The 144,179-nt window shown below is 41.2% G+C and overlaps 9 protein-coding genes and 3 long non-coding RNA genes across 12 annotated transcripts; 8 read left to right on the plus strand and 4 right to left on the minus strand.

The window, feature by feature from the left end:
- Window positions 1-21,032: 21,032 nt before the first annotated feature.
- On the plus strand, window positions 21,033-27,238 carry LOC117756503. Its single transcript, XM_034577049.1, has 5 exons — window positions 21,033-21,041; window positions 21,135-21,634; window positions 25,486-25,816; window positions 25,925-26,100; window positions 26,810-27,238. The coding sequence occupies exons 1-5, from the start codon at window positions 21,033-21,035 to the stop codon at window positions 27,048-27,050; spliced, it is 1,257 nt and encodes a 418-aa protein (XP_034432940.1). The 3' UTR covers window positions 27,051-27,238.
- A 1,131-nt stretch (window positions 27,239-28,369) lies between these two features.
- LOC117756456 lies at window positions 28,370-40,441 on the plus strand. The gene is made up of 6 exons (XM_034576983.1): window positions 28,370-28,428; window positions 29,382-29,688; window positions 34,946-35,246; window positions 38,793-39,123; window positions 39,232-39,407; window positions 40,118-40,441. The coding sequence occupies exons 2-6, from the start codon at window positions 29,388-29,390 to the stop codon at window positions 40,356-40,358; spliced, it is 1,350 nt and encodes a 449-aa protein (XP_034432874.1). The 5' UTR covers window positions 28,370-28,428; window positions 29,382-29,387; the 3' UTR covers window positions 40,359-40,441.
- Window positions 40,442-44,122: 3,681 nt separating this feature from the next.
- On the plus strand, window positions 44,123-77,629 carry LOC117756026. Its single transcript, XM_034576303.1, has 5 exons — window positions 44,123-44,595; window positions 58,265-58,451; window positions 76,055-76,385; window positions 76,494-76,669; window positions 77,380-77,629. Exons 1-5 carry the CDS (start codon window positions 44,181-44,183, stop codon window positions 77,618-77,620), a joined length of 1,350 nt encoding a protein of 449 aa, XP_034432194.1. The 5' UTR covers window positions 44,123-44,180; the 3' UTR covers window positions 77,621-77,629.
- Window positions 52,472-53,881, minus strand: LOC117756030. The gene is made up of 2 exons (XR_004612722.1): window positions 53,830-53,881; window positions 52,472-53,351 (listed from the first exon to the last, which is right to left on the minus strand). It is a non-coding gene; the product is annotated as an uncharacterized LOC117756030 (long non-coding RNA).
- On the minus strand, window positions 53,898-55,353 carry LOC117756029. The gene is made up of 3 exons (XR_004612721.1): window positions 55,328-55,353; window positions 54,014-54,092; window positions 53,898-53,911 (listed from the first exon to the last, which is right to left on the minus strand). It is a non-coding gene; the product is annotated as an uncharacterized LOC117756029 (long non-coding RNA).
- A 5,983-nt stretch (window positions 77,630-83,612) lies between the features above and the next one.
- Window positions 83,613-87,262, plus strand: LOC117756027 (glycosyltransferase family 92 protein F13G3.3-like). Its single transcript, XM_034576304.1, has 4 exons — window positions 83,613-83,787; window positions 85,530-85,860; window positions 85,969-86,144; window positions 86,856-87,262. The coding sequence occupies exons 1-4, from the start codon at window positions 83,681-83,683 to the stop codon at window positions 87,094-87,096; spliced, it is 855 nt and encodes a 284-aa protein (XP_034432195.1). The 5' UTR covers window positions 83,613-83,680; the 3' UTR covers window positions 87,097-87,262.
- A 2,172-nt stretch (window positions 87,263-89,434) lies between these two features.
- LOC117756505 (glycosyltransferase family 92 protein F13G3.3-like) lies at window positions 89,435-92,676 on the plus strand. The gene is made up of 5 exons (XM_034577050.1): window positions 89,435-89,443; window positions 89,593-89,734; window positions 90,873-91,255; window positions 91,364-91,539; window positions 92,249-92,676. Exons 1-5 carry the CDS (start codon window positions 89,435-89,437, stop codon window positions 92,487-92,489), a joined length of 951 nt encoding a protein of 316 aa, XP_034432941.1. The 3' UTR covers window positions 92,490-92,676.
- A 1,132-nt stretch (window positions 92,677-93,808) lies between these two features.
- On the plus strand, window positions 93,809-101,499 carry LOC117755502. Its single transcript, XM_034575345.1, has 5 exons — window positions 93,809-93,867; window positions 94,685-95,292; window positions 99,820-100,150; window positions 100,260-100,435; window positions 101,062-101,499. The coding sequence occupies exons 2-5, from the start codon at window positions 94,691-94,693 to the stop codon at window positions 101,291-101,293; spliced, it is 1,341 nt and encodes a 446-aa protein (XP_034431236.1). The 5' UTR covers window positions 93,809-93,867; window positions 94,685-94,690; the 3' UTR covers window positions 101,294-101,499.
- A 1,217-nt stretch (window positions 101,500-102,716) lies between these two features.
- LOC117755505 lies at window positions 102,717-105,596 on the minus strand. Its single transcript, XR_004612604.1, has 4 exons — window positions 105,571-105,596; window positions 104,257-104,335; window positions 104,072-104,154; window positions 102,717-103,594 (listed from the first exon to the last, which is right to left on the minus strand). It is a non-coding gene; the product is annotated as an uncharacterized LOC117755505 (long non-coding RNA).
- A 10,204-nt stretch (window positions 105,597-115,800) lies between these two features.
- Window positions 115,801-119,860, plus strand: LOC117756506. Its single transcript, XM_034577051.1, has 6 exons — window positions 115,801-115,854; window positions 115,935-116,076; window positions 116,238-116,376; window positions 118,116-118,446; window positions 118,555-118,729; window positions 119,438-119,860. Exons 1-5 carry the CDS (start codon window positions 115,801-115,803, stop codon window positions 118,714-118,716), a joined length of 828 nt encoding a protein of 275 aa, XP_034432942.1. The 3' UTR covers window positions 118,717-118,729; window positions 119,438-119,860.
- Window positions 119,861-126,531: 6,671 nt separating this feature from the next.
- On the plus strand, window positions 126,532-134,172 carry LOC117755503. Its single transcript, XM_034575347.1, has 5 exons — window positions 126,532-126,665; window positions 131,056-131,683; window positions 131,767-132,097; window positions 132,207-132,382; window positions 133,009-134,172. Exons 2-5 carry the CDS (start codon window positions 131,082-131,084, stop codon window positions 133,238-133,240), a joined length of 1,341 nt encoding a protein of 446 aa, XP_034431238.1. The 5' UTR covers window positions 126,532-126,665; window positions 131,056-131,081; the 3' UTR covers window positions 133,241-134,172.
- Window positions 134,173-136,314: 2,142 nt separating this feature from the next.
- LOC117755504 (programmed cell death protein 10) lies at window positions 136,315-144,150 on the minus strand. Its single transcript, XM_034575348.1, has 8 exons — window positions 143,972-144,150; window positions 141,986-142,214; window positions 140,539-140,592; window positions 139,392-139,509; window positions 139,157-139,283; window positions 137,843-137,921; window positions 137,658-137,740; window positions 136,315-137,180 (listed from the first exon to the last, which is right to left on the minus strand). The coding sequence occupies exons 2-8, from the start codon at window positions 142,073-142,075 to the stop codon at window positions 137,099-137,101; spliced, it is 633 nt and encodes a 210-aa protein (XP_034431239.1). The 5' UTR covers window positions 142,076-142,214; window positions 143,972-144,150; the 3' UTR covers window positions 136,315-137,098.
- Window positions 144,151-144,179: the final 29 nt, after the last annotated feature.

Here is a 144,179-nt window from a genome sequence, read left to right on the forward strand (position 1 = left end):
AGCTGTCAGCCCTCACACAACTTTATACACCCCCTCTCCTCTGGCTAATTTTGACGTTTTATGTCCTCGACATTAGCTAGCAGTGTTCCTTTCCAGGATATTTGGCTTCCTTTCTGAATAGTGGGAGGAAGTGGAGATGCGTCGTCCATCTTTACGTAGTCTATGGGCAGGACCTGTGTGTTAATATTATTTGATTGGCTTGCACCTGTCACTTGAAGGGTTCGGTGTTTTCTCAACTTTTTAGCTAAAAAAAAGCGAAAAACAACGGAGCCACATCGCAGTTCGCCATCACATTATTCAAAGTGAATGAGCAGCGTTTCCGTTGAAACACAAGCTCGTGAGCTGTGCCCTGTTGTCGTTCCAGCCGACATGATTCACAGCCATCAGCTAAAAAGGAGAAGCCTGCTTTTGTTTACTTCTGTGTGAAATTGGAGGACCAATTGTTTTAAAAAAAAATCACAGCAAATTTCAGACGGTAAACCTGCTCCCATTACCATATGTGCGTTGCCAAAGCAGGCAGCCAGACAGGTGTAGGAACCTCTCATCCTTTCATGCATCAAGCCGTCCCCTTCTGTCTCCTCTCCCCGAGCACTTCCCTCTGTCCCATTTCCCACCTCAGTCTCTCACCCCTCGCTCTCTGCCAGCCAGGATACTGACAATAGCTTCAATAAAGATGAATAGAAATTGGCTGTGGCTGGATTCGGCTTCCCAAGACACACAATGGAAAGAGCGGCGCAGTAATTATTGCTCTGGATTCCAGCACACCGCTCAGCAAACTCATCTCTCCCATGTTGTTCCTTTCGCCCTGCCCTGTCTCTCTGTCGTTTTCCACCTGAGTTTCTCTTCCTCTCTTGTCAATATTTCTCTCTCTCCTCCTCCTCCTCCTCCTCCTCCTCCTCCTCCTCCTCAGTCTCTCTTCAGCTTCTCTTTCACTCTCTCCCTCCTTCTCTTTTTGGCTCCCTCCTTCTCAGCCTGTTTAACTCAGTACAGTCCATTATTGTTGTTTGCTAAAGTAGAACTACAATTTCACAGCTGAGGGGCCAGATCAGGTCTGGAGTCGTGATTAATAATCTGACGGTGAATAATGATTTCATCCTCCATATTCAGCTGTAGGTAATTATCCGCTGTGTAATTGTGGAATAGATTTGCTGATGAAAAACAGACTTATTCAAATGTGAGATAGGAACCGAAGCGCCTTGGGTGTGTCGAGGCATCCGTGAAGCTAAATTTACATGGGTTGCTTCCAAATATAGGCCCGGGAATAAGATTAGAACATTAGTGTGGGCGTCACTTGCAGCCTCTCCGGTCCCTAAGCCGCACCCGGGCTTGTTTCAGCCGCTGAAGTGAGGCGCGCTGCCTGTCTGTCGTGCTCGTCGCAACTGTGATGAATGTGTCAAAAGAAGCGATGCGAGGCGTTTCATTCTCTTTGTCCTTGTATCTCTTCTTGTCCATAAAGATAATGGATTGCATTTATTTTCTCGATGGAAGTCGCAGGATCAAGAGGTGGCGGGCAAAGCGACAGAGATGGCGAGGAGGGGCTGCAGAAAATGAGCCTTCATCTTTTGTTGGTGTTTGCTTTGTTTTTTGTTTTTTTTGGGGGGGGGGGGGGGGGGGGGTTGTGGATAATTTAATGGGTCTCAAAGCAGCCAGGCAGCGTACCAGGGGGCGGAAGACACTGAAAACACTGTAACTCACTTACAAGGATTCAGGCGCACAAAGAGGAAACACTCGCTCCAGTGCAAGACCACACACACATTTAAGTCCTTGAAAAGCTTGTAACAAAACAGGATTCACAATTTGCATGCTTAACCAAGACGTCTTTATTTACAAGTGTGTTATGTGTGTGTGTTTGTATTTGCACAGCTTTGGTTATTTTGGATCTCGCTGAGGATGCTAACATGCACATTATACAGATGATCAAAACAAAGGTCACAACGCAGTTAATCCTGGTTTTCGTAATAGCCGTGCACTGTACAGTGTGTGTGTGTGTGTTAACATGGAGGTGGGTGTGTTTGCTCAGGTTTGGTTATTTTGGGTGTTGTCAACGTCGAAGTGAAATCATTTTACTGTAGGTACAACTTTCTCTATCTGGTTGCCAGGCAACCAAAAGCCTTGAGTTGGTCCACAAAAGGCATATACACGTTTATCCAGATGAACACTTACACACCCATGCACACCACACACACGAATACACACACACGAATACACACACACACATGAATGCACACACCTGCATGTTACTGTGGTAAACATTCGGCTCTAGTGGCAAATAAACAAGAGCTATCACCCCCGTCACAGTGTCCACTCTGAGGTTTGTTCTCACAGATCACATGCCAGAGCACACAGTGTGTGTCTGTGTGTGTGAGAGTGAGAGTGAGAGAGAGAGAGAGAAGGGGATTTGTAAAGTGGCATTGTTTAGACTGTTTAGATTGTTCTGCTTGAATCAACAATCCCCGTTTATATGCACACACAGCAGCCCACCATTATAGAAACACATACATGGAGACCCCGAAGTACATGCTCCACATACGCATTCATAAACACACACTTACGCAGACACAAACTAATGACAAGAAAATTCTCATCCCCATTCAGGCGGAGGAGACGGGCGTCAGGTAGAGTTTTATTTTTTTTCCTCCACATTTTCTCATGATGACAGGTGGGGTAATCGGCCATTAGATTAACACCAAACAGAGGAGGGGGTTTCGAGTCTAATGTAATGCTTTGTTGAAAGAAACCAGACGCTGCTCTCCTCCTGACTTAGGTGGGGTATTTTCTGCGGTATATGCCTGCACACACTTCACTCAAAAAATAGGGCCAATGATGATAGAATGAGGCAATCTCTGCTTTTAAGAGGGTGTGTGTGTGTGTGTGTGTGTGTGTGTGTGTGGTGTGTGTGGTGTGAAAAGAGAAAGAAAAGAACATGGGCAAAGGAATTGAGATACAGAGTATGCATGTGGGGCTGAGTAGTGAAAGTCTGTGTGTGTGTGTGTGCGTGCGCGCTCATTAAAACAGAAGGAGAGAGAGAGTGGAAAAGAAGCATGGGAGGGAGAAGCCTCGGAGCCCGTCAGCAAGGATTTACTGATGAGGAAGTAAAGGGTCTCTCATCTCTCTCTTAAGACGTTCCCTCCTCAGCCTGCTCCTTCTCCTCACTGCCTGTTGTTAATTGCCATTGTTCAATGCTGTAAATTCCCTTTGTCAGCACAAACCCTGTGAAGACGGAGAGTTAAAATTCTGACCACTTTCAAAGAGAAATTTCATTCTGTATTCCTGCTCGAGGTGGAATCGATGAATCCACAGCTCCTTCAGCCGCGGCTCGTTTTAAGTTGAAGCAGACAGTAAGACTGGGATGGCGCCCGTGCAACAGGTCAGCCTGTACGACTACTAAGCAGCGCTAAGTGATGATGATTCGGAACAGCGTGCATTACCTAACCATCACCTAGTCGTGATGTTTACATTTTGCCTTCTGCTGCCAGGAGATGATAAAGTCAGAATTATATTTCAAGACTTCCAGGCTCCTGAATAAACGAGAAACCGTCCTCTCTGGAAAATGTGCAAAAAATACAATGACAGAATATTAGAGTAAAGTTCGAAGCATGAAAGGAAAGGTTTTGTTTAGCCTGAACCATAATGTTCAACATGAAAGTTCACCTGCACGCTAAAGTGAGTTATTTTGACTTCACTCGGTTTGAGCGTCGCTATGCAGAATGATGTTTGTTGGAAGTTTAATATTAGAAAAATGTTTTCACATTGATCTGCTGCAGGAAGGGAAGTTATGTGTTCACCACAAATCTACATCTAACATTACAACTTTCACAGGTACATATAGGAAACATCTAAGTGATGATATCGCTAAGTGATGATGATTCGGAGCAGCGTGCAATACCAACCATCACCTGACTCGAAAGAAATGTTTACTTTTTGCCTTCTGCTTTCAGGAATTGATCAAGTCAGAATTACATTTTAAGACTTCCAGGCTTCGGCGTTAACGAGAAAACCTTCCTCTCAGTAAAATATTGAAAAATACAACTACATGATATATTAGAGTAACTTCCAAAACATGAAAGGTAAGGTTTTGTGTATTAAAGTTCAACTGCACCCAAATTTTATTTTGTGACATAACATTTTCTTAAGGTACATACAGGAAAGACCTGCACATTTATATATTCTATTTCAATGAGGTTAAAATGAGAGGCAGACTTTTACTTGTCTTAAACGACATTACGCCCATGAGGACTTTGCTGCTACCAAATTTAGCTCCACGTTAGCTACAGCTAGCATTAACATACAAACAGCGGAGTCCACCGACTAGCGATTGTTGCAAATGAAAATACAACTATCATTTCCTACGACTAAATTTAAAGTGAGTTTAATAAACCAACATATGCTATCTACTTAGCCGGGTTGTGAGCTTGAATTGTTACTCATCTCAAATTTAAGATTCAGTGTTTATCAAAAATGGATTTCTTTGGCGATGTTGTGATAAAGCTAAAAAATACAGCAATCTCTGTACTGAGCACTTCCCACATGGTACACATCATTTCTGTTATTTTATTTTCCACAGTCTTGATAAGGGTGATATTCAAATTTATTATAATGTTTTCAATGTCAAATGAAAACTATTCAATAAAATAAATATTTTGTATTGTGGTACCGACTGGGTTTTTCTACAAACCAGAGACATGTCGCTGTTATCAGGGGCAAGGCTCAAAACTGTGGGTCCCACCAGCTGCTCAGACACCGTATCTCCAATCCTTGACGTGCTCTAGGGCCCTTGTCCAGCCCTGGTTATCTCCACAGTCAACATTTCACACACACAAAAAAAGTATTTTAATTTTGGATGGGTGACGATGCATTGTTGACATTATCCAATCACTTTCTGGGAAGTATTCATGAGCCACAGAGATGGAAAAATAGATATAACTACAGAATGAGTCACTGAAATTGGATTTTTGCATAAGAGGTATGTGAAAACATTTTTCATTACACACTGTAACAGAAGTGGACATTAGAGTAACACACCTCCGTTGATAACAATGACAATGAGTGTTTGCAAACCAGATAGTGGCAGAAATTAAATGGGAGTCGGCTGTTTTTGTTTGCAGTTCGTTGCCGGCAGCAGATCAAGATGACTGAGTAAGCGAGCTCGTCAAGGCCGAGCCAAAGAATCCATATCAGGAGTGAAGGAGAGTAGTGGAAGACAGATCAATGTGCAAATAACCCAGTCTTACAAGAGCAAAGGAAAGGCAGCCATCTGCTCTCTGGTTGGAGGAGTTGTTTAAAAAAGAAAAAAAAGGAAAAAGATCCAGCATCCTTATCTTGAGTCAGGGCTGAGAAATATCTGCGAAAAGCTGTTTTTGTTTTATGTCTCTGGCGCCTCACTGCTCCGCTGCTTATGCACTTTACTCTGAGGAGAGCACTCGTCATTTAGACGTCATTCTTTCTCCTTGGATTGTTAAAGGTTATGTCTCTGCAGTAGGAGCTGCTTTTGTTTGCATGGTGCAAAATGGACGTTAGTGTTTTGCATGCAAACTGCCCACTTCCTCTAGTCAAACTCCTGCTGCTGCTGAGCTCAAAACACTGTTGTGCTCTTTTAATTGCCCAAAGGAAGTATAAAAACTGACATTTACTTGCACTAAAAGGTAATGGATTATCATAACTGAAAGACGGTGATTATATTTGACTTGAGGACATTTTTTCCTCTTAAAAACACAGCAGACAAATCCTGGTAGAAGCAACACCACCTTACCAATGTCACATTTTAACAAGCCTTTGTAAATAAAGTGGAGGCAGGTTGAAGAAGATTCTTATTCTTAGAGACGATTGTTATGCACAAAAGGGAGTTCAACTCGATATTTGAGAAAGTGCACCAAGGCTTTCTGTTTTTGCTTCTTTCTTAGTTTCTTTTCTCGGCCTCAAAGGTTATTTCTCCATCCAGCTCTCTCTTCTTGGCCACCACGAACAATGATGTGCTGTGCAGCAGGCAGACAGACAGACAGGGAGAGACAGATTACCAGACAGATAGATCAGGAGGTGGTTGAATCATTCTATGCGGCGAATCACAGCAGTTACAACTTGTGATCACAGAAGGAACAAGAGGCAGGAAGACGCAGGGAGAGTGACAGACGTGTAGAGAGAGAGGGAAGTGAAAACAGGTGAGGAGGTGCAGTCGTAAGTAAGAATAGAGAAGAGGCGGGAATCGATGTTCCCCATGCAATCTATAGAACTCTCAATTATCCTTGTGCAGCCTGTCGACAGCGGCTCTTGAAGAGATGAAGAAGGAAGCCAGAGGCGGCGGAGGAAACGTCAGCGCGAGGTGGAACGGTGATGGCGAACTCTTGTGTTGCGATGCAAATTTACTGTCCTGTTTGTCTGGCGGGCGCCGGCTGCAGAGGACGAAAACACAACACTCGGGAGTGGAGGAAGCAGATAGAGGGAAACAGTGACAGAATGGAAATGAGACAGAAAGAGAGAAAACGAGAGAGGGGAACAAAGGAAGGGAGGGAAAAGAGATAAAATAAAAGAGAGAGAGGCAAAGACAGCAGACAGCGGGAAAGGGGACGGATGATTTGAATGAAGGGAAGTCAAAACAAAAGGGGGAAAATAACAAGAGATGATGTGAAGAAAACAAAAGGGAAAGGGCTGAATAAATTCAATAGAAACCTTCTACTTACAGCAGCTGACTTCCTCCGAGAAAATCAATGCAGACTGTGGCCAGAGTCCCCACAGGCCACAGGGAAACGTTCCACTCTGCATGAGCATTTTCACGCTCACCACACACGGTGGCTACACTACACCTGTGAGGACGCTCTATTGGCTCAACTCTCATTCACTAAATTCTAAGACCTAAATGTCTCATGTCCAACAGATCTAACAGCCGCGTCAAATACGAAGCTCCACGGCCGTGACCCCCCTCTTCCAGGCAGGTTATGTTTTCACCCCTGTGTGTGTGTGTGTGTCAGCAGGGTCACGCAAGAACTACAGATTTCCACAAAACATTGGTGAAAGGATGGGACAATCAAGAAAGAATAACATTGTGGTGAGGATCCGGACAAATGCCATTTTAAGACGAGACTCTGGGAGATGTCTGACAATTGGGTTCGGGCTCTGCCTTTTATAAATATAGAACGCTGCTGGAGATTCCTTGGCAGGCGAGGGTGGCGCAGCATGCAGGAGACATGCAGGACATAAGGTATGCAGAGATCTTGTGTTTTTGTCTGTAGCACACTGCACCCCAGAAACTCTCGGATCTGCGTTTGGGTCTTCAACATGAATGACACCTCTTTTTTTATCTCCTCTGAGATATTTGTGTTCTTTTTTTTTTCTGTTTTGCTTCCGTTGTGTGTTGGAAACGTCATCAATGCTCCCACTCCTGGTGAGTCTCCTGCTGTTTTCTCCCACTGCTTCACTCAGAGATTTTACTCTGGGGCTGGCGGGAGAAACTCCGGAGAAAGTCCACAGCAACTGACTCTGGCATCGCGTTCTCACACACAGCCCCTCCGGATAATTTCAGGAGATTATCTGGAGTTCAGTGTGTTTCTTAAAGCAGCAAAAGAGGCAGATCCAGCAATGTTAAAATCACTTTTTTCATCGCAAGATAAGAAACTTGATGAATTTTAATAATTACATAAAGTAATTCCCATTGAGTGTTTGCAATTTGGTGCGGATCCACATTAAAAAACAGATCTAGCAGATTGAAATGTGGCTTTTAGCCGCCGTGTGGTAACAGATAGAGATAGAAACATGTAATTATCACCAATGTGTGGATTCATTTGGGAATCAACAGTCTATATATATCTTTAATAGTTGTAGAACTATGTCCAAACTAACATGACTTATTTGATGCAGAATTAAAGGGGACTGTTGATGGCCTAGTACCCACTGCCATCCAAGTTTTATCCGTTTGGGACTAAAGAAAATATGGTTTGAAGAAAAGCAGCTACATTTTAACACGTGACATGGGAAAGGCTGTAAATGACAGCTTTTTGTTAAATGTTGTGAGAAATATCGTGATGTGAAATGAATGCAGTCTTAAGGCTTGTTGATGACTCATTTTAATCAATGGGAGACGGTCTACCTGCTCCAATCTCCAGGGACGGCTGGCTCTCCCAACTCAGTGGTGGGTCACTGGGAGAGAGATCCACCAGATCAATAGATCACTTACACTCGGAGGGGAGAGGAGCACAACCAATCCATGAATCTCTTGAGTTGTGTGTGTGTGTGTGTGTGTGTGTGTGTGTGCACGTAGAGTATGTGGAGAAGAGAAGATTTGTGGCACTAAGAGCTCGTCTGGGTCCACGAGACCAATTTCTCTTTAAAGAAACTTCATCATCCTCCCTCGGTGCCTTCGATTGTGTGTGTGTGTGTGTGTGTGTCTGCATGTGCGTGAGTTAGCCCTCATACAGTATGAATGTGTGCTCGTGTTTGATAATTGGGTGTAAACAACAGTGAGACAGTAATTAGGGATCTGCCATTTCCCTTCTCTTCTCGGGTGCATTGTCTTTAAAGGTGCCAATGATTAAGATTGATGTGCCTTTTATTAAGTGTGTGTGTGTGTGTGTGTGTGTGTGATAAAAGGTTATTGTATTTGGACTCAAGCTGTGCTGCATTGAAAGGGGGCTGTACTGAGTCATTATGGTCAGAAAGACATCCATTGATCAAACTGTCAAGTATCTATGTGTGTGTGTGTGTGTGTGTGTGTGTGTGCATGCGTGTACGTGTGCTTGTGTATGTATGTGTGTGTATGTGGGGTTGGGTGTGTGTGTGCTCTCGCCTGATAAGCTAATTGCCCCTCGGCCAATGGAAATACACAGTTTAATGACTTGGAAACATCAAGTCAATTAGCACATATAACAACAAGCAACGATATAGTTATTCATTTACACATTTGCCCTCATCAAACATGTTATGCAGCTCAGAGGAACATGGATGCACACACACACACTTACTGCTGATGCTGTATTGCTTTACTTCGTGCAAACTTGTGCAAGGCGGCTGAAAATGAGGCTACAAAATGTGAAGAGAGCTGAGAGGTGGTGATACCTCAGGGAGCTGATTTACAGAGCAGGCGTGTGTTTCACGTTAAGACTCACACACACACACATGTGCAAGGCACAGATACATAGAGACACAGATGCTTGCCATCACAATAATTTATTCATGCTAAAAAAAGGAGATTCAGCTTCTGAATCCCTCCATCAACACAATGCCTGTAAACGTTAACACACACATGAACACATCCAAGCAGTACATGTCCAAATGCACATGTTCACACACACACACACATACACACACACACACAAACAGATCATGCAGATCACACTCAGAGAGGTATCTGCAATAAAATGGGATTAACTGTGGCTGCAGTTAATCCTGTTTGTTTGGCTGTTTTTTTAAGTCAGTTTTTTTTTTCTGCACCACATTCACAAAAAGCTCAGGAGTTGAAACCTAAATCTGTCAATTTCCCCTTTTCCCCGGGAGAGTGGGCGACCACTTTCACTGCACCTCGCACGCGAACACGTTAGGAATCTGGAGAGGCATTTTATCAGCACCGCGATCTCACCTCCACATCCATCCAAACGGAGATTGTGATCTAATGTAGCTGAGAACATAAGTAATTCCATAAATATTTCCAATGCTCTGGCAGCCTCAAGGTAAAAAGCTGGAGACTGCAAATTCTGGTTCAGCTCCCCGGGTCGGCTCATGGAAAGCATGCACTGGAAAAATGAATGAGAAAGGCAGTTAGCACTCACATGCTCCAGTGGAGCCGCTCAGCAGTCGACAGTAGCCGACAGGGCTTCCTCTCCCAGGTGCGAATGTTTGTAGAAGCAACAATATTCAAGGTGGAGAATTGAACGTGTGCAAATCCAACGGCTGTCCATCGCGGTACAGCGAGCAGTACTCACTCTAACTTGAGATCTGTTTGTGTAGGCAAACACAAAACGCAGGTCAAATGCATGCATACACAAATAAACATATTCTTACTCTCGCCAGCTGCTTTCAGACATTGCATTGAAATCTGGGCTGTACGTGAGAACACAAATTGTCTAAGTCAGCTGCTCAGAACATTTTGCAGAACATTTCCTGCTTATGTGAGAATGCAGCAGTTAAAAAAAACAGCAAGTGGCCATGTTGATGTTTCTAATATGCGAAAGTGAAAGAAACAAAAAGAATACAAATATCTCAGGATGAACAAGAGGTGCCCTGCAATTAATGGAGCCGACGAAGATGTCAACTTAACAGGATGACTATTAGATTCGAGAGCTTTTGTTGATATGAGCCTCCGCTAAAGTTGAGCTGCTGAAAACGATAATACGTGATTTCCGCAGTGGCACATCCCGCCCCCTGAATGTTCTACCAAGGCTCCACCCCTCGCCTGAAGGATGTTTTCCTGTTGTTGTGATCACGTCTGACTCCGACAATCTCCTGCTGTGTTCTACATACGGGGAATGTGAAGTCAAGGGAAAATGTCCAAACCCCTATTTTCTGGACATTTTCCTGTTGTTGTTAACATGTATGTCTTGGGATCAGCTTTGTTCATATGTGAAAGGCAAACTCCGGACAATGTCCAGACACAGAGTTCATGTCTGAAAACAGCTTTAGTTGTGTCAGACACTTTAGGTTTAATGAGCAGAGGTATTGAAATGTTGTCTTTTGAAACCTCCCCAATACAACGAGGATGATTGTGATTTTGTTTGTTTTCCTCGAGGACAATTTATTTCACGTGTCCATTCTTTTCTAATAGTTTCTGAAAAGCACCGTGTAAATTCACACTAATTGGTCCTCATCTTTCACGCTTCTCTGCACTTCCATTAGAGCAGTCACCCGACCCAGAACCCTGCAGAAACTGTGTCCGCCCCCCGACCACCTAAATTACTTACATCAAAAGGAAAACGGAGGAGGAGTTATATATCAAAATCTAATTAAGATTAAGACAACCACTACAGCATGTGTCGATACAATGGAGGAGAGTTATATCTCAGCTTAACTCCCACACATGATCCTGATAGTGCAGCAGCCTCAGTGCGTACCACACTGGATGCTGTCGCTGGTGAATCAGAGGACGTCAGCTCTGTGGTTCAAGGCACAAACATGTCACCCAGCCCGGAAAGAAAGCCCTCCGTAGTGTCAGAAGTAATTATTCATCGTTAATAGAGGAAAACTAAGATCAAACCCAGGTTTCTTTTCATCCAGGCTCTATTGAGCCAAATATTTCCATTAAGTCTCAGTAACAATGACGTCATGAGCTTCTTTACAAATAGAATAAAAACTGTCAGAGAAAAGAGTTAATCATGTCCTTCCCCCGACTGGCGCAGATGTTGTGTCCGGCACAGTAACCTCAGATTCAACCGTGACACCTGATATTTATAACGTCTTCTGTTTTGATCTTTCTGAGCTTATTTGAATAGTTTCTTCATCCAAACCATCAGCTTGTCTTTTAGACCCTGTTCCATCTCGACTGTTCAAGGATATTTTACCTTTAATTAACACTTCCATATTAGATCTGATCAATGTATCTTTATTAACAGGCTACGTGCCGCAGGTTTTTAAGGCTGCAGTAATTAAACCTCTGCTTAAAAAGCCGACTCTTGACCCAGATGTCTCAGCCAGCTATCGACCTACATCCAACCTCGCCTTCGTTTCTGAAATCCTCGAAAAAGCTGTTGCAAACCAATTATGTGATTATTTGCCCAGGAACGGTGCGTTTGAAGATTTTCCGTCAGGATTTAGAGAACATCACAGCACAGAAACAGCACTGGTGTGTTACCAATGATGTTCCCATGGTGAGAGATGCAGCACAAAGGACACATAATTAACCATGCCACATTGTTGGTGGATTCTGAATTTGCTCCCGGGCGTTAGAGGGAAAACATCACACATGCAAATACAGATTAAAACGAACACATTTGCATGTGGTCATGGGGTGCGTGTCACTTCTTTTAAAACCATGGATCTTCGATTTTGAATCCAAACTCTCCACATATGCTTCCCGCTGCTCCGGTCCCCCTGTTCTGTTTGACCTGATTTATCTGTCTAACTTCTGGCTGGTTAAGCCTCGCAGCTTCCTCTATGATCTTGTCTAAATTTACATCCCTCTACATGCCCCTCTTATCGTGGCTGAGGAGAAGTTCTCATCGCTGCTGATGAAAGAGTGAGAGGTCGATAAAATGCAAAGCAGGCGCTCAAATGCCTCCTTTGCATCACGCGCCGCTCTGTCTTTGTGGCCCCCAGCTCCAAACACCACCAGGATGGTCTGAAGGCAACACTCCCATGAAAATCAATGGTCAGACGGCATTGCTTCTTGAAAGTGTGAGAACATTTCAGAAACAAAATAAGGGGAGAGGGGCGGGGGGGTTGGTGTGTAATAGCGTTTAAGTTCAACTTCAATACCGACTGCAGGGAAAATACATGTGTGTGTCTGTGTGTGGCGAAAAAACAAACCTGATGGAGCAGAAAGACCAGAGACATTTGTCCATTCGTCCTCGATATTTTTAAGATGTATGAAACATGCTGGTCAGCATAAATCAGTGTCAGGTTCAATGTACAATGTACGCAGAGTACAATGCAACAGTGAGTGTCAGCTGAGATGACGGCGCAGCTCTTTCTTTCAGATCCAACAGCACTGCAGAAAGAAAACTGCAGGTTTCACATGCTTAAAGGAAAAAGTGCTGTAGTCACAAATGTTTTGATTTGTTTCGATTGGATGTTCTCCTTATTAGAGCTAAACTACACTTACCATATTTCTATTAACAATCAGTAATGATTGGATGGTTCTACTTGTAGTGATCAACGCCGGACTACAATATCCCTTAGCTTTTGTATTTTAGCATCGTTTAGCTAACTCTTTCATTGTTGTTAACATGTTAATTAAAGAAACACTATATAACTTTTACAGAGCAACAGCGCCCTCTGCAGCCACACATGATGATAAATTCTGTTGGGCTCCATGTCTGAGCAATTAAGTGGGTTTCATGTAGCGAAAAAATGAAGCCAATCATTATTGAGTGGTGGATATTACCCATGATCCTTAGCTTCCTGAACCAGACGAGCTGCTGCTGTTACAAATACACCAAACTCTGCTTAGAATTCTTCATATTTCAAAAGTTTCCTGGCTTAATATTGGAGATAAACTTTGTTCGACATTACTTTTGAGCTTGCTGGATCTGATTCTGGCAATTTAGGCTGCGAACACTGAGGTCTTATGGAGTACAGGGGGCGCTCCTGAAGACCTTTTTTGATTCTGTTGTGGCATCGGCCATCTTCTTTGGAGTGGTTTGCTGAGTCCGCCGCATTTCAACTGCTCCCAGGAAAAGACTGGACAGACCGATTAGAAGGACCAGCTCAGTCCTGCGATAGCCGCTTGACTCAGTGGAGGTGGTGGGACAGAGGAGGATGATGGCGAAGCTGTCTCTGATGGACAGCCAGTCCCACCCCCTGCAGGACACCGTCACAGCACTTGGCAGCTCCTTCAGGGACAGACTGATCCACCTTAATTGTCTGAAGGAGAGGTATCGCAGGTCGTTCTTTCCTCCTGCAGTAGTGAGACTGTACAACCAGTGAAGCATGCACCTTTAATGGACTTCTGCACTTTAACCCAGGTTCACTTTTTAACTGCAATGTACATTTCTGTCTGTGAACCCCAATGGCTTATATGCAATCATTTCACTGTAGATAAGTTCACACTGTTCATATTCTGTTTACACTGTATATAATCGTTTGTATTCCATTTATATTTTCTCCTTACATTTAAAAGTATTGCATGCTACTTATCATTACTTTGCTGATGTCTATTTTTGACTGCCCTCTTGCTGCTGTAATGTCGCTGTGGGACTAATAAAGGATTATCTTGTCTAATTTTATCTGTCGGTTCAAGAAGAAGAAGGTGTTCGGGTGGAAATGAAAGTGACACCATTCTCATATTACGAGTCAGTGTGTCATTAAACTAATTTTGAAGATGCTATTATAAGGTAAAAAAAAGTTTGGATGTACACTCAACACGCTCTCCACCCAGAGGTTTGTCTCCTGCCACCAGGGAGGAGCTACGCCTTCCTCAGGAGGGCCGGATCCAACAAATATGTGTGATCATTTGCTCCATCATCGGGCGCCATGGTGGTGCAGTGGTTTCCACTGTTGCCTCACCGCAAGACGTTTCTGGGTTAAGACCTGCCGGCAGACGAGGGCCTTTCTGTGTCACGTCTTTACCCTGTGTCTGTCCGGGCCGCTCCAGCTTCCTCCCGCAGTATAAAGAGGTTAATTGGAAACAATAAATTCCCCATAGGTGTGAGTGTGAATGGTTGTTTGTCTCTGTATGTCAGCGCTGTGATGGACTGGGGACCTGACCAAGGTGCACCACGCCTCTCACCCAATCTCAGCTGGGACTGGCTCCAGCCTGCCTGTGACCCTCAAATGATAAGTGGTGCAGATGAAGGTCTGATGGATGAATGGATGGATAGATGGATGGATAACAAGCTGTAGGTCACCTGGCTATTGCATCAACATTTTAACAAGGATGAAGAGTCCTGTTGTGTTTTCATATTTCATTGCAACTTCAAAGTGATGACTCCCACCGTATGTCTATATATTTTTGTCCTGTATTTATTATTTTGTCTCTTTCTTTTCAGTAATGTGAGCATCAGCGTGGACTACTGTGAGCCAAATTGCCCGTGGGGGATAATAAAGACAATCCATCCATGTTTTTGCTTCAGATAACTTTCACCGCTCTAATCGCTGAACCCTTCAGCAGCAGGAAACAGCTTTCGGCAGAAAACTTCAGCTGAAGATTCCAGCTCACAATAACTTGTGTTGTTCAGACAAATTGTTTAGTAGCAATCTGCCTGTTCTATGGTTTATTTCCCATTTTGTTATCAGTGCAATAACAACAACATAATCACACATGCTCTTTCATTTCTTCTTCTTAATTTCTTATATTTCAGTCTTCAACGACTTCAGCCAAAAAAAAAAAAAAAGATACCTTCCTCAGAGGAGCAACAACAAACAACATTAACTTATTTTTAAATATAACCAAATTTGATATCTACACAGTAAGGCTTCTTTAGTTTTCTGATAAGCAATTAAGTTGCAGTGTGCAGCAAGTTTTGATTAAAACGAGAATGGTACTCACAGTAGAGCGCATATCGCCACCAAAGCCCAACAGTCTCCTTAAATCAAGAGAAGCCTTGTAGCTCAGGCCACGTTATGTTTATCAGGTGGTAGTTACAGGTTTCTATCCCTATTAATTACCATTCAGCAGCTGAAAAAAGCCTACACCCCTTTTAAAACCACATTAAAATACAATTGATACCAATCCCCTAAAAATGTCAGATTTTTTCAACAAGATCCATGAATTATTCACTGAGAAATCAACGAAAAATGTAAAAGAATGCCTCATCTCGTTTCCAGTTCCAGGAAAACATATTCCTGGAACTGCCCAATGATTCGGATCCGCTGGAAATCCGTTCAGAAAATTTGCATAACCCTGCTACCTAAATAAGATCAAATGCAGATACATAAGCGAGAACATTACCTCTTGGCGGAGGTAATTACTGCTCCTGACCTTTACATTAAATGCACAGTATGACGACTGTTGACCTGACGCACTAGTCAGAAATATAACAGGAACATCCACTTCAGTAGGAGTTTAGTCTTTAGCCTGTTTCAATTTCATTTTACGAGTGTACTTGAGTTCCTGCCACCACACTTACAGATGCAATAAAGATGCCGGAGACAGCAGCAATCCAGACAGTCGAGCGGATAATGGCTCTGATGATGATGATGGTGGTGATGATGATAATCTGCTGGGCCCATCAGAAATGTCCTGAACAGTGTGCGCCTCAACCACATGATAAGACAATCCTCAGCGCTGCAATCTGGGGGAAAAAACATGGCAGGTAGTAAAATATGTAATATATTGATTCTCAGGACACCACAGGTAAAATATAGTCGTACAATGGTGCAATGACAGATAAGAGTTCAGCAGGAGTCCACATTAATCATCCTACGTGTGATATGTGCTGCATTGTGCTGTCCGAACTGATTTCCTACAGCAGGTGGAGACATTGGCCGACTGATTTTGTGCAGAAGTGGTGTTAAGTCACCACAAAGTGCTGAAGGACCTGCTGCACTCAAACATATGCAAAGCTGCTGCTTTCATTCAACTTTAAATACAGCAGCCTGCACGGGCACTAATAAGACATCGGAATGGGTGGTGGGTTAAGTGTCCTCCAGGTAAATCCCCCGTGACTCTACTGCTGGTGGGAAAGAAGTTGTAGATTTAACTTGACAGTGAAAATCATTCAAACAAAACTAAATATGACAGAGAAGGACTTTTTTTTTTAGTCCTATTTAAACTCTCCAGGAATTGAACTTGAACATCTATCTAGATTTAATAGAGACAAAAGTGTGTGAGCTGCATTAGCTAATACATGTGGTGCATGGTTTCCTGGAAACAATGGAATCTGCCACTATGGCCTGTGGATCTAAACAACAGTTGATGAGTGGGCAAAAGCAGTAACAACAAAATTGATGTGGAACAGTTTATTTTATTCAAAGAAAGAAGTAAATAAACTCTTCAAATAAAATAACTTGTACCTTTGGCTCATGTAGGACTTTTGGTAAAGCTACACCAAAAACATTCACTGTACCACAAAAAATATTTTTATTATCTTCAAGGAGGTTTTCCTCTCTTCAGCAGAGTTCATTTAGCTGCTTTCAGACATGCAGTTCAGACATTTTCCCTGAAATTTTCTGAGGGAAATGTCTGAGTCGGTTTGCGCCGGACGTTATCTGGAACTTTCCCTCCCTACCCCTCAGCTCTGTGGAGCATTGTAGCATCTTTCAGCTCATTGTTTTGGTTTTAGCTTGTAGCTCAACTCTCCTTGCTCTCATTTGTTTTTCTGCTGACTGTCTGCTGAGGGAGCCAGGTGGAGAAAGTCCTCAGAAAGTTCGGAGGCTCTCACTCGGACATTTGCGTTCACACATAAACTTCCTCTGGAGATCGGAAAGCAGCTCAAGACAGGTCCTGCATTATCTTGTTTATATGTTACGTGGCCCTGTCTCGTGGGCCCTGTTTCAAAATTACCACAGCAGAATTAAATTCTGAAGGGAAATTATTGGGACTTAAAAGAACAGAGGGAAGGTTAATTTAGGATTCCCAGTTCCCACATGCATATATATTTATGTATGTATGTATGTATACATTTACATATATTTCCTCTGTGCATATATTTACAGTATGTGCAGCCGCAGTCCACAGTATTTGTCCCACAATCTGATGATGCAATGGTATTTTTATTTTTGCTTTATTTCAGGAATGGATGTTTTTAAGTACCATCGGCCATGAGGGAAACAAAACACATACACCTCAGACAGAACCCGGCTGACGCAACAGCAGGGACCCCTGGTTAATGTTTGCTCTCTGGTGACATCTGCTGGGGAACAACAATACCTGCTCTCTAAAAGTTTGACTTGATTTAACTGAGCCTCTTTTCTGTCTGTGCAAATCCAATATCTGTTGTACAATTACATATTTTCTGTTCACACCGTATATATTCCGTGGAAATTGTACGTATTATTAAAATTTTGTATGTGTTTATTGATTATATTATTTTATTGTTTACTTACACGCAGCCTGTAAACTGCTCATGCACTGAAATATTTAAGAAATACATGATTGATAAGTAACATTAACTAACTAACTTTCACTTTTTCCCTCCCTTGCGATCCACATCTGGCAAGAATCAACAACAACTATTATTATTATTATTATTATTATTATTATTATTATTATTATTATTATTATTATTATTATTATTCCGGCCTGAGCACCAGCAGTCGCAACAATCTAATTTTTGAGGGCCTGATTATGCTCGAAAACTCATGAAACTTCATGTAAGATTCAAAAGTGGTGAAAGATTTGGAATTTGAAATTGACATGGCAAAAATGGCTCCATAGCGCCCCCTGAAACGTAGCCCCTCTGCCTCGTATCACTGATCGTTATGAAATTACATTCACACATGTATCATGGCCAGACGAACAGAAACGTCTCAAAAAGCAATACACTAAACCCAACAGGAAGTCAGCCATTTTGAATTAAGTAGCCATTTTGGCCGATTTACGCACTAGTGCTTTCATAACATCAACTTCATAATTTGCTGTCATCTTAACCCTTTGGGGATTAACAGTTATTAAAAGTTTTATTTGAAATTTCTCAAGAATACATACATTTTCACAACTTTTGAAATTTCCATTAAGTTGGTCATGAGTTAGTCATAAGTTTTCGAGCAACCCTGCCCTCAACAATGTGATTGTTGCGACCGAATGATAATAATAATCGAAGCAAATCCGATAGTGTCCTCACACTGTCAGTGCTCGGGCCCTGATAACTTGTGCTGCTCTCATCAATAACATCACTACATCTATGAGTTTCCCTCCTATTACTGACATTGTTATAACCAGTATGACTGAGGTTAAATATGACACTTACACAACTGCTCCTGTTCTCACTTCTCTCTCTCCCCCATCCTCTCTCTTCTCTCCCCTCTTTTCCACCCACTTCTCCTGTCTTCCCCATTGTTCTCCGCTCACCCCAGCTGGTCGAGGCAGATGTCCGCCCACATTGAGTCTGGTTCTGCTCGAGGTTTCATCCAGTTAATGAGAGAGTTTTTTTTTTCTCTTGCCAAAGTGTTTGCTCGTTGTGGGAACAGCATGGATTCTCTATCATTTTGAAGGCCTTGACCTCACTATGCAAAGTGCCTTCAGGTAACGTTTGCTTTGATTTGGTGCTATACAAATAAAACTGAATGAAAGTGAATTGAATTACACGGTTGTAGTGCAGTAAAAGTTATAACAATAGGTGTATTTGTGTCCACCATTGTCTCGTTTCAAAGGTCAGCGGCAAATTGAGAAATAAACCGAAATTAAATATCTGCTTTACAACCAATTGCCACTTGACTTGTTTATGAGCCGTCTCTAAACAGCATATAACCTTTGATGCGTTGCCAACATTTACATTTCTATACTCAACAACTTGTGCTGGAAAGTAACTGGAAATCCCAGAGTTAGCCCATTAGAGAATACGGCAGAAGAATGTCGTGTTGACAACACTCACACTCATGTGGAAGACACCGTCGAAAATGTCAAGAGAGCTTTTGGTGATAAGGACTGATGCCGGTTCCGATGTCCTGTGATCTCTGTGGAATTTATATGCCATGTCATGTCTGACCCGCAGAATCTCCTGCGTTGTTCAAGGATATCCATACCTGATTCTCCTGAGTTTGAGTTTAAAAACGGCTTTAGACCTGAGCCAGGAGAGTGGAGCGCCGGTGATGTTGAGGGAGGATTTAAGGCGGGAGAGATAACTTGTGTGGTTGAAAGTGTCGAAAGCTGCAGGTTGAGGTCGAGGAGGATGAAAACGTGAGAGGTGGAGAGTCTGAGGAGAGGAGGGGGTCGTTTAACGAGGGCAGTTTCTGTGCTGTGCTGTGAATCCGGAAGACGGTGATGATGTCAGGGTTTGGGGCCACTGAACCAGAGCTGAGGTAGTATTTCACGATGCCTGTGGGGATGGCTGGAAGACAGTTAGGACGGAATCCAAGACACATGTGGAGTTTGTCATGCCTGTCGTCAAGGTATGCAGCTTCAATGGGGACACAGGGGAGAATTGAGAATGGTGTCATTGGAGCTGGTTGAAAACGTGAATATTAGGTGGACCGGGCTTTGTACTCTAGAGAAAGTAATCTGTTCAGAGATCCACCGTGAGACCTGTTTTCTTGCACCGTCTTTCGTGTTGTCGACTATATGATTGAGCTGAGCGAGTGAACGAGACTGTGTTGGTTTTAATGGGCAGGACACAGGGAGACAGGTCGTTAACATGGTCAGACAGTGGGGTCGACATAAAAACGATGAATCACACACTTCTTCTATTATCCACCTTCACAAAGGCGTGGAAATACCTGAATAAAGAGACATTGGGAAGACATTAAAATGCCACTTGAGAGACAATTAAACAAGGCAGTTCAAAGTGCTTTCACAGAGACACACAACAAAATAGGAAAAACAGCATTGAAGACAAAACAAGGTAATAAATAGTAAAAGATTAATTTGAGCTGCAGAACTGTCAGTTTTAGCAGAACCTCAGGAAGCTTGTTCCTCATTGGATGTGTGGAAACTTGAAGCTGCCTGACCGAATAACCAGATGACCTGAGGGCTGGATATCCTGTAACACACACACAGACATACATGTTGTGGCTTATAATATGTCCCGTCACACTCAGGAAATCAGTGAAGTCTGTTTGACTTTTTTCACTAAAACCTTTAAACGTGCTATTACAATAGTATTACTTGTCAAATAATTAAAATTAATTAAAATCAGACATAACATATGTTATATAAATCCTTTAGTTCTCACTCTTTCAATGCAAATATGCACCTATCAGTTTTTGTAGTAATTTCGCCTTTTTTTTTACTGTTAATGCTGCTCATCATACTACAACTACTGTTATATCTTTAACTGCTATTTACTACATTTTGGACTGTAGGTGTGCAGAGACATTAAGCTGATATGGAAAACGTGTTGGGAAACATTTATCACCTTCGCCAAGCAGGTGGAGTTTTTACACCTGTCCGTTTGTTTGTCGATTGGTTTGTTCGGATTCAGAGAATTTAATTAATCCCAAAAGGGAAATTCACTTTACAATCTATCCCATTCATGTAAATAGAATAAATAGAATATTTAAAAACATAACTCATAGCAGCAATCAACACATCAACATGTCAGTGACAAGTGCTCAGATCCAGAGGAGCCAGTTGAGAACAACAGTTTCAGGAAGGAGACAATCCACATGGCTATGGGGTGGCTGAGATGCCTGCAGGTTGATTACTATTCTTATTGGACATTTGATTCAATGTTTTTTTCTTTTATTAACTTTTACAGAAACCAATATTGGGTTTATAATTCACACCTCTTCAGGAGAATTCTTTGCAGTTTGGTCAGAGTTAAAGTCTCTAACTGTGGTTTCTAATCCCACCACAGGTTCGAATGGACAAGGTAAAATATTTCAGATGGAAGTTTTTCCTCCTCATCATTTGTACCTTCATCTTCCTCTGCATCATCAGTGTGAAAACGCCTGTGACGTTTAAGTCAAATCCAGGACCCTACGGGCTGAGCAGAACGTGTCCCTTTCATGTCTCTGATCAGACCATCACCCCCCTCAAAGACACCAAGCACCTACTGGTGTCGGCCTTCATGGACCAGAGGGTGCAGGGCTTTGATATACGCATCATTGGCCTCTTCAGGATAGACTCCATCCAACCCCTTCACTGTCGCTTCTGCTGTGCAGGTTTCTTGTCGATCACAACTCCAGCAAACATTTTACAACATCCAGAAATATTTGGATTTCCCTTCGTCACGACAGATGTCATGTGTCCGATTCCTGAAAACTGCAACGCAACACATGTCACTCTTCTGACTCAGCCAGAGAGTGGGATTGCACCTAAACAGATTTGGCTTCCGATAAGAAACAGAAAGACCAACATGGACGAGGAGGAAGAGTTGCAGTTTAACTTCACAGTCTGCATCTCCAGCTTGTTTGCAGACTACAACAACGTGCTTCAGTTCGCCCAGACCCTGGAGATGTACAGGTCAGTGCAGCAGCAACGCCACAAAACTCGGTCAGAAATAAACAACACCTGACACTGTCACAAAAAAATACTGCAGTTTGTTTCAGGGATTTTGGATTTCATCCAGTTATTCTCGTCGAGAGGGAGCGGTAGGTGGTGTCAAATGTCACCGCGGCGTATACAACTCATGCACTCACATTTGGCATCCTGTCAGTATGCTTTAATGTAGCTGCAGGCAGAGATTTCAGATCAAATCCTCCTGGGCTCAACAGAAGGAAGCAACTCAATCAGACAAACATAAAGCTCCAAGCGACACAACATCCATCCAGTATCATTGTTTCCACCATTACTGACTGATTTGTTTCGCTGCAATCGAACATCTTCAAACATTTGAACTTAAGCAAGGCCACAAAGACAAAGACACCCATTTTTAAAAAACAAAACCCAGTTTTAAAATAAAACCAGATACGCTATACTGCAGTTTAAGGCCAGACTTATGAGGCCTCCCCAATTTGAAGGTAACCTTTCAAAACTAACGCTGTGTCTGAAATCATTCACTAACTCCTACTTTACTAGGGTCTTCCAGACTAATTAGTGAGCCCATCAGCAAAAGAAAAAAACGATTTCAGACACTACTCAGTGCATTTTACCTGCACCGGTAATGACGTCATTGTCGCAGGATTATGACTCACAACAACAACAGCGTCGGAAAATTTCACTAAACATGTGGACAGCTCTACAAAATGGCGAACACACACTATACAGTGGACTACATAGTAATTAGTGGGTGATTTCTGACACAGCTTTAGTTCAATTCATTCATTTAATTATGGAACAATTTGTACCAGACTCACGAACATATTTGAAACTGGTGGCACCCCCTATTGTGGGATTTCAAATATAATTTTCCACATGTGATTCCAAACTCTTCAACTTCAAAATTTTCTACAGTTTTTACTGTTGTAATATATATATATATATATATATATTATTGTTATATTAAAGAAGAAAAAAAAGATACAATTTTTGGGGGGTATTTGTGGTGCCCCCTATGGATCAGGCTCAAAGTGCTTTTGTCGGCCTATTCCTACTCATGAAACGATGATATCTACCTGTGACAAATTCAATCAAGTCAATTTGACTTTCAAATTTTAATCTTGGGGCCCTTAATTACAGCGCCACCATCTGGTCACTTGGACGTCTGAAGAGCTCTAGTAATAACAAGAACAAGAACAACGGACAGAAAGGGAACAGGTTTTTGATTTGTTTATAAAGATGTGGTTGGTGTACACAGTTTGCAGAGATCAGGGGAAATATAAGCTACAATGTTACAAAGGACATAATGTGTTTACAACCAGACTTGAACGGACACCTCATCTCAACAGCCGACGCTGTAGCTCTTACTGTATCAGGAACAAGCAAAAATCACTGTGGCACTGAAACTGCGTTTGGGTATTTTCTAAAAGGAAAGACTCCCAATTTTAGATTTCTAACTCTTGCTCCCCTGAAGTTTGAAAGTGCTCATAGAACTTTTACAACAGCTCAGGTTCCACAAGTAAATTTTTGCATTCATTTTCTCCATTCGCGTATCAGAAAATTTGTGGAACCAGGCCAACCAGTAACGAGATGATAATGACCATAAAACATTTTATGTGAGTTGTCTGACTGAACTGCACCTCAGTCAGACAACTGACGTTCAAACATTTATTGCAGCAGTAGAACAGATTTTAATGCTCTTTTTAAATCTATGATTTTACTAAACCAACAAGATACGAATATAAAAGTCAAATGAACGATAGCAGGTCGACTAGTGGACACACCCACATAGTCCTGAGGAGCGGTCTATTCAGAAAGTACTTTTGTGCATGGACTGTAGGTGTGCAGAGACATTAAGCTGATATGGAAAACGTGTTGGGAAACATTTATCATCTTCGCCAAGCAGGTGGAGTTTTTACACCTGTCCGTTTGTTTGTCGATTGGTTTGTTCGGATTCAGAAAACGTAATTAATCCCAAAAGGGAAATTCACTTTACAATCTATCCCATTCATGTAAATAGAATATTTAAAAACATAACTCATAGCAGCAATCAACACATCAACATGTCAGTGACAAGTGCTCAGATCCAGAGGAGCCAGTTGAGAACAACAGTTTCAGGAAGGAGACAATCCACATGGCTATGGGGTGGCTGAGATGCCTGCAGGTTGACTACTATTCTTATTGGACATTTGATTCAATGTTTTTTTCTTTTATTAACTTTTACAGAAACCAATATTGAGTTTATAATTCACACCTCTTCAGGAGAATTCTTTGCAGTTTGGTCAGAGTTAAAGTCTCTAACTGTGGTTTCTAATCCCACCACAGGTTCGAATGGACAAGGTAAAATATTTCAGATGGAAGTTTTTCCTCCTCATCATTTGTACCTTCATCTTCCTCTGCATCATCAGTGTGAAAACGCCTGTGACGTTTAGGTCAAATCCAGGACCCTACGGGCTGAGCAGAACGTGTCCCTTTCATGTCTTTGATCAGACCATCACCCCCCTCAAAGACACCAAGCACCTACTGGTGTCGGCCTTCATGGACCAGAGGGTGCAGGGCTTTGATATACGCATCATTGGCCTCTTCAGGATAGACTCCATCCAACCCCTTCACTGTCGCTTCTGCTGTGCAGGTTTCTTGTCGATCACAACTCCAGCAAACATTTTACATATATATATATATATATATATATATATATATATTATTGTTATATTAAAGAAGAAAAAAAAGATAACATTTTTGGGGGGTATTTGTGGTGCCCCCTATGGATCAGGCTCAAAGTGCTTTTGTCGGCCTATTCCTACTCATGAAACGATGATATCTACCTGTGACAAATTCAATCAAGTCAATTTGACTTTCAAATTTTAATCTTGGGGCCCTTAATTACAGCGCCACCATCTGGTCACTTGGACGTCTGAAGAGCCCTAGTAATCTTGAGCCCTAGTAATGACTGGCATCAGAATGTACAAGAACAAGAACAACGGACAGAAAGGGAACAGGTTTTTGATTTGTTTATAAAGATGTGGTTGGTGTACACAGTTTGCAGAGATCAGGGGAAATATAAGCTACAATGTTACAAAGGACATAATGTGTTTACAACCAGACTTGAACGGACACCTCATCTCAACAGCCGACGCTGTAGCTCTTACTGTATCAGGAACAAGCAAAAATCACTGTGGCACTGAAACTGCGTTTGGGTATTTTCTAAAAGGAAAGACTCCCAATTTTAGATTTCTAACTCTTGCTCCCCTGAAGTTTGAAAGTGCTCATAGAACTTTTACAACAGCTCAGGTTCCACAAGTACATTTTTGCATTCATTTTCTCCATTCGTGTATAAGAAAATTTGTGGAACCAGGCCAACCAGTAACGAGATGATAATGACCATAAAACATTTTATGTGAGTTGTCTGACTGAGGTGCAGTTCAGTCAGACAACTGACGTTCAAACATTTATTGCAGCAGTAGAACAGGTTTAGCGTCTAGGCTCCAACTTAATCACTATTACAATATGATTACACAGGAATGATGGGAGTGATGAGCAAATACTTGTAACCCCCCGTTGGAGCCTACAGGTGGATGCTGGGGTGGTGGAGGGGCTGAAGCAACTAGTAGCAATACTGCAGCAGCAGTGCGAGCAAAAGGGATGATGGAAAATTTCTCTCTGCTTAAATAGACCACCTGATAAGGTGGGTGTGTATTATTGATGGTTGTGGAGAGTGAGGTAAGTTACATGATGTATGTCACAAGATTGGAGCAGCGCAGCTCGAGTTGGCTGCCTGAACTAGCTCGCAGGCGTCGCTCCATTTATTTGAACCTTTGCATCACTTTTGCCCTCAGGTTGCTGGGTGTGGGCAGAGTGGTGATCTATAACACCAGCTGTGGCCCAGAGCTCGAGCGTCTGTTGCAGATCTACAGCCAGGACGGCTTCCTGGAGATAGTTCCTTGGCCCATCCACCAACATCTGAATCCATCTAAAGGCTGGCTCTTCTCAGAGCACGGAGGGGACGTGCACTACTTTGGCCAGTTAGCCACGCTCAATGAGTGCATTTACAGATCCATGGAGCGCTCACGCTACATCTTGCTGAACGACATCGATGAGATTATAATGCCTTACCAACATGACAACCTGATGTCTATGATGAACATGCTCCAAGAGCAGCATCCAAATGTAGGATATTTTTCCTCTGTATTTAGGAATAACTCAACATTTACACATTTGTTTTCGAATTCTTTTATTTCATGCCACATCTGTCAAACCTGAACCTATGTTCTGCAGGCTGGAGTGTTCATCATAGAGAACCATTTCTTTCCCAAGAAACCCTTTGAGGGAGACAAACCAGGTCCACTGCCTCAATGGAGAGGGGTGCCAGGCTTTAATATTATGGAGCACATCTACAGGGAGGAGCCTGACAGAACCAAATACCTACCCAACAAGTTGATAGTTAAGCCAAGGTAGGAGAACTTGTCAGAATGCTGAGCTGTTTTTTAGACATGATCTCCTCTTTCACATATGAAGAATGCAGCAGGAGTTTGTCCGGGTCAGACACGTTCACAACAGGACAATGTACAGAACATCCAGGCGAGGGGTGGAGTCTGGGTAGAGAATAAAAGAAGGCAGGACATAACGTATACATTTTGATGCAGAAAGCAACGTTATCGCCAAAAACTCCCGAATCTCATTGTCTTACTAAGTGAACATCTTTGTCAGCGTCTCCTATGTGTATGACATCTCTCTTTCATCCTGAGATATTTTAATTCTTTTCGTATTTTTCAGTTTTGCGTCTGCTGTGTGTTATCAGCATGATCAACGTCATCAATGCATTAACTCACTCGCTATGAATTGTCCCGATGTTTCCTGCCATATTCTCACGTGGGCTCACTCTTACATCTTCCCACATTTTAACAGGGGTTGGCAAGAAAAGTTCTGAACATTTTCCGGAAAAAACAGGAATGTGTCTTTAGTTCAGTACATGTCTGAAAGCAGCTTTTGAGAAATTGCAGGAGAAACGATATTTCCATGTCCTCAAAGCTCATGTATAATAATGTGGATGAATGTGGCACAAAAAGCTACAGATATTTTAAAAGAAACTGTTGAAATGTATTAATGATAACGAGCATAAACACCTTACTGAATGTCTAATTGACTGTGTGTGGATCACAGGGCGGTGGAGCAGACCTCGGTACACGAAGTGCTCAAGCAATTCAACGAAACCTTCAAGGTTCCGATGGAAGTCTGTCGGATCATCAACTGCCGAATGATATACACAAAATCACAGCTGGAGCTACTCCATGTAGACACCCGACTGTGGGACTTCTCAGATGATCTATTGACCAGCGTGATGAAGATGCTGAGGAGAGCCGGGCTGCTGAGCTCCGAGGTAGAGGGTCGACAGATTGGATAAACAGGCTGAGTGAATGCACATTCTCACCAGCAGGACATATAAAAAACGTTTGAAAAAGGAAGGAACGACACTGAGCTTTCGCATTTTTAATGGGCTGAGGGCCGATGTCTACTCACTATTGTAGAGAGCAGGTTGGAAACTAAAAGGGGACAAGGGCCCCGAAGCTCTGGAGCGACTTGCTAGAGGAAATTAGGCTGTCAAAGTCAGTAGCTGTGTCTCAATTCAGGCCCGCATCCTTCAGCAGACTTGGTTCATGAAGACTTGCCGAAATAAGGATACAGAGGATTTCATATCTGCCAGCTGCTTTTCACTGCATTGCATCGGCCCCAGAGAGAATCCACCCGCTTGGATCCTCTGTTGCTTAGAAATGACGCATTTGCCAGCAGCATTTGAAGGAGCATTTGGCGCCATTGGCCTTTAAATGCAGCCTCTGAAGGATGCTGCCCCTGAATTTGGATACAGCCAGTGTCATCTTTTAAGTCCCTTCTTAAAACGTACTTTTACCAGAGAGCCTTGCGTGATTGTGCGTGTTGTGCACCTGCCTCTGTAGGCACATATTACTTTCTTGATATATGTCCCTTTAATATAACACCGACCAGGTTTATTGTTGGTCAAAGGTGCATTAAAAAGCTAAAAACTACTGAAGAAAATCTAATTGGAGCAATACAATTTTTAAATGTTTGTCAACTTAAAAACTTCTGTTCATAATTACTAAAATTAAGAAAAAAAGACTTAAAAAATCCTTTCAATAATGTGGAAAAAGTAGTTGGAACAACTTAATTTGAAGCAGTATTCAACTTAAACATTTGTGTTTTATAACAATTCTTAAGTAAGTAGAAATTAAAAATACCTTTCATTGCAGAGGAAAAGCTAATTGACCTAACTCAATGTTGGTTGTTGTTTGAAGGTAATTTCTTAATAAGTTACAGTGACTCAAAAAAGATCAACGCAAACTGTTGCGTTCATTTTCTTTGTTGAGACAAGGTATTAGTGTTTAAAGTGTACTGTTATTTCTTTAACTGCTATTTACTACATTGTATGATTTTTTAGGAAGTATTTTTGCACTATTGCGGTTTGCACTACTCTCATCCTATCGTGCATACTATGTTTTACTATGTACTACATTTTGAGTACCTAATATGTAGCATATATTTAGAGACAGCATTTCAATCCCGCCTAAAATCTACATAAAAATGAGGATACATTCACCTCCTGCTTCCTGTTTCATTGTGAGATGTGTGCACTTTGCTCCGCCCTGGAGATAAAACCAGTGACGCCCCCCCCATACTGAAGAAAAGCACAGGTTTAAAAAAACATACAGAGGCTGCATTTGACTGTGCATCTCTTTCCACTTCTCTCAGAATCACCTCAGCTTTCGGTAAGTCACATGATTTCTTGAGGATGTATAATATATTCACTGGAGGGAAAAAGGTCTCCGATTTGTTTCTTTTTAAAATGATTATATGGGAAAATCTGCTCCTCTGTATTTACAGGACTTATTCATTAAATTCTTCTCAAGGTCTTTCCTTCTTTATGAGATAACATGTGTTATGATTAATGATTTGACAGTATATATCAAATACTTTTGAATTTATTCGACTTTGCTTAAAATAGACGTTTTTAGCGTCTAACTTCACGTCAGCTCTTTATGTTCCACTGGTTTTAATCTACTACATCCTGTTTCAGGTCCTCTGATTTTAATGCTCTTTTTAAATCTATGATTTTACTAAACCAACAAGATACGAATATAAAAGTCAAATGAACGATAGCAGGTCGACTAGTGGACACACCCACATAGTCCTGAGGAGTGGTCTAATCAGAAAGTACTTTTGTGCATGGACTGTAGGTGTGCAGAGACATTAAGCTGATATGGAAAACGTGTTGGGAAACATTTATCATCTTCGCCAAGCAGGTGGAGTTTTTACACCTGTCCGTTTGTTTGTCGATTGGTTTGTTCGGATTCAGAAAACGTAATTAATCCCAAAAGGGAAATTCACTTTACAATCTATCCCATTCATGTAAATAGAATATTTAAAAACATAACTCATAGCAGCAATCAATACATCAACATGTCAGTGACAAGTGCTCAGATCCAGAGGAGCCAGTTGAGAACAACAGTTTCAGGAAGGAGACAATCCACATGGTTATGGGGTGGCTGAGATGCCTGCAGGTTGACTACTATTCTTATTGGACTTTTGATTCAATATTTTTTGCCTTTATTCACTTTTACAGAAACCAATATTGGGTTTATAATTCACACCTCTTCAGTAGAATTCTTTGCAGTTTGGTCAGAGTTAAAGTCTCTAACTGTGGTTTCTAATCCCACCACAGGTTCGAATGGACAAGGTAAAATATTTCAGATGGAAGTTTTTCCTCCTCATCATTTGTACCTTCATCTTCCTCTGCATCATCAGTGTGAAAACGCCTGTGACGTTTAGGTCAAATCCAGGACCCTACGGGCTGAGCAGAACGTGTCCCTTTCATGTCTTTGATCAGACCATCACCCCCCTCAAAGACACCAAGCACCTACTGGTGTCGGCCTTCATGGACCAGAGGGTGCAGGGCTTTGATATACGCATCATTGGCCTCTTCAGGATAGACTCCATCCAACCCCTTCACTGTCGCTTCTGCTGTGCAGGTTTCTTGTCGATCACAACTCCAGCAAACATTTTACATATATATATATATATATATTATTGTTATATTAAAGAAGAAAAAAAAGATAACATTTTTGGGGGGTATTTGTGGTGCCCCCTATGGATCAGTCTCAAAGTGCTTTTGTCGGCCTATTCCTACTCATGAAACGATGATATCTACCTGTGACAAATTCAATCAAGTCAATTTGACTTTCAAATTTTAATCTTGGGGCCCTTAATTACAGCGCCACCATCTGGTCACTTGGACGTCTGAAGAGCCCTAGTAATCTTGAGCCCTAGTAATGACTGGCATCAGAATGTACAAGAACAAGAACAACGGACAGAAAGGGAACAGGTTTTTGATTTGTTTATAAAGATGTGGTTGGTGTACACAGTTTGCAGAGATCAGGGGAAATATAAGCTACAATGTTACAAAGGACATAATGTGTTTACAACCAGACTTGAACGGACACCTCATCTCAACAGCCGACGCTGTAGCTCTTACTGTATCAGGAACAAGCAAAAATCACTGTGGCACTGAAACTGCGTTTGGGTATTTTCTAAAAGGAAAGACTCCCAATTTTAGATTTCTAACTCTTGCTCCCCTGAAGTTTGAAAGTGCTCATAGAACTTTTACAACAGCTCAGGTTCCACAAGTACATTTTTGCATTCATTTTCTCCATTCGTGTATAAGAAAATTTGTGGAACCAGGCCAACCAGTAACGAGATGATAATGACCATAAAACATTTTATGTGAGTTGTCTGACTGAGGTGCAGTTCAGTCAGACAACTGACGTTCAAACATTTATTGCAGCAGTAGAACAGGTTTAGCGTCTAGGCTCCAACTTAATCACTATTACAATATGATTACACAGGAATGATGGGAGTGATGAGCAAATACTTGTAACCCCCCGTTGGAGCCTACAGGTGGATGCTGGGGTGGTGGAGGGGCTGAAGCAACTAGTAGCAATACTGCAGCAGCAGTGCGAGCAAAAGGGATGATGGAAAATTTCTCTCTGCTTAAATAGACCACCTGATAAGGTGGGTGTGTATTATTGATGGTTGTGGAGAGTGAGGTAAGTTACATGATGTATGTCACAAGATTGGAGCAGCGCAGCTCGAGTTGGCTGCCTGAACTAGCTCGCAGGCGTCGCTCCATTTATTTGAACCTTTGCATCACTTTTGCCCTCAGGTTGCTGGGTGTGGGCAGAGTGGTGATCTATAACACCAGCTGTGGCCCAGAGCTCGAGCGTCTGTTGCAGATCTACAGCCAGGACGGCTTCCTGGAGATAGTTCCTTGGCCCATCCACCAACATCTGAATCCATCTAAAGGCTGGCTCTTCTCAGAGCACGGAGGGGACGTGCACTACTTTGGCCAGTTAGCCACGCTCAATGAGTGCATTTACAGATCCATGGAGCGCTCACGCTACATCTTGCTGAACGACATCGATGAGATTATAATGCCTTACCAACATGACAACCTGATGTCTATGATGAACATGCTCCAAGAGCAGCATCCAAATGTAGGATATTTTTCCTCTGTATTTAGGAATAACTCAACATTTACACATTTGTTTTCGAATTCTTTTATTTCATGCCACATCTGTCAAACCTGAACCTATGTTCTGCAGGCTGGAGTGTTCATCATAGAGAACCATTTCTTTCCCAAGAAACCCTTTGAGGGAGACAAACCAGGTCCACTGCCTCAATGGAGAGGGGTGCCAGGCTTTAATATTATGGAGCACATCTACAGGGAGGAGCCTGACAGAACCAAATACCTACCCAACAAGTTGATAGTTAAGCCAAGGTAGGAGAACTTGTCAGAATGCTGAGCTGTTTTTTAGACATGATCTCCTCTTTCACATATGAAGAATGCAGCAGGAGTTTGTCCGGGTCAGACACGTTCACAACAGGACAATGTACAGAACATCCAGGCGAGGGGTGGAGTCTGGGTAGAGAATAAAAGAAGGCAGGACATAACGTATACATTTTGATGCAGAAAGCAACGTTATCGCCAAAAACTCCCGAATCTCATTGTCTTACTAAGTGAACATCTTTGTCAGCGTCTCCTATGTGTATGACATCTCTCTTTCATCCTGAGATATTTTAATTCTTTTCGTATTTTTCAGTTTTGCGTCTGCTGTGTGTTATCAGCATGATCAACGTCATCAATGCATTAACTCACTCGCTATGAATTGTCCCGATGTTTCCTGCCATATTCTCACGTGGGCTCACTCTTACATCTTCCCACATTTTAACAGGGGTTGGCAAGAAAAGTTCTGAACATTTTCCGGAAAAAACAGGAATGTGTCTTTAGTTCAGTACATGTCTGAAAGCAGCTTTTGAGAAATTGCAGGAGAAACGATATTTCCATGTCCTCAAAGCTCATGTATAATAATGTGGATGAATGTGGCACAAAAAGCTACAGATATTTTAAAAGAAACTGTTGAAATGTATTAATGATAACGAGCATAAACACCTTACTGAATGTCTAATTGACTGTGTGTGGATCACAGGGCGGTGGAGCAGACCTCGGTACACGAAGTGCTCAAGCAATTCAACGAAACCTTCAAGGTTCCGATGGAAGTCTGTCGGATCATCAACTGCCGAATGATATACACAAAATCACAGCTGGAGCTACTCCATGTAGACACCCGACTGTGGGACTTCTCAGATGATCTATTGACCAGCGTGATGAAGATGCTGAGGAGAGCCGGGCTGCTGAGCTCCGAGGTAGAGGGTCGACAGATTGGATAAACAGGCTGAGTGAATGCACATTCTCACCAGCAGGACATATAAAAAACGTTTGAAAAAGGAAGGAACGACACTGAGCTTTCGCATTTTTAATGGGCTGAGGGCCGATGTCTACTCACTATTGTAGAGAGCAGGTTGGAAACTAAAAGGGGACAAGGGCCCCGAAGCTCTGGAGCGACTTGCTAGAGGAAATTAGGCTGTCAAAGTCAGTAGCTGTGTCTCAATTCAGGCCTGCATCCTTCAGCAGACTTGATTCATGAAGACTTGCCGAAATAAGGATACAGAGGATTTCATATCTGCCAGCTGCTTTTCACTGCATTGCATCGGCCCCAGAGAGAATCCACCCGCTTGGATCCTCTGTTGCTTAGAAATGACGCATTTGCCAGCAGCATTTGAAGGAGCATTTGGCGCCATTGGCCTTTAAATGCAGCCTCTGAAGGATGCTGCCCCTGAATTTGGATACAGCCAGTGTCATCTTTTAAGTCCCTTCTTAAAACGTACTTTTACCAGAGAGCCTTGCGTGATTGTGCGTGTTGTGCACCTGCCTCTGTAGGCACATATTACTTTCTTGATATATGTCCCTTTAATATAACACCGACCAGGTTTATTGTTGGTCAAAGGTGCATTAAAAAGCTAAAAACTACTGAAGAAAATCTAATTGGAGCAATACAATTTTTAAATGTTTGTCAACTTAAAAACTTCTGTTCATAATTACTAAAATTAAGAAAAAAAGACTTAAAAAATCCTTTCAATAATGTGGAAAAAGTAGTTGGAACAACTTAATTTGAAGCAGTATTCAACTTAAACATTTGTGTTTTATAACAATTCTTAAGTAAGTAGAAATTAAAAATACCTTTCATTGCAGAGGAAAAGCTAATTGACCTAACTCAATGTTGGTTGTTGTTTGAAGGTAATTTCTTAATAAGTTACAGTGACTCAAAAAAGATCAACGCAAACTGTTGTGTTCATTTTCTTTGTTGAGACAAGGTATTAGTGTTTAAAGTGCACTGTTATTTATTTAACTGCTATTTACTACATTGTATGATTTTTTAGGAAGTATTTTTGCACTATTGCGGTTTGCACTACTCTCATCCTATCGTGCATACTATGTTTTCCTATGTACTACATTTTGAGTACCTAATATGTAGCATATATTTAGAGACAGCATTTCAATCCCGCCTAAAATCTACATAAAAATGAGAATACATTCACCTCCTGCTTCCTGTTTCATTGTGAGATGTGTGCACTTTGCTCCGCCCTGGAGATAAAACCAGTGACGCCCCCCCCATACTGAAGAAAAGCACAGGTTTAAAAAAACATACAGAGGCTGCATTTGACTGTGCATCTCTTTCCACTTCTCTCAGAATCACCTCAGCTTTCGGTAAGTCACATGATTTCTTGAGGATGTATAATATATTCACTGGAGGGAAAAAGGTGTCCGATTTGTTTCTTTTTAAAATGATTATATGGGAAAATCTGCTCCTCTGTATTTACAGGACTTATTCATTAAATTCTTCTCAAGGTCTTTCCTTCTTTATGAGATAACATGTGTTACGATTAATGATTTGACAGTATATATCAAATACTTTTGAATTTATTCGACTTTGCTTAAAATAGACGTTTTTAGCGTCTAACTTCACGTCAGCTCTTTATGTTCCACTGGTTTGAATCTACTACATCCTGTTTCAGGTCCTCTGATTTTAATGCTCTTTTTACTTACAACAAGCTAAACATTCTGAAAGTCCTCTTTTACTTTTGTATGACATTTTGGCTGCAGTAACACACAGTAGCACTTGAATGCAGCCAAAACTAACTCGTGATCTTTTAAAGCCTCTATACTCACACAGGCGGAAGGGAAATTCACTTTACAATCTATCCCATTCATGTAAATAGAATATTTAAAAACATAACTCATAGCAGCAATCAACACATCAACATGTCAGTGACAAGTGCTCAGATCCAGAGGAGCCAGTTGAGAACAACAGTTTCAGGAAGGAGACAATCCACATGGTTATGGGGTGGCTGAGATGCCTGCAGGTTGACTACTATTCTTATTGGACATTTGATTCAATATTTTTTGCCTTTATTCACTTTTACAGAAACCAATATTGGGTTTATAATTCACACCTCTTCAGGAGAATTCTTTGCAGTTTGGTCAGAGTTAAAGTCTCTAACTGTGGTTTCTAATCCCACCACAGGTTCGAATGGACAAGGTAAAATATTTCAGATGGAAGTTTTTCCTCCTCATCATTTGTACCTTCATCTTCCTCTGCATCATCAGTGTGAAAACGCCTGTGACGTTTAGGTCAAATCCAGGACCCTACGGGCTGAGCAGAACGTGTCCCTTTCATGTCTCTGATCAGACCATCACCCCCCTCAAAGACACCAAGCACCTACTGGTGTCGGCCTTCATGGACCAGAGGGTGCAGGGCTTTGATATACGCATCATTGGCCTCTTCAGGATAGACTCCATCCAACCCCTTCACTGTCGCTTCTGCTGTGCAGGTTTCTTGTCGATCACAACTCCAGCAAACATTTTACAACATCCAGAAATATTTGGATTTCCCTTCGTCACGACAGATGTCATGTGTCCGATTCCTGAAAACTGCAACGCGACACATGTCACTCTTCTGACTCAGCCAGAGAGTGGGATTGCACCTAAACAGATTTGGCTTCCGATAAGAAACAGAAAGACCAACATGGACGAGGAGGAAGAGTTGCAGTTTAACTTCACAGTCTGCATCTCCAGCTTGTTTGCAGACTACAACAACGTGCTTCAGTTCGCCCAGACCCTGGAGATGTACAGGTCAGTGCAGCAGCAACGCCACAAAACTCGGTCAGAAATAAACAACACCTGACACTGTCACAAAAAAATACTGCAGTTTGTTTCAGGGATTTTGGATTTCATCCAGTTATTCTCGTCGAGAGGGAGCGGTAGGTGGTGTCAAATGTCACCGCGGCGAATACAACTCATGCACTCACATTTGGCATCCTGTCAGTATGCTTTAATGTAGCTGCAGGCAGAGATTTCAGATCAAATCCTCCTGGGCTCAACAGAAGGAAGCAACTCAATCAGACAAACATAAAGCTCCAAGCGACACAACATCCATCCAGTATCATTGTTTCCACCATTACTGACTGATTTGTTTCGCTGCAATCGAACATCTTCAAACATTTGAACTTAAGCAAGGCCACAAAGACAAAGACACCCATTTTTAAAAAACAAAACCCAGTTTTAAAATAAAACCAGATACGCTATACTGCAGTTTAAGGCCAGACTTATGAGGCCTCCCCAATTTGAAGGTAACCTTTCAAAACTAACGCTGTGTCTGAAATCATTCACTAACTCCTACTTTACTAGGGTCTTCCAGACTAATTAGTGAGCCCATCAGCAAAAGAAAAAAACGATTTCAGACACTACTCAGTGCATTTTACCTGCACCGGTAATGATGTCATTGTCGCAGGATTATGACTCACAACAACAACAGCGTCGGAAAATTTCACTAAACATTTGGACAGCTCTACAAAATGGCGAACACACACTATACAGTGGACTACATAGTAATTAGTGGGTGATTTCTGACACAGCTTTAGTTCAATTCATTCATTTAATTATGGGACAATTTGTACCAGACTCACGAACATATTTGAAACTGGTGGCACCCCCTATTGTGGGATTTCAAATATAATTTTCCACATGTGATTCCAAACTCTTCAACTTCAAAATTTTCTACAGTTTTTACTGTTGTAATATATATATATATATATATATATATTATTGTTATATTAAAGAAGAAAAAAAAGATACAATTTTTGGGGGGTATTTGTGGTGCCCCCTATGGATCAGGCTCAAAGTGCTTTTGTCGGCCTATTCCTACTCATGAAACGATGATATCTACCTGTGACAAATTCAATCAAGTCAATTTGACTTTCAAATTTTAATCTTGGGGCCCTTAATTACAGCGCCACCATCTGGTCACTTGGACGTCTGAAGAGCCCTAGTAATGACTGGCATCAGAATGTACAAGAACAAGAACAACGGACAGAAAGGGAACAGGTTTTTGATTTGTTTATAAAGATGTGGTTGGTGTACACAGTTTGCAGAGATCAGGGGAAATATAAGCTACAATGTTACAAAGGACATAATGTGTTTACAACCAGACTTGAACGGACACCTCATCTCAACAGCCGACGCTGTAGCTCTTACTGTATCAGGAACAAGCAAAAATCACTGTGGCACTGAAACTGCGTTTGGGTATTTTCTAAAAGGAAAGACTCCCAATTTTAGATTTCTAACTCTTGCTCCCCTGAAGTTTGAAAGTGCTCATAGAACTTTTACAACAGCTCAGGTTCCACAAGTACATTTTTGCATTCATTTTCTCCATTCGCGTATCAGAAAATTTGTGGAACCAGGCCAACCAGTAACGAGATGATAATGACCATAAAACATTTTATGTGAGTTGTCTGACTGAGGTGCAGTTCAGTCAGACAACTGACGTTCAAACATTTATTGCAGCAGTAGAACAGATTTTAATGCTCTTTTTAAATCTATGATTTTACTAAACCAACAAGATACGAATATAAAAGTCAAATGAACGATAGCAGGTCGACTAGTGGACACACCCACATAGTCCTGAGGAGCGGTCTAATCAGAAAGTACTTTTGTGCATGGACTGTAGGTGTGCAGAGACATTAAGCTGATATGGAAAACGTGTTGGGAAACATTTATCATCTTCGCCAAGCAGGTGGAGTTTTTACACCTGTCCGTTTGTTTGTCGATTGGTTTGTTCGGATTCAGAAAACGTAATTAATCCCAAAAGGGAAATTCACTTTACAATCTATCCCATTCATGTAAATAGAATATTTAAAAACATAACTCATAGCAGCAATCAACACATCAACATGTCAGTGACAAGTGCTCAGATCCAGAGGAGCCAGTTGAGAACAACAGTTTCAGGAAGGAGACAATCCACATGGCTATGGGGTGGCTGAGATGCCTGCAGGTTGACTACTATTCTTATTGGACATTTGATTCAATGTTTTTTTCTTTTATTAACTTTTACAGAAACCAATATTGGGTTTATAATTCACACCTCTTCAGGAGAATTCTTTGCAGTTTGGTCAGAGTTAAAGTCTCTAACTGTGGTTTCTAATCCCACCACAGGTTCGAATGGACAAGGTAAAATATTTCAGATGGAAGTTTTTCCTCCTCATCATTTGTACCTTCATCTTCCTCTGCATCATCAGTGTGAAAACGCCTGTGACGTTTAGGTCAAATCCAGGACCCTACGGGCTGAGCAGAACGTGTCCCTTTCATGTCTTTGATCAGACCATCACCCCCCTCAAAGACACCAAGCACCTACTGGTGTCGGCCTTCATGGACCAGAGGGTGCAGGGCTTTGATATACGCATCATTGGCCTCTTCAGGATAGACTCCATCCAACCCCTTCACTGTCGCTTCTGCTGTGCAGGTTTCTTGTCGATCACAACTCCAGCAAACATTTTACATATATATATATATATATATATATATATATATATTATTGTTATATTAAAGAAGAAAAAAAAGATAACATTTTTGGGGGGTATTTGTGGTGCCCCCTATGGATCAGGCTCAAAGTGCTTTTGTCGGCCTATTCCTACTCATGAAACGATGATATCTACCTGTGACAAATTCAACCAAGTCAATTTGACTTTCAAATTTTAATCTTGGGGCCCTTAATTACAGCGCCACCATCTGGTCACTTGGACGTCTGAAGAGCCCTAGTAATCTTGAGCCCTAGTAATGACTGGCATCAGAATGTACAAGAACAAGAACAACGGACAGAAAGGGAACAGGTTTTTGATTTGTTTATAAAGATGTGGTTGGTGTACACAGTTTGCAGAGATCAGGGGAAATATAAGCTACAATGTTACAAAGGACATAATGTGTTTACAACCAGACTTGAACGGACACCTCATCTCAACAGCCGACGCTGTAGCTCTTACTGTATCAGGAACAAGCAAAAATCACTGTGGCACTGAAACTGCGTTAGGGTATTTTCTAAAAGGAAAGACTCCCAATTTTAGATTTCTAACTCTTGCTCCCCTGAAGTTTGAAAGTGCTCATAGAACTTTTACAACAGCTCAGGTTCCACAAGTACATTTTTGCATTCATTTTCTCCATTCGCGTATCAGAAAATTTGTGGAACCAGGCCAACCAGTAACGAGATGATAATGACCATAAAACATTTTATGTGAGTTGTCTGACTGAGGTGCAGTTCAGGTTCAGTTCAGGTCACTCATGTTCAAACATTTATTGCAGTAGGCGTGGCTCCATTTATTTGAACCTTTGCATCACTTTTGCCCTCAGGTTGCTGGGTGTGGGCAGAGTGGTGATCTATAACACCAGCTGTGGCCCAGAGCTCGAGCGTCTGTTGCAGATCTACAGCCAGGACGGCTTCCTGGAGATAGTTCCTTGGCCCATCCACCAACATCTGAATCCATCTAAAGGCTGGCTCTTCTCAGAGCACGGAGGGGACGTGCACTACTTTGGCCAGTTAGCCACGCTCAATGAGTGCATTTACAGATCCATGGAGCGCTCACGCTACGTCTTGCTGAACGACATCGATGAGATTATAATGCCTTACCAACATGACAACCTGATGTCTATGATGAACATGCTCCAAGAGCAGCATCCAAATGTAGGATATTTTTCCTCTGTATTTAGGAATAACTCAACATTTACACATTTGTTTTCGAATTCTTTTATTTCATGCCACATCTGTCAAACCTGAACCTATGTTCTGCAGGCTGGAGTGTTCATCATAGAGAACCATTTCTTTCCCAAGAAACCCTTTGAGGGAGACAAACCAGGTCCACTGCCTCAATGGAGAGGGGTGCCAGGCTTTAATATTATGGAGCACATCTACAGGGAGGAGCCTGACAGAACCAAATACCTACCCAACAAGTTGATAGTTAAGCCAAGGTAGGAGAACTTGTCAGAATGCTGAGCTGTTTTTTAGACATGATCTCCTCTTTCACATATGAAGAATGCAGCAGGAGTTTGTCCGGGTCAGACACGTTCACAACAGGACAATGTACAGAACATCCAGGCGAGGGGTGGAGTCTGGGTAGAGAATAAAAGAAGGCAGGACATAACGTATACATTTTGATGCAGAAAGCAACGTTATCGCCAAAAACTCCCGAATCTCATTGTCTTACTAAGTGAACATCTTTGTCAGCGTCTCCTATGTGTATGACATCTCTCTTTCATCCTGAGATATTTTAATTCTTTTCGTATTTTTCAGTTTTGCGTCTGCTGTGTGTTATCAGCATCATCAACGTCATCAATGCATTAACTCACTCGCTATGAATTGTTCCGATGTTTCCTGCCGTATTCTCACGTGGGCTCACTCTAACATCTTCCCACATTTTAACAGGGGGTTGGCAAGAAAAGTTCTGAACATTTTCCGGAAAAAACAGGAATGTGTCTTTAGTTCAGTACATGTCTGAAAGCAGCTTTTGAGAAATTGCAGGAGAAACGATATTTCCATGTCCTCAAAGCTCATGTATAATAATGTGGATGAATGTGGCACAAAAAGCTACAGATATTTTAAAAGAAACTGTTGAAATGTATTAATGATAACAAGCATAAACACCTTACTGAATGTCTAATTGACTGTGTGTGGATCACAGGGCGGTGGAGCAGACCTCGGTACACGAAGTGCTCAAGCAATTCAACGAAACCTTCAAGGTTCCGATGGAAGTCTGTCGGATCATCAACTGCCGAATGATATACACAAAATCACAGCTGGAGCTACTCCATGTAGACACCCGACTGTGGGACTTCTCAGATGATCTATTGACCAGCGTGATGAAGATGCTGAGGAGAGCCGGGCTGCTGAGCTCCGAGGTGGAGGGTCGACAGATTGGATAAACAGGCTGAGTGAATGCACATTCTCACCACCAGGACATATAAAAAACATTTGAAAAAGGAAGGAACGACACTGAGCTTTCACATTTTTAATGGGCTGAGGGCCAATGTCTACTCACTATTGTAGAGAGCAGGTTGGAAACTAAAAGGGGACAAGGGCCCCGAAGCTCTGGAGCGACTTGCTAGAGGAAATTAGGCTGTCAAAGTCAGTAGCTGTGTCTCAATTCAGGCCCGCATCCTTCAGCAGACTTGGTTCATGAAGACTTGCCGAAATAAGGATACAGAGGATTTCATATCTGCCAGCTGCTTTTCACTGCATTGCATCGGCCCCAGAGAGAATCCACCCGCTTGGATCCTCTGTTGCTTAGAAATGACGCATTTGCCAGCAGCATTTGAAGGAGCATTTGGCGCCATTGGCCTTTAAATGCAGCCTCTGAAGGATGCTGCCCCTGAATTTGGATACAGCCAGTGTCATCTTTTAAGTCCCTTCTTAAAACGTACTTTTACCAGAGAGCCTTGCGTGATTGTGCGTGTTGTGCACCTGCCTCTGTAGGCACATATTACTTTCTTGATATATGTCCCTTTAATATAACACCGACCAGGTTTATTGTTGGTCAAAGGTGCATTAAAAAGCTAAAAACTACTGAAGAAAATCTAATTGGAGCAATACAATTTTTAAATGTTTGTCAACTTAAAAACTTCTGTTCATAATTACTAAAATTAAGAAAAAAAGACTTAAAAAATCCTTTCAATAATGTGGAAAAAGTAGTTGGAACAACTTAATTTGAAGCAGTATTCAACTTAAACATTTGTGTTTTATAACAATTCTTAAGTAAGTAGAAATTAAAAATACCTTTCATTGCAGAGGAAAAGCTAATTGACCTAACTCAATGTTGGTTGTTGTTTGAAGGTAATTTCTTAATAAGTTACAGTGACTCAAAAAAGATCAACGCAAACTGTTGCGTTCATTTTCTTTGTTGAGACAAGGTATTAGTGTTTAAAGTGTACTGTTATTTCTTTAACTGCTATTTACTACATTGTATGATTTTTTAGGAAGTATTTTTGCACTATTGCGGTTTGCACTACTCTCATCCTATCGTGCATACTATGTTTTACTATGTACTACATTTTGAGTACCTAATATGTAGCATATATTTAGAGACAGCATTTCAATCCCGCCTAAAATCTACATAAAAATGAGGATACATTCACCTCCTGCTTCCTGTTTCATTGTGAGATGTGTGCACTTTGCTCCGCCCTGGAGATAAAACCAGTGACGCCCCCCCCATACTGAAGAAAAGCACAGGTTTAAAAAAACATACAGAGGCTGCATTTGACTGTGCATCTCTTTCCACTTCTCTCAGAATCACCTCAGCTTTCGGTAAGTCACATGATTTCTTGAGGATGTATAATATATTCACTGGAGGGAAAAAGGTCTCCGATTTGTTTCTTTTTAAAATGATTATATGGGAAAATCTGCTCCTCTGTATTTACAGGACTTATTCATTAAATTCTTCTCAAGGTCTTTCCTTCTTTATGAGATAACATGTGTTACGATTAATGATTTGACAGTATATATCAAATACTTTTGAATTTATTCGACTTTGCTTAAAATAGACGTTTTTAGCGTCTAACTTCACGTCAGCTCTTTATGTTCCACTGGTTTTAATCTACTACATCCTGTTTCAGGTCCTCTGATTTTAATGCTCTTTTTAAATCTATGATTTTACTAAACCAACAAGATACGAATATAAAAGTCAAATGAACGATAGCAGGTCGACTAGTGGACACACCCACATAGTCCTGAGGAGTGGTCTAATCAGAAAGTACTTTTGTGCATGGACTGTAGGTGTGCAGAGACATTAAGCTGATATGGAAAACGTGTTGGGAAACATTTATCATCTTCGCCAAGCAGGTGGAGTTTTTACACCTGTCCGTTTGTTTGTCGATTGGTTTGTTCGGATTCAGAAAACGTAATTAATCCCAAAAGGGAAATTCACTTTACAATCTATCCCATTCATGTAAATAGAATATTTAAAAACATAACTCATAGCAGCAATCAATACATCAACATGTCAGTGACAAGTGCTCAGATCCAGAGGAGCCAGTTGAGAACAACAGTTTCAGGAAGGAGACAATCCACATGGTTATGGGGTGGCTGAGATGCCTGCAGGTTGACTACTATTCTTATTGGACTTTTGATTCAATATTTTTTGCCTTTATTCACTTTTACAGAAACCAATATTGGGTTTATAATTCACACCTCTTCAGGAGAATTCTTTGCAGTTTGGTCAGAGTTAAAGTCTCTAACTCTGGTTTCTAATCCCACCACAGGTTCGAATGGACAAGGTAAAATATTTCAGATGGAAGTTTTTCCTCCTCATCATTTGTACCTTCATCTTCCTCTGCATCATCAGTGTGAAAACGCCTGTGACGTTTAGGTCAAATCCAGGACCCTACGGGCTGAGCAGAACGTGTCCCTTTCATGTCTCTGATCAGACCATCACCCCCCTCAAAGACACCAAGCACCTACTGGTGTCGGCCTTCATGGACCAGAGGGTGCAGGGCTTTGATATACGCATCATTGGCCTCTTCAGGATAGACTCCATCCAACCCCTTCACTGTCGCTTCTGCTGTGCAGGTTTCTTGTCGATCACAACTCCAGCAAACATTTTACATATATATATATATATATATTATTGTTATATTAAAGAAGAAAAAAAAGATAACATTTTTGGGGGGTATTTGTGGTGCCCCCTATGGATCAGTCTCAAAGTGCTTTTGTCGGCCTATTCCTACTCATGAAACGATGATATCTACCTGTGACAAATTCAATCAAGTCAATTTGACTTTCAAATTTTAATCTTGGGGCCCTTAATTACAGCGCCACCATCTGGTCACTTGGACGTCTGAAGAGCCCTAGTAATGACTGGCATCAGAATGTACAAGAACAAGAACAACGGACAGAAAGGGAACAGGTTTTTGATTTGTTTATAAAGATGTGGTTGGTGTACACAGTTTGCAGAGATCAGGGGAAATATAAGCTACAATGTTACAAAGGACATAATGTGTTTACAACCAGACTTGAACGGACACCTCATCTCAACAGCCGACGCTGTAGCTCTTACTGTATCAGGAACAAGCAAAAATCACTGTGGCACTGAAACTGCGTTTGGGTATTTTCTAAAAGGAAAGACTCCCAATTTTAGATTTCTAACTCTTGCTCCCCTGCAGTTTGAAAGTGCTCATAGAACTTTTACAACAGCTCAGGTTCCACAAGTACATTTTTGCATTCATTTTCTCCATTCGTGTATAAGAAAATTTGTGGAACCAGGCCAACCAGTAACGAGATGATAATGACCATAAAACATTTTATGTGAGTTGTCTGACTGAGGTGCAGTTCAGTCAGACAACTGACGTTCAAACATTTAGGTTAGGTTATAAATAAATATCCCAAGCTTTGAACATCTCATGGAGCACCATAAAATCCATCATCAGAAAATGGAAAGAATATGGCACAACCGCAAACCTACCAAGACAAGGCCGTCCACCCAAACCGACAAGCCGGACAAGGAGAAAATTAATCAGAGGAGCAACCAAGAGGCCCATGGTAACTCTGGAGGAGCTGCAAAAGATCCACAGCTGAGGTGGGAGAATCTCTCCTGATAAGCTTCTCCTGATGCTGGTTGTGACATTTACCCCAGAACAACTGGACAGCCACTGAATAATGGAGGGTAATAATGTTTGCTTTGTTCCTTATATCTAACTTCTCCTGCTGTGGTTCCTTATTCTACCGCAGGTTGGGAATCTCTCTTCTGTGTCTAGATGGACAAGATAAAAGACTTAAGATGGAGGCTCTTCCTCCTCTTCAGTATTACCTTCGTCAGCATCTTCATCCTCACTGTGAGCTCACCCAGGAGGAACAGCTCTATCCCGAACCCACGCAGGGCTAAGAGCACTTGCCCCTTGCATGTCTCTGATCAGACCATCATCCCCCTCAAAGACACCAAGCACCTACTGGTGTCGGCCTTCATGGACCAGAGGGTGCAGGGCTTTGATATACGCATCATTGGCCTCTTCAGGATAGACTCCATCCAACCCCTTCACTGTTGCTTCTGCTGTGCAGGTTTCTTGTCGATCACAACTCCAGCAAACATTTTACAACATCCAGAAATATTTGGATTTCCCTTCGTCACGACAGATGTCATGTGTCCGATTCCTGAAAACTGCAACGCGACACATGTCACTCTTCTGACTCAGCCAGAGAGTGGGATTGCACTTAAACAGATCTGGCTCCCCATAAGAAACAGAAAGAGGAGTGAGAATGAGGAGGAAAAGTTGCAGTTTAACTTCACAGTCTGCATCTCCAGCCTGTTTGGAGACTACAACAACGTGCTTCAGGTCGCCCTGGAGATGTACAGGTCAGTGCAGCAGCAACGCCACAAAACTCACCTTCTCTCTGACATAACTAACAATTTAACCTTCGCATCACTTTTGCCCTCAGGTTGCTGGGTGTGGGCAGAGTGGTGATCTATAACACCAGCTGTGCTCCAGATCTCGAGCGTCTGTTGCAGATCTACAGCCAGGACGGCTTCTTGGAGATAGTTCCTTGGCCCATCCACCAACATCTGAATCCATCTAAAGGCTGGCTCTTCTCAGAGCACGGAGGGGACGTGCACTACTTTGGCCAGTTAGCCACGCTCAATGAGTGCATTTACAGATCCATGGAGCACTCACGCTACGTCTTGCTGAACGACATCGATGAGATTGTAATGCCTTACCAACATGACAACCTGATGTCTATGATGAACATGCTCCAAGAGCAGCATCCAAATGTAGGATATTTTTCACTGTGTATTTGAGAATATTATTTATAAGAGCAATTTGTTTTTCTTAATGGTTATATTTGTCTTTCCATCTTCTATGCTGTGCCATATTCTGTAGACAGGGGTATTCCTCATCAAGAACTATATTTTACCGAAAAAAACACTTTGAGCCAAGTGGGAGGTTTCACCTGCCGCAATGGAACGGGCTGCCAGGAATTAATATTATGGAGCACATCTACAGTGAGGACCCCAGAAAAAACGTATACCATCCGCACAAGATGATAGTTCAGCCAAGGTAGGTGGATTTCGCTATGAATTTTAAAGTCTTAAAATTGAATTGAATACCACTTGAATACCTTTTATATTTATTCATTTGTTTTTTGCCATGAATTTTGTGAAGCACCACTAAAAGGTGTAATGGAAATTTACAGGTGTGACATTCAGTCACACCTCATCAGACAATAAGTGTTTGTTTTGGGATCAGGAGGTAACCCACACAGAGACACTTAAATATGAGCACGAACACATTTCATCTCACTTGCAATCCTTTCTGCAGAAAGCTTTTACAAATAAATTTACAAAGACAACTTGTCTCAGAACCTCGTTTGTTGACCAAATTTCCACCACAACGGAGACCCTAAAAAGAAATGACATCACTGGGAGCGTATTATGAACAAATATTTGTTACCAAGTCATGTCTCTGTGCAAACACAGGTTGGTGGAGCAGACTTCAGTGCACGAGGTGATCAAACATATGGGAGAAAGCTTCAAGGTTCCACAAGAGATCTGTCGGCTCATTCACGTCCGCACGGCTCTGCAGGGGGCGCTGACGGTGGAGCAGCTCAATGTGGACAAACGACTGTGGGACTTCCATGAAAAACTGGTTCCCAACGTGGACAAGGCGCTGAAGAGAGCGGGACTGCTGAACTCTGAGGGTCAGGGCTGATGGACGGGACTGCACGGACAGGACAACTCTGAATTGAACGCAGTTCAAGTGTCAAGGATAGTCTGGACTAATTGGTTTATTTTGATTTTATTTAGTTATAGATTGCAGCCAGCTCAGGTCGTTTCTGCACTGTCCCTCATCACATCGACTATAATTACAGTAAATGATGAGAATCCGTCATTAGATTTCCTTGAGACAGGTGGTAACAGTTACCTTTAACAAGGGAACTGACACAATCCCATACCAGGACAGACGCTTGTTTTTGGACTTGTTGCTGGTAACAGTCTGGATGGTCCTTTGTATCTTTGGTCTGAAGTACACAGCGTCCATTTCTTCCAAAAAAGACCTGAAATACTGACTCGTCTGACCAAAATACACATTTCCACTGTGTTGTGGTCCATCCCAGATGCCTTCGAGCCCAGACAAGTCAACGGCGCTTCTGGACACGGTTAACATAAGGCTGCCTTTTGGCACAGTAAAGTTTTAACGGGCATTTGTGAATGTAACTACTTATTGTAGTGCCTGTCAAAGGTTTGCCAAAGTAATCCTGAGCCCATGTGGTTATATTGCTTTTAGATAAATGACGGTTCTGGATGCAGTGTCGTCTGTGGGATCGGAGAGCACGGTTAGTCAGCTTAGTCTTGAGCCCTTGCTCTTTATGCACTGAAATTCCTCCAGATTCCTTGAATCTTTTAATGATGTTATGCACCGCAGAGGATGAAATATCCAAATCCCTTCCTATCCTTCTTTGAGGAACACTGTTTTTAAACATTTCAATAATTTTCTCACACATTTGATGGCAAACTGGCGATCCTCTGCCCATCTTTGCTCCTAAAGACCTAGGCCTTTCCTGGATGCTGCTTTTGTACCGAATCATGATAACAATCACCTGTTGACATCACCTATTTCAAATCACTTCATTTTTGAATCATTCTAGCTGATTACTAGCCCTAAATTGCAATTTTGTCTAGCATGTGAGCCCATCGTCTATTCATGTCTTGCAGAAGTTGATCCTGATATCACCTTATCAACTATTAACTGTGTTTGTGCTTTGTTTGAAGAACTCAGTTGACCAACACCCTAATCACACATGATACTATTCCCTCTCAAACACATTTAGAATGCAGCCTATCAGTCACACCTCATCAGACAATAAGTGTTTGTTTTGGGATCAGGAGGTAACCCACACAGAGACACTTAAATATGAGCACGAACACATTTCATCTCACTTGCAATCCTTTCTGCAGAAAGCTTTTTACAAATAAATTTACAAAGACAACTTGTCTCAGAACCTCGTTTGTTGACCAAATTTCCACCACAACGGAGACCCTAAAAAGAAATGACATCACTGGGAGCGTATTATGAACAAATATTTGTTACCAAGTCATGTCTCTGTGCAAACACAGGTTGGTGGAGCAGACTTCAGTGCACGAGGTGATCAAACATATGGGAGAAAGCTTCAAGGTTCCACAAGAGATCTGTCGGCTCATTCACGTCCGCACGGCTCTGCAGGGGGCGCTGACGGTGGAGCAGCTCAATGTGGACAAACGACTGTGGGACTTCCATGAAAAACTGGTTCCCAACGTGGACAAGGCGCTGAAGAGAGCGGGACTGCTGAACTCTGAGGGTCAGGGCTGATGGACGGGACTGCACGGACAGGACAACTCTGAATTGAACGCAGTTCAAGTGTCAAGGATAGTCTGGACTAATTGGTTTATTTTGATTTATTTAGTTATAGATTGCAGCCAGCTCAGGTCGTTTTCTGCACTGTCCCCTCATCACATCGACTATAATTACAGTAAATGATGAGAATCCGTCATTAGATTTCCTTGAGACAGGTGGTAACAGTTACCTTTAACAAGGGAACTGACACAATCCCATACCAGGACAGACGCTTGTTTTTGGACTTGTTGCTGGTAACAGTCTGGATGGTCCTTTGTATCTTTGGTCTGAAGTACACAGCGTCCATTTCTTCCAAAAAAGACCTGAAATACTGACTCGTCTGACCAAAATACACATTTCCACTGTGTTGTGGTCCATCCCAGATGCCTTCGAGCCCAGACAAGTCAACGGCGCTTCTGGACACGGTTAACATAAGGCTGCCTTTTGGCACAGTAAAGTTTTAACGGGCATTTGTGAATGTAACTACTTATTGTAGTGCCTGTCAAAGGTTTGCCAAAGTAATCCTGAGCCCATGTGGTTATATTGCTTTTAGATAAATGACGGTTCTGGATGCAGTGTCGTCTGTGGGATCGGAGAGCACGGTTAGTCAGCTTAGTCTTGAGCCCTTGCTCTTTATGCACTGAAATTCCTCCAGATTCCTTGAATCTTTTAATGATGTTATGCACCGCAGAGGATGAAATATCCAAATCCCTTCCTATCCTTCTTTGAGGAACACTGTTTTAAACATTTCAATAATTTTCTCACACATTTGATGGCAAACTGGCGATCCTCTGCCAATCTTTGCTCCTAAAGACCTAGGCCTTTCCTGGATGCTGCTTTTGTACCGAATCATGATAACAATCACCTGTTGACATCACCTATTTCAAAATCACTTCATTTTTGAATCATTCTAGCTGATTACTAGCCCTAAATTGCAATTTTGTCTAGCATGTGAGCCCATCGTCTATTCATGTCTTGCAGAAGTTGATCCTGATATCACCTTATCAACTATTAACTGTGTTTGTGCTTTGTTTGAAGAACTCAGTTGACCAACACCCTAATCACACATGATACTATTCCCTCTCAAACACATTAGAATGCAGCCTATCAGTCACACCTCATCAGACAATAAGTGTTTGTTTTGGGATCAGGAGGTAACCCACACAGAGACACTTAAATATGAGCACGAACACATTTCATCTCACTTGCAATCCTTTCTGCAGAAAGCTTTTTACAAATAAATTTACAAAGACAACTTGTCTCAGAACCTCGTTTGTTGACCAAATTTCCACCACAACGGAGACCCTAAAAGAAATGACATCACTGGGAGCGTATTATGAACAAATATTTGTTACCAAGTCATGTCTCTGTGCAAACACAGGTTGGTGGAGCAGACTTCAGTGCACGAGGTGATCAACATATGGGAGAAAGCTTCAAGGTTCCACAAGAGATCTGTCGGCTCATTCACGTCCGCACGGCTCTGCAGGGGGCGCTGACGGTGGAGCAGCTCAATGTGGACAAACGACTGTGGGACTTCCATGAAAAACTGGTTCCCAACGTGGACAAGGCGCTGAAGAGAGCGGGACTGCTGAACTCTGAGGGTCAGGGCTGATGGACGGGACTGCACGGACAGGACAACTCTGAATTGAACGCAGTTCAAGTGTCAAGGATAGTCTGGACTAATTGGTTTATTTTGATTTTATTTAGTTATAGATTGCAGCCAGCTCAGGTCGTTTTCTGCACTGTCCCTCATCACATCGACTATAATTACAGTAAATGATGAGAATCCGTCATTAGATTTCCTTGAGACAGGTGGTAACAGTTACCTTTAACAAGGGAACTGACACAATCCCATACCAGGACAGACGCTTTGTTTTTGGACTTGTTGCTGGTAACAGTCTGGATGGTCCTTTGTATCTTGGTCTGAAGTACACAGCGTCCATTTCTTCCAAAAAAGACCTGAAATACTGACTCGTCTGACCAAAATACACATTTCCACTGTGTTGTGGTCCATCCCAGATGCCTTCGAGCCCAGACAAGTCAACGGCGCTTCTGGACACGGTTAACATAAGGCTGCCTTTTGGCACAGTAAAGTTTTAACGGGCATTTGTGAATGTAACTACTTATTGTAGTGCCTGTCAAAGATTTGCCAAAGTAATCCTGAGCCCATGTGGTTATATTGCTTTTAGATAAATGACGGTTCTGGATGCAGTGTCGTCTGTGGGATCGGAGAGCACGGTTAGTCAGCTTAGTCTTGAGCCCTTGCTCTTTATGCACTGAATTCCTCCAGATTCCTTGAATCTTTTAATGATGTTATGCACCGCAGAGGATGAAATATCCAAATCCTTTCCTATCCTTCTTTGAGGAACACTGTTTTTAAACATTTCAATAATTTTCTCACACATTTGATGGCAAACTGGCGATCCTCTGCCAATCTTTGCTCCTAAAGACCTAGGCCGTTCCTGGATGCTGCTTTTGTACCGAATCATGATAACAATCACCTGTTGACATCACCTATTTCAAATCACTTCATTTTTGAATCATTCTAGCTGATTACTAGCCCTAAATTGCAATTTTGTCTAGCATGTGAGCCCATCGTCTATTCATGTCTTGCAGAAGTTGATCCTGATATCACCTTATCAACTATTAACTGTGTTTGTGCTTTGTTGAAGAACTCAGTTGACCAACACCCTAATCACACATGATACTATTCCCTCTCAAACACATTTAGAATGCAGCCTATCAGTCACACCTCATCAGACAATAAGTGTTTGTTTTGGATCAGGAGGTAACCCACACAGAGACACTTAAATATGAGCACGAACACATTTCATCTCACTTGCAATCCTTTCTGCAGAAAGCTTTTTACAAATAAATTTACAAAGACAACTTGTCTCAGAACCTCGTTTGTTGACCAAATTTCCACCACAACGGAGACCCTAAAAAGAAATGACATCACTGGGAGCGTATTATGAACAAATATTTGTTACCAAGTCATGTCTCTGTGCAAACACAGGTTGGTGGAGCAGACTTCAGTGCACGAGGTGATCAACATATGGGAGAAAGCTTCAAGGTTCCACAAGAGATCTGTCGGCTCATTCACGTCCGCACGGCTCTGCAGGGGGCGCTGACGGTGGAGCAGCTCAATGTGGACAAACGACTGTGGGACTTCCATGAAAAACTGGTTCCCAACGTGGACAAGGCGCTGAAGAGAGCGGGACTGCTGAACTCTGAGGGTCAGGGCTGATGGACGGGACTGCACGGACAGGACAACTCTGAATTGAACGCAGTTCAAGTGTCAAGGATAGTCCTGGACTAATTGGTTTATTTTGATTTTATTTAGTTATAGATTGCAGCCAGCTCAGGTCGTTTTCTGCACTGTCCCCTCATCACATCGACTATAATTACAGTAAATGATGAGAATCCGTCATTAGATTTCCTTGAGACAGGTGGTAACAGTTACCTTTAACAAGGGAACTGACACAATCCCATACCAGGACAGACGCTTGTTTTTGGACTTGTTGCTGGTAACAGTCTGGATGGTCCTTTGTATCTTTGGTCTGAAGTACACAGCGTCCATTTCTTCCAAAAAAGACCTGAAATACTGACTCGTCTGACCAAAATACACATTTCCACTGTGTTGTGGTCCATCCCAGATGCCTTCGAGCCCAGACAAGTCAACGGCGCTTCTGGACACGGTTAACATAAGGCTGCCTTTTGGCACAGTAAAGTTTTAACGGGCATTTGTGAATGTAACTACTTATTGTAGTGCCTGTCAAAGGTTTGCCAAAGTAATCCTGAGCCCATGTGGTTATATTGCTTTTAGATAAATGACGGTTCTGGATGCAGTGTCGTCTGTGGGATCGGAGAGCACGGTTAGTCAGCTTAGTCTTGAGCCCTTGCTCTTTATGCACTGAAATTCCTCCAGATTCCTTGAATCTTTTAATGATGTTATGCACCGCAGAGGATGAAATATCCAAATCCCTTCCTATCCTTCTTTGAGGAACACTGTTTTTAAACATTTCATAATTTTCTCATACATTTGATGGCAAACTGGCGATCCTCTGCCAATCTTTGCTCCTAAAGACCTAGGCCTTTCCTGGATGCTGCTTTTGTACTGAATCATGATAACAATCACCTGTTGACATCACCTATTTCAAATCACTTCGTTTTTTAATCATTCTAGCTGATTACTAGCCCTAAATTGCACTTTTGCATGTAGGTAAATAGGCACCAGGTTTTTGACAGGGAGAATGCAGTCCAGTGTGATTCCAGTGTTCTATCATTGACTGTATATAAAGACTGACGACATAGCTTTTCCCCAAAGGTGAAGCCAAAGTGTCTCGAACACCACCTGGTGGCTGGCTGCAGTATAGGTCTTAAATCCCTCCTCGTTGTTCGTGGATGGGACAGGATTGGACGTGAGCCACATATACGTGTTTATATACAGTGTTATACAAGTGCAATGCTGACTCAGTTGCCAGTCTATAGTTACACCTAGCTTACACTAACGCAGTACAATACATTAGCCTAACAGAACCTCCTTCATAATAAAGTTTTCTTTCTACGTTATTTCAGCCAAATAAGAATAAGAGGACAAAAAAAAAACTAACCCTCAAATTAAACTCCTTTTCATCACCATGAACAAAGATGTCACCGCACACATATTGGACTCGGACACATTTAAAAAAGCATCATCATTTGGAAACTATTTATTGAACATTTGCAACCAGATATCAGTTAAATACAGAACTTTCATTTCTCTCTCTACATCCCCCAACAGCAGGGACTGGCTCCACTTCATTACACTCTGAGAGGAGGGAATGTTACAGGACTTGGTAAGGCGCACACTGTGCTGGAAGTCATTTGGCTTTCTGTCTTCTGATAATAAAGAGAAATGAAATCTGAGTCTGCCTCCTAAATGTCCAGCACTGTTTCCTCTCCTCTCCTTGCAGCTTTTTCACCTGCGGTCAGGTGCTTTTGTCAATCCTGCGCGTACAGACCATGGCGAAAAGACACAAATGGGAGGCGAGAAGAGAAAACCAGTGTAGACGGCTGAGACGGGCCCCGTACTGAATGCGGTGTAGCCATGTCTGAAAAGCTAAAAGTAAAATGATCAACATGAATATATTAGAAAAATGGCAATTAGTCTTTAATAAACACCTCGCCTCACCTACTCCCAACCAAAGACCAGGGTTATAAATTAAAACTGTCCAAATAAAATCAATCAATCAACCAAGACTTTGGGGCCCATTCAGTTCCACTTCAAGACTGGAAAATCCTCATTGAAAAAACAAATGGCAACTTTTCAGTCTCTTGAACTGGAATCTAGAATCTCGACTCCAACGGAATCGACCCCCCAACCCTAAAATCAACTCTTTCTAATTTACATATATGGGTCAGGCGCTCTTCAAGCTTCCACCATTCTAGCAGTTGCTCCCCACAGGACACGGGGGGGGGGGACTCGGTGGTCTCCGAGGGCTAGGCAACGGTTTGAAGGTCTGCAGTATGAGGTTGGTTTGGTGGATGAGCCGGTTTGCACTGATGAAGACATTTATCGCCCTAGGAAACGAGGAAAAACAACAACTTGAGAAAACAGAACAGATAAAGGCCCGCACACTGTCTAAACAACTGGTAAAGTATTGCTGGGGAAACAGCATGAATGGAGCCGTTTCTGCCAAGACATTCAAAGACTAATAAGTGACCAGCGGAGTCACTTCAGGCAAACAGTCCTGCCCTCCAGTGCTTTCTGAAGCCACAGCCGGCAGCATCTCAGCTTGGCACGAAATTTGGAAACACGAGGAAACAATTACCTCAGTAACCTATCAAACCTGACAGCACTTCTAAAGCGTCCTTATTAACACATAGTATCTTGTATGTTTAAACAGTTTTAAAAAACAAATAGCCTAAGGGAAGGACTATTTTTTGGCACCAGCATCCAAGAATCTTATTGCCATTGTGAAGTTGCCAAGCATATCAAACACAATAATTACAGTGCAAATATAAGTTGAATCACACACAGTCTCCCGGTTACACTTACTTTCCGTCTTTGAAGTATGTTTTGAGGGTGTCGCTGAAACTTTTGGAGTATTCACAAACTCCTTTTTCTGGTGTTCCAGGGCCTTGATAAGCAGAAATAAAAGACACAGAAATGTCATTGTGAAACAAGGAAACGTTTTAACTGTACACAGGTGTGTATTTGTGTGTCTGCGTGTGTCACTCACTCTGCGATTCTGGTACTGATACTTCTTAATGACATTGTTGACTGTGTCCAGGAGCTCTTTTATGGCGCTGGCTATGTCTCTGTCGGTAACAAAAAGGCAATAACAGTAAGAATAAGGCAAAGTCAACAAGACGTGTAACGGTAAGTGATGTCTGTACAGCAAAAGTTAACCATTGTAATATTTGCACTTCCCTCTTTCTCATGAAAGATTTTCTAAATGTGTATTGACCATCATGTGACCTTTTTTTTGTTTCCTCCACTTCCTGTTTTGTCTTGTAACTGCGGCTCACTGTTGCCAAAAACCTCAACGTAGCGGTTCTGACGCGTAACCTCCACGTTCTCCACAGATGACGGATCAAAAGAATAATCTTTGGGAGAATGTTACCTCCGGCATTAACGCTCTGTAGTAGCAGGGTCTTGACATTTTCATGGTGGAAAAACAAAGAGCAGCAATGCTCGTCAGAAACATGAAGAATGATTCACTACACCAGCTGGTTCTGTATTTGTTGGTCTAGTGGATAATGTGCATTTTTAAAGCTGAAAGTTTCAGGGAAGAAAGGATTTGTGGCTTGTCAGACTTGTCAGAAAAATAATCAGCCTCTATTTTCATCTTTCATTTATCATCTTATCTATTTTTGGATGGAGAAAGGGGCTGAAACGAAAGATTAGCTACTTTTCTCAGCTTTATACCATTGTAAACTAACACCTTTGGATTTTTCTGATGGAACAAACTGAGACATCTGAAGACATTACATTGCATTCTTGGGAAACGTGTGATGGTCATAATCAGCTTATATGGAATAATGATGGAAAGCTGGACAGACGTTATATGAAAATGGTATGAAAATGAAGAGGCTTATGTGTACCATATAAATATATGTACATCTATATGAGATTCATATGCAATTCCTGTGTAGTGTAATAATTACACAGTTGGATAATAGTGTTATTGAATCAAAATGAGTCTCCAGTGTGTGTGCCTATGTGTGTGTTTGTAGCTCAGTGCTGACACACATGAAATACAATGCTGAGAAGTTTAAAGATATTTTAAGCAGAGCCTGTGCACTAGACAAAAGATCAGTATTTAAGTTATGTGTACATTACAGATATTTATTGGTGATTAATTGTAGAGCCCGACCATATGGAGTTTTGCACATATTGACAACTATAAAGTACAGATTTGTCTGTGAAAGACTTATAGCGATTTTTGACAATATATTGGTCGGGCTCTAATAGGTTCTCTAATCTCTAACAGTGCACACTTGTGTTTTAAATATGGCATGACGTGCTTGCCTGTGTACGTGCTCACACTCACTTGATAGTCTGTAGGAAGCGTACACACACTCACACACACACACACTCTGAAAACCACAAAAGGTCCAGAGCGTCAAGAGCCTGAAAAAAAAGAAAAAGAGAAAGACTTGATATTTATTTTAAACAGAGTATCTACATACACTATATCGATTTATTGGTGCTTATCCTGACATGATGAAGTCGTTCAAGTGCCGGCTATGAGCACACATCCAAATCAAATACCATTTTACTGGTCAGTGTCTATAAATACGTTGTGTGTCAGCTATTTATTGCATTCATTCAGCCATGTGGCTTATAACTGGTAGTACATCCCTCCATTGGCATTGTTATGTTACCATTACCATACATAAAAATGATTCCACTCAGTTCAGACAGGCAATAAGAGCTTAAATATAGGAGAGCAATTGTATCAGATCAGTACCTGGTATCAGCACATGTATAACATTTTACAGATAAAACACGAACGACTCAACACTCGCTGATGGACAAACTATGATATTGACTGTATCTACAACTTGTGCTGGAAAGTAACTGGAAATCCAGAGTTAGCCCATTAGAGAATACGGCAGAAGAATGTCGTGTTGACAACACTCACACTCATGTGGAAGACACCGTCGAAAATGTCAAGAGAGCTTTTGGTGATAAGGACTGATGCCGGTTCCGATGTCCTGTGATCTCTGTGGAATTTATATGCCATGTCATGTCTGACCCGCAGAATCTCCTGCGTTGTTCAAGGATATCCATACCTGATTCTCCTGAGTTTGAGTTTAAAAACGGCTTTAGAACCTGAGCCAGGAGAGTGGAGCGCCGGTGATGTTGAGGGAGGATTTAAGGCGGGAGAGATAACTTGTGTGGTTGAAAGTGTCGAAAGCTGCAGGTTGAGGTCGAGGAGGATGAAAACGTGAGAGGTGGAGAGTCTGAGGAGAGGAGGGGGGTCGTTTAACGAGGGCAGTTTCTGTGCTGTGCTGTGAATCCGGAAGACGGTGATGATGTCAGGGTTTGGGGCCACTGAACCAGAGCTGCGGTAATATTTCACGATGCCTGTGGGGATGGCTGGAAGACAGTTAGGACGGAATCCAAGACACATGTGGAGTTTGTCATGCCTGTCGTCAAGGTATGCAGCTTCAATGGGGACACAGGGGAGAATTGAGAATGGTGTCATTGGAGCTGGTTGAAAACGTGAATATTAGGTGGACCGGGCTTTGTACTCTAGAGAAAGTAATCTGTTCAGAGATCCACCGTGAGACCTGTTTTTCTTGCACCGTCTTTCGTGTTGTCGACTATATGATTGAGCTGAGCGAGTGAACGAGACTGTGTTGGTTTTAATGGGCAGGACACAGGGAGACAGGTCGTTAACATGGTCAGACAGTGGGGTCGACATAAAAACGATGAATCACACACTTCTTCTATTATCCACCTTCACAAAGGCGTGGAAATACCTGAATAAAGAGACATTGGGAAGACATTAAAATGCCACTTGAGAGACAATTAAACAAGGCAGTTCAAAGTGCTTTCACAGAGACACACAACAAAATAGGAAAACAGCATTGAAGACAAAACAAGGTAATAAATAGTAAAGATTAATTTGAGCTGCAGAACTGTCAGTTTTAGCAGAACCTCAGGAAGCCTTGTTCCTCATTGGATGTGTGGAAACTGAAGCTGCCTGACCGAATAACCAGATGACCTGAGGGCTGGATATCCTGTAACACACACACAGACATACATGTTGTGGCTTATAATATGTCCCGTCACACTCAGGAAATCAGTGAAGTCTGTTTGACTTTTTTCACTAAAACCTTTAAACGTGCTATTACAATAGTATTACTTGTCAAATAATTAAAAATTAATTAAAATCAGACATAACATATGTTATATAAATCCTTTAGTTCTCACTCTTTCAATGCAAATATGCACCTATCAGTTTTTGTAGTAATTTCGCCTTTTTTTTTACTGTTAATGCTGCTCATCATACTACAACTACTGTTATATCTTTAACTGCTATTTACTACATTTTGGACTGTAGGTGTGCAGAGACATTAAGCTGATATGGAAAACGTGTTGGGAAACATTTATCACCTTCGCCAAGCAGGTGGAGTTTTTACACCTGTCCGTTTGTTTGTCGATTGGTTTGTTCGGATTCAGAGAATTTAATTAATCCCAAAAGGGAAATTCACTTTACAATCTATCCCATTCATGTAAATAGAATAAATAGAATATTTAAAAACATAACTCATAGCAGCAATCAACACATCAACATGTCAGTGACAAGTGCTCAGATCCAGAGGAGCCAGTTGAGAACAACAGTTTCAGGAAGGAGACAATCCACATGGCTATGGGTGGCTGAGATGCCTGCAGGTTGATTACTATTCTTATTGGACATTTGATTCAATGTTTTTTTCTTTTATTAACTTTTACAGAAACCAATATTGGGTTTATAATTCACACCTCTTCAGGAGAATTCTTTGCAGTTTGGTCAGAGTTAAAGTCTCTAACTGTGGTTTCTAATCCCACCACAGGTTCGAATGGACAAGGTAAAATATTTCAGATGGAAGTTTTTCCTCCTCATCATTTGTACCTTCATCTTCCTCTGCATCATCAGTGTGAAAACGCCTGTGACGTTTAGGTCAAATCCAGGACCCTACGGGCTGAGCAGAACGTGTCCCTTTCATGTCTCTGATCAGACCATCACCCCCCTCAAAGACACCAAGCACCTACTGGTGTCGGCCTTCATGGACCAGAGGGTGCAGGGCTTTGATATACGCATCATTGGCCTCTTCAGGATAGACTCCATCCAACCCCTTCACTGTCGCTTCTGCTGTGGCAGGTTTCTTGTCGATCACAACTCCAGCAAACATTTTACAACATCCAGAAATATTTGGATTTCCCTTCGTCACGACAGATGTCATGTGTCCGATTCCTGAAAACTGCAACGCAACACATGTCACTCTTCTGACTCAGCCAGAGAGTGGGATTGCACCTAAACAGATTTGGCTTCCGATAAGAAACAGAAAGACCAACATGGACGAGGAGGAAGAGTTGCAGTTTAACTTCACAGTCTGCATCTCCAGCTTGTTTGCAGACTACAACAACGTGCTTCAGTTCGCCCAGACCCTGGAGATGTACAGGTCAGTGCAGCAGCAACGCCACAAAACTCGGTCAGAAATAAACAACACCTGACACTGTCACAAAAAAATACTGCAGTTTGTTTCAGGATTTTGGATTTCATCCAGTTATTCTCGTCGAGAGGGAGCGGTAGGTGGTGTCAAATGTCACCGCGGCGTATACAACTCATGCACTCACATTTGGCATCCTGTCAGTATGCTTTAATGTAGCTGCAGGCAGAGATTTCAGATCAAATCCTCCTGGCTCAACAGAAGGAAGCAACTCAATCAGACAAACATAAAGCTCCAAGCGACACAACATCCATCCAGTATCATTGTTTCCACCATTACTGACTGATTTGTTTCGCTGCAATCGAACATCTTCAAACATTTGAACTTAAGCAAGGCCACAAAGACAAAGACACCCATTTTTAAAAAACAAAACCCAGTTTTAAAATAAAACCAGATACGCTATACTGCAGTTTAAGGGCCAGACTTATGAGGCCTCCCCAATTTGAAGGTAACCTTTCAAACTAACGCTCTGTCTGAAATCATTCACTAACTCCTACTTTACTAGGGTCTTCCAGACTAATTAGTGAGCCCATCAGCAAAAGAAAAAAACGATTTCAGACACTACTCAGTGCATTTTACCTGCACCGGTAATGACGTCATTGTCGCAGGATTATGACTCACAACAACAACAGCGTCGGAAAATTTCACTAAACATGTGGACAGCTCTACAAAATGGCGAACACACACTATACAGTGGACTACATAGTAATTAGTGGGTGATTTCTGACACAGCTTTAGTTCAATTCATTCATTTAATTATGGAACAATTTGTACCAGACTCACGAACATATTTGAAACTGGTGGCACCCCCTATTGTGGGATTTCAAATATAATTTTCCACATGTGATTCCAAACTCTTCAACTTCAAAATTTTCTACAGTTTTTACTGTTGTAATATATATATATATATATATATATATTATTGTTATATTAAAGAAGAAAAAAAAGATAAAATTTTTGGGGGGTATTTGTGGTGCCCCCTATGGGATCAGGCTCAAAGTGCTTTTGTCGGCCTATTCCTACTCATGAAACGATGATATCTACCTGTGACAAATTCAATCAAGTCAATTTGACTTTCAAATTTTAATCTGGGGCCCTTAATTACAGCGCCACCATCTGGTCACTTGGACGTCTGAAGAGCTCTAGTAATAACAAGAACAAGAACAACGGACAGAAAGGGAACAGGTTTTTGATTTGTTTATAAAGATGTGGTTGGTGTACACAGTTTGCAGAGATCAGGGGAAATATAAGCTACAATGTACAAAGGACATAATGTGTTTACAACCAGACTTGAACGGACACCTCATCTCAACAGCCGACGCTGTAGCTCTTACTGTATCAGGAACAAGCAAAAATCACTGTGGCACTGAAACTGCGTTTGGGTATTTTCTAAAAGGAAAGACTCCCAATTTTAGATTTCTAACTCTTGCTCCCCTGAAGTTTGAAAGTGCTCATAGAACTTTTACAACAGCTCAGGTTCCACAAGTAAATTTTTGCATTCATTTCTCCATTCGCGTATCAGAAAATTGTGGACCAGGCCAACCAGTAACGAGATGATAATGACCATAAAACATTTTATGTGAGTTGTCTGACTGAGGTGCAGTTCAGTCAGACAACTGACGTTCAAACATTTATTGCAGCAGTAGAACAGATTTTAATGCTCTTTTTAAATCTATGATTTTACTAAACCACAAGATACGAATATAAAAGTCAAATGAACGATAGCAGGTCGACTAGTGGACACACCCACATAGTCCTGAGGAGCGGTCTAATCAGAAAGTACTTTTGTGCATGGACTGTAGTGTGCAGAGACATTAAGCTGATATGGAAAACGTGTTGGAAACATTTATCATCTTCGCCAAGCAGGTGGAGTTTTACACCTGTCCGTTTGTTTGTCGATTGGTTTGTCGGATTCAGAAAACGTAATTAATCCCAAAAGGGAAATTCACTTTACAATCTATCCCATTCATGTAAATAGAATATTTAAAAACATAACTCATAGCAGCAATCAACACATCAACATGTCAGTGACAAGTTGCTCAGATCCAGAGGAGCCAGTTGAGAACAACAGTTTCAGGAAGGAGACAATCCACATGGTTATGGGGTGGCTGAGATGCCTGCAGGTTGACTACTATTCTTATGGGACATTTGATTCAATGTTTTTTTCTTTATTAACTTTACAGAAACCAATATTGGGTTTATAATTCACACCTCTTCAGGGAGAATTCTTTGCAGTTTGGTCAGAGGTTAAAGTCTCTAACTGTGGTTTCTAATCCCACCACAGGTTTCGAATGGACAAGGTAAAATATTTCAGATGGAAAGTTTTTCCTCCTCATCATTTGTACCTTCATCTTCCTCTGCATCATCAGTGTGAAAACGCCTGTGACCGTTTAGGTCAAATCCGGACCCTACGGGCTGAGCAGAACGTGTCCCTTTCATGTCTTTGATCAGACCATCACCCCCCTCAAAGACACCAAGCACCTACTGGTGTCGGCCTTCATGGACCAGAGGGTGCAGGGCTTTGATATACGCATCATTGGCCTCTTCAGGATAGACTCCATCCAACCCCTTCACTGTCGCTTCTGCTGTGCAGGTTTCTTGTCGATCACAACTCCAGCAAACATTTTACATATATATATATATATATATATAATATATATATATATTATTGTTATATTAAAGAAGAAAAAAAGATAACATTTTTGGGGGTATTTGTGGTGCCCCCTATGGATCAGGCTCAAAGTGCTTTTGTCGGCCTATTCCTACTCATGAAACGATGATATCTACCTGTGACAAATTCAATCAAGTCAATTTGACTTTCAAATTTTAATCTTGGGGCCCTTAATTACAGCGCCACCATCTGGTCACTTGGACGTCTGAAGAGCTCTAGTAATAACAAGAACAAGAACAACGGACAGAAAGGGAACAGGTTTTTGATTTGTTTATAAAGATGTGGTTGGTGTACACAGTTTGCAGAGATCAGGGGAAATATAAGCTACAATGTTACAAAGGACATAATGTGTTTACAACCAGACTTGAACGGACACCTCATCTCAACAGCCGACGCTGTAGCTCTTACTGTATCAGGAACAAGCAAAAATCACTGTGGCACTGAAACTGCGTTTGGGTATTTTCTAAAAGGAAAGACTCCCAATTTTAGATTTCTAACTCTTGCTCCCCTGAAGTTTGAAAGTGCTCATAGAACTTTTACAACAGCTCAGGTTCCACAAGTAATTTTTGCATTCATTTTCTCCATTCGCGTATCAGAAAATTTGTGGAACCAGGCCAACCAGTAACGAGATGATAATGACCATAAAACATTTTATGTGAGTTGTCTGACTGAGGTGCAGTTCAGTCAGACAACTGACGTTCAAACATTTATTGCAGCAGTAGAACAGATTTTAATGCTCTTTTTAAATCTATGATTTTACTAAACCAACAAGATACGAATATAAAGTCAAATGAACGATAGCAGGTCGACTAGTGGACACACCCACATAGTCCTGAGGAGCGGTCTAATCAGAAAGTACTTTTGTGCATGGACTGTAGGTGTGCAGAGACATTAAGCTGATATGGAAAACGTGTTGGGAAACATTTATCATCTTCGCCAAGCAGGTGGAGTTTTTACACCTGTCCGTTTGTTTGTCGATTGGTTTGTTCGGATTCAGAAAACGTAATTAATCCCAAAAGGGAAATTCACTTTACAATCTATCCCATTCATGTAAATAGAATATTTAAAACATAACTCATAGCAGCAATCAACACATCAACATGTCAGTGACAAGTGCTCAGATCCAGAGGAGCCAGTTGAGAACAACAGTTTCAGGAAGGAGACAATCCACATGGCTATGGGGTGGCTGAGATGCCTGCAGGTTGACTACTATTCTTATTGGACATTTGATTCAATGTTTTTTTCTTTTATTAACTTTTACAGAAACCAATATTGGGTTTATAATTCACACCTCTTCAGGAGAATTCTTTGCAGTTTGGTCAGAGTTAAAGTCTCTAACTGTGGTTTCTAATCCCACCACAGGTTCGAATGGACAAGGTAAAATATTTCAGATGGAAGTTTTTCCTCCTCATCATTTGTACCTTCATCTTCCTCTGCATCATCAGTGTGAAAACGCCTGTGACGTTTAGGTCAAATCCAGGACCCTACGGGCTGAGCAGAACGTGTCCCTTTCATGTCTTTGATCAGACCATCACCCCCCTCAAAGACACCAAGCACCTACTGGTGTCGGCCTTCATGGACCAGAGGGTGCAGGGCTTTGATATACGCATCATTGGCCTCTTCAGGATAGACTCCATCCAACCCCTTCACTGTCGCTTCTGCTGTGCAGGTTTCTTGTCGATCACAACTCCAGCAAACATTTTACATATATATATATATATATATATATATATATATATATATTATTGTTATATTAAAGAAGAAAAAAAAGATAACATTTTTGGGGGGTATTTGTGTGCCCCCTATGGATCAGGCTCAAAGTGCTTTTGTCGGCCTATTCCTACTCATGAAACGATGATATCTACCTGTGACAAATTCAATCAAGTCAATTTGACTTTCAAATTTTAATCTTGGGGCCCTTAATTACAGCGCCACCATCTGGTCACTTGGACGTCTGAAGAGCCCTAGTAATCTTGAGCCCTAGTAATGACTGGCATCAGAATGTACAAGAACAAGAACAACGGACAGAAAGGGAACAGGTTTTTGATTTGTTTATAAAGATGTGGTTGGTGTACACAGTTTGCAGAGATCAGGGGAAATATAAGCTACAATGTTACAAAGGACATAATGTGTTTACAACCAGACTTGAACGGACACCTCATCTCAACAGCCGACGCTGTAGCTCTTACTGTATCAGGAACAAGCAAAATCACTGTGGCACTGAAACTGCGTTTGGGTATTTTCTAAAAGGAAAGACTCCCAATTTTAGATTTCTAACTCTTGCTCCCCTGAAGTTTGAAAGTGCTCATAGAACTTTTACAACAGCTCAGGTTCCACAAGTAAATTTTTGCATTCATTTTCTCCATTCGCGTATCAGAAAATTTTGTGGAACCAGGCCAACCAGTAACGAGATGATAAGACCATAAAACATTTATGTGAGTTGTCTGACTGAGGTGCAGTTCAGTCAGACAAACTGACGTTCAAACATTTATTGCAGCAGTAGAACAGATTTTAATGCTCTTTTTAAATCTATGATTTTACTAAACCAACAAGATACGAATATAAAAGTCAAATGAACGATAGCAGGTCGAACTAGTGGACACACCCACATAGTCCTGAGGAGCGGTTAATCAGAAAGTACTTTTGTGCATGGACTGTAGGTGGCAGAGACATTAAGCTGATATGGAAAACGTGTTGGGAAACATTTATCATCTTCGCCAAGCAAGTGGAGTTTTTACACCTGTCCGTTGTTTGTCGATTGGTTTGTTCGGATTCAGAAAACGTAATTAATCAAAAGGGAAATTCACTTTACAATCTATCCCATTCATGTAAATAGAATATTTAAAACATAATCATAGCAGCAATCAACACATCAACATGTCAGTGACAAGTGCTCAGATCAGAGGAGCCAGTTGAGAACAACAGTTTCAGGAAGGAGACAATCCACATGGTTATGGGGTGGCTGAGATGCCTGCAGGGTGACTACTATTCTTATTGGACATTTGATTCAATGTTTTTTTCTTTTATTAACTTTACAGAAACCAATATTGGGTTTATAATTCACACCTCTTCAGGAGAATTCTTTGCCAGTTTGGTCAGAGTTAAAGTCTCTAACTGTGGTTTCTAATCCCACCACAGGTTCGAATGGACAAGGTAAAATATTTCAGATGGAAGTTTTTCCTCCTCATCATTTGTACCTTCATCTTCCTCTGCATCATCAGTGTGAAAACGCCTGTGACGTTTAGGTCAAATCCAGGCCTACGGGCTGAGCAGAACGTGTCCCTTTCATGTCTTTGATCAGACCATCACCCCCTCAAAGACACCAAGCACCTACTGGTGTCGGCCTTCATGGACCAGAGGGTGCAGGGCTTTGATATACGCATCATTGGCCTCTTCAGGATAGACTCCATCCAACCCCTTCACTGTCGCTTCTGCTGTGCAGGTTTCTTGTCGATCACAACTCCAGCAAACATTTTAATATATATATATATATATATATATATTATTGTTATATTAAAGAAGAAAAAAAGATAACATTTTTGGGGGGTATTTGTGGTGCCCCCTATGGATCAGGCTCAAAGTGCTTTTGTCGGCCGATTCCTACTCATGAAACGATGATATACCTGTGACAAATTCAATCAAGTCAATTTGACTTTCAAATTTTAATCTTGGGGCCCTTAATTACAGCGCCACCATCTGGTCACTTGGACGTCTGAAGAGCTCTAGTAATAACAAGAACAAGAACAACGGACAGAAAGGGAACAGGTTTTTGATTTGTTTATAAAGATGTGGTTGGTGTACACAGTTTGCAGAGATCAGGGGAAATATAAGCTACAATGTTACAAAGGACATAATGTGTTTACAACCAGACTTGAACGGACACCTCATCTCAACAGCCGACGCTGTAGCTCTTACTGTATCAGGAACAAGCAAAAATCACTGTGGCACTGAAACTGCGTTTGGGTATTTTCTAAAAGGAAAGACTCCCAATTTTAGATTTCTAACTCTTGCTCCCCTGAAGTTTGAAAGTGCTCATAGAACTTTTACAACAGCTCAGGTTCCACAAGTAAATTTTTGCATTCATTTTCTCCATTCGCGTATCAGAAAATTTGGGAACCAGGCAACCAGTAACGAGATGATAATGACCATAAAACATTTTATGTGAGTTGTCTGACTGAGGTGCAGTTCAGTCAGACAACTGACGTTCAAACATTTATTGCAGCAGTAGAACAGATTTTAATGCTCTTTTTAAATCTATGATTTTACTAAACCAACAAGATACGAATATAAAAGTCAAATGAACGATAGCAGGTCGACTAGTGGACACACCCACATAGTCCTGAGGAGCGGTCTAATCAGAAAGTACTTTTGTGCATGGACTGTAGGTGTGCAGAGACATTAAGCTGATATGGAAAACGTGTGTTGGAAACATTTATCATCTTCGCCAAGCAGGTGGAGTTTTACACCTGTCCGTTTGTTTGTCGATTGGTTTGTTCGGATTCAGAAAACGTAATTAATCCCAAAAGGGAAATTCACTTTACAATCTATCCCATTCATGTAAATAGAATATTTAAAAACATAACTCATAGCAGCAATCAACACATCAACATGTCAGTGACAAGTGCTCAGATCCAGAGGAGCCAGTTGAGAACAACAGTTTCAGGAAGGAGACAATCCACATGGCTATGGGGTGGCTGAGATGCCTGCAGGTTGACTACTATTCTTATTGGACATTTGATTCAATGTTTTTTTCTTTTATTAACTTTTACAGAAACCAATATTGGGTTTATAATTCACACCTCTCAGGAGAATTCTTTGCAGTTTGGTCAGAGTTAAAGTCTCTAACTGTGGTTTCTAATCCCACCACAGGTTCGAATGGACAAGGTAAAATATTTCAGATGGAAGTTTTTCCTCCTCATCATTTGTACCTTCATCTTCCTCTGCATCATCAGTGTGAAAACGCCTGTGACGTTAGGTCAAATCCAGGACCCTACGGGCTGAGCAGAACGTGTCCCTTTCATGTCTTTGATCAGACCATCACCCCCCTCAAAGACACCAAGCACCTACTGGTGTCGGCCTTCATGGACCAGAGGGTGCAGGGCTTTGATATACGCATCATTGGCCTCTTCAGGATAGACTCCATCCAACCCCTTCACTGTCGCTTCTGCTGTGCAGGTTTCTTGTCGATCACAACTCCAGCAAACATTTTACATATATATATATATATTATTGTTATATTAAAGAAGAAAAAAAGATAACATTTTTGGGGGGTATTGTGGTGCCCCCTATGGATCAGGCTCAAAGTGCTTTTGTCGGCCTATTCCTACTCATGAAACGATGATATCTACCTGTGACAAATTCAATCAAGTCAATTTGACTTTCAAATTTTAATCTTGGGGCCCTTAATTACAGCGCCACCATCTGGTCACTTGGACGTCTGAAGAGCCCTAGTAATCTTGAGCCCTAGTAATGACTGGCATCAGAATGTACAAGAACAAGAACAACGGACAGAAAGGGAACAGGTTTTTGATTTGTTTATAAAGATGTGGTTGGTGTACACAGTTTGCAGAGATCAGGGGAAATATAAGCTACAATGTTACAAAGGACATAATGTGTTTACAACCAGACTTGAACGGACACCTCATCTCAACAGCCGACGCTGTAGCTCTTACTGTATCAGGAACAAGCAAAAATCACTGTGGCACTGAAACTGCGTTTGGGTATTTTCTAAAAGGAAAGACTCCCAATTTTAGATTTCTAACTCTTGCTCCCCTGAAGTTTGAAAGTGCTCATAGAACTTTTACAACAGCTCAGGTTCCACAAGTAAATTTTTGCATTCATTTTCTCCATTCGCGTATCAGAAAATTTGTGGAACCAGGCCAACCAGTAACGAGATGATAATGACCATAAAACATTTTATGTGAGTTGTCTGACTGAGGTGCAGTTCAGTCAGACAACTGACGTTCAAACATTTATTGCAGCAGTAGAACAGATTTTAATGCTCTTTTTAAATCTATGATTTTACTAAACCAACAAGATACGAATATAAAAGTCAAATGAACGATAGCAGGTCGACTAGTGGACACACCCACATAGTCCTGAGGAGCGGTCTAATCAGAAAGTACTTTTGTGCATGGACTGTAGGTGTGCAGAGACATTAAGCTGATATGGAAAACGTGTTGGGAAACATTTATCATCTTCGCCAAGCAGGTGGAGTTTTTACACCTGTCCGTTTGTTTGTCGATTGGTTTGTTCGGATTCAGAAAACGTAATTAATCCCAAAAGGGAAATTCACTTTACAATCTATCCCATTCATGTAAATAGAATATTTAAAAACATAACTCATAGCAGCAATCAACACATCAACATGTCAGTGACAAGTGCTCAGATCCAGAGGAGCCAGTTGAGAACAACAGTTTCAGGAAGGAGACAATCCACATGGTTATGGGGTGGCTGAGATGCCTGCAGGTTGACTACTATTCTTATTGGACATTTGATTCAATGTTTTTTTCTTTTATTAACTTTTACAGAAACCAATATTGGGTTTATAATTCACACCTCTTCAGGAGAATTCTTTGCAGTTTGGTCAGAGTTAAAGTCTCTAACTGTGGTTTCTAATCCCACCACAGGTTCGAATGGACAAGGTAAAATATTTCAGATGGAAGTTTTTCCTCCTCATCATTTGTACCTTCATCTTCCTCTGCATCATCAGTGTGAAAACGCCTGTGACGTTTAGGTCAAATCCAGGACCCTACGGGCTGAGCAGAACGTGTCCCTTTCATGTCTTTGATCAGACCATCACCCCCCTCAAGACACCAAGCACCTACTGGTGTCGGCCTTCATGGACCAGAGGGTGCAGGGCTTTGATATACGCATCATTGGCCTCTTCAGGATAGACTCCATCCAACCCCTTCACTGTCGCTTCTGCTGTGCAGGTTTCTTGTCGATCACAACTCCAGCAAACATTTTACATATATATATATATATATATATATATATATATATATATATATATATATATATTATTGTTATATTAAAGAAGAAAAAAAGATAACATTTTTGGGGGGTATTTGTGGTGCCCCCTATGGATCAGGCTCAAAGTGCTTTTGTCGGCCTATTCCTACTCATGAAACGATGATATCTACCTGTGACAAATTCAATCAAGTCAATTTGACTTTCAAATTTTAATCTTGGGGCCCTAATTACAGCGCCACCATCTGGTCACTTGGACGTCTGAAGAGCTCTAGTAATAACAAGAACAAGAACAACGGACAGAAAGGGAACAGGTTTTTGATTTGTTTATAAAGATGTGGTTGGTGTACACAGTTTGCAGAGATCAGGGGAAATATAAGCTACAATGTTACAAAGGACATAATGTGTTTACAACCAGACTTGAACGGACACCTCATCTCAACAGCCGACGCTGTAGCTCTTACTGTATCAGGAACAAGCAAAATCACTGTGGCACTGAAACTGCGTTTGGGTATTTTCTAAAAGGAAAGACTCCCAATTTTAGATTTCTAACTCTTGACTCCCCTGAAGTTTGAAAGTGCTCATAGAACTTTTACAACAGCTCAGGTTCCACAAGTAAATTTTTGCATTCATTTTCTCCATTCGCGTATCAGAAAATTTGTGGAACCAGGCCAACCAGTAACGAGATGATAATGACCATAAAACATTTTATGTGAGTTGTCTGACTGAGGTGCAGTTCAGTCAGACAACTGTACGTTCAAACATTTATTGCAGCAGTAGAACAGATTTTAATGCTCTTTTTAAATCTATGATTTTACTAAACCAACAAGATACGAATATAAAAGTCAAATGAACGATAGCAGGTCGACTAGTGGACACACCCACATAGTCCTGAGGAGCGGTCTAATCAGAAAGTACTTTTGTGCATGGACTGTAGGTGTGCAGAGACATTAAGCTGATATGGAAAACGTGTTGGGAAACATCTTATCATCTTCGCCAAGCAGGTGGAGTTTTTTACACCTGTCCGTTTGTTTGTCGATTGTTTGTTCGGATTCAGAAAAGTAATTAATCCCAAAGGGAAATTCACTTTACAATCTATCCCATTCATGTAAATAGAATATTTAAAACATAACTCATAGCAGCAATCAACACATCAACATGTCAGTGACAAGTGCTCAGATCCAGAGGAGCCAGTGAGAACAACAGTTTCAGGAAGGAGACAATCCACATGGCTATGGGGTGGCTGAGATGCCTGCAGGTTGATTACTATTCTTATTGGACATTTGATTCAATGTTTTTTTCTTTTATTAACTTTTACAGAAACCAATATTGGGTTTATAATTCACACCTCTTCAGGAGAATTCTTTGCAGTTTGGTCAGAGTTAAAGTCTCTAACTGTGGTTTCTAATCCCACCACAGGTTCGAATGGACAAGGTAAAATATTTCAGATGGAAGTTTTTCCTCCTCATCATTTGTACCTTCATCTTCCTCTGCATCATCAGTGTGAAAACGCCCTGTGACGTTTAGGTCAAATCCAGGACCCTACGGGCTGAGCAGAACGTGTCTCTTTCATGTCTCTTGATCAGACCATCACCCCCCTCAAAGACACCAAGCACCTACTGGTGTCGGCCTTCATGGACCAGAGGGTGCAGGGCTTTGATATACGCATCATTGGCCTCTTCAGGATAGACTCCATCCAACCCCTTCACTGTCGCTTCTGCTGTGCAGGTTTCTGTCGATCACAACTCCAGCAAACATTTTACATATATATATATATATATTATTGTTATATTAAAGAAGAAAAAAAGATAACATTTTTTGGGGGTATTTGTGGTGCCCCCTATGGATCAGGCTCAAAGTGCTTTTGTCGGCCTATTCCTACTCATGAAACGATGATATCTACCTGTGACAAATTCAATCAAGTCAATTTGACTTTCAAATTTTAATCTTGGGGCCCTTAATTACAGCGCCACCATCTGGTCACTTGGACGTCTGAAGAGCCCTAGTAATCTTGAGCCCTAGTAATGACTGGCATCAGAATGTACAAGAACAAGAACAACGGACAGAAAGGGAACAGGTTTTTGATTTGTTTATAAAGATGTGGTTGGTGTACACAGTTTGCAGAGATCAGGGGAAATATAAGCTACAATGTTACAAAGGACATAATGTGTTTACAACCAGACTTGAACGGACACCTCATCTCAACAGCCGACGCTGTAGCTCTTACTGTATCAGGAACAAGCAAAAATCACTGTGGCACTGAAACTGCGTTTGGGTATTTTCTAAAAGGAAAGACTCCCAATTTTAGATTTCTAACTCTTGCTCCCCTGAAGTTTGAAAGTGCCTCATAGAACTTTTACAACAGCTCAGGTTCCACAAGTAAATTTTTGCATTCATTTTCTCCATTCGCGTATCAGAAAATTTGTGGAACCAGGCCAACCAGTAACGAGATGATAATGACCATAAAACATTTTATGTGAGTTGTCTGACTGAGGTGCAGTTCAGTCAGACAACTGACGTTCAAACATTTATTGCAGCAGTAGAACAGATTTTAATGCTCTTTTTAAATCTATGATTTTACTAAACAACAAGATACGAATATAAAAGTCAAATGAACGATAGCAGGTCGACTAGTGGACACACCCACATAGTCCTGAGGAGCGGTCTAATCAGAAAGTACTTTTGTGCATGGACTGTAGGTGTGCAGAGACATTAAGCTGATATGGAAAACGTGTTGGGAAACATTTATCATCTTCGCCAAGCAGGTGGAGTTTTTACACCTGTCCGTTTGTTTGTCGATTGGTTTGTTCGGATTCAGAAAACGTAATTAATCCCAAAAGGGAAATTCACTTTACAATCTATCCCATTCATGTAAATAGAATATTTAAAAACATAACTCATAGCAGCAATCAACACATCAACATGTCAGTGACAAGTGCTCAGATCCAGAGGAGCCAGTTGAGAACAACAGTTTCAGGAAGGAGACAATCCACATGGTTATGGGGTGGCTGAGATGCCTGCAGGTTGACTACTATTCTTATTGGACATTTGATTCAATGTTTTTTTCTTTTATTAACTTTTACAGAAACCAATATTGGGTTTATAATTCACACCTCTTCAGGAGAATTCTTTGCAGTTTGGTCAGAGTTAAAGTCTCTAACTGTGGTTTCTAATCCCACCACAGGTTCGAATGGACAAGGTAAAATATTTCAGATGGAAGTTTTTCCTCCTCATCATTTGTACCTTCATCTTCCTCTGCATCATCAGTGTGAAAACGCCTGTGACGTTTAGGTCAAATCCAGGACCCTACGGGCTGAGCAGAACGTGTCCCTTTCATGTCTTTGATCAGACCATCACCCCCCTCAAAGACACCAAGCACCTACTGGTGTCGGCCTTCATGGACCAGAGGGTGCAGGGCTTTGATATACGCATCATTGGCCTCTTCAGGATAGACTCCATCCAACCCCTTCACTGTCGCTTCTGCTGTGCAGGTTTCTTGTCGATCACAACTCCAGCAAACATTTTACATATATATATATATATATATATATATTATTGTTATATTAAAGAAGAAAAAAAGATAACATTTTTGGGGGGTATTTGTGGTGCCCCCTATGGATCAGGCTCAAAGTGCTTTTGTCGGCCTATTCCTACTCATGAAACGATGATATCTACCTGTGACAAATTCAATCAAGTCAATTTGACTTTCAAATTTTAATCTTGGGGCCCTTAATTACAGCGCCACCATCTGGTCACTTGGACGTCTGAAGAGCTCTAGTAATAACAAGAACAAGAACAACGGACAGAAAGGGAACAGGTTTTTGATTTGTTTATAAAGATGTGGTTGGTGTACACAGTTTGCAGAGATCAGGGGAAATATAAGCTACAATGTTACAAAGGACATAATGTGTTTACAACCAGACTTGAACGGACACCTCATCTCAACAGCCGACGCTGTAGCTCTTACTGTATCAGGAACAAGCAAAAATCACTGTGGCACTGAAACTGCGTTTGGGTATTTTCTAAAAGGAAAGACTCCCAATTTTAGATTTCTAACTCTTGCTCCCCTGAAGTTTGAAAGTGCTCATAGAACTTTTACAACAGCTCAGGTTCCACAAGTAAATTTTTGCATTCATTTTCTCCATTCGCGTATCAGAAAATTTGTGGAACCAGGCCAACCAGTAACGAGATGATAATGACCATAAAACATTTTATGTGAGTTGTCTGACTGAGGTGCAGTTCAGTCAGACAACTGACGTTCAAACATTTATTGCAGCAGTAGAACAGATTTTAATGCTCTTTTTAAATCTATGATTTTACTAAACCAACAAGATACGAATATAAAAGTCAAATGAACGATAGCAGGTCGACTAGTGGACACACCCACATAGTCCTGAGGAGCGGTCTAATCAGAAAGTACTTTTGTGCATGGACTGTAGGTGTGCAGAGACATTAAGCTGATATGGAAAACGTGTTGGGAAACATTTATCATCTTCGCCAAGCAGGTGGAGTTTTTACACCTGTCCGTTTGTTTGTCGATTGGTTTGTTCGGATTCAGAAAACGTAATTAATCCCAAAAGGGAAATTCACTTTACAATCTATCCCATTCATGTAAATAGAATATTTAAAAACATAACTCATAGCAGCAATCAACACATCAACATGTCAGTGACAAGTGCTCAGATCCAGAGGAGCCAGTTGAGAACAACAGTTTCAGGAAGGAGACAATCCACATGGCTATGGGGTGGCTGAGATGCCTGCAGGTTGACTACTATTCTATTGGACATTGATTCAATGTTTTTTTCTTTTATTAACTTTTACAGAAACCAATATTGGGTTTATAATTCACACCTCTTCAGGAGAATTCTTTGCAGTTTGGTCAGAGTTAAAGTCTCTAACTGTGGTTTCTAATCCCACCACAGGTTCGAATGGACAAGGTAAAATATTTCAGATGGAAGTTTTTCCTCCTCATCATTTGTACCTTCATCTTCCTCTGCATCATCAGTGTGAAAACGCCTGTGACGTTTAGGTCAAATCCAGGACCCTACGGGCTGAGCAGAACGTGTCCCTTTCATGTCTTTGATCAGACCATCACCCCCCTCAAAGACACCAAGCACCTACTGGTGTCGGCCTTCATGGACCAGAGGGTGCAGGGCTTTGATATACGCATCATTGGCCTCTTCAGGATAGACTCCATCCAACCCCTTCACTGTCGCTTCTGCTGTGCAGGTTTCTTGTCGATCACAACTCCAGCAAACATTTTACATATATATATATATATATTATTGTTATATTAAAGAAGAAAAAAAAGATAACATTTTTGGGGGGTATTTGTGGTGCCCCCTATGGATCAGGCTCAAAGTGCTTTTGTCGGCCTATTCCTACTCATGAAACGATGATATCTACCTGTGACAAATTCAATCAAGTCAATTTGACTTTCAAATTTTAATCTTGGGGCCCTTAATTACAGCGCCACCATCTGGTCACTTGGACGTCTGAAGAGCCCTAGTAATCTTGAGCCCTAGTAATGACTGGCATCAGAATGTACAAGAACAAGAACAACGGACAGAAAGGGAACAGGTTTTTGATTTGTTTATAAAGATGTGGTTGGTGTACACAGTTTGCAGAGATCAGGGGAAATATAAGCTACAATGTTACAAAGGACATAATGTGTTTACAACCAGACTTGAACGGACACCTCATCTCAACAGCCGACGCTGTAGCTCTTACTGTATCAGGAACAAGCAAAAATCACTGTGGCACTGAAACTGCGTTTGGGTATTTTCTAAAAGGAAAGACTCCCAATTTTAGATTTCTAACTCTTGCTCCCCTGAAGTTTGAAAGTGCTCATAGAACTTTTACAACAGCTCAGGTTCCACAAGTAAATTTTTGCATTCATTTTCTCCATTCGCGTATCAGAAAATTTGTGGAACCAGGCCAACCAGTAACGAGATGATAATGACCATAAAACATTTTATGTGAGTTGTCTGACTGAGGTGCAGTTCAGTCAGACAACTGACGTTCAAACATTTATTGCAGCAGTAGAACAGATTTTAATGCTCTTTTTAAATCTATGATTTTACTAAACCAACAAGATACGAATATAAAAGTCAAATGAACGATAGCAGGTCGACTAGTGGACACACCCACATAGTCCTGAGGAGCGGTCTAATCAGAAAGTACTTTTGTGCATGGACTGTAGGTGTGCAGAGACATTAAGCTGATATGGAAAACGTGTTGGGAAACATTTATCATCTTCGCCAAGCAGGTGGAGTTTTTACACCTGTCCGTTTGTTTGTCGATTGGTTTGTTCGGATTCAGAAAACGTAATTAATCCCAAAAGGGAAATTCACTTTACAATCTATCCCATTCATGTAAATAGAATATTTAAAAACATAACTCATAGCAGCAATCAACACATCAACATGTCAGTGACAAGTGCTCAGATCCAGAGGAGCCAGTTGAGAACAACAGTTTCAGGAAGGAGACAATCCACATGGCTATGGGGTGGCTGAGATGCCTGCAGGTTGACTACTATTCTTATTGGACATTTGATTCAATGTTTTTTTTCTTTTATTAACTTTTACAGAAACCAATATTGGGTTTATAATTCACACCTCTTCAGGAGAATTCTTTGCAGTTTGGTCAGAGTTAAAGTCTCTAACTGTGGTTTCTAATCCCACCACAGGTTCGAATGGACAAGGTAAAATATTTCAGATGGAAGTTTTTCCTCCTCATCATTTGTACCTTCATCTTCCTCTGCATCATCAGTGTGAAAACGCCTGTGACGTTTAGGTCAAATCCAGGACCCTACGGGCTGAGCAGAACGTGTCCCTTTCATGTCTTTGATCAGACCATCACCCCCCTCAAAGACACCAAGCACCTACTGGTGTCGGCCTTCATGGACCAGAGGGTGCAGGGCTTTGATATACGCATCATTGGCCTCTTCAGGATAGACTCCATCCAACCCCTTCACTGTCGCTTCTGCTGTGCAGGTTTCTTGTCGATCACAACTCCAGCAAACATTTTACATATATATATATATATATATATATATATATATATATATATATATATATATATATATATATATATATATATTATTGTTATATTAAAGAAGAAAAAAAAGATAACATTTTTGGGGGGTATTTGTGGTGCCCCCTATGGATCAGGCTCAAAGTGCTTTTGTCGGCCTATTCCTACTCATGAAACGATGATATCTACCTGTGACAAATTCAATCAAGTCAATTTGACTTTCAAATTTTTAATCTTGGGGCCCTTAATTACAGCGCCACCATCTGGTCACTTGGACGTCTGAAGAGCCCTAGTAATCTTGAGCCCTAGTAATGACTGGCATCAGAATGTACAAGAACAAGAACAACGGACAGAAAGGGAACAGGTTTTTGATTTGTTTATAAAGATGTGGTTGGTGTACACAGTTTGCAGAGATCAGGGGAAATATAAGCTACAATGTTACAAAGGACATAATGTGTTTACAACCAGACTTGAACGGACACCTCATCTCAACAGCCGACGCTGTAGCTCTTACTGTATCAGGAACAAGCAAAAATCACTGTGGCACTGAAACTGCATTTGGGTATTTTCTAAAAGGAAAGACTCCCAATTTTAGATTTCTAACTCTTGCTCCCCTGAAGTTTGAAAGTGCTCATAGAACTTTTACAACAGCTCAGGTTCCACAAGTACATTTTTGCATTCATTTTCTCCATTCGCGTATCAGAAAATTTGTGGAACCAGGCCAACCAGTAACGAGATGATAATGACCATAAACATTTTATGTGAGTTGTCTGACTGAGGTGCAGTTCAGGTTCAGTTCAGGTCACTCATGTTCAAACATTTATTGCAGTAGGCGTGGCTCCATTTATTTGAACCTTTGCATCACTTTTGCCCTCAGGTTGCTGGGTGTGGGCAGAGTGGTGATCTATAACACCAGTTGTGGCCCAGAGCTCGAGCGTCTGTTGCAGATCTACAGCCAGGACGGCTTCCTGGAGATAGTTCCTTGGCCCATCCACCAACATCTGAATCCATCTAAAGGCTGGCTCTTCTCAGAGCACGGAGGGGACGTGCACTACTTTGGCCAGTTAGCCACGCTCAATGAGTGCATTTACAGATCCATGGAGCGCTCACGCTACGTCTTGCTGAACGACATCGATGAGATTATAATGCCTTACCAACATGACAACCTGATGTCTATGATGAACATGCTCCAAGAGCAGCATCCAAATGTAGGATATTTTTCCTCTGTATTTAGGAATAACTCAACATTTACACATTTGTTTTCGAATTCTTTTATTTCATGCCACATCTGTCAAACCTGAACCTATGTTCTGCAGGCTGGAGTGTTCATCATAGAGAACCATTTCTTTCCCAAGAAACCCTTTGAGGGAGACAAACCAGGTCCACTGCCTCAATGGAGAGGGGTGCCAGGCTTTAATATTATGGAGCACATCTACAGGGAGGAGCCTGACAGAACCAAATACCTACCCAACAAGTTGATAGTTAAGCCAAGGTAGGAGAACTTGTCAGAATGCTGAGCTGTTTTTTAGACATGATCTCCTCTTTCACATATGAAGAATGCAGCAGGAGTTTGTCCGTGTCAGACACGTTCACAACAGGACAATGTACAGAACATCCAGGCGATGGGTGGAGTCTGGGTAGAGAATAAAGAAGGCAGGACATAACGTATACATTTTGATGCAGAAAGCAACGTTATCGCCAAAAACTCCCGAATCTCATTGTCTTACTAAGTGAACATCTTTGTCAGCGTCTCCTATGTGTATGACATCTCTCTTTCATCCTGAGATATTTTAATTCTTTTCGTATTTTTCAGTTTTGCGTCTGCTGTGTGTTATCAGCATCATCAACGTCATCAATGCATTAACTCACTCGCTATGAATTGTTCCGATGTTTCCTGCCGTATTCTCACGTGGGCTCACTCTAACATCTTCCCACATTTTAACAGGGGGTTGGCAAGAAAAGTTCTGAACATTTTCCGGAAAAAAACAGGAATGTGTCTTTAGTTCAGTACATGTCTGAAAGCAGCTTTTGAGAAATTGCAGGAGAAACGATATTTCCATGTCCTCAAAGCTCATGTATAATAATGTGGATGAATGTGGCACAAAAAGCTACAGATATTTTAAAAGAAACTGTTGAAATGTATTAATGATAACAAGCATAAACACCTTACTGAATGTCTAATTGACTGTGTGTGGATCACAGGGCGGTGGAGCAGACCTCGGTACACGAAGTGCTCAAGCAATTCAACGAAACCTTCAAGGTTCCGATGGAAGTCTGTCGGATCATCAACTGCCGAATGATATACACAAAATCACAGCTGGAGCTACTCCATGTAGACACCCGACTGTGGGACTTCTCAGATGATCTATTGACCAGCGTGATGAAGATGCTGAGGAGAGCCGGGCTGCTGAGCTCCGAGGTAGAGGGTCGACAGATTGGATAAACAGGCTCAGTGAATGCACATTCTCACCAGCAGGACATATAAAAAACGTTTGAAAAGGAAGGAACAACACTGAGCTTTCGCATTTTTAATGGGCTGAGGGCCGATGTCTACTCACTATTGTAGAGAGCAGGTTGGAAACTAAAAGGGGAGAAGGGCCCCGAAGCTCTGGAGTCACAGACTTATCCATCTGATCCTCACTTATACAGATGCTTAGACAGGTTTGAATCGTGGAGGTCGGTTATAATTGAGTGAAGTAACATTAATTCCATCCAGCATATGTCAGAGTAATGCTTTTCTTTCAGTTTGGGTTTAGAGTTGAAATGGATGTTTGAACTGAGCTGCCCTTCCTTATTTTCCTTTTCATTGTGAGCGGTCGTCGATCACAATTGCATATAATTACATCAACTGACCCTTTGTTCTTGAAAGAAAGGGTGATGGAGATGAGAAAGGAAGAGCACATGCTGCCCACTGGGTGAAGGATAGGCACAAACAAAAACAAATGTGTAAGCCTAATCAACACAGACCTACAAAAATCTAGCATGAATATAATGTCATTATATAATATTTAATTAATATATTCTTGTTTAAAATGTATTTGCCTCACATGTATGTACTGCTAGAGGCACTTCAATATCATTATTTAACATTATGCAAACACAAAGATGAAATAAAGAAGGTGTGGCCTGCTATTGTGCACTGACGTGGGTGTAATGCTGTTTGCTATTACATTTTTGTCCTTCAATTAAAATACACATAGGTAGATCAGGGACACCCTGTAAGGAGCTGTGGGGTTACAAAGGTAACAAGAGCACTGGGAGTGGTTAAAAGGGATGTTTGGTGACACCCAGAAGAGCTCTGTATTGTTGAAATGTTTGTGAAATAAAACGCACGCCGAGAGGTGCACAAAACGAGAGATCTCCGGACTACTTCATCCCATCGACTCCTACAATACCATTTTTATTATCATTATCACACAGTGACACATAATACAAGGTTTCCCCTGGTGCCTCCAATTATTTGATGTGAGAGACGGTTGGACACATGGACTCTTTCACAAACCTGGCAGAAGGAAGTGGATTCGAACATTAACTCACCTGCCCTGAGTGTGTTTTATCACACGCCACTACTGGAGCTCCTGCACTTCAGCTCTGAGTGAGTCTCGTACTGATGAATACATAGTCAGAATTATGTCGTAATAATGTTATCAGTATTTATGATATTTATTTATGCTTGACTAAACTTATAATGTTCTTTTAACATATTCATATGTATAAATATAATAGTAAAAAAATGTATATCACACTTTTCTTTAAGATATGATAAGATAAGAAGTTCTTTATTAGTCCTGCAATGGGGAAATTTGCAATGTTACATATATATATATATTATATATATATTCACTACCACTACCCTATTACTATTACATTGTGCTTCACAGAAAGCAAATGGAGATTGAAAGAATAGAAATAAAAACACCAGGGAATTTCTTTTCTACTGAGATTAATGATTGTAGGAAATAACTTATCTTCGTGCTTTTGGTGGCCTTTATATATATATATATATATTAGGGCTGTCAAACGATAAACATTTTTTATCAGATTAATCACAGGGTAGCTGTGATTAATCTCAGATTAATCTGAATCTGAGCCCATCTGTAGAAGCAGTGTTGAGCCAGATCACACTTAAAAAGAACGAGTTCCAAGTTCAGTTCATGCAGATGAAAATGAACTAGTTCACATTCATTTTTCATTGGGATGATTTAGGCGAAACAATTTAACGGTCATGTGTTTGGTTCTGAATCGATGGTGTCAGATCATGTCTGCGTGTCGCTTCACTCATTTTACGTCTCGTGTTGTACTGTATGCGCTCAGTACACACAACGGTGACGCTCACAGTCAGGGACTCAGTTAAAATGAGCGGAGCGACACGCAGACATGATACTGACACCATTATGTGCTCAGTGCAACAAGAGACGTGACGCTCACAGTCATTTGCATGATGTATAAATGCAGCCTCATAAACTATGGAGCGAATCGAACAAACACTCAGTTACTTCCTGTACTGATCAGGTCCTGATAACTAGTGATGAGTGTGTATTAGTTACAGTGAGAGCAGAGTGGAGGAGGACACAGGAACTCCACCTCGGTACAAACCAACTGCAGCGTCTGCTCTGATCATGACGCAGCTGGTCTCAGTGACCGTTAAAAAAAATAATTAACGCTTTAATTCCATAAATTAATCATCCCGCGTTAACGCGTTAATTTTGACCAGCCCTTATATATATATAATAACTTTATCAATGTCAAAGTTAGACAGAAGTTTGATGATTGTAGGAAATAACATCTCTGTTAAAGTATGATGTTCCTATGTTGTGGCCTCCCTGTGACTGTGAGTGTTGTTTTGGCCAATATGTAATAAACTATATAGCACTTTTATAAACAAAGTCACTATAGTGCTTCACAGAGAGAAGTATAGAATAAAAAAACAGCAATTAAAGCACGAGGTAAGTTATTCTACAGAGTGTGGACTGAGGATTCTCAGAGTTAAAAAGGAAATCCTCAGAGTTACAGGAAGGAAGTTACAAGTTACATTGCACATCCATATGTGTAATGTGAAGATTTCTCCCTCTCTTTATTTTTGGAGTATTTATTTTTATTTTTTCAGATAGTGTACAAACCACATAAATGGTGAATGGTCTTAATTTATATAGCGCTTGTCTAGTCTTGACTTGTACAGTATAGTTTTTGCCATTCACCCATTCAAATCGATGTGCAGCATCTCTGTGGCAGGATCTAGGGGCAATTTGGGGTTTATATATGGTATACTGGTTTCTCTCTGTGTGCATGAAAACGGTGGGGGTTACTTGACATTCTTGTGAAGGGTTCTGTGAAAAAGTTCAAAGAATCTACAGTTTGTGAGAAAACAGACAAACACTGAAGTGCTTATTGGTTTAGAGACCAAACAACATCCATCTGTGGCTGTAGCATTAGTATAAAGTCTATTTTCTCCAAAAGAAACGTGTCAAAGCACAGGTAATTGTAAAAGCTTTAAATGTTGTGTTAACTGCTCTGTTGTTGGACCTGTCGGACAAGTACGGGCAGTGAAATAATAAAGGGGTGTCACAAAGAGTGTGACTTGTGTGTGTGGTTGCATAGTTGGGTGAGGTTGGCCAAGTAGGGTATCCCAGATGAATGTAACCAGGGCTAAACACCATCATGGCATCCAGTAAAAGACAACAAAGTCGATAGTCAGCAGTTAGGACAATGGTTGCTGCCTAGCTGAACCATATTACCTCATTGCCTTGGTGAGGGAGCTAAAAAGGGAAGAGGAAAGTGCATGTGGGTGTGGAGACAATGACTAATGCCAGTTAAAACAAGTTTGATTACAAGGAATTTAAATTTGAAAACAATATTTGCTTTCTTCATTCCCTGCACCCACACCTCCAAAGCTCCGGTTGGATTGGCTTTATCTCTCGCTTCTTCAGGATGTGATGCTGGTTGTGACATTTACCCCAGAAAAACTAGACTGCTACTGAATAATGGAGGGTAACAATGGATTTGCAGCACAAAAAAATAAGTTTTACACTGGACTGCAGTATGCAGAGTGTGTATGAGAAAATCTTTTTTATCTCTGAATAAATACACTCAATGCCTCTGCTCACAGTCCTTTCCAATTCCCAGCAAAATTAGCGCATTAACCCGAGTGTCACTTTTCCATCACTGCAGATAGGATTAAATCCTGTGTCGCCTTCAGTCATTTGAATCTTGATTGAATCCATTCCCACTGCAGACACAAGCCAGATGTTAGCAGATGTTAATTTTTTTTAACCAGTGGAAAAGGGTTTTTATAGAATGGCAAGAATTAACTTTTTCTTATCAACAAAAGTGATTCCCACTATCATCAGTTGGCAGCTGCTACATTAGCCTGATTTACATTTGATCGTTGAACACAACGATTCTCCTGATCGTCCTTTAAACGATCAATCGACTTCCTTCATAAACCCATAACAGACCATGAATTAAACCATGGGCCTTTTTGTATAGACACAAGTGTAAATTATCATTTTACCCGTTTAGCTTCGTTCACTCCAATTCATTGCCGAATACCTCATGACTGCCCTCTAGGTGAATTGCAGCCAATTTCGGTGAGATGGTACTAACAGGAATTGGACAAGCTCTCTTGTAGATTGGCTCTGGTGGCGGGATCATGAGCTACATTAGATAGATGGAGCGTTGCCACTCTGAGAGGGGTGGGGCGGAATAGTCCAAGTGGTACTAGCCCTTTTAACAGCTAAGATTGAAAGTATTCATTAAACTGCAAACTGATTTTCAAAATTTTCCTAATCCAAGGTGTGATCATCAGGGTTACTTTTTTACGTTAAAATAACCTTTTTGTGTATGTTGTGCTAGCTTGAGCTCTACAAAGTTAACATCTCTATATCACCCAGCTCTTACTGAACAAGTTACAATAATAATATTTAGCACAGATGTGCATGTTAACTGAGAATAGGTGCAACTGCAAGGTTGTATCCTGGGATTTAAAGAATAAATATTGGATCATCCAAACAAATTCCCCTTTACATTTGGATCTCTCGTTGTGGCTGGTGTCAGGCTCTTGATCAATGATGTTTTGGGGGTGAAGTTAATATTGTAACTAGACACAAAACACTAATGCTACACGTGGGTTGGGTGTCTGATCTCACTGTGTTTGCTTTGTTCCTTATACAGTGCCTTGCATAAGTATTCACCCCCCTTGGACTTTCCTACATTTTGTCATGGTATAACCACAGATTAAAATTTATTTCATTGTGATTTTATGTAATGGACCAACACAAAATAGTCATTTGGAAGTGGGGGGAAATATTACATGGAATTCAAAATTATTTTACAAATAAAAATCTGAAAAGTGTTGAGTGCATATGTATTCACCCCCTTTACTGTGAAACCCCTAACAAAGATCTGGTGCGACCAATTGCCTTCACAAGTCACATTTGCAAGTCACATAATTAGTAAATAGGTTCCACCTGTCTACAATTTGATCTCAGTATAAATTCACCTGTTCTGTGAAGGCCTCAGAGTTTGTTAGAGATCATTACTGAACAAACAGCATCATGAAGACCAAGGAGCTCATCAAACAGGTCAGGGATAAGGTTGTGGAGAAGTATGAAGCAGGGTTAGGTTATAAATAAATATCCCAAGCTTTGAACATCTCATGGAGCACCATAAAATCCATCATCAGAAAATGGAAAGAATATGGCACAACCGCAAACCTACCAAGACAAGGCCGTCCACCCAAACCGACAAGCCGGACAAGGAGAAAATTAATCAGAGGAGCAACCAAGAGGCTCATGGTAACTCTGGAGGAGCTGCAAAGATCCACAGCTGAGGTGGGAGAATCTCTCCTGATAAGCTTCTCCTGATGCTGGTTGTGACATTTACCCCAGAACAACTGGACAGCCACTGAATAATGGAGGGTAATAATGTTTGCTTTGTTCCTTATATCTAACTTCTCCTGCTGTGGTTCCTTATTCTACCGCAGGTTGGGAATCTCTCTTCTGTGTCTAGATGGACAAGATAAAAGACTTAAGATGGAGGCTCTTCCTCCTCTTCAGTATTACCTTCGTCAGCATCTTCATCCTCACTGTGAGCTCACCCAGGAGGAACAGCTCTATCCCGAACCCACGCAGGGCTAAGAGCACTTGCCCCTTGCATGTCTCTGATCAGACCATCACCCCCCTCAAAGACACCAAGCACCTACTGGTGTCGGCCTTCATGGACCAGAGGGTGCAGGGCTTTGATATACGCATCATTGGCCTCTTCAGGATAGACTCCATCCAACCCCTTCACTGTCGCTTCTGCTGTGCAGGTTTCTTGTCGATCACAACTCCAGCAAACATTTTACAACATCCAGAAATATTTGGATTTCCCTTCGTCACGACAGATGTCATGTGTCCGATTCCTGAAAACTGCAACGCAACACATGTCACCTCTTCTGACTCAGCCAGAGAGTGGGATTGCACCTAAACAGATTTGGCTTCCGATAAGAAACAGAAAGACCAACATGGACGAGGAGGAAGAGTTGCAGTTTAACTTCACAGTCTGCATCTCCAGCTTGTTTGCAGACTACAACAACGTGCTTCAGTTCGCCCAGACCCTGGAGATGTACAGGTCAGTGCAGCAGCAACGCCACAAAACTCGGTCAGAAATAACAACACCTGACACTGTCACAAAAAAATACTGCAGTTTGTTTCAGGGATTTTGGATTTCATCCAGTTATTCTCGTCGAGAGGGAGCGGTAGGTGGTGTCAAATGTCACCGCGGCGTATACAACTCATGCACTCACATTTGGCATCCTGTCAGTATGCTTTAATGTAGCTGCAGGCAGAGATTTCAGATCAAATCCTCCTGGGCTCAACAGAAGGAAGCAACTCAATCAGACAAACATAAAGCTCCAAGCGACACAACATCCATCCAGTATCATTGTTTCCACCATTACTGACTGATTTGTTTCGCTGCAATCGAACATCTTCAAACATTTGAACTTAAGCAAGGCCACAAAGACAAAGACAGCCATTTTTAAAAAACAAAACCCAGTTTTAAAATAAAACCAGATACGCTATACTGCAGTTTAAGCCCAGACTTATGAGGCCTCCCCAATTTGAAGGTAACCTTTCAAAACTAACGCTCTGTCTGAAATCATTCACTAACTCCTACTTTACTAGGGTCTTCCAGACTAATTAGTGAGCCCATCAGCAAAAGAAAAAAACGATTTCAGACACTACTCAGTGCATTTTACCTGCACCGGTAATGATGTCATTGTCGCAGGATTATGACTCACAACAACAACAGCGTCGGAAAATTTCACTAAACATTTGGACAGCTCTACAAAATGGCGAACACACACTATACAGTGGACTACATAGTAATTAGTGGGTGATTTCTGACACAGCTTTAGTTCAATTCATTCATTTAATTATGGGACAATTTGTACCAGACTCACAAACATATTTGAAACTGGTGGCACCCCCTATTGTGGGATTTCAAATATAATTTTCCACATGTGATTCCAAACTCTTCAACTTCAAAATTTTCTACAGTTTTTACTGTTGTAATATATATATATATATATATATTATTGTTATATTAAAGAAGAAAAAAAAGATAAAATTTTTGGGGGGTATTTGTGGTGCCCCCTATGGATCAGGCCCAAAGTGCTTTTGTCGGCCTATTCCTACTCATGAAACGATGATATCTACCTGTGACAAATTCAATCAAGTCAATTTGACTTTCAAATTTTAATCTTGGGGCCCTTAATTACAGCGCCACCATCTGGTCACTTGGACGTCTGAAGAGCTCTAGTAATAACAAGAACAAGAACAACGGACAGAAAGGGAACAGGTTTTGATTTGTTTATAAAGATGTGGTTGGTGTACACAGTTTGCAGAGATCAGGGGAAATATAAGCTACAATGTTACAAAGGACATAATGTGTTTACAACCAGACTTGAACGGACACCTCATCTCAACAGCCGACGCTGTAGCTCTTACTGTATCAGGAACAAGCAAAAATCACTGTGGCACTGAAACTGCGTTTGGGTATTTTCTAAAGGAAAGACTCCCAATTTTAGATTTCTAACTCTTGCTCCCCTGAAGTTTGAAAGTGCTCATAGAACTTTTACAACAGCTCAGGTTCCACAAGTACATTTTTGCATTCATTTTCTCCATTCGCGTATCAGAAAATTTGTGGAACCAGGCCAACCAGTAACGAGATGATAATGACCATAAAACATTTTATGTGAGTTGTCTGACTGAGGTGCAGTTCAGGTTCAGTTCAGGTCACTCATGTTCAAACATTTATTGCAGTAGGCGTGGCTCCATTTATTTGAACCTTTGCATCACTTTTGCCCTCAGGTTGCTGGGTGTGGGCAGAGTGGTGATCTATAACACCAGCTGTGGCCCAGAGCTCGAGCGTCTGTTGCAGATCTACAGCCAGGACGGCTTCCTGGAGATAGTTCCTTGGCCCATCCACCAACATCTGAATCCATCTAAAGGCTGGCTCTTCTCAGAGCACGGAGGGGACGTGCACTACTTTGGCCAGTTAGCCACGCTCAATGAGTGCATTTACAGATCCATGGAGCGCTCACGCTACGTCTTGCTGAACGACATCGATGAGATTATAATGCCTTACCAACATGACAACCTGATGTCTATGATGAACATGCTCCAAGAGCAGCATCCAAATGTAGGATATTTTTCCTCTGTATTTAGGAATAACTCAACATTTACACATTTGTTTTCGAATTCTTTTATTTCATGCCACATCTGTCAAACCTGAACCTATGTTCTGCAGGCTGGAGTGTTCATCATAGAGAACCATTTCTTTCCCAAGAAACCCTTTGAGGGAGACAAACCAGGTCCACTGCCTCAATGGAGAGGGGTGCCAGGCTTTAATATTATGGAGCACATCTACAGGGAGGAGCCTGACAGAACCAAATACCTACCCAACAAGTTGATAGTTAAGCCAAGGTAGGAGAACTTGTCAGAATGCTGAGCTGTTTTTTAGACATGATCTCCTCTTTCACATATGAAGAATGCAGCAGGAGTTTGTCCGGGTCAGACACGTTCACAACAGGACAATGTACAGAACATCCAGGCGAGGGGTGGAGTCTGGGTAGAGAATAAAAGAAGGCAGGACATAACGTATACATTTTGATGCAGAAAAGCAACGTTATCGCCAAAAACTCCCGAATCTCATTGTCTTACTAAGTGAACATCTTTGTCAGCGTCTCCTATGTGTATGACATCTCTCTTTCATCCTGAGATATTTTAATTCTTTTCGTATTTTTCAGTTTTGCGTCTGCTGTGTGTTATCAGCATGATCAACGTCATCAATGCATTAACTCACTCGCTATGAATTGTTCCGATGTTTCCTGCCGTATTCTCACGTGGGCTCACTCTAACATCTTCCCACATTTTAACAGGGGGTTGGCAAGAAAAGTTCTGAACATTTTCCGGAAAAAACAGGAATGTGTCTTTAGTTCAGTACATGTCTGAAAGCAGCTTTTGAGAAATTGCAGGAGAAACGATATTTCCATGTCCTCAAAGCTCATGTATAATAATGTGGATGAATGTGGCACAAAAAGCTACAGATATTTTAAAAGAAACTGTTGAAATGTATTAATGATAACAAGCATAAACACCTTACTGAATGTCTAATTGACTGTGTGTGGATCACAGGGCGGTGGAGCAGACCTCGGTACACGAAGTGCTCAAGCAATTCAACGAAACCTTCAAGGTTCCGATGGAAGTCTGTCGGATCATCAACTGCCGAATGATATACACAAAATCACAGCTGGAGCTACTCCATGTAGACACCCGACTGTGGGACTTCTCAGATGATCTATTGACCAGCGTGATGAAGATGCTGAGGAGAGCCGGGCTGCTGAGCTCCGAGGTGGAGGGTCGACAGATTGGATAAACAGGCTGAGTGAATGCACATTCTCACCACCAGGACATATAAAAAACATTTGAAAAAGGAAGGAACGACACTGAGCTTTCACATTTTTAATGGGCTGAGGGCCGATGTCTACTCACTATTGTAGAGAGCAGGTTGGAAACTAAAAGGGGACAAGGGCCCCGAAGCTCTGGAGCGACTTGCTAGAGGAAATTAGGCTGTCAAAGTCAGTAGCTGTGTCTCAATTCAGGCCCGCATCCTTCAGCAGACTTGATTCATGAAGACTTGCCGAAATAAGGATACAGAGGATTTCATATCTGCCAGCTGCTTTTCACTGCATTGCATCGGCCCCAGAGAGAATCCACCCGCTTGGATCCTCTGTTGCTTAGAAATGACGCATTTGCCAGCAGCATTTGAAGGAGCATTTGGCGCCATTGGCCTTTAAATGCAGCCTCTGAAGGATGCTGCCCCTGAATTTGGATACAGCCAGTGTCATCTTTTAAGTCCCTTCTTAAAACGTACTTTTACCAGAGAGCCTTGCGTGATTGTGCGTGTTGTGCACCTGCCTCTGTAGGCACATATTACTTTCTTGATATATGTCCCTTTAATATAACACCGACCAGGTTTATTGTTGGTCAAAGGTGCATTAAAAAGCTAAAAACTACTGAAGAAAATCTAATTGGAGCAATACAATTTTTAAATGTTTGTCAACTTAAAAACTTCTGTTCATAATTACTAAAATTAAGAAAAAAAGACTTAAAAAATCCTTTCAATAATGTGGAAAAAGTAGTTGGAACAACTTAATTTGAAGCAGTATTCAACTTAAACATTTGTGTTTTATAACAATTCTTAAGTAAGTAGAAATTAAAAATACCTTTCATTGCAGAGGAAAAGCTAATTGACCTAACTCAATGTTGGTTGTTGTTTGAAGGTAATTTCTTAATAAGTTACAGTGACTCAAAAAAGATCAACGCAAACTGTTGCGTTCATTTTCTTTGTTGAGACAAGGTATTAGTGTTTAAAGTGTACTGTTATTTCTTTAACTGCTATTTACTACATTGTATGATTTTTTAGGAAGTATTTTTGCACTATTGCGGTTTGCACTACTCTCATCCTATCGTGCATACTATGTTTTACTATGTACTACATTTTGAGTACCTAATATGTAGCATATATTTAGAGACAGCATTTCAATCCCGCCTAAAATCTACATAAAAATGAGGATACATTCACCTCCTGCTTCCTGTTTCATTGTGAGATGTGTGCACTTTGCTCCGCCCTGGAGATAAAACCAGTGACGCCCCCCCCCATACTGAAGAAAAGCACAGGTTTAAAAAAACATACAGAGGCTGCATTTGACTGTGCATCTCTTTCCACTTCTCTCAGAATCACCTCAGCTTTCGGTAAGTCACATGATTTCTTGAGGATGTATAATATATTCACTGGAGGGAAAAAGGTCTCCGATTTGTTTCTTTTTAAAATGATTATATGGGAAAATCTGCTCCTCTGTATTTACAGGACTTATTCATTAAATTCTTCTCAAGGTCTTTCCTTCTTTATGAGATAACATGTGTTATGATTAATGATTTGACAGTATATATCAAATACTTTTGAATTTATTCGACTTTGCTTAAAATAGACGTTTTTAGCGTCTAACTTCACGTCAGCTCTTTATGTTCCACTGGTTTTAATCTACTACATCCTGTTTCAGGTCCTCTGATTTTAATGCTCTTTTTAAATCTATGATTTTACTAAACCAACAAGATACGAATATAAAAGTCAAATGAACGATAGCAGGTCGACTAGTGGACACACCCACATAGTCCTGAGGAGTGGTCTAATCAGAAAGTACTTTTGTGCATGGACTGTAGGTGTGCAGAGACATTAAGCTGATATGGAAAACGTGTTGGGAAACATTTATCATCTTCGCCAAGCAGGTGGAGTTTTTACACCTGTCCGTTTGTTTGTCGATTGGTTTGTTCGGATTCAGAAAACGTAATTAATCCCAAAAGGGAAATTCACTTTACAATCTATCCCATTCATGTAAATAGAATATTTAAAAACATAACTCATAGCAGCAATCAATACATCAACATGTCAGTGACAAGTGCTCAGATCCAGAGGAGCCAGTTGAGAACAACAGTTTCAGGAAGGAGACAATCCACATGGTTATGGGGTGGCTGAGATGCCTGCAGGTTGACTACTATTCTTATTGGACTTTTGATTCAATATTTTTTGCCTTTATTCACTTTTACAGAAACCAATATTGGGTTTATAATTCACACCTCTTCAGTAGAATTCTTTGCAGTTTGGTCAGAGTTAAAGTCTCTAACTGTGGTTTCTAATCCCACCACAGGTTCGAATGGACAAGGTAAAATATTTCAGATGGAAGTTTTCCTCCTCATCATTTGTACCTTCATCTTCCTCTGCATCATCAGTGTGAAAACGCCTGTGACGTTTAGGTCAAATCCAGGACCCTACGGGCTGAGCAGAACGTGTCCCTTTCATGTCTCTGATCAGACCATCACCCCCCTCAAAGACACCAAGCACCTACTGGTGTCGGCCTTCATGGACCAGAGGGTGCAGGGCTTTGATATACGCATCATTGGCCTCTTCAGGATAGACTCCATCCAACCCCTTCACTGTCGCTTCTGCTGTGCAGGTTTCTTGTCGATCACAACTCCAGCAAACATTTTACATATATATATATATATATATTATTGTTATATTAAAGAAGAAAAAAAAGATAACATTTTTGGGGGGTATTTGTGGTGCCCCCTATGGATCAGTCTCAAAGTGCTTTTGTCGGCCTATTCCTACTCATGAAACGATGATATCTACCTGTGACAAATTCAATCAAGTCAATTTGACTTTCAAATTTTAATCTTGGGGCCCTTAATTACAGCGCCACCATCTGGTCACTTGGACGTCTGAAGAGCCCTAGTAATCTTGAGCCCTAGTAATGACTGGCATCAGAATGTACAAGAACAAGAACAACGGACAGAAAGGGAACAGGTTTTTGATTTGTTTATAAAGATGTGGTTGGTGTACACAGTTTGCAGAGATCAGGGGAAATATAAGCTACAATGTTACAAAGGACATAATGTGTTTACAACCAGACTTGAACGGACACCTCATCTCAACAGCCGACGCTGTAGCTCTTACTGTATCAGGAACAAGCAAAAATCACTGTGGCACTGAAACTGCGTTTGGGTATTTTCTAAAAGGAAAGACTCCCAATTTTAGATTTCTAACTCTTGCTCCCCTGAAGTTTGAAAGTGCTCATAGAACTTTTACAACAGCTCAGGTTCCACAAGTACATTTTTGCATTCATTTTCTCCATTCGTGTATAAGAAAATTTGTGGAACCAGGCCAACCAGTAACGAGATGATAATGACCATAAAACATTTTATGTGAGTTGTCTGACTGAGGTGCAGTTCAGTCAGACAACTGACGTTCAAACATTTATTGCAGCAGTAGAACAGGTTTAGCGTCTAGGCTCCAACTTAATCACTATTACAATATGATTACACAGGAATGATGGGAGTGATGAGCAAATACTTGTAACCCCCCGTTGGAGCCTACAGGTGGATGCTGGGGTGGTGGAGGGGCTGAAGCAACTAGTAGCAATACTGCAGCAGCAGTGCGAGCAAAAGGGATGATGGAAAATTTCTCTCTGCTTAAATAGACCACCTGATAAGGTGGGTGTGTATTATTGATGGTTGTGGAGAGTGAGGTAAGTTACATGATGTATGTCACAAGATTGGAGCAGCGCAGCTCGAGTTGGCTGCCTGAACTAGCTCGCAGGCGTCGCTCCATTTATTTGAACCTTTGCATCACTTTTGCCCTCAGGTTGCTGGGTGTGGGCAGAGTGGTGATCTATAACACCAGCTGTGGCCCAGAGCTCGAGCGTCTGTTGCAGATCTACAGCCAGGACGGCTTCCTGGAGATAGTTCCTTGGCCCATCCACCAACATCTGAATCCATCTAAAGGCTGGCTCTTCTCAGAGCACGGAGGGGACGTGCACTACTTTGGCCAGTTAGCCACGCTCAATGAGTGCATTTACAGATCCATGGAGCGCTCACGCTACATCTTGCTGAACGACATCGATGAGATTATAATGCCTTACCAACATGACAACCTGATGTCTATGATGAACATGCTCCAAGAGCAGCATCCAAATGTAGGATATTTTTCCTCTGTATTTAGGAATAACTCAACATTTACACATTTGTTTTCGAATTCTTTTATTTCATGCCACATCTGTCAAACCTGAACCTATGTTCTGCAGGCTGGAGTGTTCATCATAGAGAACCATTTCTTTCCCAAGAAACCCTTTGAGGGAGACAAACCAGGTCCACTGCCTCAATGGAGAGGGGTGCCAGGCTTTAATATTATGGAGCACATCTACAGGGAGGAGCCTGACAGAACCAAATACCTACCCAACAAGTTGATAGTTAAGCCAAGGTAGGAGAACTTGTCAGAATGCTGAGCTGTTTTTTAGACATGATCTCCTCTTTCACATATGAAGAATGCAGCAGGAGTTTGTCCGGGTCAGACACGTTCACAACAGGACAATGTACAGAACATCCAGGCGAGGGGTGGAGTCTGGGTAGAGAATAAAAGAAGGCAGGACATAACGTATACATTTTGATGCAGAAAGCAACGTTATCGCCAAAAACTCCCGAATCTCATTGTCTTACTAAGTGAACATCTTTGTCAGCGTCTCCTATGTGTATGACATCTCTCTTTCATCCTGAGATATTTTAATTCTTTTCGTATTTTTCAGTTTTGCGTCTGCTGTGTGTTATCAGCATGATCAACGTCATCAATGCATTAACTCACTCGCTATGAATTGTCCCGATGTTTCCTGCCATATTCTCACGTGGGCTCACTCTTACATCTTCCCACATTTTAACAGGGGTTGGCAAGAAAAGTTCTGAACATTTTCCGGAAAAAACAGGAATGTGTCTTTAGTTCAGTACATGTCTGAAAGCAGCTTTTGAGAAATTGCAGGAGAAACGATATTTCCATGTCCTCAAAGCTCATGTATAATAATGTGGATGAATGTGGCACAAAAAGCTACAGATATTTTAAAAGAAACTGTTGAAATGTATTAATGATAACGAGCATAAACACCTTACTGAATGTCTAATTGACTGTGTGTGGATCACAGGGCGGTGGAGCAGACCTCGGTACACGAAGTGCTCAAGCAATTCAACGAAACCTTCAAGGTTCCGATGGAAGTCTGTCGGATCATCAACTGCCGAATGATATACACAAAATCACAGCTGGAGCTACTCCATGTAGACACCCGACTGTGGGACTTCTCAGATGATCTATTGACCAGCGTGATGAAGATGCTGAGGAGAGCCGGGCTGCTGAGCTCCGAGGTGGAGGGTCGACAGATTGGATAAACAGGCTGAGTGAATGCACATTCTCACCAGCAGGACATATAAAAAACGTTTGAAAAAGGAAGGAACGACACTGAGCTTTCGCATTTTTAATGGGCTGAGGGCCGATGTCTACTCACTATTGTAGAGAGCAGGTTGGAAACTAAAAGGGGACAAGGGCCCCGAAGCTCTGGAGCGACTTGCTAGAGGAAATTAGGCTGTCAAAGTCAGTAGCTGTGTCTCAATTCAGGCCTGCATCCTTCAGCAGACTTGATTCATGAAGACTTGCCGAAATAAGGATACAGAGGATTTCATATCTGCCAGCTGCTTTTCACTGCATTGCATCGGCCCCAGAGAGAATCCACCCGCTTGGATCCTCTGTTGCTTAGAAATGACGCATTTGCCAGCAGCATTTGAAGGAGCATTTGGCGCCATTGGCCTTTAAATGCAGCCTCTGAAGGATGCTGCCCCTGAATTTGGATACAGCCAGTGTCATCTTTTAAGTCCCTTCTTAAAACGTACTTTTACCAGAGAGCCTTGCGTGATTGTGCGTGTTGTGCACCTGCCTCTGTAGGCACATATTACTTTCTTGATATATGTCCCTTTAATATAACACCGACCAGGTTTATTGTTGGTCAAAGGTGCATTAAAAAGCTAAAAACTACTGAAGAAAATCTAATTGGAGCAATACAATTTTTAAATGTTTGTCAACTTAAAAACTTCTGTTCATAATTACTAAAATTAAGAAAAAAAGACTTAAAAAATCCTTTCAATAATGTGGAAAAAGTAGTTGGAACAACTTAATTTGAAGCAGTATTCAACTTAAACATTTGTGTTTTATAACAATTCTTAAGTAAGTAGAAATTAAAAATACCTTTCATTGCAGAGGAAAAGCTAATTGACCTAACTCAATGTTGGTTGTTGTTTGAAGGTAATTTCTTAATAAGTTACAGTGACTCAAAAAAGATCAACGCAAACTGTTGTGTTCATTTTCTTTGTTGAGACAAGGTATTAGTGTTTAAAGTGCACTGTTATTTATTTAACTGCTATTTACTACATTGTATGATTTTTTAGGAAGTATTTTTGCACTATTGCGGTTTGCACTACTCTCATCCTATCGTGCATACTATGTTTTCCTATGTACTACATTTTGAGTACCTAATATGTAGCATATATTTAGAGACAGCATTTCAATCCCGCCTAAAATCTACATAAAAATGAGGATACATTCACCTCCTGCTTCCTGTTTCATTGTGAGATGTTTGCACTTTGCTCCGCCCTGGAGATAAAACCAGTGACGCCCCCCCCATACTGAAGAAAAGCACAGGTTTAAAAAAACATACAGAGGCTGCATTTGACTGTGCATCTCTTTCCACTTCTCTCAGAATCACCTCAGCTTTCGGTAAGTCACATGATTTCTTGAGGATGTATAATATATTCACTGGAGGGAAAAAGGTCTCCGATTTGTTTCTTTTTAAAATGATTATATGGGAAAATCTGCTCCTCTGTATTTACAGGACTTATTCATTAAATTCTTCTCAAGGTCTTTCCTTCTTTATGAGATAACATGTGTTACGATTAATGATTTGACAGTATATATCAAATACTTTTGAATTTATTCGACTTTGCTTAAAATAGACGTTTTTAGCGTCTAACTTCACGTCAGCTCTTTATGTTCCACTGGTTTGAATCTACTACATCCTGTTTCAGGTCCTCTGATTTTAATGCTCTTTTTACTTACAACAAGCTAAACATTCTGAAAGTCCTCTTTTACTTTTGTATGACATTTTGGCTGCAGTAACACACAGTAGCACTTGAATGCAGCCAAAACTAACTCGTGATCTTTTAAAGCCTCTATACTCACACAGGCGGAAGGGAAATTCACTTTACAATCTATCCCATTCATGTAAATAGAATATTTAAAAACATAACTCATAGCAGCAATCAACACATCAACATGTCAGTGACAAGTGCTCAGATCCAGAGGAGCCAGTTGAGAACAACAGTTTCAGGAAGGAGACAATCCACATGGTTATGGGGTGGCTGAGATGCCTGCAGGTTGACTACTATTCTTATTGGACATTTGATTCAATATTTTTTGCCTTTATTCACTTTTACAGAAACCAATATTGGGTTTATAATTCACACCTCTTCAGGAGAATTCTTTGCAGTTTGGTCAGAGTTAAAGTCTCTAACTGTGGTTTCTAATCCCACCACAGGTTCGAATGGACAAGGTAAAATATTTCAGATGGAAGTTTTTCCTCCTCATCATTTGTACCTTCATCTTCCTCTGCATCATCAGTGTGAAAACGCCTGTGACGTTTAAGTCAAATCCAGGACCCTACGGGCTGAGCAGAACGTGTCCCTTTCATGTCTCTGATCAGACCATCACCCCCCTCAAAGACACCAAGCACCTACTGGTGTCGGCCTTCATGGACCAGAGGGTGCAGGGCTTTGATATACGCATCATTGGCCTCTTCAGGATAGACTCCATCCAACCCCTTCACTGTCGCTTCTGCTGTGCAGGTTTCTTGTCGATCACAACTCCAGCAAACATTTTACAACATCCAGAAATATTTGGATTTCCCTTCGTCACGACAGATGTCATGTGTCCGATTCCTGAAAACTGCAACGCGACACATGTCACTCTTCTGACTCAGCCAGAGAGTGGGATTGCACCTAAACAGATTTGGCTTCCGATAAGAAACAGAAAGACCAACATGGACGAGGAGGAAGAGTTGCAGTTTAACTTCACAGTCTGCATCTCCAGCTTGTTTGCAGACTACAACAACGTGCTTCAGTTCGCCCAGACCCTGGAGATGTACAGGTCAGTGCAGCAGCAACGCCACAAAACTCGGTCAGAAATAAACAACACCTGACACTGTCACAAAAAAATACTGCAGTTTGTTTCAGGGATTTTGGATTTCATCCAGTTATTCTCGTCGAGAGGGAGCGGTAGGTGGTGTCAAATGTCACCGCGGCGAATACAACTCATGCACTCACATTTGGCATCCTGTCAGTATGCTTTAATGTAGCTGCAGGCAGAGATTTCAGATCAAATCCTCCTGGGCTCAACAGAAGGAAGCAACTCAATCAGACAAACATAAAGCTCCAAGCGACACAACATCCATCCAGTATCATTGTTTCCACCATTACTGACTGATTTGTTTCGCTGCAATCGAACATCTTCAAACATTTGAACTTAAGCAAGGCCACAAAGACAAAGACACCCATTTTTAAAAAACAAAACCCAGTTTTAAAATAAAACCAGATACGCTATACTGCAGTTTAAGGCCAGACTTATGAGGCCTCCCCAATTTGAAGGTAACCTTTCAAAACTAACGCTGTGTCTGAAATCATTCACTAACTCCTACTTTACTAGGGTCTTCCAGACTAATTAGTGAGCCCATCAGCAAAAGAAAAAAAACGATTTCAGACACTACTCAGTGCATTTTACCTGCACCGGTAATGATGTCATTGTCGCAGGATTATGACTCACAACAACAACAGCGTCGGAAAATTTCACTAAACATTTGGACAGCTCTACAAAATGGCGAACACACACTATACAGTGGACTACATAGTAATTAGTGGGTGATTTCTGACACAGCTTTAGTTCAATTCATTCATTTAATTATGGGACAATTTGTACCAGACTCACGAACATATTTGAAACTGGTGGCACCCCCTATTGTGGGATTTCAAATATAATTTTCCACATGTGATTCCAAACTCTTCAACTTCAAAATTTTCTACAGTTTTTACTGTTGTAATATATATATATATATATATATATTATTGTTATATTAAAGAAGAAAAAAAAGATACAATTTTTGGGGGGTATTTGTGGTGCCCCCTATGGATCAGGCTCAAAGTGCTTTTGTCGGCCTATTCCTACTCATGAAACGATGATATCTACCTGTGACAAATTCAATCAAGTCAATTTGACTTTCAAATTTTAATCTTGGGGCCCTTAATTACAGCGCCACCATCTGGTCACTTGGACGTCTGAAGAGCCCTAGTAATGACTGGCATCAGAATGTACAAGAACAAGAACAACGGACAGAAAGGGAACAGGTTTTTGATTTGTTTATAAAGGTGTGGTTGGTGTACACAGTTTGCAGAGATCAGGGGAAATATAAGCTACAATGTTACAAAGGACATAATGTGTTTACAACCAGACTTGAACGGACACCTCATCTCAACAGCCGACGCTGTAGCTCTTACTGTATCAGGAACAAGCAAAAATCACTGTGGCACTGAAACTGCGTTTGGGTATTTTCTAAAAGGAAAGACTCCCAATTTTAGATTTCTAACTCTTGCTCCCCTGAAGTTTGAAAGTGCTCATAGAACTTTTACAACAGCTCAGGTTCCACAAGTACATTTTTGCATTCATTTTCTCCATTCGCGTATCAGAAAATTTGTGGAACCAGGCCAACCAGTAACGAGATGATAATGACCATAAAACATTTTATGTGAGTTGTCTGACTGAGGTGCAGTTCAGTCAGACAACTGACGTTCAAACATTTATTGCAGCAGTAGAACAGATTTTAATGCTCTTTTTAAATCTATGATTTTACTAAACCAACAAGATACGAATATAAAAGTCAAATGAACGATAGCAGGTCGACTAGTGGACACACCCACATAGTCCTGAGGAGCGGTCTAATCAGAAAGTACTTTTGTGCATGGACTGTAGGTGTGCAGAGACATTAAGCTGATATGGAAAACGTGTTGGGAAACATTTATCATCTTCGCCAAGCAGGTGGAGTTTTTACACCTGTCCGTTTGTTTGTCGATTGGTTTGTTCGGATTCAGAAAACGTAATTAATCCCAAAAGGGAAATTCACTTTACAATCTATCCCATTCATGTAAATAGAATATTTAAAAACATAACTCATAGCAGCAATCAATACATCAACATGTCAGTGACAAGTGCTCAGATCCAGAGGAGCCAGTTGAGAACAACAGTTTCAGGAAGGAGACAATCCACATGGTTATGGGGTGGCTGAGATGCCTGCAGGTTGACTACTATTCTTATTGGACTTTTGATTCAATATTTTTTGCCTTTATTCACTTTTACAGAAACCAATATTGGGTTTATAATTCACACCTCTTCAGGAGAATTCTTTGCAGTTTGGTCAGAGTTAAAGTCTCTAACTCTGGTTTCTAATCCCACCACAGGTTCGAATGGACAAGGTAAAATATTTCAGATGGAAGTTTTTCCTCCTCATCATTTGTACCTTCATCTTCCTCTGCATCATCAGTGTGAAAACGCCTGTGACGTTTAGGTCAAATCCAGGACCCTACGGGCTGAGCAAAACGTGTCCCTTTCATGTCTCTGATCAGACCATCACCCCCCTCAAAGACACCAAGCACCTACTGGTGTCGGCCTTCATGGACCAGAGGGTGCAGGGCTTTGATATACGCATCATTGGCCTCTTCAGGATAGACTCCATCCAACCCCTTCACTGTCGCTTCTGCTGTGCAGGTTTCTTGTCGATCACAACTCCAGCAAACATTTTACATATATATATATATATATATTATTGTTATATTAAAGAAGAAAAAAAAGATAACATTTTTGGGGGGTATTTGTGGTGCCCCCTATGGATCAGTCTCAAAGTGCTTTTGTCGGCCTATTCCTACTCATGAAACGATGATATCTACCTGTGACAAATTCAATCAAGTCAATTTGACTTTCAAATTTTAATCTTGGGGCCCTTAATTACAGCGCCACCATCTGGTCACTTGGACGTCTGAAGAGCCCTAGTAATGACTGGCATCAGAATGTACAAGAACAAGAACAACGGACAGAAAGGGAACAGGTTTTTGATTTGTTTATAAAGATGTGGTTGGTGTACACAGTTTGCAGAGATCAGGGGAAATATAAGCTACAATGTTACAAAGGACATAATGTGTTTACAACCAGACTTGAACGGACACCTCATCTCAACAGCCGACGCTGTAGCTCTTACTGTATCAGGAACAAGCAAAAATCACTGTGGCACTGAAACTGCGTTTGGGTATTTTCTAAAAGGAAAGACTCCCAATTTTAGATTTCTAACTCTTGCTCCCCTGCAGTTTGAAAGTGCTCATAGAACTTTTACAACAGCTCAGGTTCCACAAGTACATTTTTGCATTCATTTTCTCCATTCGTGTATAAGAAAATTTGTGGAACCAGGCCAACCAGTAACGAGATGATAATGACCATAAAACATTTTATGTGAGTTGTCTGACTGAGGTGCAGTTCAGTCAGACAACTGACGTTCAAACATTTAGGTTAGGTTATAAATAAATATCCCAAGCTTTGAACATCTCATGGAGCACCATAAAATCCATCATCAGAAAATGGAAAGAATATGGCACAACCGCAAACCTACCAAGACAAGGCCGTCCACCCAAACCGACAAGCCGGACAAGGAGAAAATTAATCAGAGGAGCAACCAAGAGGCCCATGGTAACTCTGGAGGAGCTGCAAAAGATCCACAGCTGAGGTGGGAGAATCTCTCCTGATAAGCTTCTCCTGATGCTGGTTGTGACATTTACCCCAGAACAACTGGACAGCCACTGAATAATGGAGGGTAATAATGTTTGCTTTGTTCCTTATATCTAACTTCTCCTGCTGTGGTTCCTTATTCTACCGCAGGTTGGGAATCTCTCTTCTGTGTCTAGATGGACAAGATAAAAGACTTAAGATGGAGGCTCTTCCTCCTCTTCAGTATTACCTTCGTCAGCATCTTCATCCTCACTGTGAGCTCACCCAGGAGGAACAGCTCTATCCCGAACCCACGCAGGGCTAAGAGCACTTGCCCCTTGCATGTCTCTGATCAGACCATCACCCCCCTCAAAGACACCAAGCACCTACTGGTGTCGGCCTTCATGGACCAGAGGGTGCAGGGCTTTGATATACGCATCATTGGCCTCTTCAGGATAGACTCCATCCAACCCCTTCACTGTTGCTTCTGCTGTGCAGGTTTCTTGTCGATCACAACTCCAGCAAACATTTTACAACATCCAGAAATATTTGGATTTCCCTTCGTCACGACAGATGTCATGTGTCCGATTCCTGAAAACTGCAACGCGACACATGTCACTCTTCTGACTCAGCCAGAGAGTGGGATTGCACTTAAACAGATCTGGCTCCCCATAAGAAACAGAAAGAGGAGTGAGAATGAGGAGGAAAAGTTGCAGTTTAACTTCACAGTCTGCATCTCCAGCCTGTTTGGAGACTACAACAACGTGCTTCAGGTCGCCCTGGAGATGTACAGGTCAGTGCAGCAGCAACGCCACAAAACTCACCTTCTCTCTGACATAACTAACAATTTAACCTTCGCATCACTTTTGCCCTCAGGTTGCTGGGTGTGGGCAGAGTGGTGATCTATAACACCAGCTGTGCTCCAGAGCTCGAGCGTCTGTTGCAGATCTACAGCCAGGACGGCTTCTTGGAGATAGTTCCTTGGCCCATCCACCAACATCTGAATCCATCTAAAGGCTGGCTCTTCTCAGAGCACGGAGGGGACGTGCACTACTTTGGCCAGTTAGCCACGCTCAATGAGTGCATTTACAGATCCATGGAGCACTCACGCTACGTCTTGCTGAACGACATCGATGAGATTGTAATGCCTTACCAACATGACAACCTGATGTCTATGATGAACATGCTCCAAGAGCAGCATCCAAATGTAGGATATTTTTCACTGTGTATTTGAGAATATTATTTATAAGAGCAATTTGTTTTTCTTAATGGTTATATTTGTCTTTCCATCTTCTATGCTGTGCCATATTCTGTAGACAGGGGTATTCCTCATCAAGAACTATATTTTCCCGAAAAAACACTTTGAGCCAAGTGGGAGGTTTCACCTGCCGCAATGGAACGGGCTGCCAGGAATTAATATTATGGAGCACATCTACAGTGAGGACCCCAGAAAAAACGTATACCATCCGCACAAGATGATAGTTCAGCCAAGGTAGGTGGATTTCGCTATGAATTTTAAAGTCTTAAAATTGAATTGAATACCACTTGAATACCTTTTATATTTATTCATTTGTTTTTTGCCATGAATTTTGTGAAGCACCACTAAAAGGTGTAATGGAAATTTACTTAATAACTTCTTAGCTTATGCTTACAGCAGACATTTCAATCTAGGGTACAGCTCAACATAAACTTTATGGTGCACCCACTGTCTAGCATGTGAGCCCAAGTTGATCCTGATATCACCTTATCAACTATTAACAGTTTGTGCTTTGTTTGAAGAACTCAGCTGACCAACACCCTAATCACACATGATCCCTCTCAAACACATTTAGAATGCAGCCTATCAGTCACACCTCATCAGACAATAAGTGTTTGTTTTGGGATCAGGAGGTAACCCACACAGAGACACTTAAATATGAGCACGAACACATTTCATCTCACTTGCAATCCTTTCTGCAGAAAGCTTTTTACAAATAAATTTACAAAGACAACTTGTCTCAGAACCTCGTTTGTTGACCAAATTTCCACCACAACGGAGACCCTAAAAAGAAATGACATCACTGGGAGCGTATTATGAACAAATATTTGTTACCAAGTCATGTCTCTGTGCAAACACAGGTTGGTGGAGCAGACTTCAGTGCACGAGGTGATCAAACATATGGGAGAAAGCTTCAAGGTTCCACAAGAGATCTGTCGGCTCATTCACGTCCGCACGGCTCTGCAGGGGGCGCTGACGGTGGAGCAGCTCAATGTGGACAAACGACTGTGGGACTTCCATGAAAAACTGGTTCCCAACGTGGACAAGGCGCTGAAGAGAGCGGGACTGCTGAACTCTGAGGGTCAGGGCTGATGGACGGGACTGCACGGACAGGACAACTCTGAATTGAACGCAGTTCAAGTGTCAAGGATAGTCTGGACTAATTGGTTTATTTTGATTTTATTTAGTTATAGATTGCAGCCAGCTCAGGTCGTTTTCTGCACTGTCCCTCATCACATCGACTATAATTACAGTAAATGATGAGAATCCGTCATTAGATTTCCTTGAGACAGGTGGTAACAGTTACCTTTAACAAGGGAACTGACACAATCCCATACCAGGACAGACGCTTGTTTTTGGACTTGTTGCTGGTAACAGTCTGGATGGTCCTTTGTATCTTTGGTCTGAAGTACACAGCGTCCATTTCTTCCAAAAAAGACCTGAAATACTGACTCGTCTGACCAAAATACACATTTCCACTGTGTTGTGGTCCATCCCAGATGCCTTCGAGCCCAGACAAGTCAACGGCGCTTCTGGACACGGTTAACATAAGGCTGCCTTTTGGCACAGTAAAGTTTTAACGGGCATTTGTGAATGTAACTACTTATTGTAGTGCCTGTCAAAGGTTTGCCAAAGTAATCCTGAGCCCATGTGGTTATATTGCTTTTAGATAAATGACGGTTCTGGATGCAGTGTCGTCTGTGGGATCGGAGAGCACGGTTAGTCAGCTTAGTCTTGAGCCCTTGCTCTTTATGCACTGAAATTCCTCCAGATTCCTTGAATCTTTTAATGATGTTATGCACCGCAGAGGATGAAATATCCAAATCCCTTCCTATCCTTCTTTGAGGAACACTGTTTTTAAACATTTCAATAATTTTCTCACACATTTGATGGCAAACTGGCGATCCTCTGCCCATCTTTGCTCCTAAAGACCTAGGCCTTTCCTGGATGCTGCTTTTGTACCGAATCATGATAACAATCACCTGTTGACATCACCTATTTCAAATCACTTCGTTTTTTAATCATTCTAGCTGATTACTAGCCCTAAATTGCACTTTTGCATGTAGGTAAATAGGCACCAGGTTTTTGACAGGGAGAATGCAGTCCAGTGTTCTATCATTGACTGTATATAAAGACTGACGACATAGCTTTTCCCCAAAAGTGAAGCCAAAGTGTCTCGAACACCACCTGGTGGCTGGCTGCAGTATAGGTCTTAAATCCCTCCTCGTTGTTCGTGGATGGGACAGGATTGGACGTGAGCCACATATACGTGTTTATATACAGTGTTATACAAGTGCAATGCTGACTCAGTTGCCAGTCTATAGTTACACCTAGCTTACACTAACGCAGTACAATACATTAGCCTAACAGAACCTCCTTCATAATAAAGTTTTCTTTCTACGTTATTTCAGCCAAATAAGAAATAAGAGGACAAAAAAAAACTAACCCTCAAATTAAACTCCTTTTCATCACCATGAACAAAGATGTCACCGCACACATATTGGACTCGGACACATTTAAAAAAGCATCATCATTTGGAAACTATTTATTGAACATTTGCAACCAGATATCAGTTAAATACAGAACTTTCATTTCTCTCTCTACATCCCCCAACAGCAGGGACTGGCTCCACTTCATTACACTCTGAGAGGAGGGAATGTTACAGGACTTGGTAAGGCGCACACTGTGCTGGAAGTCATTTGGCTTTCTGTCTTCTGATAATAAAGAGAAATGAAATCTGAGTCTGCCTCCTAAATGTCCAGCACTGTTTCCTCTCCTCTCCTTGCAGCTTTTTCACCTGCGGTCAGGTGCTTTTGTCAATCCTGCGCGTACAGACCATGGCGAAAAGACACAAATGGGAGGCGAGAAGAGAAAACCAGTGTAGACGGCTGAGACGGGCCCCGTACTGAATGCGGTGTAGCCATGTCTGAAAAGCTAAAAGTAAAATGATCAACATGAATATATTAGAAAAATGGCAATTAGTCTTTAATAAACACCTCGCCTCACCTACTCCCAACCAAAGACCAGGGTTATAAATTAAAACTGTCCAAATAAAATCAATCAATCAACCAAGACTTTGGGCCCATTCAGTTCCACTTCAAGACTGGAAAATCCTCATTGAAAAAACAAATGGCACTTTTCAGTCTCTTGAACTGGAATCTAGAATCTCGACTCCAACGGAATCGACCCCCCAACCCTAAAATCAACTCTTTCTAATTTACATATATGGGTCAGGCGCTCTTCAAGCTTCCACCATTCTAGCAGTTGCTCCCCACAGGACACGGGGGGGGGGACTCGGTGGTCTCCGAGGGCTAGGCAACGGTTTTGAAGGTCTGCAGTATGAGGTTGGTTTGGTGGATGAGCCGGTTTGCACTGATGAAGACATTTATCGCCCTAGGAAACGAGGAAAAACAACAACTTGAGAAAACAGAACAGATAAAGGCCCGCACACTGTCTAAACAACTGGTAAAGTATTGCTGGGGAAACAGCATGAATGGAGCCGTTTCTGCCAAGACATTCAAAGACTAATAAGTGACCAGCGGAGTCACTTCAGGCAAACAGTCCTGCCCTCCAGTGCTTTCTGAAGCCACAGCCGGCAGCATCTCAGCTTGGCACGAAATTTGGAAACACGAGGAAACAATTACCTCAGTAACCTATCAAACCTGACAGCACTTCTAAAGCGTCCTTATTAACACATAGTATCTTGTATGTTTAAACAGTTTAAAAAACAAATAGCCTAAGGGAAGGACTATTTTTTGGCACCAGCATCCAAGAATCTTATTGCCATTGTGAAGTTGCCAAGCATATCAAACACAATAATTACAGTGCAAATATAAGTTGAATCACACACAGTCTCCCGGTTACACTTACTTTCCGTCTTTGAAGTATGTTTTGAGGGTGTCGCTGAAACTTTTGGAGTATTTCACAAACTCCTTTTTCTGGTGTTCCAGGGCCTTGATAAGCAGAAATAAAAGACACAGAAATGTCATTGTGAAACAAGGAAACGTTTTAACTGTACACAGGTGTGTATTTGTGTGTCTGCGTGTGTCACTCACTCTGCGATTCTGGTACTGATACTTCTTAATGACATTGTTGACTGTGTCCAGGAGCTCTTTTATGGCGCTGGCTATGTCTCTGTCGGTAACAAAAAGGCAATAACAGTAAGAATAAGGCAAAGTCAACAAGACGTGTAACGGTAAGTGATGTCTGTACAGCAAAAGTTAACCATTGTAATATTTGCACTTCCCTCTTTCTCATGAAAGATTTTCTAAATGTGTATTGACCATCATGTGACCTTTTTTTTGTTTCCTCCACTTCCTGTTTTGTCTTGTAACTGCGGCTCACTGTTGCCAAAAACCTCAAACGTAGCGGTTCTGACGCGTAACCTCCACGTTCTCCACAGATGACGGATCAAAAGAATAATCTTTGGGAGAATGTTACCTCCGGCATTAACGCTCTGTAGTAGCAGGGTCTTGACATTTTCATGGTGGAAAAACAAAGAGCAGCAATGCTCGTCAGAAACATGAAGAATGATTCACTACACTAGCTGGTTCTGTATTTGTTGGTCTAGTGGATAATGTGCATTTTTAAAGCTGAAAGTTTCAGGGAAGAAAGGATTTGTGGCTTGTCAGACTTGTCAGAAAAATAATCAGCCTCTATTTTCATCTTTCATTTATCGTCTTATCTATTTTTGGATGGAGAAAGGGGCTGAAACGAAAGATTAGCTACTTTTCTCAGCTTTATACCATTGTAAACTAAACACCTTTGGATTTTTCTGATGGAACAAACTGAGACATCTGAAGACATTACATTGCATTCTTGGGAAACGTGTGATGGTCATAATCAGCTTATATGGAATAATGATGGAAAGCTGGACAGACGTTATATGAAATGGTATGAAAATGAAGAGGCTTATGTGTACCATATAAATATATGTACATCTATATGAGATTCATATGCAATTCCTGTGTAGTGTAATATTACACAGTTGGATAATAGTGTTATTGAATCAAAATGAGTCTCCAGTGTGTGTGCCTATGTGTGTGTTTGTAGCTCAGTGCTGACACACATGAAATACAATGCTGGAGAAGTTAAAGATATTTTAAGCAGAGCCTGTGCACTAGACAAAAGATCAGTATTTAAGTTATGTGTACATTACAGATATTTATTGGTGATTAATTGTAGAGCCCGACCATATGGAGTTTTGCACATATTGACAACTATAAAGTACAGATTTGTCTGTGAAAGACTTATAGCGATTTTTGACAATATATTGGTCGGGCTCTAATAGGTTCTCTAATCTCTAACAGTGCACACTTGTGTTTTAAATATGGCATGACGTGCTTGCCTGTGTACGTGCTCACACTCACTTGATAGTCTGTAGGAAGCGTACACACACTCACACACACACACACTCTGAAAACCACAAAAGGTCCAGAGCGTCAAGAGCCTGAAAAAAAAGAAAAAGAGAAAGACTTGATATTTTATTTTTAAAACAGAGTATCTACATACACTATATCGATTTATTGGTGCTTATCCTGACATGATGAAGTCGTTCAAGTGCCGGCTATGATCACACATCCAAATCAAATACCATTTTACTGGTCAGTGTCTATAAATACGTTGTGTGTCAGCTATTTATTGCATTCATTCAGCCACTGTGGCTTATAACTGGTAGTACATCCCTCCATTGGCATTGTTATGTTACCATTACCATACATAAAAATGATTCCACTCAGTTCAGACAGGCAATAAGAGCTTAAATATAGGAGAGCAATTGTATCAGATCAGTACCTGGTATCAGCACATGTATAACATTTTACAGATAAAACACGAACGACTCAACACTCGCTGATGGACAAACTATGATATTGACTGTATCTACAACTTGTGCTGGAAAGTAACTGGAAATCCCAGAGTTAGCCCATTAGAGAATACGGCAGAAGAATGTCGTGTTGACAACACTCACACTCATGTGGAAGACACCGTCGAAAATGTCAAGAGAGCTTTTGGTGATAAGGACTGATGCCGGTTCCGATGTCCTGTGATCTCTGTGGAATTTATATGCCATGTCATGTCTGACCCGCAGAATCTCCTGCGTTGTTCAAGGATATCCATACCTGATTCTCCTGAGTTTGAGTTAAAAACGGCTTTAGACCTGAGCCAGGAGAGTGGAGCGCCGGTGATGTTGAGGGAGGATTTAAGGCGGGAGAGATAACTTGTGTGGTTGAAAGTGTCGAAAGCTGCAGGTTGAGGTCGAGGAGGATGAAAACGTGAGAGGTGGAGAGTCTGAGGAGAGGAGGGGGTCGTTTAACGAGGGCAGTTTCTGTGCTGTGCTGTGAATCCGGAAGACGGTGATGATGTCAGGGTTTGGGGCCACTGAACCAGAGCTGAGGTAGTATTTCACGATGCCTGTGGGGATGGCTGGAAGACAGTTAGGACGGAATCCAAGACACATGTGGAGTTTGTCATGCCTGTCGTCAAGGTATGCAGCTTCAATGGGGACACAGGGGAGAATTGAGAATGGTGTCATTGGAGCTGGTTGAAAACGTGAATATTAGGTGGACCGGGCTTTGTACTCTAGAGAAAGTAATCTGTTCAGAGATCCACCGTGAGACCTGTTTTCTTGCACCGTCTTTCGTGTTGTCGACTATATGATTGAGCTGAGCGAGTGAACGAGACTGTGTTGGTTTTAATGGGCAGGACACAGGGAGACAGGTCGTTAACATGGTCAGACAGTGGGGTCGACATAAAAACGATGAATCACACACTTCTTCTATTATCCACCTTCACAAAGGCGTGAAAATACCTGAATAAAGAGACATTGGGAAGACATTAAAATGCCACTTGAGAGACAATTAAACAAGGCAGTTCAAAGTGCTTTCACAGAGACACACAACAAAATAGGAAAAACAGCATTGAAGACAAAACAAGGTAATAAATAGTAAAAGATTAATTTGAGCTGCAGAACTGTCAGTTTTTAGCAGAACCTCAGGAAGCTTGTTCCTCATTGGATGTGTGGAAACTTGAAGCTGCCTGACTGAATAACCAGATGACCTGAGGGCTGGATATCCTGTAACACACACACAGACATACATGTTGTGGCTTATAATATGTCCCGTCACACTCAGGAAATCAGTGAAGTCTGTTTGACTTTTTTCACTAAAACCTTTAAACGTGCTATTACAATAGTATTACTTGTCAAATAATTAAAATTAATTAAAATCAGACGTAACATATGTTATATAAATCCTTTAGTTCTCACTCTTTCAATGCAAATATGCACCTATCAGTTTTTGTAGTAATTTCGCCTTTTTTTTTACTGTTAATGCTGCTCATCATACTACAACTACTGTTATATCTTTAACTGCTATTTACTACATTTTGGACTGTAGGTGTGCAGAGACATTAAGCTGATATGGAAAACGTGTTGGGAAACATTTATCACCTTCGCCAAGCAGGTGGAGTTTTTACACCTGTCCGTTTGTTTGTCGATTGGTTTGTTCGGATTCAGAGAATTTAATTAATCCCAAAAGGGAAATTCACTTTACAATCTATCCCATACACGTAAATAGAATAAATAGAATATTTAAAAACATAACTCATAGCAGCAATCAACACATCAACATGTCAGTGACAAGTGCTCAGATCCAGAGGAGCCAGTTGAGAACAACAGTTTCAGGAAGGAGACAATCCACATGGTTATGGGGTGGCTGAGATGCCTGCAGGTTGACTACTATTCTTATTGGACATTTGATTCAATGTTTTTTTCTTTTATTAACTTTTACAGAAACCAATATTGGGTTTATAATTCACACCTCTTCAGGAGAATTCTTTGCAGTTTGGTCAGAGTTAAAGTCTCTAACTGTGGTTTCTAATCCCACCACAGGTTCGAATGGACAAGGTAAAATATTTCAGATGGAAGTTTTTCCTCCTCATCATTTGTACCTTCATCTTCCTCTGCATCATCAGTGTGAAAACGCCTGTGACGTTTAGGTCAAATCCAGGACCCTACGGGCTGAGCAGAACGTGTCCCTTTCATGGTCTCTGATCAGACCATCACCCCCCTCAAAGACACCAAGCACCTACTGGTGTCGGCCTTCATGGACCAGAGGGTGCAGGGCTTTGATATACGCATCATTGGCCTCTTCAGGATAGACTCCATCCAACCCCTTCACTGTCGCTTCTGCTGTGCAGGTTTCTTGTCGATCACAACTCCAGCAAACATTTTACAACATCCAGAAATATTTGGATTTCCCTTCGTCACGACAGATGTCATGTGTCCGATTCCTGAAAACTGCAACGCAACACATGTCACTCTTCTGACTCAGCCAGAGAGTGGGATTGCACCTAAACAGATTTGGCTTCCGATAAGAAACAGAAAGACCAACATGGACGAGGAGGAAGAGTTGCAGTTTAACTTCACAGTCTGCATCTCCAGCTTGTTTGCAGACTACAACAACGTGCTTCAGTTCGCCCAGACCCTGGAGATGTACAGGTCAGTGCAGCAGCAACGCCACAAAACTCGGTCAGAAATAAACAACACCTGACACTGTCACAAAAAAATACTGCAGTTTGTTCAGGGATTTTGGATTCATCCAGTTATTCTCGTCGAGAGGGAGCGGTAGGTGGTGTCAAATGTCACCGCGGCGTATACAACTCATGCACTCACATTGGCATCCTGTCAGTATGCTTTAATGTAGCTGCAGGCAGAGATTTCAGAATCAAATCCTCCTGGGCTCAACAGAAGGAAGCAACTCAATCAGGACAAACATAAAGCTCCAAGCGACACAACATCCATCCAGTATCATTGTTTCCACCATTACTGACTGATTTGTTTCGCTGCAATCGAACATCTTCAAACATTTGAACTTAAGCAAGGCCACAAAGACAAAGACAGCCATTTTTAAAAACAAAACCCAGTTTGAAATAAAACCAGATACGCTATACTGCAGTTTAAGGCCAGACTTATGAGGCCTCCCCAATTTGAAGGTAACCTTTCAAAACTAACGCTCTGTCTGAAATCATTCACTAACTCCTACTTTACTAGGGTCTTCCAGACTAATTGAGTGAGCCCATCAGCAAAAGAAAAAAACGATTTCAGACACTACTCAGGCATTTTACCTGCACCGGTAATGACGTCATTGGTCGCAGGATTATGACTCACAACAACACAGCGTCGGAAAATTTCACTAAACATTTGGACAGCTCTACAAAATGGCGAACACACACTATACAGTGGACTACATAGTAATTAGTGGGTGATTTTCTGACACAGCTTTAGTTCAATTCATTCATTTAATTATGGACAATTTGTACCAGACTCACGAACATATTTGAAACTGGTGGGCACCCCCTATTGTGGGATTTCAAATATAATTTTCCACATGTGATTCCAAACTCTTCAACTTCAAATTTTCTACAGTTTTGTACTGTTGTAATATATATATATATATATATATTATTGTTATATTAAAGAAGAAAAAAAGATACAATTTTTGGGGGGTATTTGTGGTGCCCCCTATGGATCAGGCCCAAAGTGCTTTTGTCGGCCTATTCCTACTCATGAAACGATGATATCTACCCTGTGACAAATTCAATCAAGTCAATTTGACTTTCAAATTTTAATCTGGGGCCCTTAATTACAGCGCCACCCATCTGGTCACTTGGACGTCTGAAGAGCTCTAGTAATAACAAGAACAAGAAAACGGACAGAAAGGGAACAGGTTTTTGATTTGTTTATAAGATGTGGTTGGTGTACACAGTTTGCAGAGATCAGGGGAAATATAGCTACAAGTTACAAAGGACATAATGTGTTTACAACCAGACTTGAACGGACACCTCATCTCAACAGCCGACGCTGTAGCTCTTACTGTATCAGGAACAAGCAAAAATCACTGTGGCACTGAAACTGCATTTGGGTATTTTCTAAAAGGAAAGACTCCCAATTTTAGATTTCTAACTCTTGCTCCCCTGAAGTTTGAAAGTGCTCATAGAACTTTTACAACAGCTCAGGTTCCACAAGTACATTTTTGCATTCATTTTCTCCATTCGCGTATCAGAAAATTTGTGGAACCAGGCCAACCAGTAACGAGATGATAATGACCATAAAACATTTTATGTGAGTTGTCTGACTGAGGTGCAGTTCAGGTTCAGTTCAGGTCACTCATGTTCAACATTTTATTGCAGTAGGCGTGGCTCCATTATTTGAACCTTTGCATCACTTTTGCCCTCAGGTTGCTGGGTGTGGGCAGAGTGGTGATCTATAACACCAGTTGTGGCCCAGAGCTCGAGCGTCTGTTGCAGATCTACAGCCATGACGGCTTCCTGGAGATAGTTCCTTGGCCCATCCACCAACATCTGAATCCATCTAAAGGCTGGCTCTTCTCAGAGCACGGATGGGGACGTGCACTACTTTGGCCAGTTTAGCCACGCTCAATGAGTGCATTTACAGATCCATGGAGCGCTCACGCTACGTCTTGCTGAACGACATCGATGAGATTATAATGCCTTACCAACATGACAACCTGATGTCTATGATGAACATGCTCCAAGAGCAGCATCCAAATGTAGGATATTTTTCCTCTGTATTTAGGAATAACTCAACATTTACACATTTGTTTTCGAATTCTTTTATTTCATGCCAATCTGTCAAACCTGAACCTATGTTCTGCAGGCTGGAGTGTTCATCATAGAGAACCATTTCTTTCCCAAGAAACCCTTTTGAGGGAGACAAACCAGGTCCACTGCCTCAATGGAGAGGGGTGCAGGCTTTAATATTATGGAGCACATCTACAGGGAGGAGCCTGACAGAACCAAATACCTACCCAACAAGTTGATAGTTAAGCCAAGGTAGGAGAACTTTGTCAGAATGCTGAGCTGTTTTTTAGACATGATCTCCTCTTTCACATATGAAGAATGCAGCAGGAGTTTGTCCGGGTCAGACACGTTCACAACAGGACAATGTACAGAACATCCAGGCGAGGGGTGGAGTCTGGGTAGAGAATAAAAGAAGGCAGGACATAACGTATACATTTTGATGCAGAAAGCAACGTTATCGCCAAAAACTCCCGAATCTCATTGTCTTACTAAGTGAACATCTTTGTCAGCGTCTCCTATGTGTATGACATCTCCTCTTTCATCCTGAGATATTTTAATTCTTTCGTATTTTTCAGTTTTGCGTCTGCTGTGTGTTATCAGCATCATCAACGTCATCAATGCATTAACTCACTCGCTATGAATTGTTCCGATGTTTCCTGCCGTATTCTCACGTGGGCTCACTCTAACATCTTCCCACATTTTAACAGGGGGTTGGCAAGAAAAGTTCTGAACATTTTCCGGAAAAAACAGGAATGTGTCTTTAGTTCAGTACATGGTCTGAAAGCAGCTTTTGAGAAATTGCAGGAGAAACGATATTTCCATGTCCTCAAAGCTCATGTATACTAATGTGGATGAATGTGGCACAAAAAGCTACAGATATTTTAAAAGAAACTGTTGAAATGTATTAATGATAACAAGCATAAACACCTTACTGAATGTCTAAGTGACTGTGTGTGGATCACAGGGCGGTGGAGCAGACCTCGGTACACGAAGTGCTCAAGCAATTCAACGAAACCTTCAAGGTTCCGATGGAAGTCTGTCGGATCATCAACTGCCGAATGATATACACAAAATCACAGCTGGAGCTACTCCATGTAGACACCCGACTGTGGGACTTCTCAGATGATCTATTGACCAGCGTGATGAGAGATGCTGAGGAGAGCCGGGCTGCTGAGCTCCGAGGTGGAGGGTCGACAGATTGGATAAACAGGCTGAGTGAATGCACATTCTCACCACCAGGACATATAAAAAAACTTTGAAAAAGGAAGGAACGACACTGAGCTTTCACATTTTTAATGGGCTGAGGCCAATGTCTACTCACTATTGTAGAGAGCAGGTTGGAAACTAAAGGGGACAAGGGCCCCGAAGCTCTGGAGCGACTTGCTAGAGGAAATTAGGCTGTCAAAGTCAGTAGCTGTGTCTCAATTCAGGCCCGCATCCTTCAGCAGACTTGGTTCATGAAGACTTTGCCGAAATAAGGATACAGAGGATTTCATATCTGCCAGCTGCTTTTCACTGCATTGCATCGGCCCCAGAGAGAATCCACCCGCTTGGATCCTCTGTTGCTTAGAATATGACGCATTTGCCAGCAGCATTTGAAGGAGCATTTGGCGCCATTGGCCTTTAAATGCAGCCTCTGAAGGATGCTGCCCCTGAATTTGGATACAGCCAGTGTCATCTTTAAGTCCCTTCTTAAAACGTACTTTTACCAGAGAGCCTTGCGTGATTGTGCGTGTTGTGCACCTGCCTCTGTAGGCACATATTACTTTCTTGATATATGTCCCTTTAATATAACACCGACCAGGTTTATTGTTGGTCAAAGGTGCATTAAAAAGCTAAAACTACTGAAGAAAATCTAATTGGAGCAATACAATTTTAAATGTTTGTCAACTTAAAAACCTTCTGTTCATAATTACTAAAATTAAGAAAAAAAGACTTAAAAAATCCTTTCATAATGTGGAAAAAGTAGTTGGAACAACTTAATTTGAAGCAGTATTCAACTTAAACATTTGTGTTTTATAACAATTTTAAGTAAGTAGAAATTAAAATACCTTTCATTGCAGAGGAAAAGCTAATTGACCTAACTCAATGTTGGTTGTTGTTTGAAGGTAATTTCTTAATAAGTTACAGTGACTCAAAAAGATCAACGCAAACTGTTGCGTTCATTTTCTTTGTTGAGACAAGGTATTAGTGTTTAAAGTGTACTGTTATTTCTTTACTGCTATTTACTACATTGTATGATTTTTTAGGAAGTATTTTTGCACTATTGCGGTTTGCATACTCTCATCCTATCGTGCATACTATGTTTTACTATGTACTACATTTTGAGTACCTAATATGTAGCATATATTTAGAGACAGCATTTCAATCCCGCCTAAAATCTACATAAAAATGAGGATACATTCACCTCCTGCTTCCTGTTTCATTGTGAGATGTGTGCACTTTGCTCCGCCCTGGAGATAAAACCAGTGACGCCCCCCCCATACTGAAGAAAAGCACAGGTTTAAAAAAAACATACAGAGGCTGCATTTGACTGTGCATCTCTTTCCACTTCTCTCAGAATCACCTCAGCTTTCGGTAAGTCACATGATTTCTTGAGGATGTATAATATATTCACTGGAGGGAAAAAGGTCTCCGATTTGTTCTCTTTTTAAAATGACTTATCATTAAATTCTTCTCAAGGTCTTTCCTCTTTATGAGATAACATGTGTTATGATTAATGATTTGACAGTATATATCAAATACTTTTGAAATTTATTCGACTTTGCTTAAAATAGACGTTTTAGCGTCTAACTTCACGTCAGCTCTTTATGTTCCACTGGTTTTTAATCTACTACATCCTGTTTCAGGTCCTCTGATTTTAATGCTCTTTTTAAATCTATGATTTTACTAAACCAACAAGATACGAATATAAAAGTCAAATGAACGATAGCAGGTCGACTTAGTGGACACACCACATAGTCCTGAGGAGCGGTCTAATCAGAAAGTACTTTTGTGCATGGACTGTAGGTGTTGCAAGAGACATTAAGCTGATATGGAAAACGTGTTTGGGAAACATTTATCATCTTCGCCAAGCAGGTGGAGTTTTTTACACTGTCCGTTTGTTTGTCGATTGGTTTGTTCGGATTCAGAAAACGTAATTAATCCCAAAGGGAAATTCACTTTACAATCTATCCCATTCATGTAAATAGAATATTTAAAAAACTAACTCATAGCAGCAATCAATACATCAACATGTCAGTGACAAGTGCTCAGATCCAGAGGAGCCAGTTGAGAACAACAGTTTCAGGAAGGAGACAATCCACATGGTTATGGGGTGGCTGAGATGCCTGCAGGTTGACTACTATTCTTATTGGACTTTTGATTCAATATTTTTTGCCTTTATTCACTTTTACAGAAACCAATATTGGGTTTATAATTCACACCTCTTCAGGAGAATTCTTTGCAGTTTGGTCAGAGTTAAAGTCTCTAACTCTGGTTTCTAATCCCACCACAGGTTCGAATGGACAAGGTAAAATATTTCAGATGGAAGTTTTTCCTCCTCATCATTTGTACCTTCATCTTCCTCTGCATCATCAGTGTGAAAACGCCTGTGACGTTTAGGTCAAATCCAGGACCCTACGGGCTGAGCAAAACGTGTCCCTTTCATGTCTCTGATCAGACCATCACCCCCCTCAAAGACACCAAGCACCTACTGGTGTCGGCCTTCATGGACCAGAGGGTGCAGGGCTTTGATATACGCATCATTGGCCTCTTCAGGATAGACTCCATCCAACCCCTTCACTGTCGCTTCTGCTGTGCAGGTTTCTTGTCGATCACAACTCCAGCAAACATTTTACATATATATATATATATATATTATTGTTATATTAAAGAAGAAAAAAAAGATTAACATTTTTGGGGGTATTTGTGGTGCCCCCTATGGATCAGTCTCAAAGTGCTTTTGTCGGCCTATTCCTACTCATGAAACGATGATATCTACCTGTGACAAATTCAATCAAGTCAATTTGACTTTCAAATTTTAATCTTGGGGCCCTTAATTACAGCGCCACCATCTGGTCACTTGGACGTCTGAAGAGCCCTAGTAATGACTGGCATCAGAATGTACAAGAACAAGAACAACGGACAGAAAGGGAACAGTTTTGATTTGTTTATAAAGAGTGGTTGGTGTACACAGTTTGCAGAGATCAGGGGAAATTAAGCTACAATGTTACAAAGGACATAATGTGTTACAACCAGACTTGAACGGACACTCATCTCAACAGCGACGCTGTAGCTCTACTGTATCAGGAACAAGCAAAAATCACTGTGGCACTGAAACTGCGTTTTGGGTATTTTCTAAAAGGAAAGACTCCCAATTTTAGATTTCTAACTCTTGCTCCCCTGCAGTTTGAAAGTGCTCATAGAACTTTTACAACAGCTCAGGTTCCACAAGTACATTTTTGCATTCATTTTCTCCATTCGTGTATAAGAAAATTTGTGGAACCAGGCCAACCAGTAACGAGATGATAATGACCATAAAACATTTTATGTGAGTTGTCTGACTGAGGTGCAGTTCAGTCAGACAACTGACGTTCAAACATTTAGGTTAGGTTATAAATAAATATCCCAAGCTTTGAACATCTCATGGAGCACCATAAAATCCATCATCAGAAAATGGAAAGAATATGGCACAACCGCAAACCTACCAAGACAAGGCCGTCCACCCAAACCGACAAGCCGGACAAGGAGAAAATTAATCAGAGGAGCAACCAAGAGGCTCATGGTAACTCTGGAGGAGCTGCAAAGATCCACAGCTGAGGTGGGAGAATCTCTTGATAAGCTTCTCCTGATGCTGGTTGTGACATTTACCCCAGAACAACTGGACAGCCACTGAATAATGGAGGGTAATAATGTTTGCTTTGTTCCTTATATCTAACTTCTCCTGCTGTGGTTCCTTATTCTACCGCAGGTTGGGAATCTCTCTTCTGTGTCTAGATGGACAAGATAAAAGACTTAAGATGGAGGCTCTTCCTCCTCTTCAGTATTACCTCGTCAGCATCTTCATCCTCACTGTGAGCTCACCCAGGAGGAACAGCTCTATCCCGAACCCACGCAGGGCTAAGAGCACTTGCCCTTGCATGTCTCTGATCAGACCATCACCCCCCTCAAAGACACCAAGCACCTACTGGTGTCGGCCTTCATGGACCAGAGGGTGCAGGGCTTTGATATACGCATCATTGGCCTCTTCAGGATAGACTCCATCCAACCCCTTCACTGTCGCTTCTGCTGTGCAGGTTTCTTGTCGATCACAACTCCAGCAAACATTTTACAACATCCAGAAATATTTGGATTTCCCTTCGTCACGACAGATGTCATGTGTCCGATTCCTGAAAACTGCAACGCAACACATGTCACTCTTCTGACTCAGCCAGAGAGTGGGATTGCACCTAAACAGATTTGGCTTCCGATAAGAAACAGAAAGACCAACATGGACGAGGAGGAAGAGTTGCAGTTAACTTCACAGTCTGCATCTCCAGCTTGTTTGCAGACTACAACAACGTGCTTCAGTTCGCCCAGACCCTGGAGATGTACAGGTCAGTGCAGCAGCAACGCCACAAAACTCGGTCAGAAATAAACAACACCTGACGCTGTCACAAAAAATACTGCAGTTTGTTTCAGGGATTTTGGATTTCATCCAGTTATTCTCGTCGAGAGGGAGCGGTAGGTGGTGTCAAATGTCACCGCGGCGTATACAACTCATGCACTCACATTTGGCATCCTGTCAGTATGCTTTAATGTAGCTGCAGGCAGAGATTTCAGATCAAATCCTCCTGGGCTCAACAGAAGGAAGCAACTCAATCAGACAAACATAAAGCTCCAAGCGACACAACATCCAATCAGTATCATTGTTTCCACCATTACTGACTGATTTGTTTCGCTGCAATCGAACATCTTCAAACATTTGAACTTAAGCAAGGCCACAAAGACAAAGACAGCCATTTTTAAAAAACAAAACCCAGTTTTAAAATAAAACCAGATACGCTATACTGCAGTTTAAGCCCAGACTTATGAGGCCTCCCCAATTTGAAGGTAACCTTTCAAAACTAACGCTCTGTCTGAAATCATTCACTAACTCCTACTTTACTAGGGTCTTCCAGACTAATTAGTGAGCCCATCAGCAAAAGAAAAAAACGATTTCAGACACTACTCAGTGCATTTTACCTGCACCGGTAATGATGTCATTGTCGCAGGATTATGACTCACAACAACAACAGCGTCGGAAAATTTCACTAAACATTTGGACAGCTCTACAAAATGGCGAACACACACTATACAGTGGACTACATAGTAATTAGTGGGTGATTTCTGACACAGCTTTAGTTCAATTCATTCATTTAATTATGGGACAATTTGTACCAGACTCACAAACATATTTGAAACTGGTGGCACCCCCTATTGTGGGATTTCAAATATAATTTTCCACATGTGATTCCAAACTCTTCAACTTCAAAATTTTCTACAGTTTTTACTGTTGTAATATATATATATATATATATTATTGTTATATTAAAGAAGAAAAAAAAGATACAATTTTTGGGGGGTATTTGTGGTGCCCCCTATGGATCAGGCCCAAAGTGCTTTTGTCGGCCTATTCCTACTCATGAAACGATGATATCTACCTGTGACAATTCAATCAAGTCAATTTGACTTTCAAATTTTAATCTTGGGGCCCTTAATTACAGCGCCACCATCTGGTCACTTGGACGTCTGAAGAGCTCTAGTAATAACAAGAACAAGAACAACGGACAGAAAGGGAACAGGTTTTTGATTTGTTTATAAAGATGTGGTTGGTGTACACAGTTTGCAGAGATCAGGGGAAATATAAGCTACAATGTTACAAAGGACATAATGTGTTTACAACCAGACTTGAACGGACACCTCATCTCAACAGCCGACGCTGTAGCTCTTACTGTATCAGGAACAAGCAAAAATCACTGTGGCACTGAAACTGCGTTTGGGTATTTTCTAAAAGGAAAGACTCCCAATTTTAGATTTCTAACTCTTGCTCCCCTGAAGTTTGAAAGTGCTCATAGAACTTTTACAACAGCTCAGGTTCCACAAGTACATTTTTGCATTCATTTTCTCCATTCGCGTATCAGAAAATTTGTGGAACCAGGCCAACCAGTAACGAGATGATAATGACCATAAAACATTTATGTGAGTTGTCTGACTGAGGTGCAGTTCAGGTTCAGTTCAGGTCACTCATGTTCAAACATTATTGCAGTAGGCGTGGCTCCATTTATTTGAACCTTTGCATCACTTTTGCCCTCAGGTTGCTGGGTGTGGGCAGAGTGGTGATCTATAACACCAGCTGTGGCCCAGAGCTCGAGCGTCTGTTGCAGATCTACAGCCAGGACGGCTTCCTGGAGATAGTTCCTTGGCCCATCCACCAACATCTGAATCCATCTAAAGGCTGGCTCTTCTCAGAGCACGGAGGGGACGTGCACTACTTTGGCCAGTTAGCCACGCTCAATGAGTGCATTTACAGATCCATGGAGCGCTCACGCTACGTCTTGCTGAACGACATCGATGAGATTATAATGCCTTACCAACATGACAACCTGATGTCTATGATGAACATGCTCCAAGAGCAGCATCCAAATGTAGGATATTTTTCCTCTGTATTTAGGAATAACTCAACATTTACACATTTGTTTTCGAATTCTTTTATTTCATGCCACATCTGTCAAACCTGAACCTATGTTCTGCAGGCTGGAGTGTTCATCATAGAGAACCATTTCTTTCCCAAGAAACCCTTTGAGGGAGACAAACCAGGTCCACTGCCTCAATGGAGAGGGGTGCCAGGCTTTAATATTATGGAGCACATCTACAGGGAGGAGCCTGACAGAACCAAATACCTACCAACAAGTTGATAGTTAAGCCAAGGTAGGAGAACTTGTCAGAATGCTGAGCTGTTTTTTAGACATGATCTCCTCTTTCACATATGAAGAATGCAGCAGGAGTTTGTCCGGGTCAGACACGTTCACAACAGGACAATGTACAGAACATCCAGGCGAGGGGTGGAGTCTGGGTAGAGAATAAAAGAAGGCAGGACATAACGTATACATTTTGATGCAGAAAGCAACGTTATCGCCAAAACTCCCGAATCTCATTGTCTTACTAAGTGAACATCTTTGTCAGCGTCTCCTATGTGTATGACATCTCTCTTTCATCCTGAGATATTTTAATTCTTTTCGTATTTTTCAGTTTTGCGTCTGCTGTGTGTTATCAGCATCATCAACGTCATCAATGCATTAACTCACTCGCTATGAATTGTTCCGATGTTTCCTGCCGTATTCTCACGTGGGCTCACTCTAACATCTTCCCACATTTTAACAGGGGGTTGGCAAGAAAAGTTCTGAACATTTTCCGGAAAAAACAGGAATGTGTCTTTAGTTCAGTACATGTCTGAAAGCAGCTTTTGAGAAATTGCAGGAGAAACGATATTTCCATGTCCTCAAAGCTCATGTATAATAATGTGGATGAATGTGGCACAAAAAGCTACAGATATTTTAAAAGAAACTGTTGAAATGTATTAATGATAACAAGCATAAACACCTACTGAATGTCTAATTGACTGTGTGTGGATCACAGGGCGGTGGAGCAGACCTCGGTACACGAAGTGCTCAAGCAATTCAACGAAACCTTCAAGGTTCCGATGGAAGTCTGTCGGATCATCAACTGCCGAATGATATACACAAAATCACAGCTGGAGCTACTCCATGTAGACACCCGACTGTGGGACTTCTCAGATGATCTATTGACCAGCGTGATGAAGATGCTGAGGAGAGCCGGGCTGCTGAGCTCCGAGGTGGAGGGTCGACAGATTGGATAAACAGGCTGAGTGAATGCACATTCTCACCACCAGGACATATAAAAAACATTTGAAAAAGGAAGGAACGACACTGAGCTTTCACATTTTTAATGGGCTGAGGGCCGATGTCTACTCACTATTGTAGAGAGCAGGTTGGAAACTAAAAGGGGACAAGGGCCCCGAAGCTCTGGAGCGACTTGCTAGAGGAAATTAGGCTGTCAAAGTCAGTAGCTGTGTCTCAATTCAGGCCCGCATCCTTCAGCAGACTTGGTTCATGAAGACTTGCCGAAATAAGGATACAGAGGATTTCATATCTGCCAGCTGCTTTTCACTGCATTGCATCGGCCCCAGAGAGAATCCACCCGCTTGGATCCTCTGTTGCTTAGAAATGACGCATTTGCCAGCAGCATTTGAAGGAGCATTTGGCGCCATTGGCCTTTAAATGCAGCCTCTGAAGGATGCTGCCCCTGAATTTGGATACAGCCAGTGTCATCTTTTAAGTCCCTTCTTAAAACGTACTTTTACCAGAGAGCCTTGCGTGATTGTGCGTGTTGTGCACCTGCCTCTGTAGGCACATATTACTTTCTTGATATATGTCCCTTTAATATAACACCGACCAGGTTTATTGTTGGTCAAAGGTGCATTAAAAAGCTAAAAACTACTGAAGAAAATCTAATTGGAGCAATACAATTTTTAAATGTTGTCAACTTAAAAACTTCTGTTCATAATTACTAAAATTAAGAAAAAAAGACTTAAAAAATCCTTTCAATAATGTGGAAAAAGTAGTTGGAACAACTTAATTTGAAGCAGTATTCAACTTAAACATTTGTGTTTTATAACAATTCTTAAGTAAGTAGAAATTAAAAATACCTTTCATTGCAGAGGAAAAGCTAATTGACCTAACTCAATGTTGGTTGTTGTTTGAAGGTAATTTCTTAATAAGTTACAGTGACTCAAAAAAGATCAACGCAAACTGTTGCGTTCATTTTCTTTGTTGAGACAAGGTATTAGTGTTTAAAGTGTACTGTTATTTCTTTAACTGCTATTTACTACATTGTATGATTTTTTAGGAAGTATTTTTGCACTATTGCGGTTTGCACTACTCTCATCCTATCGTGCATACTATGTTTTCCTATGTACTACATTTTGAGTACCTAATATGTAGCATATATTTAGAGACAGCATTTCAATCCCGCCTAAAATCGACATAAAAATGAGGATACATTCACCTCCTGCTTCCTGTTTCATTGTGAGATGTGTGCACTTTGCTCCGCCCCCTGGAGATAAAACCAGTGACGCCCCCCCCATACTGAAGAAAAGCACAGGTTTAAAAAACATACAGAGGCTGCATTTGACTGTGCATCTCTTTCCACTTCTCTCAGAATCACCTCAGCTTTCGGTAAGTCACATGATTTCTTGAGGATGTATAATATATTCACTGGAGGGAAAAAGGTCTCCGATTTGTTTCTTTTTAAAATGATTATATGAGAAAATCTGCTCCTCTGTATTTACAGGACTTATTCATTAAATTCTTCTCATGGTCTTTCCTTCTTTATGAGATAACATGTGTTATGATTAATGATTTGACAGTATATATCAAATACTTTTGAATTTATTCGACTTTGCTTAAAATAGACGTTTTTAGCGTCTAACTTCACGTCAGCTCTTTATGTTCCACTGGTTTGAATCTACTACATCCTGTTTCAGGTCCTCTGATTTTAATGCTCTTTTTACTTACAACAAGCTAAACATTCTGAAAGTCCTCTTTTACTTTTGTATGACATTTTGGCTGCAGTAACACACAGTAGCACTTGAATGCAGCCAAAACTAACTCGTGATCTTTTAAAGCCTCTATACTCACACAGGCCTTTTATTTTCTCTCAAACATTGTCGTGTTGGAAATGGGTGGAACTACTGTTTGATGGAAATCTATGATTTTACTAAACCAACAAGATACTAATATAAAAGTCAAATGAACGATAGCAGGTCGACTAGTGGACACACCCACATAGTCCTGAGGAGCGGTCTAATCAGAAAGTACTTTTGTGCATGGACTGTAGGTGTGCAGAGACATTAAGCTGATATGGAAAACGTGTTGGGAAACATTTATCATCTTCGCCAAGCAGGTGGAGTTTTTACACCTGTCCGTTTGTTTGTCGATTGGTTTGTTCGGATTCAGAAAACGTAATTAATCCCAAAAGGGAAATTCACTTTACAATCTATCCCATTCATGTAAATAGAATATTTAAAAACATAACTCATAGCAGCAATCAATACATCAACATGTCAGTGACAAGTGCTCAGATCCAGAGGAGCCAGTTGAGAACAACAGTTTCAGGAAGGAGACAATCCACATGGTTATGGTGGAGGTGGAGGGTCGACAGGTGGAGGGTCGACAGAAGGCCTCTCTCAAGGCTCAACAGCAACAGTAAAGGAAAATTTCACAAAACCTCTCCCGTGCACGGTTCAATTTGACCAACATCCCATAAGGTTTCAACATGATTTAATGTTGTCTCCCTGTATTTGGCATCCTCCCCTGATGGAGTGACGGTTACGCAGGATTCCTCTTCACCTCCTTTCCTCATGTCACAAACCACACATGAGCAGCTGTTTGTATATCAGTGGCATCTTCCTATTAATACCTCAATTGATCTGCTCTCCATGTCACGCTCTCTTGTCACCCCTTTTTCAGATTTTATGCAAACTGATTAATTGCACTGCACCTCACATGTGACAGACACACCAGATCACGTTTATGAATCTCTGTTTTTGCCTTTTTCCGATGATTCTCTGAATGTGTCCAATATTGTTCGGTTGTAGACTTATCCAATGGTTTTTTTTGGACGACGGGGAAGAACACAACTGTGTTGCTGAACGAACAGAAAAACGAACAGAAAAACCAACTGTGTTGGTTTTTCTGTTTGTTCAGATAACGTTCTCCTCTCGAGTTCTCGGAAGTATGCAAATTGGCTATTGGTAAAACACTCACAGTCTACACTGACTCGGTGTATCTCATGATTTTGACGCCCTTTGGCAAAACAGAAACTTCCTCACCTCTTCTGGTAAATAGATAGCACACCACAATCTCATCACAGATCTTCTGTCTGCCATTTTGCTCCCAAAGACTGTTGTCGATGCAAATGTACTGCACATACACGTACTATGGATGTGGTGTCTCGGGTGAATGCTTCTGCTAGAGCTGCGGTTCGGCTACCACTTCCTCTTTGAAACAACAGGCTGTCACACTCACATCTGACATGTCACTTCTTCTTGTTCATACACAGACAGTATGTATCAATTCTGATATGTCCTCCTCTCTCTCTGCAGTACAGTCCACTGTTACTCCTCCTGAGATCTCCCTATGGAAGACCTCTGGTGCTATGTTCCGAACTGGTGTGTGGTATGGCCCTGACAACAAACCCTGTTTGCCAAAACATTTCTTTCCTCATTATGCTAAGTTAGCTCATGGTAAAGATCACACATCTAAAATGGGGATGTTATATATGATCACGGAACATTGGTTTACAAAAGGTTTCTCCACCTTTGCTCAAAAATACTGTCAGGCATGCGTAATCTGTGGCACACACAATGTTGGCAGGCCAGTGGCTGTAACCAGCCAGGCAGCACACCCACCGCCTGTACGACCTTTTGAACATCTGATGATGGACTTCATAGAGCTATCACCATCAGAAGGTAAATCTCACTGCTTAGTGATGGTCGACATGTGGTCAAAATGGGTTGAAGCCTTTCCTGCCTCAAAACAAACTGCAAGTGTGGTCACCAAGCCAGTGGTGGAGCTGTGGAACGAGAGAACGACACACTCAAAACTAAGCTTGCAAAGTGCTGTGAAGACACAGGTCTCACGTGGATAAAGTTACTGCCTCTGGTGCTGAAGGTGTAATCTTTCACCTTATGGGAGACACAGGTCTAACACCGGTTACCTATTGTGTCCTCATCGCCATGCATCGTATGTTCTAGAACCTCTCCATGGTGGATGTTAACTCTCTACGTACGCAAAGTGCATGGGTGGAAGACTCGTTAATATTCTTCTATGATTTGATGTTTGTTATTGATGTTTGTTAAGATGTTTCTTGATTGTTTTTTTTCTTGTGATCATACTGTATGATCAAAAGTGGGGAATGTAATGTAAAATTCCACTGATCATTGTCTTACTACTGTGAAGAATGTCTTACTACTGTTTTGATTGTTTTCTGTGCACTTAGCTGATGCAACCTCAAAGTTCATGCCCCTACTTGGTAATTCCACCTCCTGTTGACCTTTATCTGTGCAACTGTGTGCTCGGTTTGAAATCATCACGTGTAGTTTTTTAATCCTTCATTTTTGTAATTTTTCTTTAAATGTATACCATGCATACTTTTTCTAAAAATAATTACAGACTAACTGGCTTATTGCCCACTGAGTGTATCCTCTTATTTTCTTCTACTTAATTATTATTATTAATTATGTATTATTATATTACATATATTATAGAATCTTATTTATAAACTGGGAGGTCACTGAGAGCTGGACTTCAGTATTTTTGTTTTTCTAAGATTTTTCTGTGAATATCAAATTATACAGAATTTATTAATTTGTGTGGAATTGTAGCCAATTTCGAAAAGTTTTAGGAAAATGTAATTTGCCCTGTAATGATTGATGGAACCAAACTCAGTGTAAAACCTGCTTTTCATTGAGTCTTTTCACTTTGGTCCAGTTTTGTTGGGATACAGTCACAGACTTATCCATCTGATCCTCACTTATACAGATGCTTAGACAGGTTTGAATCGTGGAGGTCGGTTTTACTTGAGTGAAGTAACATTAATTCCATCCAGCATATGTCAGAGTAATGCTTTTCTTTCAGTTTGGGTTTAGAGTTGAAATGGATGTTTGAACTGAGCTGCCCTTCCTTATTTTCCTTTTCATTGTGAGCGGTCGTCGATCACAATTGCATATAATTACATCAACTGACCCTTTGTTCTTGAAAGAAAGGGTGATGGAGATGAGAAAGGAAGAGCACATGCTGCCCACTGGGTGAAGGATAGGCACAAACAAAAACAAATGTGTAAGCCTAATCAACACAGACCTACAAAAATCTAGCATGAATATAATGTCATTATATAATATTTAATTAATATATTCTTGTTTAAAATGTATTTGCCTCACATGTATGTACTGCTAGAGGCACTTCAATATCATTATTTAACATTATGCAAACACAAAGATGAAATAAAGAAGGTGTGGCCTGCTACTGTGCACTGACGTGGGTGTAAAGCTGTTTGCTATTACATTTTTATCCTTCAATTAAAATACACATAGGTAGATCAGGGATTCTGGGAATTTAACAGTCGGCCATTCTTTGAGTTCAAGCCATACATAAAGGCAGCTCCCAAAAAAGAAGCCCCTGGTGGCTGGCTGCAGTACAGTTTATCAACCCACCTCCTCCATGTTAGTGGATCAGGCATGGACCAAACTAAAAAGTCAAATGGATTTTTCTCAAAAATGGTTTCTGTCATTTAAGGTAGTTCTTATCACACAGATGTGCATTCGGGTGTTATTTTCCCCCCGATAAGTTTGGTTTTAAATAGTTATGTGAGGATATACATGGGGTGAGACTGATTTAAAGAGCGAGGTGTGAGTCCACCGTCTGAGAACAACATCACTTCGACTTAGATCAAGCAGGAGAACGACGTTTCCACTGGCAACAATTAGCGGCTGTTGGCCTTAATCCATCACTTTCAAAGTTTTGTTTTAATTCACTCACAGAGACTTCTGTCCTGATCACGGTGTTGAAAAGCTCATCACTAATCACTGCATTTCCACAGTATTTAAGATTTGCAAACAGTAGTGAGTGATAAGGACTATTTTTTGTCAGACAACGCGCAAGCCGACCTCCCTTCTTGTTGTTTGGGTTTATGGAGCCGGTGATGAACCCTTCTCACATAACTGAGGCCAAAAAAGAGTTCCAGACTCCTTTGCATTTTCAGGTTATGAAAAAACCTTCAGCTGTTTTTATTTACAGATTTACAGATTTACAGATTTTAAACATTGACATAATCTAATAAAAAACTAACTTTTCTATAGTCGACAAAGAACCTTTAGACTCTAATATTATATTTTCTCCTTCACTGGGATTGGTGATCAGCATCATTTTCAGAAAAATAAACGTAAATAAAAACAACTACAACAATACAAATGGAAATTTATTTATTTTTGTCGACAAACGAAAACATTTTGAATACACTGGGTTCATTTCTGACCTTTCAAACCAAAATTGAAAGTTTAAGCGAGACTGGATGAAGTTTACGTGCGTAATTTTACTCATTGATGTATAAAAAACTGCTAGAAACTTAAGAACTTTTTTAATAGAGTTTTTACATACTTTATTTTCTTGCTATGTTTTAATCTTCTGCTGAACAGTGAGCAGCATTTTATGCTGAGAAAAGTGGAATATAAATTGAAAATTATGATGATGATAATTCTTATTATTATCACAATACTGTAGTGGACACGTGATAAGACAGAATTCACCAAAGACTGTTACATTGGTTTACACTAATTGATTGCACTATGTGGTTTGCACGTTTACACACCCTGTAAGGAGCTGTGGGGTTACAAAGGTAACAAGAGCACTGGGAGTGGTTAAAAGGGATGTTTGGTGACACCCAGAAGAGCTCTGTATTGTTGAAATGTTTGTGAAATAAAACGCACGCCGAGAGGTGCACAAAACGAGAGATCTCCGGACTACTTCATCCCATCGACTCCTACAATACCATTTTTATTATCATTATCACACAGTGACACATAATACAAGGTTTCCCCTGGTGCCTCCCCACAGAGAGACAGTCACACCCAGGGATGAGCAATTATTTGATGTGAGAGACGGTTGGACACATGGACTCTTTCACAAACCTGGCAGAAGCAGAAGGAAGTGGATTCGAACATTAACTCACCTGCCCTGAGTGTGTTTTATCACACGCCACTACTGGAGCTCCTGCACTTCAGCTCTGAGTGAGTCTCGTACTGATGAATACATAGTCAGAATTATGTCGTAATAATGTTATCAGTATTTATGATATTTATTTATGCTTGACTAAACTTATAATGTTCTTTTAACATATTCATATACATGTATAAATATAATAGTAAAAAAAATGTATATCACACTTTTCTTTAAGATATGATAAGATAAGAAGTTCTTTATTAGTCCTGCAATGGGGAAATTTGCAATGTTACATATATATATATATATATATATTCACTACCACTACCCTATTACTATTACATTGTGCTTCACAGAAAGCAAATGGAGATTGAAAGAATAGAAATAAAAACACCAGGGAATTTCTTTTCTACTGAGATTAATGATTGTAGGAAATAACTTATCTTCGTGCTTTTGGTGGCCTTTATATATATATATATATATTAGGGCTGTCAAACGATAAACATTTTTTATCAGATTAATCACAGGGTAGCTGTGATTAATCTCAGATTAATCTGAATCTGAGCCCATCTGTAGAAGCAGTGTTGAGCCAGATCACACTTAAAAAGAACGAGTTCCAAGTTCAGTTCATGCAGATGAAAATGAACTAGTTCACATTCATTTTTCATTGGGATGATTTAGGCGAAACAATTTAACGGTCATGTGTTTGGTTCTGAATCGATGGTGTCAGATCATGTCTGCGTGTCGCTTCACTCATTTTACGTCTCGTGTTGTACTGTATGCGCTCAGTACACACAACGGTGACGCTCACAGTCAGGACTCAGTTAAAATGAGCGGAGCGACACGCAGACATGATACTGACACCATTATGTGCTCAGTGCAACAAGAGACGTGACGCTCACAGTCATTTGCATGATGTATAAATGCAGCCTCATAAACTATGGAGCGAATCGAACAAACACTCAGTTACTTCCTGTACTGATCAGGTCCTGATAACTAGTGATGAGTGTGTATTAGTTACAGTGAGAGCAGAGTGGAGGAGGACACAGGAACTCCACCTCGGTACAAACCAACTGCAGCGTCTGCTCTGATCATGACGCAGCTGGTCTCAGTGACCGTAAAAAAAATAATTAACGCTTTAATTCCATAAATTAATCATCCCGCGTTAACGCGTTAATTTTGACAGCCCTTATATATATATAATAACTTTATCAATGTCAAAGTTAGACAGAAGTTTGATGATTGTAGGAAATAACATCTCTGTTAAAGTATGATGTTCCTATGTTGTGGCCTCCCTGTGACTGTGAGTGTTTGTTTTGGCCAATACGTAATAAACTATATAGCACTTTTATAAACAAAGTCACTATAGTGCTTCACAGAGAGAAGTATAGAATAAAAAAAAAACAGCAATTAAAGCACGAGGTAAGTTATTCTACAGAGTGTGACTGAGGATTCTCAGAGTTAAACAGGAAATCCTCAGAGTTACAGGAAGGAAGTTACAAGTTACATTGCACATCCATATGTGTAATGTGAAGATTTCTCCCTCTCTTTATTTTTGGAGTATTTATTTTTTATTTTTCAGATAGTGTACAAACCACATAAATGGTGAATGGTCTTAATTTATATAGCGCTTGTCTAGTCTTGACTTGTACAGTATAGTTTTTGCCATTCACCCATTCAAATCGATGTGCAGCATCTCTGTGCAGGATCTAGGGGCAATTTGGGGTTTATATATGGTATACTGGTTTCTCTCTGTGTGCATGAAAACGGTGGGGGTTACTTGACATTCTTGTGAAGGGTTCTGTGAAAAAGTTCAAAGAATCTACAGTTTGTGAGAAAACAGACAAACACTGAAGTGCTTATTGGTTTAGAGACCAAACAACATCCATCTGTGGCTGTAGCATTAGTATAAAGTCTATTTTCTCCAAAAGAAACGTGTCAAAGCACAGGTAATTGTAAAAAGCTTTAAATGTTGTGTTAACTGCTCTGTTGTTGGACCTGTCGGACATGTACGGGCAGTGAAATAATAAAGGGGTGTCACAAAGAGTGTGACTTGTGTGTGTGGTTGCATAGTTGGGTGAGGTTGGCCAAGTAGGGTATCCCAGATGAATGTAACCAGGGCTAAACACCATCATGGCATCCAGTAAAAGACAACAAAGTCGATAGTCAGCAGTCAGGACAATGGTTGCTGCCTAGCTGAACCATATTACCTCATTGCCTTGGTGAGGGAGCTAAAAAGGGAAGAGGAAAGTGCATGTGGGTGTGGAGACAATGACTAATGCCAGTTAAAACAAGTTTGATTACAAGGAATTTAAATTTGAAAACAATATTTGCTTTCTTCATTCCCTGCACCCACACCTCCAAAGCTCCGGTTGGATTGGCTTTATCTCTCGCTTCTTCAGGATGTGATGCTGGTTGTGACATTTACCCCAGAAAAACTAGACTGCTACTGAATAATGGAGGGTAACAATGGATTTGCAGCACAAAAAATAAGTTTTACACTGGACTGCAGTATGCAGAGTGTGTATGAGAAAATCTTTTTTATCTCTGAATAAATACACTCAATGCCTCTGCTCACAGTCCTTTCCAATTCCCAGCAAAATTAGCGCATTAACCCGAGTGTCACTTTTCCATCACTGCAGATAGGATTAAATCCTGTGTCGCCTTCAGTCATTTGAATCTTGATTGAATCCATTCCCACTGCAGACACAAGCCAGATGTTAGCAGATGTTAATTTTTTTTAACCAGTGGAAAAGGGTTTTTATAGAATGGCAAGAATTAACTTTTTCTTATCAACAAAAGTGATTCCCACTATCATCAGTTGGCAGCTGCTACATTAGCCTGATTTACATTTGATCGTTGAACACAACGATTCTCCTGATCGTCCTTTAAACGATCAATCGACTTCCTTCATAAACCCATAACAGACCATGAATTAAACCATGGGCCTTTTTGTATAGACACAAGTGTAAATTATCATTTTACCCGTTTAGCTTCGTTCACTCCAATTCATTGCCGAATACCTCATGACTGCCCTCTAGGTGAATTGCAGCCAATTTCGGTGAGATGGTACTAACAGGAATTGGACAAGCTCTCTTGTAGATTGGCTCTGGTGGCGGGATCATGAGCTACATTAGATAGATGGAGCGTGCCACTCTGAGAGGGGTGGGGCGGAATAGTCCAAGTGGTACTAGCCCTTTTAACAGCTAAGATTGAAAGTATTCATTAAACTGCAAACTGATTTTCAAAATTTTCCTAATCCAAGGTGTGATCATCAGGGTTACTTTTTTACGTTAAAATAACTTTTTTGTGTATGTTGTGCTAGCTTGAGCTCCACAAAGTTAACATCTCTATATCACCCAGCTCTTACTGAACAAGTTACAATAATAATATTTAGCACAGATGTGCATGTTAACTGAGAATAGGTGCAACTGCAAGGTTGTATCCTGGGATTTAAAGAATAAATATTGGATCATCCAAACAAAATTCCCCTTTACATTTGGATCTCTCGTTGTGGCTGGTGTCAGGCTCTTGATCAATGATGTTTTGGGGGTGAAGTTAATATTGTAACTAGACACAAAACACTAATGCTACACGTGGGTTGGGTGTCTGATCTCACTGTGTTTGCTTTGTTCCTTATACAGTGCCTTGCATAAGTATTCACCCCCCTTGGACTTTCCTACATTTTGTCATGGTATAACCACAGATTAAAATTTATTTCATTGTGATTTTATGTAATGGACCAACACAAAATAGTCCATCATTTGGAAGTGGGGGGAAATATTACATGGAATTCAAAATTATTTACAAATAAAAATCTGAAAAGTGTTGAGTGCATATGTATTCACCCCCTTTACTGTGAAACCCCTAACAAAGATCTGGTGCGACCAATTGCCTTCACAAGTCACATTTGCAAGTCACATAATTAGTAAATAGGTTCCACCTGTCTACAATTTGATCTCAGTATAAATTCACCTGTTCTGTGAAGGCCTCAGAGTTTGTTAGAGATCATTACTGAACAAACAGCATCATGAAGACCAAGGAGCTCATCAAACAGGTCAGGGATAAGGTTGTGGAGAAGTATGAAGCAGGGTTAGGTTATAAATAAATATCCCAAGGTTTGAACATCTCATGGAGCACCATAAAATCCATCATCAGAAAATGGAAAGAATATGGCACAACCGCAAACCTACCAAGACAAGGCCGTCCACCCAAACCGACAAGCCGGACAAGGAGAAAATTAATCAGAGGAGCAACCAAGAGGCCCATGGTAACTCTGGAGGAGCTGCAAAGATCCACAGCTGAGGTGGGAGAATCTCTCCTGATAAGCTTCTCCTGATGCTGGTTGTGACATTTACCCCAGAACAACTGGACAGCCACTGAATAATGGAGGGTAATAATGTTTGCTTTGTTCCTTATATCTAACTTCTCCTGCTGTGGTTCCTTATTCTACCGCAGGTTGGGAATCTCTCTTCTGTGACTAGATGGACAAGATAAAAGACTTAAGATGGAGGCTCTTCCTCCTCTTCAGTATTACCTTCGTCAGCATCTTCATCCTCACTGTGAGCTCACCCAGGAGGAACAGATCTATCCCGAACCCACGCAGGGCTAAGAGCACTTGCCCCTTGCATGTCTCTGATCAGACCATCACCCCCCTCAAAGACACCAAGCACCTACTGGTGTCGGCCTTCATGGACCAGAGGGTGCAGGGCTTTGATATACGCATCATTGGCCTCTTCAGGATAGACTCCATCCAACCCCTTCACTGTTGCTTCTGCTGTGCAGGTTTCTTGTCGATCACAACTCTAGCAAACATTTTACAACATCCAGAAATATTTGGATTTCCCTTCGTCACGACAGATGTCATGTGTCCGATTCCTGAAAACTGCAACGCAACACATGTCACTCTTCTGACTCAGCCAGAGAGTGGGATTGCACTTAAACAGATCTGGCTCCCCATAAGAAACAGAAAGAGGAGTGAGAATGAGGAGGAAAAGTTGCAGTTTAACTTCACAGTCTGCATCTCCAGCCTGTTTGGAGACTACAACAACGTGCTTCAGGTCGCCCAGACCCTGGAGATGTACAGGTCAGTGCAGCAGCAACGCCACAAAACTCACCTTCTCTCTGACATAACTAACAATTTAACCTTTGCATCACTTTTGCCCTCAGGTTGCTGGGTGTGGGCAGAGTGGTGATCTATAACACCAGCTGTGCTCCAGAGCTCGAGCGTCTGTTGCAGATCTACAGCCAGGACGGCTTCTTGGAGATAGTTCCTTGGCCCATCCACCAACATCTGAATCCATCTAAAGGCTGGCTCTTCTCAGAGCACGGAGGGGACGTGCACTACTTTGGCCAGTTAGCCACGCTCAATGAGTGCATTTACAGATCCATGGAGCACTCACGCTACGTCTTGCTGAACGACATCGATGAGATTGTAATGCCTTACCAACATGACAACCTGATGTCTATGATGAACATGCTCCAAGAGCAGCATCCAAATGTAGGATATTTTTCACTGTGTATTTGAGAATATTATTTATAAGAGCAATTTGTTTTTCTTAATGGTTATATTTGTCTTTCCATCTTCTATGCTGTGCCATATTCTGTAGACAGGGGTATTCCTCATCAAGAACTATATTTTCCCGAAAAAACACTTTGAGCCAAGTGGGAGGTTTCACCTGCCGCAATGGAACGGGCTGCCAGGAATTAATATTATGGAGCACATCTACAGTGAGGACCCCAGAAAAAACGTATACCATCCGCACAAGATGATAGTTCAGCCAAGGTAGGTGGATTTCGCTATGAATTTTAAAGTCTTAAAATTGAATTGAATACCACTTGAATACCTTTTATATTTATTCATTTGTTTTTTGCCATGAATTTTGTGAAGCACCACTAAAAGGTGTAATGGAAATTTACTTAATAACTTCTTAGCTTATGCTTACAGCAGACATTTCAATCTAGGGTACAGCTCAACATAAACTTTATGGTGCACCCACTGTCTAGCATGTGAGCCCAAGTTGATCCTGATATCACCTTATCAACTATTAACAGTTTGTGCTTTGTTTGAAGAACTCAGCTGACCAACACCCTAATCACACATGATCCCTCTCAAACACATTTAGAATGCAGCCTATCAGTCACACCTCATCAGACAATAAGTGTTTGTTTTGGGATCAGGAGGTAACCCACACAGAGACACTTAAATATGAGCACGAACACATTTCATCTCACTTGCAATCCTTTCTGCAGAAAGCTTTTTACAAATAAATTTACAAAGACAACTTGTCTCAGAACCTCGTTTGTTGACCAAATTTCCACCACAACGGAGACCCTAAAAAGAAATGACATCACTGGGAGCGTATTATGAACAAATATTTGTTACCAAGTCATGTCTCTGTGCAAACACAGGTTGGTGGAGCAGACTTCAGTGCACGAGGTGATCAAACATATGGGAGAAAGCTTCAAGGTTCCACAAGAGATCTGTCGGCTCATTCACGTCCGCACGGCTCTGCAGGGGGCGCTGACGGTGGAGCAGCTCAATGTGGACAAACGACTGTGGGACTTCCATGAAAAACTGGTTCCCAACGTGGACAAGGCGCTGAAGAGAGCGGGACTGCTGAACTCTGAGGGTCAGGGCTGATGGACGGGACTGCACGGACAGGACAACTCTGAATTGAACGCAGTTCAAGTGTCAAGGATAGTCTGGACTAATTGGTTTATTTTGATTTTATTTAGTTATAGATTGCAGCCAGCTCAGGTCGTTTTCTGCACTGTCCCTCATCACATCGACTATAATTACAGTAAATGATGAGAATCCGTCATTAGATTTCCTTGAGACAGGTGGTAACAGTTACCTTTAACAAGGGAACTGACACAATCCCATACCAGGACAGACGCTTGTTTTTGGACTTGTTGCTGGTAACAGTCTGGATGGTCCTTTGTATCTTTGGTCTGAAGTACACAGCGTCCATTTCTTCCAAAAAAGACCTGAAATACTGACTCGTCTGACCAAAATACACATTTCCACTGTGTTGTGGTCCATCCCAGATGCCTTCGAGCCCAGACAAGTCAACGGCGCTTCTGGACACGGTTAACATAAGGCTGCCTTTTGGCACAGTAAAGTTTTAACGGGCATTTGTGAATGTAACTACTTATTGTAGTGCCTGTCAAAGGTTTGCCAAAGTAATCCTGAGCCCATGTGGTTATATTGCTTTTAGATAAATGACGGTTCTGGATGCAGTGTCGTCTGTGGGATCGGAGAGCACGGTTAGTCAGCTTAGTCTTGAGCCCTTGCTCTTTATGCACTGAAATTCCTCCAGATTCCTTGAATCTTTTAATGATGTTATGCACCGCAGAGGATGAAATATCCAAATCCCTTCCTATCCTTCTTTGAGGAACACTGTTTTTAAACATTTCAATAATTTTCTCACACATTTGATGGCAAACTGGCGATCCTCTGCCAATCTTTGCTCCTAAAGACCTAGGCCTTTCCTGGATGCTGCTTTTGTACCGAATCATGATAACAATCACCTGTTGACATCACCTATTTCAAATCACTTCATTTTTGAATCATTCTAGCTGATTACTAGCCCTAAATTGCAATTTTGTCTAGCATGTGAGCCCATCGTCTATTCATGTCTTGCAGAAGTTGATCCTGATATCACCTTATCAACTATTAACTGTGTTTGTGCTTTGTTTGAAGAACTCAGTTGACCAACACCCTAATCACACATGATACTATTCCCTCTCAAACACATTTAGAATGCAGCCTATCAGTCACACCTCATCAGACAATAAGTGTTTGTTTTGGGATCAGGAGGTAACCCACACAGAGACACTTAAATATGAGCACGAACACATTTCATCTCACTTGCAATCCTTTCTGCAGAAAGCTTTTTACAAATAAATTTACAAAGACAACTTGTCTCAGAACCTCGTTTGTTGACCAAATTTCCACCACAACGGAGACCCTAAAAAGAAATGACATCACTGGGAGCGTATTATGAACAAATATTTGTTACCAAGTCATGTCTCTGTGCAAACACAGGTTGGTGGAGCAGACTTCAGTGCACGAGGTGATCAAACATATGGGAGAAAGCTTCAAGGTTCCACAAGAGATCTGTCGGCTCATTCACGTCCGCACGGCTCTGCAGGGGGCGCTGACGGTGGAGCAGCTCAATGTGGACAAACGACTGTGGGACTTCCATGAAAAACTGGTTCCCAACGTGGACAAGGCGCTGAAGAGAGCGGGACTGCTGAACTCTGAGGGTCAGGGCTGATGGACGGGACTGCACGGACAGGACAACTCTGAATTGAACGCAGTTCAAGTGTCAAGGATAGTCTGGACTAATTGGTTTATTTTGATTTTATTTAGTTATAGATTGCAGCCAGCTCAGGTCGTTTTCTGCACTGTCCCTCATCACATCGACTATAATTACAGTAAATGATGAGAATCCGTCATTAGATTTCCTTGAGACAGGTGGTAACAGTTACCTTTAACAAGGGAACTGACACAATCCCATACCAGGACAGACGCTTGTTTTTGGACTTGTTGCTGGTAACAGTCTGGATGGTCCTTTGTATCTTTGGTCTGAAGTACACAGCGTCCATTTCTTCCAAAAAAGACCTGAAATACTGACTCGTCTGACCAAAATACACATTTCCACTGTGTTGTGGTCCATCCCAGATGCCTTCGAGCCCAGACAAGTCAACGGCGCTTCTGGACACGGTTAACATAAGGCTGCCTTTTGGCACAGTAAAGTTTTAACGGGCATTTGTGAATGTAACTACTTATTGTAGTGCCTGTCAAAGGTTTGCCAAAGTAATCCTGAGCCCATGTGGTTATATTGCTTTTAGATAAATGACGGTTCTGGATGCAGTGTCGTCTGTGGGATCGGAGAGCACGGTTAGTCAGCTTAGTCTTGAGCCCTTGCTCTTTATGCACTGAAATTCCTCCAGATTCCTTGAATCTTTTAATGATGTTATGCACCGCAGAGGATGAAATATCCAAATCCCTTCCTATCCTTCTTTGAGGAACACTGTTTTTAAACATTTCAATAATTTTCTCACACATTTGATGGCAAACTGGCGATCCTCTGCCCATCTTTGCTCCTAAAGACCTAGGCCTTTCCTGGATGCTGCTTTTGTACCGAATCATGATAACAATCACCTGTTGACATCACCTATTTCAAATCACTTCGTTTTTTAATCATTCTAGCTGATTACTAGCCCTAAATTGCACTTTTGCATGTAGGTAAATAGGCACCAGGTTTTTGACAGGGAGAATGCAGTCCAGTGTTCTATCATTGACTGTATATAAAGACTGACGACATAGCTTTTCCCCAAAAGTGAAGCCAAAGTGTCTCGAACACCACCTGGTGGCTGGCTGCAGTATAGGTCTTAAATCCCTCCTCGTTGTTCGTGGATGGGACAGGATTGGACGTGAGCCACATATACGTGTTTATATACAGTGTTATACAAGTGCAATGCTGACTCAGTTGCCAGTCTATAGTTACACCTAGCTTACACTAACGCAGTACAATACATTAGCCTAACAGAACCTCCTTCATAATAAAGTTTTCTTTCTACGTTATTTCAGCCAAATAAGAAATAAGAGGACAAAAAAAAACTAACCCTCAAATTAAACTCCTTTTCATCACCATGAACAAAGATGTCACCGCACACATATTGGACTCGGACACATTTAAAAAAGCATCATCATTTGGAAACTATTTATTGAACATTTGCAACCAGATATCAGTTAAATACAGAACTTTCATTTCTCTCTCTACATCCCCCAACAGCAGGGACTGGCTCCACTTCATTACACTCTGAGAGGAGGGAATGTTACAGGACTTGGTAAGGCGCACACTGTGCTGGAAGTCATTTGGCTTTCTGTCTTCTGATAATAAAGAGAAATGAAATCTGAGTCTGCCTCCTAAATGTCCAGCACTGTTTCCTCTCCTCTCCTTGCAGCTTTTTCACCTGCGGTCAGGTGCTTTTGTCAATCCTGCGCGTACAGACCATGGCGAAAAGACACAAATGGGAGGCGAGAAGAGAAAACCAGTGTAGACGGCTGAGACGGGCCCCGTACTGAATGCGGTGTAGCCATGTCTGAAAAGCTAAAAGTAAAATGATCAACATGAATATATTAGAAAAATGGCAATTAGTCTTTAATAAACACCTCGCCTCACCTACTCCCAACCAAAGACCAGGGTTATAAATTAAAACTGTCCAAATAAAATCAATCAATCAACCAAGACTTTGGGCCCATTCAGTTCCACTTCAAGACTGGAAAATCCTCATTGAAAAAACAAATGGCACTTTTCAGTCTCTTGAACTGGAATCTAGAATCTCGACTCCAACGGAATCGACCCCCCAACCCTAAAATCAACTCTTTCTAATTTACATATATGGGTCAGGCGCTCTTCAAGCTTCCACCATTCTAGCAGTTGCTCCCCACAGGACACGGGGGGGGGGACTCGGTGGTCTCCGAGGGCTAGGCAACGGTTTTGAAGGTCTGCAGTATGAGGTTGGTTTGGTGGATGAGCCGGTTTGCACTGATGAAGACATTTATCGCCCTAGGAAACGAGGAAAAACAACAACTTGAGAAAACAGAACAGATAAAGGCCCGCACACTGTCTAAACAACTGGTAAAGTATTGCTGGGGAAACAGCATGAATGGAGCCGTTTCTGCCAAGACATTCAAAGACTAATAAGTGACCAGCGGAGTCACTTCAGGCAAACAGTCCTGCCCTCCAGTGCTTTCTGAAGCCACAGCCGGCAGCATCTCAGCTTGGCACGAAATTTGGAAACACGAGGAAACAATTACCTCAGTAACCTATCAAACCTGACAGCACTTCTAAAGCGTCCTTATTAACACATAGTATCTTGTATGTTTAAACAGTTTAAAAAACAAATAGCCTAAGGGAAGGACTATTTTTTGGCACCAGCATCCAAGAATCTTATTGCCATTGTGAAGTTGCCAAGCATATCAAACACAATAATTACAGTGCAAATATAAGTTGAATCACACACAGTCTCCCGGTTACACTTACTTTCCGTCTTTGAAGTATGTTTTGAGGGTGTCGCTGAAACTTTTGGAGTATTTCACAAACTCCTTTTTCTGGTGTTCCAGGGCCTTGATAAGCAGAAATAAAAGACACAGAAATGTCATTGTGAAACAAGGAAACGTTTTAACTGTACACAGGTGTGTATTTGTGTGTCTGCGTGTGTCACTCACTCTGCGATTCTGGTACTGATACTTCTTAATGACATTGTTGACTGTGTCCAGGAGCTCTTTTATGGCGCTGGCTATGTCTCTGTCGGTAACAAAAAGGCAATAACAGTAAGAATAAGGCAAAGTCAACAAGACGTGTAACGGTAAGTGATGTCTGTACAGCAAAAGTTAACCATTGTAATATTTGCACTTCCCTCTTTCTCATGAAAGATTTTCTAAATGTGTATTGACCATCATGTGACCTTTTTTTTGTTTCCTCCACTTCCTGTTTTGTCTTGTAACTGCGGCTCACTGTTGCCAAAAACCTCAAACGTAGCGGTTCTGACGCGTAACCTCCACGTTCTCCACAGATGACGGATCAAAAGAATAATCTTTGGGAGAATGTTACCTCCGGCATTAACGCTCTGTAGTAGCAGGGTCTTGACATTTTCATGGTGGAAAAACAAAGAGCAGCAATGCTCGTCAGAAACATGAAGAATGATTCACTACACTAGCTGGTTCTGTATTTGTTGGTCTAGTGGATAATGTGCATTTTTAAAGCTGAAAGTTTCAGGGAAGAAAGGATTTGTGGCTTGTCAGACTTGTCAGAAAAATAATCAGCCTCTATTTTCATCTTTCATTTATCGTCTTATCTATTTTTGGATGGAGAAAGGGGCTGAAACGAAAGATTAGCTACTTTTCTCAGCTTTATACCATTGTAAACTAAACACCTTTGGATTTTTCTGATGGAACAAACTGAGACATCTGAAGACATTACATTGCATTCTTGGGAAACGTGTGATGGTCATAATCAGCTTATATGGAATAATGATGGAAAGCTGGACAGACGTTATATGAAATGGTATGAAAATGAAGAGGCTTATGTGTACCATATAAATATATGTACATCTATATGAGATTCATATGCAATTCCTGTGTAGTGTAATATTACACAGTTGGATAATAGTGTTATTGAATCAAAATGAGTCTCCAGTGTGTGTGCCTATGTGTGTGTTTGTAGCTCAGTGCTGACACACATGAAATACAATGCTGGAGAAGTTAAAGATATTTTAAGCAGAGCCTGTGCACTAGACAAAAGATCAGTATTTAAGTTATGTGTACATTACAGATATTTATTGGTGATTAATTGTAGAGCCCGACCATATGGAGTTTTGCACATATTGACAACTATAAAGTACAGATTTGTCTGTGAAAGACTTATAGCGATTTTTGACAATATATTGGTCGGGCTCTAATAGGTTCTCTAATCTCTAACAGTGCACACTTGTGTTTTAAATATGGCATGACGTGCTTGCCTGTGTACGTGCTCACACTCACTTGATAGTCTGTAGGAAGCGTACTCTGTCATTGATCTCATCAGGGATTTTGCTGAGGATGTGTTTCAGAGCTCTGGCCTTCTCATTTAGATCCTGGAACTCCTGCTCAGGCCGGTCAATCATGAAATCTGCAGGAAAAAGGGGGTTTGCAGAATATTACCAGGGGACTCGATCATGTAGGTGAGTAAGCAGATGCACATATCTCAGAACATCTTTCTATCAAACAAGGTATTTACCTTCCACATCATCCGCTGCCATGCGCAGTAGCGATTCAGTGAAGTTGATTTGGACATTCTTTTTCTCCAAGATCTTCATTATGATGTCCTGAGTCAAACCAGGGTTCTCCCTCTCCGCCTGACAAAAGACGAGATCACAGGAAGTGAGAGGGAAATCAGGGGCAGCACAAGCAAGAGGAGGCTTGGGGGCTATGAGAGAACGACGTTAGAAGTTCACTGAACATCAGAAGTCCTCTATGGGCGGTTCAGGTGGACGCACAAAAGCTTTCCTCCTGAATAATTGAGACTTGGAGCATCAGGGCCGCAGAGACACCCATCAGTGAGTGAACAAAAGACCCACAAATGCCATTGTAAAACAGTTGTAAGTTGATCACATCTCCCACAACGGTAAACGCTGCCACTCATCAGCAGCGGTACAGAGGTGATGTGTGTCCACTGTGTGTATATTGTTCCTGTGCATCATGGCAATGCAAGCATATATGTTATATGATGTCAACCGTCAGGCATCACTTGTACAATCACAACTGATAAAGGGTAAGACTTAAATAAACATTTTATGACTTCTCATATTCTTCATTTATGTTATTTCAATGTAAATGAAAATCCACTCAGCTCACAGAACTCACCGTTTTGATCAGATCATTGTTTTTAGTCACGAAACAGGTACATTTTTGAATCAGCAAAAAAATAAAAAAAGGAGATAAATATATTAGCTTTTTATTTTTTAGGAACTTAAAAAAACAATAACATGGAGCAACATTCCATGTGTTCAATGTTTAAATTAAGTTTTAAACTACAGTATTTAATTTTTACCATTTACTATATATCTAAGCAAGAAACAAAAATGTTCCCGTACAGACTTCTACAAGTCTTCTGCTCTTCCAGGATTAAGATTAAGATTCCTTTATTGGTCCCACACACTACATGCAATGGGGGACATTTGTCCTCTGTTTTTGACCCATCCGTGTGAACACAGCGCACAGGACACAACACACACAGTGAACACACATTGCAGTGGGCAGCCATGGACAGCGCCCGGGGAGCAGATGCTGGGGGAGTAATATGCCTTGCTCAGGGGCGCTTATACAGTGGGGATAGGGAGAGTCCTCTTGGACTTTCGGGTCATCTGATCCATGCATAGTCTTACCTTAATGAAGGCTGCTCTGAGCGTCTGAGCTGCTGATAGGTTGATCCTCTCCAGCTGATGGAGACAAAGGGAAGCACACAGAACTTTACTGAAAAAGTCTGGACCTAACATTTGACCAGAGGTTGCAGGGGTGCAAAGTTACACTTTAATGCTCAGTCAAAAAACAGACACAAACCAGGATTAATGCTGAAGTTTCAAAGTCAACAACACAAAGGCAATTGTAGGAATCGCCACATGACGTTTGTTAGAAATCACTATTGTACTTGAACTTTTGTCTCAAAAAATACATTTGTCAGTATATTACTGTAGATGCAGAATAATGTGAATCACATTGTATGACATTTTGCTGGAACTATAATAGCTGACAAATACATTTTAACTACAGGTTTTAATGTGTATATGTGCGTTCTTCTATATCCGATTAAAATTCCTTGAGTAAATATTTCTTATATTCTATTTATATCCATTCCATACCATTTTTATACTCTCTATATTGTATACCATACCAGCCTATATACTTAGAAAAGTCTATATATGCCGGTATATGTGTACATTTTCAATTTCTCATATATAAAATGCACAAACACAGTATACATGCTTGAGCAATCATCCTCTGTACCACTGCAATTCATTCATGTACATTTCTCTACAAATAATATTTCCGTCTGTAGTGGAAGGTGTATATTGTGTATATTGTGTACATATTGTACATCTTGTCTACCTCAATCTGACCATCTGCTGCTGTTTCAAGTTCATTTCTCAGGCGTGGAACCAATTAAGTTTATCTTATCTCCTCTAACCTTATCTTATTTGAATCTTTTATGAAATCTTTAATACAATTTTGCCTATCATTACTATGTAGCATGTGTACAGGAGCTGTGAGTTAAATGTAGAAAGACAGGGCTGGAAGCAGAAGCGCTGCAGACAACGGAGGTCAAGCCTGAGCTACGGAGGCAACACATTAATAAAATAAATAAAAACACACTTCAATTGTAAAAAGAGTAATTAAATAGTATAAACATTTGTAATATTCAAATTATATCCATCTCCCGAAAAAATTTTCCTAAAGCCCTAATGTGTATCTCTGTTAATCTTCCAGTTTATATATGCAAATTTTTGTTTCTCTGTGATTTGAAGCATCTGGTGACTCAACAATGCATAAACGTTACCCGCTTATTCAATGACACACAAACTAACCTCACACCTTCTTTAATGTTGTCTTAATTAATACTTAATTGCTATGGAGTGACCTCAGTTTCCCCCTTTTTTGTCCAAGTAACACAAAAGACTTAGTGATGATGAAAAAACACTCTTCCACTGGTGATACAAAGGTCAAACTAATCCTCTAAGAATGAATGGTATTTAACACAATACTGACCAAGCAGTCAAGAATGCTTCAGCAAACTATTTGCGAAAGCCAACTTCTGTCAGCACTGGATGTTTTTACCTCGTTGAAAACTGGGTACATCACGGCGTACAGCGTCATGGATACCATGGAGTTTGTCTCCGCTTCATTCTTCATCTCCTCCATTGTCATCCTCCAGGGAGGAGCAGCTCTTGGTCAAACTGTCAGCAGGAAAGTGCAGTTCACACACACTCACACATACACTCACCCACACACACACTCACACACACACACACTCTGAAAACCACAAAAGGTCCAGAGCGTCAAGAGCCTGAAAAAAAAGAAAAAGAGAAAGACTTGATATTTTATTTTTAAAACAGAGTATCTACATACACTATATCGATTTATTGGTGCTTATCCTGACATGATGAAGTCGTTCAAGTGCCGGCTATGATCACACATCCAAATCAAATACCATTTTACTGGTCAGTGTCTATAAATACGTTGTGTGTCAGCTATTTATTGCATTCATTCAGCCACTGTGGCTTATAACTGGTAGTACATCCCTCCATTGGCATTGTTATGTTACCATTACCATACATAAAAATGATTCCACTCAGTTCAGACAGGCAATAAGAGCTTAAATATAGGAGAGCAATTGTATCAGATCAGTACCTGGTATCAGCACATGTATAACATTTTACAGATAAAACACGAACGACTCAACACTCGCTGATGGACAAACTATGATATTGACTGTATCTACATGATCTCCAACATGTGTTTGGAATATCTGTACTGAATTTTCTTATATTGTTGCATGCAAATGGTTTTCGTCACATATTAGTTTGCAGATCCCCCCCCCCCCGGTTTCGTCTAGAAAATTAAGGTAAACAGAGAAAAATGTCTCTTATAATTTCCTGCATTCCAATGTCTTAATTTGTTAGTCCAAAAAAATAAATAGAACGAAGAAAAACATCCAATCCTTATATTCCAGAGGCTAGAAACTAAAGCTGGGAGAAAAATTATATCAAGATAAAAATGTCATATCAGTCGACATTGACAATTATCACAATAAATGTCACATTATTATGTCTTCTGAGTTTGAAGAGTGATTCTATGGGCAGAGTGAAAAACACATGTTTACTGTGCTTGTATAAAACACAAACTTTTTATCTATTGATTTTGAACCTTTATTATATCGCTATTGGTGAAAATAATATTGTGATAATTATAGATATTGTTTTGTTGCCCAGCCTATTAGAAACATATGTTTAAACAGTGCATTATTACAATAGTTGCTGATCAGTTATCTATTGATCAACTTATGGTTCTATCTTTGCAACCAGCAGGAAGAGGGGACATGTTGAGCCTGGAGGAGGGAGCGGCACTTCCACTGTTACAGACAAATCACCCGGCAACTGACAGCAAGACCAAAGAGCAACTTCATAATACATCAAACTGTTTGAGCATCAAGAAAACAAGGAACACAACAACAAACAATGGCTCGATGGCTGTTTCCAAGATGTTACGTTGTACTGACAGAGTCTGGGGCTGGGGGACGTGACTGGGAAAGTAACGTTTAGCACAGTTGCTAGCTCACTTAAAGGTTAGCATTCCGGCTAGCTGTGTACATGTGTCGTTAAGAGTTGAAATAGTGTCAGAGATGAACGATAACATCACAGTCTGTGAGCTACAGTGTCAGACACGACGGCTGCCTGACTGGAAGGCTACACCAGGCAGCTACTCGGCTAACTGGGCATAGCTACCGAGCAGCTCATGTGAGGCTAACTGAAGTCTGCCCTGTTAATCCGGAGTCACAGACTGTTCAAATCCAGCGTGGGGACAACAATCGTGTGTGCACCGTGACAAACGAAGCTCGATCTGACCGTTCAAGATTCACAGCTGAGGCCTGTGGCCGAGCAGGTCGAGGGTAGCGAACTGCTAGCAGTGGACAGCGTAGCCTACGTGCTAGCTACAGCAAATCGTACATTTGCACTTGGATGGTGATCTGCGGCGCGTCAACGAACCGCTTCGGGTCACATGTGCGACTCGGTGCACGCGTGTCAGATGTGGACTCATATCTACCTGTGGCCTGACTTCTTAATCGGGCTGGTTCCGCCGTCGGTCGCCTTTTAGCTGCTGTGTTTTCTTTACAACTTAAGGCGGAAGTTTTTCAGGACTGGCCTCAGCGACATCTTCCGGACCGTTGCTACGTGAACACACGCCCTCCAATCAGAGGGCGGGCGGATGCGTGGAGCGACCGTGACGTCACACGCGCTATCTGCGTGTTTTA

Source organism: Hippoglossus hippoglossus, chromosome 22, assembly GCF_009819705.1.
Source record: "Hippoglossus hippoglossus isolate fHipHip1 chromosome 22, fHipHip1.pri, whole genome shotgun sequence".
NCBI lineage: Eukaryota > Metazoa > Chordata > Actinopteri > Pleuronectiformes > Pleuronectidae > Hippoglossus > Hippoglossus hippoglossus.

Bases quoted from the DNA above. Each gene is read 5' to 3' on its own strand.
- LOC117756503 (XM_034577049.1), top strand. The intron at 25,817-25,924 runs GTAGGATATTTT...TATGTTCTGCAG, and splicing joins TCCAAGAGCAGCATCCAAAT to GCTGGAGTGTTCATCATAGA. The intron at 26,101-26,809 runs GTAGGAGAACTT...TGTGGATCACAG, and splicing joins AAGTTGATAGTTAAGCCAAG to GGCGGTGGAGCAGACCTCGG.
- LOC117756456 (XM_034576983.1), top strand. From the start codon at position 29,388: ATGGACAAGGTAAAATATTTCAGATGGAAGTTTTTCCTCCTCATCATT. The intron at 35,247-38,792 runs GTCAGTGCAGCA...TTTTGCCCTCAG, and splicing joins CAGACCCTGGAGATGTACAG to GTTGCTGGGTGTGGGCAGAG. The intron at 39,408-40,117 runs GTAGGAGAACTT...TGTGGATCACAG, and splicing joins AAGTTGATAGTTAAGCCAAG to GGCGGTGGAGCAGACCTCGG.
- LOC117756026 (XM_034576303.1), top strand. From the start codon at position 44,181: ATGGACAAGATAAAAGACTTAAGATGGAGGCTCTTCCTCCTCTTCAGT. The intron at 44,596-58,264 runs ATGTCACTCTTC...GCAACGCAACAC, and splicing joins TGAAAACTGCAACGCGACAC to ATGTCACTCTTCTGACTCAG. The intron at 58,452-76,054 runs GTCAGTGCAGCA...TTTTGCCCTCAG, and splicing joins CAGACCCTGGAGATGTACAG to GTTGCTGGGTGTGGGCAGAG.
- LOC117756027 (XM_034576304.1), top strand. From the start codon at position 83,681: ATGGACGAGGAGGAAGAGTTGCAGTTTAACTTCACAGTCTGCATCTCC. The intron at 85,861-85,968 runs GTAGGATATTTT...TATGTTCTGCAG, and splicing joins TCCAAGAGCAGCATCCAAAT to GCTGGAGTGTTCATCATAGA. The intron at 86,145-86,855 runs GTAGGAGAACTT...TGTGGATCACAG, and splicing joins AAGTTGATAGTTAAGCCAAG to GGCGGTGGAGCAGACCTCGG.
- LOC117756505 (XM_034577050.1), top strand. The intron at 91,256-91,363 runs GTAGGATATTTT...TATGTTCTGCAG, and splicing joins TCCAAGAGCAGCATCCAAAT to GCTGGAGTGTTCATCATAGA. The intron at 91,540-92,248 runs GTAGGAGAACTT...TGTGGATCACAG, and splicing joins AAGTTGATAGTTAAGCCAAG to GGCGGTGGAGCAGACCTCGG.
- LOC117755502 (XM_034575345.1), top strand. From the start codon at position 94,691: ATGGACAAGGTAAAATATTTCAGATGGAAGTTTTTCCTCCTCATCATT. The intron at 100,151-100,259 runs GTAGGATATTTT...CATATTCTGTAG, and splicing joins TCCAAGAGCAGCATCCAAAT to ACAGGGGTATTCCTCATCAA. The intron at 100,436-101,061 runs GTAGGTGGATTT...GTGCAAACACAG, and splicing joins AAGATGATAGTTCAGCCAAG to GTTGGTGGAGCAGACTTCAG.
- LOC117756506 (XM_034577051.1), top strand. From the start codon at position 115,801: ATGGAGGCTCTTCCTCCTCTTCAGTATTACCTCGTCAGCATCTTCATC. The intron at 116,077-116,237 runs GTTTCTTGTCGA...GCACCTAAACAG, and splicing joins CTGTCGCTTCTGCTGTGCAG to ATTTGGCTTCCGATAAGAAA. The intron at 116,377-118,115 runs GTCAGTGCAGCA...TTTTGCCCTCAG, and splicing joins CAGACCCTGGAGATGTACAG to GTTGCTGGGTGTGGGCAGAG.
- LOC117755503 (XM_034575347.1), top strand. From the start codon at position 131,082: ATGGACAAGATAAAAGACTTAAGATGGAGGCTCTTCCTCCTCTTCAGT. The intron at 131,684-131,766 runs GTCAGTGCAGCA...TTTTGCCCTCAG, and splicing joins CAGACCCTGGAGATGTACAG to GTTGCTGGGTGTGGGCAGAG. The intron at 132,383-133,008 runs GTAGGTGGATTT...GTGCAAACACAG, and splicing joins AAGATGATAGTTCAGCCAAG to GTTGGTGGAGCAGACTTCAG.
- LOC117755504 (XM_034575348.1), bottom strand. From the start codon at position 142,075: ATGACAATGGAGGAGATGAAGAATGAAGCGGAGACAAACTCCATGGTA. The intron at 140,593-141,985 runs GTAAAAACATCC...TGTCTCCATCAG, and splicing joins TGTACCCAGTTTTCAACGAG to CTGGAGAGGATCAACCTATC. The intron at 137,922-139,156 runs GTGAGTGTGAGC...TGTTACCGACAG, and splicing joins CGCTTCCTACAGACTATCAA to AGACATAGCCAGCGCCATAA.